The 144,179-nt window shown below is 35.4% G+C and overlaps 1 protein-coding gene across 1 annotated transcript; it reads left to right on the top strand.

Annotated features, from left to right (window-relative positions):
* Window positions 1-35,044: 35,044 nt before the first annotated feature.
* On the top strand, window positions 35,045-120,342 carry TTLL7 (tubulin tyrosine ligase like 7). The gene is made up of 20 exons (XM_012442692.3): window positions 35,045-35,184; window positions 35,421-35,552; window positions 37,103-37,224; window positions 38,066-38,133; window positions 39,438-39,596; window positions 43,636-43,852; window positions 47,734-47,898; window positions 51,977-52,135; window positions 56,875-56,969; window positions 67,414-67,561; window positions 67,648-67,721; window positions 68,970-69,105; window positions 71,073-71,159; window positions 75,687-75,885; window positions 79,417-79,619; window positions 80,651-80,785; window positions 83,253-83,333; window positions 96,226-96,386; window positions 103,907-104,080; window positions 115,305-120,342. Exons 1-20 carry the CDS (start codon window positions 35,160-35,162, stop codon window positions 115,423-115,425), a joined length of 2,661 nt encoding a protein of 886 aa, XP_012298115.2. The 5' UTR covers window positions 35,045-35,159; the 3' UTR covers window positions 115,426-120,342.
* Window positions 120,343-144,179: the final 23,837 nt, after the last annotated feature.

Genomic DNA, 144,179 nt, shown 5'->3' with positions numbered 1-144,179 from the left:
ATCTTGGTGAATGCTCTATGGGCACTTGAGAAATTGTTGAATAGAAAGTCTAATGTCAATCATAGCCTACTGGTTGATGGTATTGTTCAGTTTTCCTATATCCTTACTGATTTTTAATTTAGTAATTTTATTAATTGCTGAGAATGGGGTATTGAAATCCCCAACTACCTTTGTTGATTTTTTAACTTTTCAGATCCATTAGTTTTTGCCTTGTGTATTTTGAAGGACTCTTGTTTGGTGGATATACATTTATTATTGTTATATCTTCTTGGTGGATTGAGCTTTTTATAATTTTGCAGTAGCCCTCCTTGGCTGTAGTGATTTTCTTTGCTTTGAAGTTTATTTTATCTGATATTGGTATAGCCACTTCTGCTTTTTAAAAATAAATACTTGCATGGTAGATCTTTTTCCATATTTTTATTTTCAATCTGCCTATGTCATTATGTGTGAAAAAAAGTTTTTGTAGATTATCATATAGTTGGGTTGCATTTTTAAATTTACTGTGCCAATCTCTCTTAATTGATGTGTTTGTACCATTTATATGTGAAGTAATTATTGATATATCAAGTCTGCTTTTTTCCTCTTTTTTATTTCCTTTCTTTCTTATTTCTCTATTTCTTTTGCTTGCCTTTCTGTGGATTATTTGGATATTTTTTAGAGTTGCATTTTGATTTATTTGTAAGCTTTGTAAAACATGTAACTTTGTATAGTTTGCTTAGTGGTTGGCCTAGGTATTAGTATTTTTCTTAGTGATTGTCTTAGGTATTACTTTGTACATACATTGTTTATCATAGCCTACTTTTTATATTTTTGAATTAAGTATAGAAAACTTTACTTCCATTTAGGTTCTTTTACCCTCTCCTTTTAAAATATAACTGTTTTAAGTATTTCCTATTCATACTTTGAGTACCAGAACAGATGGTTTCTTTTTCCATAAAATATTATTGAAGAATTGTATGTTAGTGATTGTCTGTTATGTATACTTGCATTTTTCCCAATTCTGTTATTATTCTTTCTTTTCTGAAGGTCTCTGATTTCTTCTCTTACTATTTTCTTTGTGTTAGGAGAGTTTCCTGAAGCCATTCTTTGATGGGACATCTGTTAGTATCAAATTCTCTTAGTTTTCCTTTGTCCAGAATGTCTTTTTTCACCCTTCATTCCTGATTGATAGTTTTGCCAGATACAGGAAATGGGATTAACAGTTATTTTCAAATCAGCACTTGAAAGAGACAAGCCTGGCCAAGATGACAAGATCCTGTTTCTACAAAAAAAAAAAAAAAAAAAAGAAAAAGAAATTGAAAAATGAGCCAGGAGTGGTGGTATGCTCCTGTATTCCCAGCTCCTTGCGACGCTGAGGTGGGAGGATCCCAGGAGTTCAAGGCGGCAGTGAGCTATGATTGTGCCTCTGTGGTTCAGCCACATTTGGAAAATGAGGCTCCAAATGCCTATCTCAGCCAGCAGTCTTACATACAAATACAATAGGCAAGACTACCACCCCCACTTTTATTAGAGGGAAGTTTAATTTTTTTTTCTTCCGACCAAAATTTTTCTTCTAGAATATTCTTTTAAATATCAGTGAAACCTGTTAAGGGAAAGAGAAACAAAATTGTTGGGCTTTGTAAATTCTTACTAAAAGATGAATTACATATTTTTTTAGTTGAACAGAAGTGTAAAATTAGTTTGTAGTAATTGCACAAGCATTACAGAAGACTGGCTTGATTCCTTAGTGGTCTTTTAAAGTCAGCTATCAGAAGAACATGATATATTTGGTTTTAAAAAAAATCTTTTGAGTATTAGAGTTGATTTTGTTTTCATTAGTAATCCCTCAAAAATTAGTCAAGCAGAGTCAAGCAAGTCCTGCAAGCCCCATACATTTTGCACACCATTGAAAGCCTTCTAGGGATTACCCCAAGAGTACTTAGGTTCACTGTGGTGTTTATGAAGCCCCTTTGCAAAATTATGACCATAAGAGAAATCTGACGTAGTTGACTCCATTTCACTTCTAACTTCCGAGCTGTCTTTAGTCATTCCTAGGTGTAGGCCAAGCTAATTTTGGATGGAATTTAATTTATGGTTTAACCTTAAAGCAAGGATGATAATAGTTCTTTCCCAAATTAAACTACCTTTTTAAAATGAATGAAAGACCACAAGGTTAGGATTATGAGAGAGGCCTGCATTGTGCTAAAATGTAGGTGTAGTTAAACAACAACCATGCATTGATCTCTGGATATTATAAGATTTATGACTTACCCAATTATTCCTCTAACATCCCTATTGTAGAACCTAAGATTGGCCTTTGAGATGCTTTTCAGACTTTTGCATTTCTGACTGTTGGGTGACTCCACTTGGACCCTCGGCACCCGACTCAGCTGGTCCTGTGGCCCCCACCCGGAGGCAGACTCAGCATACAAAGAGCATTTTCCACACCCCTATGATTTAGTCCCCAGTCAATCAACATTCCCCATTCCCTAGCCCCTTGCCTACTAAACTATTCTTGAAAAACTCTAATCTCTGAGGCTTCAGAGAGACTGATTTGAGTGACAGCTCTGTTTTCTGTGTGGCTGGCTTCCTGTTAATTAAACTTTCTTTACTTCAATACCATGGTCTTTGTGAGCTGGTTTTGTTTGTGTAATGCTGGGTGATTACATTTGCAGGCTGCTGAAGTTAAGCATGGTCTTCTCTGCTTCTGAGAGCTCACAAGAGAAGGACCTAGATCCTTCCTGTCCAAACTAATTCAGTGGGAGGAGTCATGGTCATAAGCTTTTCAGACCATTAGATGTTTTTAATATGTGTTGAATTAATGAATAAATTAATAATCAGTTCAGAGTCAAGTTTATTTATCCTAGGCTCCATAACTATTTTGAAATTGTAAGCAACTAATTTGATAAAAACAGTCAAATGTCTTTTATATTAGACATTTCCATTTTAATCATTGCTAGATTAGAATTTCAGGGTTTTAAATAAATGCTCTGCTATTATTCTAATTTACTTCTCCTTTTCCAAGTGCCAAAGTACCTCTTCTTTTATTGAAAGCCTTCTGGTATAATTCTGATTTAAATGAATTCTCAATAAATGAGTTATAAAAATCAGTTATAAAGATATTAAAATATTAGATTTTTTTCCAACTATTTTAAGTCATCCTTTCACAGTTGAGATTTGTAGTTTCTCATAGGAAAACTAGATGACTATGATGTTTGACAAAGATCATTCTTTTCAGTATGTTAAATCTCCAGTATGTCATTCTAGAGGATGATTAAAATGAATAATTCTTTCTTTTTTAAAGTGACTATAATTTTTTTCTTTTTCTTTTTTTTTCTATTCACCAGATATTCCGGAATTAAGTGACTATAATTTATCTGTCTCGTCTGTCTCATTTGAGCTTTAGATAGGGTTCTGGTTAAGGGTCCTTGGTTAGGCTGTTTCCTCTAATTAGTGGTTTCTCCTCTGTTTGTAAGTAGCTAGCTAAAAGGATTGGGAAGCTGAGAAAGGAAGGTGTCATCAGTTCATATATTCCCTGGGGCACATTTGTAACTCAATCTCCCTTTCTGACTGGTGTCTGCATCATTTTTATCCTGATGGTCCACTTAAGAAGCTGCCTCAGATTCCATAATGGATGAAGAATTGTTATTGTAACTCGATGATGTTTAAAGTAACAATTCTCATTTTTTTGTTTCATTTATTTTCTCTATTTTTTTCCTTGTTTCAATTTCATTATTATTTTATTTATATAATGTTTTATGTATAAAAAGTAGGCTATGATAAACAATGTATATATAAACAATGTATGTATTTGGTAGGTTAGATAGATGATATATAAAACCTAATGTTTATCCCATAAATATACATACCTACTATGTAGCCACAAAAATTAAAAATTAAAAGAAATTCTTATTAGAAAAACTTAATGGACTAACATGAGGAAAATAAGAAATCCATTGTTTTGTTATAGGCTACCCAGAGGGAATTATACTCAAAGTACAAACTAAATAGGTGAAATAGTCATATAACTCTTGTTAATAACATTAAACAAATAAGGAAAACATTCTTCTATTCTGAAACCATACCTACATTGTCTGATCTTGCAGTCACAGTATGACTTTCAAATTACTGCTTTTACACTACCCCCACTACACCCCTTTTTCTGGCCAAAAAGAGCTAAATTTACATTAAAATTTAAATAGTAGCATGCCATGAGTTTTTTCCACCTCCAGCCCTTCTGTTTGTGTTCCAAGGGGAAATACTTGGCATATAACCAATTCTTTACTTTCTCTGGACATCGTCAGAATTGTGGATGCTGCAGGCTGTCTCTTCCTGAGATAAATTAGTGATGTTATCTACCGGCAAACTCATGGCTGGCTTTTGACTCTTAATAGCTGGGCCCATAGTGTTAAGTCAGGCAGCATACAGTAAAACATCATAATATCATTTGATTTAGGCCCAAAATTTGAAACCAAAAAAATGGTATGTGATATTTTTCCCTCTACATTTTAAGATTGCATAAATTTGTAACTAGAAATTTTGAAGGTTAACTTTCCAGAAAGACTGGCAGAATTGTTTCACATGGATTCCTAAAATAGATTTTTATGGAGCAGTGTATATGCTCTCTGGAATTCTCCAAAGTTTAGTTCTCATTTCTATCCTATTATAATTTTAAATTACTTTATTCTAATGCTAAGTAAATTTTAGTCTGTGTTATTTAAATTTATGTATTGTTTACATACTAACTGGTGTTTACTAGATGCAGTCGATGATATATACGATATAATGAGTTATTAGATTGGTAATGTACTGAAAGACAGTTAATTCAACCTTGTAGATGGAAGGGAGGGGACAGCTAGGCTCGGTTGATGCTGGCTACAGAAGAGAAACATTCCAAGATAAGAGAAAAGCACAAGTAAGTATATGTAAGTTAGAAAATGAATGACATTTCTGATTGTCTTTTTATCTTGTGATTTTTATCTCGTTTGAATATCTTTCAGACTTATTTTGGTTGCAACCTGTGAAATGCAATTTATTCCTTGACATAGTACACACACACACACACACACACACACACACACAAACACACACACACACAGACAAAATTTAAGACACAGTACTTAGAGTTACGTTTCTTACTACATGCTGTGCAGTCTGGCACTGCAATATTCTCATGTATTTTATTCTGTTATTTCAATTAAGATGCTTATTGAGACTCACCAAATTGATTTCATGATCCTCTATAGGTATGGTCTGTATTTAAAAATGAAACAGAAACAAACAAAAATCTGTAATAGAGCTTAGAATATATGTGGAGGCCCCTTTCATATCCAGTATGATTTGCAAAGTAACTATTTGGCTCTTTCTCAGCAGGTTTCAAGATGGTTGGAAACAGACTGATTACTTTGGCATATTTGCCATTCAAAAAGCAGCATACTATGGCGCAAAGGTTTTGAGAATCAAACAGGCCTAAGTCTTTGACACGTTACCAAATCTCTTTGAGTCTCAATTTTCTCATCTGTAAAATGGAACTAATAAAGCAATCTATGAGGATTAAATGAAATAACACATCTGTTTAAACATTGGGTCTCAAACTTGACAGCAAATTTAAATCACTTAAGGAGCTTCAGCAAATCCCTATGCCAAGGCTGCACTCCAGACCAATTAGCTTAGAAAGTTTGGGGCTGGGAGCCAGGTATCAGTATTTCTTACAGCTTCTTTTATGCAGTCTATATTGAAATGCCTGATTGTAAGGCCTATAGTGCAATGTATGTAACATGGTAGATACTTGATACATGTCTTGAACCCTTGAATAAATATCAACTGATGTATCCTTAGCATTTTTACAATGCTTACTATGTGATAGGCACTGTGCAGATGTAGAAAATGTGTGATTTGTTATTCTGTCAAGTAATGGATTAGCATATGGCTGAGATAAAAAGAGAGAGCACTGCTTATTAGAGGGGAAAATAATTTTATCATCAGGAGCTAAGTTTCATATATAATTATTTCCGTGAATTATGGAATTGGCTTTCAGGACAGAGACTGAAAACTTAAAAAGTTTTTAGATTGAAAATTTAAACCTGGGCTTGGATCCAAGATGGCCACGTAGGAGGAACTCGGGATCGCAGCTCCGAGAGAAGGCACAGAGGGTGAGTGGACGCCACATTTCCAGATGGATTTTTACTGCCCACAGACCAGGAGATTCACAGGAGGAGGAGCCCCACGGGTCGCCAGCGCCGCTGGTTTGAGCGGCGGGGCCGCTCGGCCTATGCCCTGGGGCGGGGAGCAGCGGCTCCTTATGCCGAGCAAGAGAGTCTGAGTCCCCTCTGAGCCAGCAAGGGGAGCTAAGGCAGGGAGTCAAGCCAAGAGATTCCCGGGCAAAGAGGGCGCCACCGGAAACACGGCTGAACCTGGGACAGTCCAGCTCTGTGGAGGAGGGGTGTCCCCCACCGGGAAACACCCTGCTGTTCCCAGGGCAATTTGCCGAAACCAAGACAACCCGCCACTACAGAGATTACATCACTACAGGGGCGGGCCAGCATAGCGGAAGTAGTTCTAACTACACCCATATAAACAGGACTGCAGGGAAGTTCACACGGAAGCTGGGCGGAGCCCACAGCAGCTCAGCGAAGCCTCTGCAGGCTGAGTGTGACTAGGCTGCCACCTTGTGGGCAGGGAAAACAACAGCAAGACAGCGGGAAATGATAAAGCCCTAACTCCCTGGGACAGAACACCTGGCGGGAAGAAAAGGGAGTTTATGAGTTCAGCTACTGCAGACTTAAAATTACCAAAATCAGAAAGACAGCAACTACAAAGTCGATAGGCGGATAAATCCACAAAGATGGGAAGAAACCAGTGCAAAAAGGATGAAAACACCCAAAACCAGAACACCTCTCCTCCTACAAGGGAGCACAACACCTCACCAGCAAGGGAACAAGACTGGATGGAGAATGAGTGTGATGAATTGACAGAATCAGCTTTCAGAAAGTGGATAATAAGAAACTTCCGTGAGCTAAAAGAACATGTTCTAACCCAATGCAAAGAAACTAAGAACCTAGAAAAAAGACTTGACGAAATGTTAACGAGAATGGACAACTTAGAGAGGAATATGAGCGAATTGATGGAGCTGAAAAACACAACACGAGAACTTCGTGAAGCATGCACAAGTTTCAACAGCCGAATTGACCAAGCAGAAGAAAGGATATCAGAGGTCGAAGACCAACTCAATGAAATAAAACGAGAAGGCAAGATTAGAGAAAACAGGGTAAAAAGGAATGAACAGAGTCTCCAAGAAATATGGGACTATGTGAAAAGACCTAATCTACGTTTGATAGGTGTACCTGAATGTGACGAAGAGAATGCATCCAAGCTGGAAAATACTCTTCAGGATATTATCCAGGAAAACTTCCCCAACATAGCAAGGCAGGCCAATATTCAAGTCCAGGAAATACAGAGAACACCACAAAGATATTCCTCTAGAAGAGCAACCCCAAGGCACATAATCATCAGATTCACCAGGGTTGAAATGAAGGAGAAAATACTAAGGGCAGCCAGAGAGAAAGGTCGGGTTACCCACAAAGGGAAGCCCATCAGACTCACAGCAGATCTCTCAGCAGAAACCCTACAGGCCAGAAGAGTGGGGGCCAATATTCAACATCCTTAAAGAAAAGAACTTTCAACCCAGAATTTCATATCCAGCCAAACTAAGCTTCATAAGTGAAGGAAAAATGAAATCCTTTGTGAACAAGCAAGTACTCAGAGATTTCATCACCACCAGACCAGCTTTACAAGAGCTCCTGAAGGAGGCACTACACATAGAAAAGAACTACCAGTACCAGCCACTCCAAAAACACACGAAATGGTAAAGAGCATCAACACAATGAAGAATCTGCATCAACCAACGGGAAAAACAGCCAGCTAGCATCAAAATGACAGGATCAAATTCACACATAACAATATTAACCCTAAATGTAAACGGACTAAATGCCCCAATCAAAAGACACAGACTGGCAAATTGGATAAAAAGCCAGAACCCATCAGTGTGCTGTATGCAGGAAACCCACCTCACATGCAAGGATACACAAAGGCTCAAAATAAAGGTATGGAGGAAGATTTACCAAGCAAATGGAGAGCAAAAAAAAGCAGGAGTTGCAATTCTCATCTCCGATAAAATAGACTTTAAAACAACAAAGATCAAAAGAGACAAAGAAAGACATTACATAATGGTAAAAGGATAAATGCAACAAGAAGAGCTAGCGTTCCTAAATATATATGCACATAATACAGGAGCACCCAGATACATAAGGCAAGTTCTTAAAGACTTACAAAGAGACCTAGACTCCCACACAATAATAGTGGGAGACTTCAACACACCATTGTCAATATTAGACAGATCAACGAGACAGAAAATTAACAAGGATATGCAGGACTTGAACTCAGACCTGGAACAAGCAAACCTAATAGACATTTACAGAACTCGCCACCCCAAAACCACAGAATATACATTCTTCTCAGCACCACATCACACCTACTCTAAAATTGACCACATAATTGGAAGTAAATCACTCCTCAGCAAATGCAAAAGAACGGAAACCATAACAAACAGTCTCTCAGACCACAGCGCAATCAAGTTAGAACTCAGAATTCAGAAGCCAACCCAGAACTGCACAGCCTCATGGAAATTGAACAACTTTGTCCTGAATGTTGACTGGATAAACAATGAAATGAAGGCAGAAATAAAGATGTTCTTCAAAACCAACGAGAACGAAGACACTACATACCAGAATCTCTGGGACACATTTAAAGCAGTCTCTAGAGGAAAATATATAGCAATAAGTGCCCACATGAGAAGAAAGGAGAGATCTAAAATTGACACCCTATCATCAAAATTGAAAGAGCTAGAGGAGCAAGATCAAAAAATCTCAAAACCTAGCAGAAGACAAGAAATAACTAAGATCAAAGCAGAATTGAAGGAGATAGAGACACGAAAAACCCTACAAAAAATCAATAAATCCAGGAGCTGGTTTTTTGAAAAGATCAACAAAATAGACAGACCACTATCCAGACTAATAAAAAAGAAAAGAGAGAATAACCAAATAGATGCAATAAAAAATGATAAAGGGGATATCACCACAGATTCTACAGAAATTCAAACCATCATCAGAGATTATTACAAACAACTCTATGCACATAAACTAGAAAACCTGGAAGAAATGGATAAATTCCTGGACAGTAGCCTCCTCCCAAGCCTAAACCAGGAAGAAGTCGAAACCCTGAATAGACCAATAACAAGGTCTGAAGTCGAGGCAGCAATTAAGAGCCTACCACCCAAAAAAAGCCCAGGTCCAGATGGGTTCACAGCCGAATTCTACCAGACATACAAAGAGGAACTGGTACCATTCCTACTGAAACTATTCCAAATAATCCAAAAAGAGGGAATCCTTCCCAAATCATTTTATGAGACCAACATCATCCTGATACCAAAACCCGGCAGAGACTCAACAAGAAAAGAAAACTACAGGCCAATATCCGTGATGAACATAGATGCAAAAATCTTCAATAAAATACTGGCAAGCCAATTGCAACAGCACATCAAAAAGCTTATCCACCATGATCAAGTAGGATTCATCCCGGGGATGCAAGGCTGGTTCAATATACGCAAGTCTATAGATGTAATTCACCACATAAACAGAACCAAAGACAAAAACCACATGATTATCTCAATTGATGCAGAGAAGGCCTTTGACAAAATTCAACAGCCCTTTATGCTAAAAACTCTCAATAAACTAGGTATCGACGGAACGTATCTCAAAATAAAAAAAGCTATTTATGACAAACCGACAGCGAATATCATACTGAATGGGCAAAAACTGGAAGCATTCCCTTTGAAATCAGGCACTAGACAAGGATGCCCTCTCTCACCACTCCTATTCAATATAGTACTGGAAGTTCTAGCCAGAGCAATCAGGCAAGAAAAAGAAATAAAGGGTATTCAGTTAGGAGAGGAGGAAGTCAAATTGTCTCTATTTGCGGACGATATGATTGTATATCTAGAAGACCCTATCATCTCAGCCCAAAATCTCCTGAAACTGATAAGCAACTTCAGCAAAGTCTCAGGATACAAAATCAATGTGCAAAAATCACAAGCATTCCTATACACCAATAACAGACTTAAAGAGAGCCAAATCAAGAATGAACTGCCATTCACAATTGCTACAAAGAGAATAAAATACCTAGGAATACAACTAACAAGGAATGTAAAGGACCTCTTCAAGGAGAACTACAAACCACTGCTCAACGAAATAAGAAAGGACACAAACAGATGGAGAAACATTCCATGTTCATGGTTAGGAAGAATTAATATCGTAAAAATGGCCATACTGCCCAAAGTAATTTACAGATTCAACGCTATCCCCATCAAGCTACCAATGACCTTCTTCACAGAACTGGAAAAAACCACTTTAAACTTCATATGGAACCAAAAGAGAGCCCGCATAGCCAAGTCAATTCCAAGCAAAAAGAACAAAGCAGGAGGCATCACACTACCGGACATCAAACTCTACTACAAGGCTACAGTAATCAAAACAGCATGGTACTGGTACCAAAACAGAGATACAGACCAATGGAACAGAACAGAGGCCTCGGAGGCGACACAACATATCTACAATCACCCGATCTTTGACAAACCTGATAAAAACAAGCAATGGGGAAAGGATTCCCTGTTCAATAAGTGGTGTTGGGAAAACTGGCTAGCCATATGCAGAAAGCAGAAACTCGACCCCTTCCTGACACCTTACACTAAAATCGACTCCAGATGGATTAAAGACTTAAACATAAGACCTAACACCATAAAAACACTAGAAGGAAACCTAGGCAAAACCATTCAGGACATAGGCGTAGGCAAGGACTTTATGACCAAAACACCAAAAGCATTGGCAACAAAAGCCAAAATAGACAAATGGGACCTAATCAAACTCCACAGCTTCTGCACGGCAAAAGAAACAGTCAATAGAGTGAATCGGCAACCAACAGAATGGGAAAAAATTTTTGCAGCCTACCCGTCTGAACAAAGGGCTGATATCCAGAATTTACAACGAGCTAAAAAAGATTTACAAGAAAAAAACAAACAAGCCCATTCAAAAATGGGCGAAGGATATGAACAGATACCTTACAAAAGAAGACATACATGAGGCCAACAAACATATGAAGAAATGCTCATCATCACTGGTCATTAGAGAAATGCAAATCAAAACTACATTGAGATACCATCTCACGCCAGTTAGAATGGCGATCATTAAAAAATCTGGAGACAACAGATGCTGGAGAGGATGTGGAGAAATAGGAACACTTTTACACTGTTGGTGGGAGTGTAAATTAGTTCAACCATTGTGGAAGACAGTGTGGCGATTCCTCAAGGACCTAGAAATAGAAATTCCATTTGACCTAGCAATCCCATTACTGGGTATATATCCAAAGGATTATAAATCGTTCTACTATAAGGACACATGCACACGAATGTTCATTGCAGCACAGTTTACAATAGCAAAGACCTGGAACCAACCCAAATGCCCATTGATGATAGACTGGACAGGAAAAATGTGGCACATATACACCATGGAATATTATGCAGCCATTAAAAACGAGGAGTTCGCGTCCTTTATAGGGACATGGATGAACCTGGAAACCATCATTCTCAGCAAACTGACACAAGAACACAAAATCAAACACCACATGTTCTCACTCATAGGTGGGTGTTGAACAAGGAGAACACATGGACACAGGGAGGGGAGCACTATACACGGGGGTCTGTTGGGGGGGAATGGGTAGGACAGCGGGTGGGTGGGGAGTTGGGGAGGGACAGCATGGGGAGAAATGCCAGATATAGGTGAAGGGGAGGAAGGCAGCAAATCACACTGCCACGTATGCACCTATGCAACAACCTTGCATGTTTTTCACATGTACCCCAAAACCTAAAATGCAATTAAAAAAAAAAAAGAAAAGAGCTCTTAAAAAAAAAAAAAAGAAAGAAAATTTAAACCTTAGATAATGACTTATGTGTAGGTATAATAGGTCAGTTTGACAAAGATAAATACTTCAATATGTAATAATACTAATTTTGGCAGAGATATATTGATATTATATAGTAGATCATGTCTGATATGTTTTCTGTATAGTATAAAAAAGTGAACATTTATCAAAAAATGGCATCTGCCATATTATAATTCACTTGACCCTGAAAACTGTTAGGCTTAATGGCATGATGACAAGAACTTATGTATTTATTAACAAGATCCATAATTTTCATTGTGTTAAGTAGATACATTTAGTAGTCTGCTAGTATATTTTTTAATTGTTTTTCTTTTGGATTTGGGTCTTAGAAAATTTATTTATCGTGATTATTTTTCAACATGATTTTTTCATAATAATGGCTTTATAAAGAACATTTAAAAGAATGATTATTTTAATATATAATCTATTCTTTGCATTTAAATAAGAATTTACTAATTTCTGTTATGGTCTTTGGTTTGCTTCCTAATTTTCAATGACAGCTTCTCTAATGATACTGAAAAAGCATTCATTTATTTTCATAGATATATGTGTTCTTAATACTTAGTATACATTCAAATAACATTTTCCCTGTGTCCATGGAATGAATTTATAAATTGTTACATCAGCTTTGCTTAGGTGAAATGCATGTTTATTTACCTTTTCCTTTGTGTTTTTTCATTTGACCTATTCAATGATTAAAACATTTGTAGGATACCTAGACTCTTAAATGTAAGAGTTAATAAGATAATTTGAAGTAAAACATATATAGAGTGAACTGCAAAAATCTTCAGGATCTAGCCTGATGCATTTTTACTTAGGCATACACTTGTATAAGTATCACCCAGGTCAAGATAGAGAACATTTCCAGCACCCCTGCAGGCTCCCTCATGACTTTTCCCAAATAATTACCCCTCATCCTGCCCGAGGTAACCTTTATTCTGACTTCTGTCATTTTTAGATTTAGTCTTGCCTGCTTTTTAGCCTCATATAAATGAAGTCATACAGAATATGTTTAAGATCTATATGAGGAAAACGACAAAAACTCTGATGAACAGAATCAAAGAAGAACTAAATAAATGGAGATATATTCCAAATTCAGTGATAGGAGGGCTCAACATTGTCAAGATCTCCATTATTCTTAACTTGATCTGTAGATTCATTGGAATCCCCAAATTTCAGTAATTTATTTTGTGGATATTGACAAACTGATTCTAAATTTTTATGGAAAGGCAAGAGACCCAGAAGAGCCAACACAATATTGAAGGAAAAGAACAAAATTGGAGGACTGACATTACTCAGCTTTAAGACATAATATAAAACTACAACAATTGAGACAGTAAGATATTGGCAGAAGAACAGACAAATAGATCAATAGGACAAAATAGAGAGCTTGCAAATAGAACCACATAAATATAGTGAGCCGATCTTTGACAACGATACAAAGGCAATACAATGGACCAAACATATCTTTTCAACAAATGGTGCTGGAACAACTGGACATCATATGCAAAACGATGAATCTATACACAGACTTTACACTCTTCACAAAAATTAACGCAGACCAAAGAGCTAGATGCACCATGCAAAAGTGTGAAACTCCTAGTAAATAATGTAGGGGAAAACTTAGATGATCATTGGTATGGCAATGATTTTTTAACTGTAACACCAAAGTCATGATCCATGAAAGAAATAATTGATAAGCTGGTTTGTTAAAATAAAAAACTTATATTCTGTGAAAAAAATGTCAAGAGAATTAGAAGACAAGCCATATACTGGGAGAAAATATTTGTAAAAGGCACATCTGACAGAGGATGGTTATCCAGAATATACAAAGAACTCTTAAAACTACAATAAGAAAAAAAAAACACCTCAAACAATGGGCCAAAGACCTTAACAGATTTCTCACTAAAGAAGGTATATAGAGATGCAATACACATATAAAAAGATCTCCACATCTTATGTCATTAAGGAAGTGCAAATTAAAACAGCAATAAGTGCCACTATGTACCTCTTGGAATGACCAAAATCTAAAACACTCACACAACACCAAATGCTGATGAGAGGATATGGAGAAACAAGAGCTCTCATTCATTGCTGTCAGGAATGAAAAATGGCCCAGATACTTTGGAAGACAGTTTAGCAGTTGGTGCCATGTGATCCAGCTATCACATTTCTTGGTATTTACCCAGAGGAGTTGAAAACTTAGTCTACACAAAACCTGCACATGGATGTTTATAGCAGCTTTATTCATGATTGCCAAAACCTGAAGTAACCAAAATGTACGTCAGCAGATGAATGGATAAATACACTGTGGTATATCCAGACAATGGAATATTATCCAGCACTGAAAAGAAATAGCTATTAAGTAATAGAAGGACATGGAACCTTAAATGCATATTATTGTGTGAAAGAAGCCAATTTGACAAGGCTATATATTATTCCAACTATGTGACATGCTAGAAAAAGCAAAACTGTGGAGTTAGAAAAAGATCAGTGGTTGCCAGGGGTTGGGAGGGCATTGGGTGGGATGAATAGACAGAGCACAGAGAATTTTTACTGCATGAAAAATAATCTTTTGAATATTATAATGATGGATACATTGGTCCAAACCCCTAGCATGTACAACAATGAATGAACCCTAATGTAAACCCTATGTAACCTATATTAGTGATTATGATATATCAATGTAGGTTTGTCAGTTAAAAATGTATCACTCTGGTGGTGGATGTTGATAATGGGGGAGGGCATGTGTGTGTGTGGTGGGGAGGGGTACAGGGGAAATCTCTGTACCTTCCTCTTAATTTTGCTGTGAACTTAAAACTGCTCTTAAAAATTAAGTATCTAAATAAATAAATATGAAAAATCCTTTGTCATAGGCTCTGAAGAGAGTTAGGAACTAGAGGTAGATGATCTAAATAAATCCCTTCCTAATATTCTTTGTCTTAAATTCTATTATTGGGATGGCTAGGACTGTTTTTACAGGATGGGGAGACTGAAGTGGGAAGTTTATTACTAGAGATAACAGAGGCATTAAAACATTAGAAGCAAGGAGAACCAAGAATTATGTGCCAAGAACTAGAATGATCTCCAAAACTACTGGGTTCAAAAGTGATCAGTGATGGAGTACAGAACCAAGAGTCTAGCAAACTCCAGCAAGTATAGTAAACAGTGAGTGAAAGATTCCAGCAATGGGAAACCGAGGGGCATCCTGCGGATATGAACCATGTATGACCATTCTCCATCAACTCTACAAAAATCACTCCAAAAAAACTAATATGGAATACCTACTATGCAAGTACAACAAATGGACAATATAATCAACTATAGTGTACTTGCTGTGCCATATCAAAGCATTTAATTACATCCACCAAATAGATTTTAATTCCTAAATCCTCTGCACAGAAACTAGATCCCAGACCTTGCTAAGAATCAGTGCTAATACTTAATATGTTTTGACATAATAGTTGGAGTGTGGCAGGGTGTGTTGGTTGAATGTAAAGGTCACATCTCAGTGGATAAATGATAGTTGAAGTCTTGGGCACACATAATATAACTTAAGGATAAGTGTTGAGTACATGCCTTCAATGTCCTGCCCATATCCCTTGTATCTTACTACTTCATTATACTCTATTTCCAACTGTATGTCAGTATCTGCATTTCTTTGCTTGAAGGCTTTCAAGAACTTTTCTGGGAGCCTTGAATCTGGAGGCCCCCTGCTTTTCCAGGCTTCCTCCCTGCACTCCCTTCCCTGTCTCAGAAGACAGGAAATTGCAATGGAATTAATACTCATCCCCACTCCAACAGCAGCCTTCAACTGCTGGTTGACCCTGGTTGGGTTAACTCTGAAGCTGTGTGTTTTACAGTGGTTCCTAGACTTTCCTAGGGGATTAAGCTCTTGCCATCCACCATGAAGCTGTCATTATTATACATCCTTCATTGGCTGCTTTTCCTACACTGTCTGGCTTCCCTGCTCCCCTACCAGTGTTTCCGGCACTTCCCCAAATAAACTACTTTTATTTGAATCCTTATATCAAGGTTTGTTTCTGGGGGCCTCAAACTAACACAGACCTCTTGGCTAACACCCTCAATTGAAAGGTAGACAGGAGAAAAACTGCATCTTATTTCCTTAATCAGCAATTATCTTTTAATTTTCAAATACTTTTTGAACTTTGTAATTGGACATACTGTTGATATCTCAAACCTGACATGCTCAAATTGAAAGCAGAACTTGAAAACCAAACTGCTTCCATACTGACTAGGAAAAAAAGATTTTAGGATTTTGTCTGTGTGCTTTCTTTCTGTTCATTTCTAAAGGGAAAATATTTTAAATGAATTCAGTATGTACTGTATGTCTAATTTTCTCTCACTTGGGTGTGAATAGCACCTCATACAAATATAACCTGTACTGTAACTTCACTGCTAGCTATTTTCACATAATGATCTCAGTTTTGGCTTGAATTCCTGGAATCTGGAATCAGTTAGTTTACATTTTTATTTACTTTGGAAGTGTTAACCTCAGAGGTAGGTTAGCAAATATTCTAAGTACTAAAATAAACACTAAATATAATTAACAATTATAATCCTTGTGTACTACTTAGGAATCAAGCTCTTTTGGAAGTAGCCAATTTTATAGATTATTTTAAGATTTATCGACACTGTATAGTAAAATTTATCCTGGTGTATGATTCATAATTGATTCTTTTCATCATTGCTTTAAAATATCCTGAACTTTCAAAAAACAAATTGTGACATGTAAAGCAGGTAGACAGTGAATATAATACCCCAATTTAGGCATATTTGTTTAGGTTTAGTAAATTAAAGCATATCTTCAACCTTATCATTCATTCATTCATGGGAAAATACTTATCATTTCATTGTTATGAATCATTCTTTCCTTGTTCAAATAATTACATCTTCCCATACCAGTAAAAGCTCTTCATTTTCAATTTTAATGACTATTTAATTATCCATTGTTTGGCTATATCATAATTTATGTAGTTTCTTTATTGGATACATTTAGGTTGTTTTCAGTTACAGGTATTATTAATAATGGCTTGATCACAAATGTGTTTCAGCATTTTAGATGACTTTATCCTAAGTTTAATTACCAAATCAAGAGTATAAACACATTGTATAATTTAGGCTTTTGCTATACTTTCTAATTGTCTTCCAGAGTGTCCCCTTTAGTGATAGTTTAGAGAGACAAAAATTATAGGCCACCTTCAAAGAAGTAGACTCATAAATTGCTTTGAGTTTGACTTGAGTAATTTGTTGTACTTAGTTTTCTAATTTAATAGTACTAAAGTCAATAAGTTGTTCTTAAAGTGATGATTTATATATACAACAGTGATACTTAATTTTGTGATATATAAGATTTTAGTTGTAAATAACATTCCAAGTTTAGTAATGTAGCAGTGATTGGAATCAATATAATTTAGAAAGTAAACTGAGAAACTTGCCATTGTCCATCATGAGTAGCCTATTCTAGTGTGCCTGCATTCTCCCTAGAAATCTGAATATTTTTTAACAAATTACCCTATTACCTACATGGTCACTTTACCGTGTAGGTAATAGAAAAAAACTTGAAAAAAGTAATGTAACTGCAAAATACTGACATTGAATATCATCAAATGGTGTTCTTGACACACTGCTAATAATATCTATGTTTACTTTGAGAAAATAACTATGAATAGAAATTGAATAGTTTTTTTGCAACTATTATTTACAACTATTAATTTCATTTGAGAAATATTTATGGAGTGCCTACTATGTTTGGAAGGGATTTCTGTATTCAAGGGATAATTACGTTTTTGTGTATATTTTTCATACTTCCCGTTGTGATAAGAATGTTCTCATTCTGAGAACATTTAATTTATTCCCATTTATTTTATTATATTGAACTTTTAATTTATTATATTGAAATAAATTTATCTTTAATTCCTTATTTTTGTCATTAAGAATAAATTGTCAAAAATTTTAAATAAAATATAAAATTAAGTAAAAGACAGGGAGAGTTCCCTAAACAACTTTAATGCTTATTATTGATATCCTTACAACATACCACCACTTTCAGTGAAGGAAAATTCCATTTGACAATTGCGTAGATTTACATCATGAAGTCAGCTTCTCATTTTTCCTTGACAATATAAGATGAGGATTGCATGTAGAATAATAATGAAGAACTCGTGAATTGAGAAAGATACCTCAGTTTCCTAGTCTTAATGTTAAAAGAGATGAGAAGAACAAGAAAGCCACTGAGTACTACCTCTACCAGCACAACAAGCCTGTAGATTACTTAGTTATTCTGCAGCAGTTGATCTCGACTAGATGGAGTCCAGAGGGAAGATGGCGGATCCTCCCCTGCCTGGGATCCTGTCTTGAAGGGCAGAGGAAGCATCAGCTGGAATGGCTGTGGTCTGGAGCTTTGAGTCTTTCTGCAGCTGCTCTTGCTTAATCAGCTGACTCAGCTACACTGCTTTTGAGGGAGTCCCTTGAGAGGCCAGGGCACACAGTTTCTAGGACTGAGGCCATTGTTCACAGACAGAGCCTTAAAGCAAGAATTCCCAAAGTTTGTGGCTTGCTAGAATTACTTGGAGAGCTTTTTAAATAAAATCCTGATGCCCAGATTTGCCTATATCATTAAATGAACATGCCTGAGGGTAGGAGCCAGAGTCAGTAATTTGGGAATCTCTGCTTTGAGTGTGCAAGACAGACCTTCATGCCTTGGAGTGGAACCACCACACACTTCAAAGAGACAGATGGTGTGAACCTATGGATTAAATAGAGGGGAAAAAAAGAAAAAAAATAGAAATGACAGTTTTCCAGGCCAATATCCTAGGTGACTTTGAGTCTTCCAATACATATTTTTTTCTATTACTATTTGTAATTAAACTTCTTCAGCTTGGAATTTAGCTATTTTAGTTTCGTCTAACTAGAACCCAGGTGAGAGTCAGAAGGTAAATATACTTCTGGTTAACCAAAGTAATGTCCCCACTCGGGACATGAATTTAGATATAATCTGTTTGCCTTTGTATCTCATGCTACAGTTCTTATCTTCTTGGTGGGTGAGTGATGGAGGTTATGAATAAGAAGAACAGAAAAAATGGCAGGCAACTTTGTTTTGTGATTAAGTGAGATGCAGAGCTGGCACTCATGACTCCAATTTTTTTTTTTGTTCAATAATATTATGGCTCAATAACACAACAGGTGGCTGTGATGTTGGCCGTCCACTGTTATTTGCCACTGAGTTTGTTATTGCTTTTTATAGGTCCATTGGTATGGTGTTTCCACACTTTGCTCCATATTAAGTCAGTCTCCTCCGACAGCAAAGTTGCTGGTTTTCATGCCTTGCCAGCTCTGATAGAACTATTGCACCAATGGAGTTGGAGGGTGGTGGTGTGTGGGAATGACTCCACGTTAAAATGCCATCCCTACTGTTCTTACCCCAGGTTCAATAGTTTTTCTTGACTGAAAGTGTCTTCCTTTCTTGTATGCCTTTGGTTATTCTCCAGAGTCATAAAATGATTGTTCTTAACATTTTTTTTTTTGTTGCTGTTTTATCATTGTTTTTTGAGAAGAATTGCTGAACTCACTCCAGTGTTTTGGAAATTTTGCCATTTTGGATCCAGTTTTAATTGGAATGTTAAAAGTTATATTTTGAGTGAGGCTTGAGTTAGCAAACCTATTAAATAATGAAAAACAAAATTATACTATTTTTCTGGGGCCAAAGATTTTAGAATTTTGGAGTGAAAAGGTGTCTTAGTTCCACTTTCTCTTTTTTCAGATTAATAATTTGGAACCTTAGTGTCTTGTGCAGTTACCATGCATATTGTTGATGTTAGAACTGGATTTGGAAATAGCTCATTTCTGAGTCAGTCACTGCATCCCCTGCCCCAGTGCAGCTGCAGACACTGTGTCCTTCTACAGATTCAGCCCTTTCCCCCCGAGCTAATCCTGCCCAGGTCAAAGCACATGAAAATTATCATCCCTGCCCAAAGATGAGGTCTGAATGAATTGTGCTGCCTTGAACCAGAAGTCGGTGGTGGGATCTAGTAATCTTATTCTCCAGGAGATTCTGATGCACATTCAAGTTTGATAACTGTTGGCATAGTTGGCAAAAGGTGGTTGCTGTTGTCCTTAGTTCTGTACACTAGATATTTTGATAGCCAATTAACTGCGTTTTAAAAAATCACATTTAAGATCATATTTGTTATAAGACACACCATTACTTTTTTTACTTAAAAAAAAACCCTCTGCAAATTTGACTATGCAACAGTGCCTTCTTAATAATACAATTTTATTTATACATGTTGAAAGAACCCTTTAAAGGTAGTTTAAAAAATATTGCATCACTTTCACAAATACAAAAGAGGGAAAATTTAAGTAAAATAAATTTATTAAGGCATTTTGTAAACTTTCGCACATTGGAGGATAAACTCCTCTGAATCTCTTCTTGATTCAGCCCTTATTGTGTATATTTTTCCACACAACATGATTCTCTGGCCATCAAGAGTTGATGCCACATTTCTTAAAAGAGTGTTTCACTATTACTTGGGTTTTTCTTTCAGCTTCTGACATGAATTCTGCAAATTTTGATGTGTATGTACAGCAGTGATAACCATGTCAGGACTAACAAATTGACAGCAATTATAAGATACATCACAATTTTAGAAGTTTTTAAATGTTAAAAAACAAAACAGTATGGATTAGAACCAAAGAAATATGATGGTAATTATGGACAGTCTCTATTTTATACTCATTTCCTTACTTCTGTTCTAGACATAAATACTGTAGATTATTCTTTATACAACTGTCTTCATCCATTTCCTTTTCATAATAATCTGGCATCCTTAGTTTAAGCCATGGTTATATTTAGGTTGGTATATCGTTTCCTCCAGAACCTTCTTGCCTCAAAGAGTATTTTAAATCAGGTTTATAATTTCATGAAATGTAGATGATCCTATGGGATAAAGAATGTATTAGTCAGGGTTATTCATAGAAATGGAATCAATTATATATATGGAGAGGGGTTGAATGGGGAGAGAGGAAGAGACAGACAGAGGGAGGGAGGTAAGGAGGGAGAGAGGAATTGGCTCATACAATTGTAGAGGTTGGCAAGTCCAAAATCTGCAGAGTAGTCTAGTAGGCTGGAGACCCAGAGAAGAGCTGATGTTGTGGCTTGAGCCTAAAGACAGAGGCAGACTTCCTTTTTTCTTGGGGGAATTCAGTCTGCAATCTCTTAACTGATTGGATGAGGCCTACCCACATTATTTATCGAGGGTCATCTGCTTTTGTCAAAGTTTACTGATTTAAATGCCAATTTCACCTACAAAGTACCTTCAAAGCAATGTCCACACTAGTATTTGAACAAATATCTCTGAGTACTGTGGCCTAACCAAGTTGACACATAAAATTAATCATCACAATGAATTTACCTTTATTCATAATCTTAATCATGTGATAGCAAATCTCGATTTGCCATAGACATCATTTTGAGTTTCCTGAATGATTTTAGCATTCTCATCAATTGCTACATACTTAATAGCAGGTGGAAAGTTTCAATTGTCAGAATCTAAGCTCTTTGGGGATGTAGTCAAGATGTAGAAGTCGTATCTACTGATGAGAAAGAAGAGTTTGAAATATTAATTATTCAAATAAATAATCATTGGGGACTTATAAATGCAGAGCACAATGCCTGTGCTGTAGAGAATGCAGAATGTATGCACTGTATATTCCCTTAAAGAAGCTTATATTTTAGTTGTTTGAAGAAGATATTCAAATGAAGTATTTAAACAATCAAATAACAGCAAAAAACAATAATATAGCTAGGGAGAATATTTAAAATTGCATACCAAGTATCATAATAATACCAAGTATTACTCTATTTTCACACTGCTATAAAGATACTACGCAAGAATGGGTAATTTATAAACAAAGAAGGTTTAATTGACTCACAGTTCCGCATAGCTGAGGAGGCCTCAGGAAACTTACAATTATGGTGGAAGGGGAAGCAGACACCTTCTTCGCAAGGTGGCAGAAGAGACAGAGAAAAATGAAGGAGGAACTTCCAAACACATATAAAACCATCGGATTTTGTGAGAACTCAGTATCACAAGAAAAGTGTGGGGAAACTGCCCCCATAGTACAGTCATATGGGCCACCTTCTACCAGGTCCCTCCCTTGACACGTGGAGATGATGGGAATTAAAATTTGAGATGAGATTTTGGTGGGGACACAGAACCAAACCATATCCATATTGTAAGGTTAATCTTTTTAATGTTCTTAATGTAAGCAAGTCTGTTTTTAAAAAATAGATTGGGGAGAGAGAGATGAACTTCATTCAAAATAATCTATTAGTATAAGTTCCAGCAATGTGGCATGCTCACCAAAGCCAGTTCAAGGCAGAAATAGGTACAATTTTGTGGTGTACTGATTAAGATTGTTCTAAAGAATGCACATTTTTTTCTAGTAAGACTTGTATATAGGGATAATTCTGAATACTAGGTTGCACTAAAAAATAGTAAATTTAAATCCCACAAGGCACGATTGAAAATCAGCTTTGTCAATTTAGTATAATATTCAGTTTTTATAACTGATATGCACACTGTAGGTATATGGTTACATGTGTAATTTTATAGATACCTAAGGTCAACTGTCATTCTTGAATATATCTATCATTGATATGATCAGTGTCAGTATGTTTTGGATGAATTACTACTTTTCAGGTAGTTTTGGAGCTATGAAGCTCTGAACTTCTCTGAAAGAAAAGCTCTGAACTTCCGTGAAAGAAAAATGTATATGTTGAATCCAGGAGGCATACTTTTTTCCTTGCTAGAATGCTGAATAAGATGAGCATTAAAAACATGTTTACTGCCTCAACAATATATATAATAAAATAATAAAGCAATAGTTAAACTTTAAACAGATTGGTGATACATTTCTACAGTGTGAGAAGGGAAGGTAGAGGTCAAGAGAAGAAAGAATGAGTGAAAAACAAACTTCTACTATTTGAGAGTATGTATAGGGATTATATTATTGTGCACTGGTTAACTTCAGGCACCAGCTCTATTCTGCATTCCATGATTGTTTGTTAGAATGAAGGACAAAAATAGTTCTTTTCCTCTGCATTTCTATAAAAGGACTTATTTCATGGCAAACATTGTGGTGCCAGAGAGATACACTGTTTTTAAAGATTTGGAGTGGGGTTTGGAAAAGATTCTTATTTTAAAATGAGGTAAACTTATTAAAATATAGTTGAATTAGTTTTCTTTGCAGAAGTCCTGTCGGGTAAAGTCAATTAGCATTTTATTTCTTTCCAAAGGTGATTTCGTAAATTAACTTTGCACCTAGTTTAATAATCTTCAAACTAAAATACCCTTATTATTCCTTCCCTCCTTAAAATCTTTTGGTTATACACACAACTGAGGGAAGGTATACAGAATGTTTTGTGAACTAGGCCTGTATGTTTGCCTTTTTCCATATGGATTTTCTAAACTTGCATGATTCTTGGACCATAGCTTAATTTTTCTGGGATTTGACTTAATTTAGATGGTTTTGAAAACTGACAAATTTTGCCTGATTGTAGGAATTAGTACAATTGTAGTTTTATTATTTTAAATTAAAAAAGCTTCTAGAGAACTGTATTCCCTTATATGATAGCTCAGCAGTTTAGTTCCTGTGTTCCAGGCTTTGTGTTTGAGATTGAAGAATATGTAAATTAAAAGATACATTAAAAGCTGATGCCTAGCAGCCAGTTATCTTATGGAGGAAACATGTAAGGAAACCTCTTATTTCACATGAATCGTGGCATTTTATGCAAGGACATTTTGATGTAATTTTCTTTATTTTAAAATAAAAAATGGAACCTAATTTCATTGTTTGTTTTGGATAGGAACCTGGTTTAAGCAAAAAACCTGATTTTTTTTTTTTAAAGTTTGTGTTACTGAAAAGTTTAGGAATCTGTTATCCCTCTCTCTTTCTGCTCTGCCTCCTTCATGTTGACTTCATCCACAGGCTGTTTGTAGAGGCAGGATGGGGACCAGCAACTGCAGGTAGTGTATCCTCTCAGGTTCAAATCCAGCTTACAAAAGAACCTGTCCTCTTTCAGATTCTGAAAATGAGTACTGGACCTGATTCTTACTGGCATTAGTTGGATCCGGTGTTCATTTCGGAACCAATTCTGTGGTCAAGAGGAAGGGATCCCATGACTGTTTAGTCCTAACTCATGTATGCATCCTTTGAGCTTGGATTGGCATCAACTCCACCCAAAACAAATGCTTTGAGAATGGGGAAGTAGTACTTAACTAGAGGAAATTCAGATCCTAGTTACAAGAAAATAAGTAAAAGTAGGCTATGGCAAAAATGATAACTGTCCAAAATCATTGTGCCATTGACTTTGTGTTTAGGCTAATGCATCTTTTTCAGAAACCAACATAATAATTTTTATTAGAGTAGCGTTTGTTATCCATTAGGAGATGAATTTAGCTGTTGGTAACAGAAACTTCAAATAACATTGGCTTAAACAAGATGGAGGTTTACTTTCTCTGGAGGTAGGTAGTCCAAGACAGATGGAGCATAACCAGTGTCACATTGGATTCCTGCAGTTCCCGCCGTCACACTTGCATTCCAGGTTGGAAGGAAGAAAAGCAAATGAGTGTCTACTTCCCTTTAGAGGTGTTTTACTGGAAAGTCTTGCTCAACAACTTCCGCTTACACTTCATCGGCTAGGCCAAGTACACATGTAAGGAAGTCTGGGAAATATAGTTATTTAGTTAGTTAGGCACAATGATACCCCTAATGATAACAATGCAATAGGTGTTTTATTAGTAAGGAAAAACTAGTGCATAGCTATTAGGTAAGGAGCTAGTTGACTTCATTACTTGTTAAATTATTAACTAATATGGATGGCATAGGAGGTATATTTAACAATTCAATGAATTTTATATATTTAAGATTTAAGACATAAAAGTAGATGGAAATATAAATAGTCAACTAATACAAACCATAAAATTGGCAATAAGGTGTGCATTGAATAAGTATCAAACTAGGAGGTCAAAGGAAAAGTTAAAGATGATTCTGATATATGTATCTCTTAGATGTTTGGCTATATAGTGATACCCTATGTAGTGATATGGAACATAAGAGGAAAATCAAGTTTTCAGGGAAAGTTAGAGTTAAGTTTTGGACACTAAAACTATAAATGCTGGCATCGAATGACATTCGGGTGATGTCATTTGTTCACCAGCTAAGCAGCTGCACATTTTGATATCTATTGTGCATTTTCTGGCAAAGAATGAACTGGCTATTTTAGAAGTTCTCTGCTTCCCTTATTACCTCTCTTTTAAACCTTGTAATCCAAGTTATTGAAATCTCAGGAGACTTAAGTCCAACGGACCCTCAGTTTCAACTCCATAGCTCAGAACAAGAGAGGTCTTTGTGTAGTCAAGCATAGGTTGGGTGTTTTGAGGAGATGAAGTTCAACTCTGTCAGATTTGGTATAGTTCTTTGCAGGGTCAAGAAATGGGAGCTGTAAATGGATTGACAAAAGTAAGTGAGATATGGAAAAGTTAACTGATTACATCACATATTATTCCTAGGGACCAAGTAAGACTTTTTTCTTAGGCTACTGGAGAACTATTTAAAAGTAAAATATTATACTGTAGGAGAAATGTGCCCAGAGGGGCTTTTGACTCTACTTAAGCACTTGATGAATACATTATGAAATAACTTTATCTTCTGACACTTTAATAACTGAGTTATAGCTGTTATTTGCTTTGAACTTTATTCAATTCACCATTTATTGAGTGAGCTTTTCAGCTTTTTCATTATCCTAGGTATGGGAAATACAAATATTAATAAGGGAAAAATGCCTTGAAGGTGTGCTTTGTTATCATTATCCATTTATCAGTCCCTGCTTTTTCATGTCATAGTAGGCTAAATTCCAAAGACAAGACAGTCCATAGAGCTTAGCAGACATTTTTTATGAGTGTCGTAACTTAAACATAAACATTGAACACATACTATACATTTGCCTTTTTCCATATGGCTTTTCCCAACTTTGCATAATTCTTGGACCATGGCTTAATTTTTATGGCATTAAATTTAATTTAGAGGGATTTGAAATCAGACAAATTTGTCTGATTCTAGAAATTAGCACAGTTGAAATTTTATTATTTTAAATTAAAAAAAAACCTTCTAGAGAACTGTATTTCCCTGATATGGTAACTCAGCAGTTTAACTCCTATGTTCCAGTTTCTGTGGAACAGGCTACAGCCAGTCTGAAAAATAAATAAGTAGTAAGTACATTAGTAGGAGCTACTGTCGTTCAAGGTCAAGATTAATTGTTACTAGAATGAATAAATAGTTCTTGTGTTTATTCTTACATAATATCATACTTGGCTCCTATCAGGTTTTTAGAAGTGGTTGATCAAATGGTACTTTCAGGTCTAGAACACAGGACAGATCCAGTTTTGGGTAATCGACCCAGCCAGAGAAATTTAGGGAGACAAAAGTTCAAGGAGTAAGTAGCTTCTCTAAATACCCTTTCAATCTGTACACACAATGAGTGGTGGCAATGTTTTATTGTTATGAGGGTTGTTTGGGTGATGTCATTTGTATACCAGTCATGCAGCTGTGCATTTTGAAACCTATTGTCCTTTCTTGGTAGAAAGGACAGAAATAGGAGCAGTTAAGCTTTGGAAGGGACCTTTCAGTGTTTAATTAAAGCCATTTTACCTGTAAAAGTGAGGATTCTCTTTTATCTCCTATCACTAATTCTGTTGTCTTATTTTCTGTTTATTTACATCCATCCTTATTGCAAATACAAAGCTGAAATAATCTTGCCCCTCACATTGGCTCTTCTGTCTGCAAGCCTTCTCTTGATGAATTGTGCCATCTTCTACCCAATTCTTTAAGCCAGTAATCTGCAAATCATCCAGAATTACTTTTTCCTTATCAGTCACCAAGTCCTGCTGCTATTCTGCAATAGCAGTATTCTTTCTCCTTATGTCTGTTGCTATTATCTGTGATCAAGTTCTTATCATCTCTCTCTTGGACTTTTGTAATATCCTCTTAAGACTCTCTGCCTCCACTCGTGCCCCCCGCAATAACTGCCAGTGTAATCTATCAAAAATAAATCTGGATTATATTACTCCTCTTAGAGTCCTTCAGTGACTCCACATTGCTTATGTGGCAGGATCAGACCTCACTTTCAGCAGTATGACTTATATCACAATACTTACAAAAAGACACATAATGATTCAAGCAAAAGTATTATGGTTATTTCATTTCTACCTCTTATTTCAAATGCCTAAACCATGATAATTGTGTATTTATTCTTTACATTAAGAATTACATTCTTTGTATAAGAACATAGGTGCTCACTCTCTGTAGAACTGCCTATTGCATCCTCCTTCCTCTCAAGAGGCATCAGACTTGGTGTTTATCATTCCTATATATTTTTTGCATGCTTATTTCATATGTATTAATTTATAAGAAATATATATTTTTGTGTAATTTAAAACTGTATGTAAATGATATACTGTATATATTCGTCAGCTGTTTTGAATCTTCATTGTGTGATTCAACATGTATCAGTGATGTATAGTATTTTCATTGTTATGAGTATATTGTGGTATCTTCACTCCCTTGCTGATGTTGATTTACATTCCTCCTTTCCCTTCCCTCTACAATTTTTTGACTATCCATACATAGAGGGTGTATTGTTAATCTTTGTGGTTGTTGTTAATTCTCATAAGTTTAAAGATACTTAGTGGATTGCTTTTATACGAAATGAGTGTGTTGGTTAGTGAGCATTGGTAGCTGGTTTGGGGTCAAATGAGGGGTGTAAACTGTCTTTCTAGATTAGCAAACTTCATCTCACTTACCAGGGCTGTCGGCAGCAGCAAGTGAGATCTTTCATAGCAAATTTCTTCTTTTCTAGATGCTCTCCAAAGCAGATTATGAAAAATAGTGAGAGTCTTGCTGAATAAATGCTTTCTCCTCCAGTCATTACTTGGCCGGGTGATTTCTAAGTCACCCACATTGCTCTGCTTTAAAAGACCAGTGAAAGGGAATAGACTCCAGCAGCAGTGTTCTCCTACTTTCCTGGATCTGCCCTGACCACCAAGCTGTTGTCCTTCTAGTGTAGTGGTTCTCAAAGCTTTAGCCTGCATCAGATTCACTTGGATGACTTGTTAATTGATGGGTCTCACCTCTAGATTTCTGATTCAGAAGTTCTGGGGTTGGGCCTGAGAATATGCATTTCTAAGAAGTTTGCAGATAATACTGATGCTCAAGTTCAGCATTTCCCAGCCTATTTTATTTTTCAACTCATGGAACCCTTTAGGCATCAATATGCAGTTTCACAATCACCTACATGAATTTTTCAATCGTGCTATAATTTCCTAATTTTTGCATGTTTTAAAGTAGGGCATCGGGTTAAAAATTTGTGTCAGCATAATATTAAACATTGTGGTCATCCAGAGCCTTGGTACTCAAAGTGTGGTCTATGGACCAGCATACCTAGGAGCTTGTCAGAAATGCAGACTCTCAGGCTCTACCATAGACCTAACGAGTCAGAATCTGAACTTTAACAGTAGTCCCAGGTGTGCACATTACAGTTTAAGAAGTGCTAGTCTAGAACTGACGTTAAATCCAATTTGAATAATATTCAAAACAAATAACCTTTTTAATTTCTGATGTTTAAAAAGTGACATGTTTCATTTACTTTTATTCTCTTTCATGTAAGAAAAAGCATGATTTTTTTGATGATAAAAATAATATATTAAATTTGATTTGAGAACCAAGTGCTGAAATTTAATGAAATTGACGATGATACAAAAATGGACAAAATTTCATTCATGACCTGATATTTGGAAATACTACTTTTTGCGCATAAAAATCAACTGCCCTATTTTTATAATTTTAAAGAAGTAATAGATTTCTGACTGCTAATTTTAATGACCTCTCTTCAAATAATGTTATGTGTGTGGAGAGTAATTTTGCCTTAAAGTAAAAGCTTACTTGGATATATTTTTTGTTACATTTGTTAGTTTTATATCATATTTGTTAGATATTTATGTTTAGAAGAAATATCTTTCATCAGATAATTACAATTTAGGGATCTGGAGAATATTACCTTGAGGATTATTTGCAAAATTGTTATTTTAAAATTTTCTTGTAACTTGTTTTTCCATATTATTGTTCATTATATCTCTTTTCTTTAAACAATTATCTATGAGGATAGTAATCATCTATCTTTTACAGTTTTTTTTTTTGTGTGTGACAAAGTGTCACTCTGTCACCCATGCTGGAGTGCAGTGGCACAATCTTGGTTCACTGTAACCTCCATTTCTGGGTTCAAGCGATTCTTTTGCCTCAGCCTCACGAGTAGCTGGGACTACAGGCACACACCATCACACCCGGCTAATTTTTTATTTTTAGTAGAGACGAGGTTTCACCATGTTGGCCAGGCTGGTCTCGAACTCCTGACCTCAGGTGATCCACCCGCCTCAGCCTCCCAAAGTGCTGAGATTACAGGCATGAACCACCACATCTGGCTTCTTTAACCGTTTTGAAGGTCAGAGTTTTATATGTAAAAACCTCAAAAAGTGTCTGGCTCATAGGATGTTTTACGTAAGTGATGATATCAACCCCAGGATAGAGTTTAATTATCTACTGTGTGAAGCCAGGGGTAGACTGGACTCTGTCTTAGTCTGCTTAGGCTGCTATAGTAAAATATCATAGACTAGGTGGCTTAAACAATACATATTTATTTCTCACAGTTCTAGAGGCTGAGAAGTCTAAGATAATGGTACAAGACAATTAGGTTCCTGGTAAGGGCTATCTTCCTTGCTTTCAGAGGACTGCCTTTTCACTGCCTTGGGCCCCAGGTTTTAAAGTAGATCCAGTCAAACAAAATCAAGCATCTTTGTGAAATCTTCAATATGTTATATTTAAAGGCTGAATTTTGAAGGTAGCACAAAAGTGGGAAGGAATATGGGCTTCCTTCCCCTACTCCTTTTAATAGAAGAGACAAACCACTTCATCCTATTAGATGTGTGACCTTGTACAAGTTTCTTAACATTGGAACCTACATTTCCCCATATATAAAATTGAAATAAAAGTTACTGGGCATTTGTGGGTGGACTAAATAAGTTATGTAGAAGTAGGTAAATAATGTTATGTAGAAGTAGGTACTGGTTTATACTAGTTCTTTTCTCCTTCCTCTTGTCACCACAAAACAGCTCTTATTATGTTTTTATTTAATATTATTTTTCATATTTTTAACTTAATCCTATTTTTGGATCCTCTTGACTTTTTATTTGATTATTTTTAGCCATCTTTGGGTGAGCTAAAAATTGATATACAAAGAGCTCATATATTTACTAGGGTGTGGATTTTGGGGTTGCTGGAGAAGGTCTGAGTTTCCTTTGTGTTTCCTTCTTTTACATGAAAGAAGTTTTGTCTTTACCTTTTGCCATAAAAAGTAACAGCAATGTTATCTTAATTGGTTGCCATTTTAGACATTAAATCTGGAAAGAATAAATCGTTGACTTTTGCAGACTAAGAATTTATATCTATTAAGTGGAAAAGTAAAGGATAGGAATTTGACTTGACTCCTTGTTCAGTGCTTTTTCTACCATATTATACTTTCATTTAAATGAAACAAAAATATTTTCACCTAATTGGAAAATAAAGTTTGATGATTTGGTTATCAACATAATAATGTTGATAACAAAATTTTATCACATATATTTTACTTTTTTGAATAGGTAATACATATACAGAATACTAAAGTTGTATATACAAGTAAGTTTTCATTAGCCCTACCCCTAGCCACAGCAGGCCACAACTGCTCAGTGCATATGTTCCATATATTCCTCTGTTGGTTTGCTCTAGTGGCAGTGTAATATGTAAACTTCTACGTACTTTGCTTTCTCCTCTTAAAAATGTGGGCTAGGCATGGTGGCTCATGCCTGTAATCCCAGCTCTTTGGGAGGCTGAGGGGAAAGGATAACTTGAGCCCAGGAGTTCAAGAGGGGAAAGGATAACTTGAGCCCAGGAGTTGAAAACCAGCCTGGTAAACATAGTGAGACGTCATCTCAATAATAATAATAATAATAATAATAATAATAATGCTAAAAGCCAGTTGTGGTGGTATACAGCTGTAGTCCCAGCAGGAGGATTATGGACCCCAAGAGTTCAAGATGATAATGAGCTATGATTGTCTCTAAAAAACTAAAACTAAAAAATAATACAAATAAATAAAAAAATGCATATATATATATATATATATTTTTTTTTTTTAAGACAGAATCTTGCTCTGCTGCCCAGGCTTTAGTGCAGTGGCATGAACACAGCTTACTGCAGCCTTGACCTTTCTAGATCAAGCTATCGTTCCTTCTTAGCCACCTAGGTATCTGGGACTACAGGCAGGCACCACCATGCCTGGCTAAGTTTTTAATGTTTGTAGAGATGTTGCCCAGGCTGGATTCGAACTCCTGGTCTCAAGTGATCCTCTTGCCTTGGCCTCCCAAAGTATTGGGATTTTTTATAGGCATGAGCCACAGTGCCTGGCCAATTAACTGATTTATTAACTCACTTTCTTAGCCTGAGTGTGCTGCTTTAACAAAATGCCACAAACGGAACAACTTATAAATAATAGAAATTTATTTCTCAAATTTCTGAAGGCTGGGAAGTCCAGATCAAGGTGCTGGCAGGTTCATTGTCAGTGAGGGCTGCTGTTTCTGCTTCTAAGATGGTACTTTGTTGCTGCACCTTCTGGAAGAGATGGATGCTATGTTCTCACATGGCAGAAGGGGTGGAAAGGTTGCATGCTGTGTGAAGCCTTGATTATAAAGTCCATCTCATTCATGAGGAAGAAGCCCTCAGGATCCAATCACCTTCTAAAAGTCCTAAGTCATCATACTATTTCATTGGGGACTATGTTTCAACATGAATTTTCGAGGGATGCAAATATTCAAACCATAGCGCTCATTAACAATTGCTTATTGAACACTATGGTCAGGCACTATTCTAGGACTTGGGAATGGAGGAGTGAACAAGATAGGAGAAAAACCATCTTCTTGGCAGGTGATTATGATAGGGGTACAAATAAGGTCTCAGACCAGAAGAGGGAGAAATGACTTCTTCAGATATAATCAGAGAAAGCTTTTTGGAAAAAGTGGTATTTTATGTGGATTTTAAGTGTGGTAGAAGCTCAACGGAAGAATAGGGACAAAAGGGTACTCTAGTACAAATACACTGGAATTATTTTGGTTTTGTATCTATTTTGTGTATCTATTGGTGCTTGGCAGTTCTATGTTTAAGGTTAACATTTGCTTGAAATTTTGGAAAATTAATTCCTTTTGTAAATAAATTGTTTCTTTGTCTTAAAAATCATTTTGTGCTCACCTTCAAATTCTTTTTCTCAGTTTGTTTTTTTTTTTGAACTAGACAGGAAAACAGGATTTTTGTAGGTAATTTTTACCCATTTGGCTTTTTAAAAAAAGTTATGAGTTTTCTTTTACTTTTTCTCTTATAATTTCATGTGTTGTTGTATTTAGCTGTTATTTGTTTCAGTGTCATTGTGTGCTTACATTAGATGTTCTCAACCTTGGCTGCCCTGGAATCACGTGGAGAGTTTTAAAAAGGCTGATGGTTGGGCCCCACTTGGTTCTGGGGTATGGCCTGGGCAGCAGGATTTTCAAAAGCTCCTCATTCAGGTGATTCTGCTTTGCAGTTAAAGTTGAGAAGCCATTGGCTTAAAGTATTTCAGAGGTAACTGAAACATGTTTTCTGCTTTTGGAAAGCAGGTAACTATGGTTTCAGCTGAGTGGTGGGATAACTCTGTCATCTCAAATCTCTTGCTTAGAATAAAGCTAATTAGAATTGCCATGGTAGAATGAAGTCCTTGAGTTTGTTAAAACAGTTTGACTAAAGCATAAATGGAATTAAGTGAAGTGCATATATGGATAGTATAATTTTAAGAACTTTATATTCCCATATGCCTTGGGAAAGGGATGAAAGTTCTTGTTTTCAACTCTGTACAGATCAGTCATTTGGCTTATTATTTAAGTCAAAAGTTAACAGATTTGTTTTTAGAACCTAGTATAGTTAGGCAAACATTGTTTTCAAAGTCTTGTTGACTTTGTCACCTACTTTTAATGGAATAAGTATTCTGTTACTTACTGTAAAGGGGATCTTTGTTTACTTCAGTAACAAGATGTTGGACAAAAAACTTGTAAACTCAAATAGTTACCTCCCTGAGGTTTCAGAGAGCCTCCAGAAAGAAACTCAATTAAACGTTATACTACTCCTTTTTTCTTTTCTGAAAAGTGATCTAGTATGTTTCCAGCTTGGCATTAAGAGTTGAGATCAGTTTAGAGATGTTTTACCGTGAATTTACTATTGAAATTATTGTGAATTCCCAGGATATGGCCATATGTTGCTGTAGGTACTGCCATAGGGCTGCAAACTTCTCATATGTCTATGTATTATGTTAGCATGGGGTCTGAAAATAGTGGATCTTAATGAATAGAATAATTAGAATTGGGTTTAAAGTCTAGGTTTTCTATTTCTAAGCTGTGTTACCTTGATTTATTTGACTTATCTAGCCTTTGTTTCTATATCTGGAAAATGGGCAGAAATGATACCTAAATTCAAAGTTTGCTAATGAGATAAAATATTTTAAATGCTTAATAGAATGCCTACCTACAGTTAGTCTGTAATAAATAACAGTTCCCTAGTTTCAATATTGAATTATACTAGAGAATCATTTTAGTAAAAATGATACCTGAGAACAAATAAAACCCTAAATTTTAATTAATAATGAAACATTTTAATAATGAATATTTGGGGTGGTATAGGAGTCACATTTGAGATAACTGAATGTTTGGATGTTTCTGAATTTCTGATAAACTTGAAAATCTGATTAAGGTGTTGATATTATACCTTAGCTTATCATAATAGGTTTTATAATTTTTCATTGTGTTTATAGACATTTTACAAGAACTGAAAGACTCTTACAATATGAAGGAGAAATTAGAAAGTTGATAGTATAGACTGAGCAATATAGTATCATTAGGGCATAAATGCCTATGTTCATATATTTACAATGAAAATATAAGCAAAGTGTACTATAGGCCATGACGAGATGTAGCCAGATCAAATTAGTTCATTCATTATTGCATTCCTCTGTGTGCCCAATGAAATCATTATAATAATGACCCCACCCATTTTCTGTCCTTCAAAACTGTTCTCATTTTTTAAGGCACAATTCAAGATGTGGTTTACTTTATTAAGTCATCCCCCTTACTCCCTTATAAGGGAATCACTTCTCTGCATTCTGTCAACATGTGACCTCTACCCTGCCTGGCACTTTTCACTGTCTCATATTAAAAGCAGTATTTCAGGCATTGGGTTGAAGGTTGTATGAGTTTCTAAATAAGGGACTCTGGTATTGACATTAGAAGGATCTTCATTTTAATCTCTGTGTTGAAATTTTCATTGTAAAGATACAGAAAATAATTTGTCCTTTCTAAGTTCAACTTACTTATCTGTAAGATGGGGATAAAAGCTTTTACTTCTACCTCACAGATTTGTTGAAAGATTAAATTATGTAATATAAATGCCTAAGATAGTAAGTGTTCAATAAATGGTAGTGAATATTGTTATTGCTGTTATGGTTTGTGTATAATATATTATTTATTGCATATAAGTATGACATATGACTTAATAAAACTTCTTCACCTACACTATGCATTCTTTCAGGATAGGAAACCATCACTTGGCATTTTGGATAAGGTTTAATAAACGAATTAACAATTACTTGTTGATGGAGCATATTAACTTTTCACCTTACTTGATTTTTAAAAAGAATAGTCTTCACATATATGAAAAAATTTTTTAAAAAGTTGTTTTCTAAATGACCTTGTTTTAAAACCACTGCAGGTACTGTGTTATCCCATAAATTTGGTATCCTGAAATCTGAGGATTCTACCAAGATAATATGATAGGAACTTTCAGTGATTTGGGGCCATATCCTACTTAGACTAATGTGGAATTTCCAGATTTCCTGAGAGTTTGGTACAGCAGCACATACTGCTTGCTAATCAACACAGGCAACAATGCCATCTCTGCCTCAAGAAGGAGGTAAGGAAATTGACTTAACTTTGTTAAAAAATATGCTAATTTTTAAAAGTATTAAAAATTAATTAGGGGCTTTTAAAGTACCAGGATTTATACTTTCACCTTGGGTGTGTGTGTGTGTGTGTGTGTGTGTGTGGGGGGGGGGGGGGGCAGGGGGTGGGGGGCATGGTATTTGTGTTCTCTGGTACGTATTTTTGTTATTTCAGTGCCATCTGATTATTTTACATTTTTTAAAAAAGTTATTCAGGGACCCTCTCCTCTGGATTTGAATACAGAATTACCTTATCAAAGCACAATGAAAAGGAAAGTCAGAAAGAAGAAAAAGAAGGGAACTATTACAGCAAATGTTGCTGGGACAAAGTTTGAAATTGGTAGGTTTCTTTAGAATCAATCATGGGATTCTCATAATTGCTGGAAAAACTGATTTGGTGTTAAAAGCAATGTAGAAATCCAGAGAGGTGACTATCTTTTATGTAATGGATTTTTAAATGCCTTCTATAAAATTTGTAATATGTTAGAAGGATTCATGCAGTAGAGGATAATATCCTTACAAATATTTCAACTGATTTCTAAAATTTCAGTTTAAACACAAATATGATTAAACAGCTTAGCTGATAAAAGGGACTTGGCATTATATTTTTCTTTGAAGTTTAATTTTGTCAGCTCTCCAAGGTTTGAATTTCATAATAAAATAGGTTTATATATGATTGACCTGACAAATTTGAATTTATGAATGTAAGGAAAAAATGGATCTTTTCCAGTATTCAGATATAACCTGAATCTTCCCAGCCTTATGGGTTTGTATATACATAAATACCCAAATTTAAGTAACACATTGCATTACTTCCAAATGTAACTGCCAGGAGTTCCATTTATCTCACCAAGGTCTTCCCGGGTATCTTTGAGATGCTGCAGGCAGTGTCTTTCATATACTCAGGAACAGGTGTGCTCCTGACATGCTCTTCTGAATTTGTCATTGTTTTCTGTTTGTGGGCCAGTTAAGGAAGTCTTCTAGTCTGTGTTGCCATTGCTCTTGCTTTCTACATGAGCTCTAGGTGGCACAGCAGCTGCTGACTCCTCAGGATGCCAAAGCTGCATGGTGGTCTGTGACAGATGAAAGAGAATGTCCCTTTCCCCAACTCTTGTGATTGTACACTGTCACCTGGGACTACACCACTCTGTTAAGACTTAGGATTCTGTTGGAAGCCAAAAATTATCCTAAGTGTTCTGCTTATCTTTATTTCACACTTGAAATTCAATGGGAGAAAAATGCCAATATATTAATTGTAAGATCTAGATCAGAGAGAAACACATGAATAGTTTGTACTAAAAAGGAAGCCTTCCTCTGAGCATAAATGTTTCCAGTAGGATTAGAGGATTGGGAGCAGTGAAGGACCAAATCCAAATCTCTCCTGTGAATTTTGCTTTATTATTTCGTGTTCTAAGTAAACACAGGTGAGTTGATTTTAAGTACTAAAAATAATTTGAACTAGGGAGGTGGAAAGTATGTGATAGGTCTTATGATCGGGATATTTTTACCTTTGTTCTTTTGTATCTAGCCCAAGGTCACAAAAAAGCTATAAAAAGTACATTTTCCTGAGTAGAGGTATTGTCTCAGCTGTGTGTGTTTTCCTTGTACCATAAATAATCACTAAACCCTTTGGCAGTTATGTGTGCCTGTTAAATCTGAGAAGATCGAAAGGAAGTATTTCGGGTGCAATAGAAAAACAGTTCTCAGTTACTACTGAGTATAATTTGGCCCTAGATAAAACTGTTGTAATTAAAAATAAGGTTATGCTGTAACTAATAGATATTTTCTAAATGAAATACTGTGAACTAAAATTTATTGAGAAAAATGTTTCTGCATTGAATATATTCAGAAGTATTTTAATTTTGCTTTAACTTAATGGTTTGCTTGCAGTTCGTTTAGTAATAGATGAAATGGGATTTATGAAAACTCCAGATGAGGATGAAACAAGTAATCTTATATGGTGTGATTCTGCTGTTCAGCAGGAGAAAATTTCAGAGCTGCAAAATTATCAGGTAGGAAACTAATCATGACCAATTATTCATATGAGGAAAGTGTTACAGATTCCACCATAATTTTTTTAGATAGGTTCTTAATCTGTTGCCATATTAAATTCCAGTTCTAACTCACCTGAATAGCCTGTTTAGTTGCTATCCAGTTGTATTGACTCTTTGCATGAAGCCTGAATCTTTTTCAAACTTAACTGTTAACTTTTTTCTATCTTTAGGGAAGAATCAATAGAGGAAACCTCTTGCTAAGATGGTGCTTTACATTGCACTTAAAGATGTAGAATAGATTGCATAGGGAGACCAGGATGCAGAAATACCTTGTGATGTCAGCTATATGTAATCTGGCTTCATTTATTTTTAGAACATAGTACAAACTTATATTCAGAAGAAAATAGACATCAAACTAAAAAGCCAAATATAAGGAATTTTAGAGAATTGACAGTTTGTATAGACCTTCATTTATTACTTTAGAAGGTAATATAAAATTGATAGTAGTGAACAAATAAGTCATTTTTACCAGTGCGTATTTCTGTGAATACAGGGAATCTAGAATAACAAAAGTAATTGTGATATTGAATTACCACTGTTCAAATTAGAAAACTATAACTTTACTCTCTATGTAAATACTCTTTTGAGATTACTTTAAAATTTTTCAGTTTTATTTTCTTATTATCATACTCTTTAATTCTACAAATTCACTGTAGGTCATTTAATATTAAATCTTTTAGATTAATAATTGGAAGTTTATTAAAACATAAAACTCAAAGGATGGATATAATTGTATTATCATATACATGAATATCATTAATTCACAAAGAATATTAATATTTACCTTTTTATTTTCCAGAGGATCAACCATTTTCCAGGAATGGGGGAGATCTGTAGGAAGGATTTCTTAGCAAGAAATATGACCAAGTAATCTTTATTTTCTTGTAATGGAGAAGACCTGTTCAAAATTTATATTGTAAATACTGTAGTGCTATCTTTCACAAGGTGACATTGATTTGAAATGATATTTAGATGAGAGTGATAGAATTTTAGAGCTACAAAGGTCTTAGAAGATCTCTGGTTCTAGTCTTCCACTTTGCAGAGGAGGTAAATAAGGGTCAGAGAAATAAATATCTTGCACAAATTCAAGCATATTGTTAATAGCAGAGGTAGATCAGAATCAGTCTCCAGAATCTCAGGCCTCTTTACTGCAACTTGCTGCCTCTTTAGTAAGAGTTTTTCATTTAAATATAAGAGGTTATCTGTATCTGTCATTTAAGAGATACTTGTTTATTTTCAGTTAAATTTTGCAGGAACTAATTTGTTGCATTATATGCCGTGTGTGTGTGTGTGTGTGTGTGTTCATATTGGTTACTGAGCATTTAATATGCCCCAGGGATTGTACTAGGTACATGTATGAACACACTTACTCAAAGACACATGTATATGTGCTCACCCAGGAATATACATGCACAGATATTTATATGTGCCATCAATATTTAAAGTAACAATCTACTTTCATGGGAAAGCTGTTAATAAGTACTTTGTGCAATTTATATTCCTGTTGGCTAGGGTTTTTTGCCTTTTGTTTAGTTTAAGACAGTTGAGTGATAAACGGAGACAATTTTTTTAAAAAGAGGACTCTATTCACAGAGATTTAGTAAACTTTCTGACTCTAAAACATGGTAGTATAAAAGGTAATCAAAAACTCTTCCCTATGTGTGACCCAGAGACTCAAAATCATTTGTAAAGAGTCAATGTCAATGGCACTGGCCTGAGCAATTACCTACTCCCTACCCTCATCCCTGAGGGAGAGTTAATGACTCCTACAAGTTACCTTGCTTTATATGCCTTTAGTGTACCTATCACACTGTTTAATAGCCTATCTATACAATCTTTGGGGGCAGAGATAATAGTAATTTATCTTACTATCCCCAATGCCTAGCACACACTGTGTACTCTAAAAAAATGTTTGATGTGCTAATATGTAAATTAGTACATATTAGGGCAAGGTTTTATTTTTTTTTTTTACTGATGTATCCATGGTCCAGAATAGTGTCTAACACTTAGTAGATGCCCAATAGACATTTGTTGAATAACAGAATCAATGAGGAAGTAAATGAAGGAGTGGAGAAAATTTAAATATTTGTGGCAAGTATCAGTATCCCAGAGAAAGAAAATATATACAAGTTTGAATAGAAATTATTTTTCCTTTTATATCTAATTTACAGAATGATCAAATCTCGGCCTCTGGATTATACATTTGTTCCTCGAACATGGATCTTCCCTGCTGAATATACTCAATTCCAAAATTATGTGAAAGAATTGAAGAAAAAACGGAAGCAGAAAACTTTTATAGTGAAACCAGCTAACGGTGCAATGGGTCATGGGTAGGATTGCTTTTATTTGGATTATATAAAAATAAAAAATAATTGGAGGTGGGGAGAATAAATGTGCATAATTACTCAGGTTGAGTACCAATAAGAAAAAATAGTGAAAGAGGTTTTTAACTATTGCATTTTTGGAATCAAATATTTATTGATCTCTATTGTTTTAAACTCTCCCACAGGCTTCAGTAATTCAATTTAAAAATTTAAATCAACAGGTTGTGAGGCTTTAATAGGAGATAACAAAATATAAGAGGAAAAAGGTATTTTCTGTTTTTTTCCAAAACATAAAACTCACATCATTTTAATAGTCTTGGAGAGTGAAATCAGTTGCTACAGTAGAGCTAAAACTAACTTGAAGAAAGAAATGAAAATGGAGTTATTCTTTTCATAACTAGAAACCTTGAAGCAAATATATCTCTTCTTTGCCTTATAAATAAGTTTTTTCTTTATGTAGCCATGGTAATTGGATTAAAAATGAGGTAGAACACATTTTAAACTGAGGTTTCAAGAGCTAGACATGTTAACTGAGAATAGAATGTGCAACTAATATTCTTATTTCCTTTTGCTTACTTATGTTAGTTTTCTGCAATGTACTTTTTCAAAGAAAATGTGGTAAAGGCTGCTTTTAATAAATACCCTTGAGTCATTTTAATTTTTTAATTTAAAATGCTATAGGAAAAAAGATACTTGGAAATATAGCTACCAGGTAAATTATTGTTCAAAAATTTATCTTTTAACTTTTAATCATAACTTCATAATCTAATCATACATTATTTACAAATATGGTTTGGTAGTTTTAAACTAATGAATAGTATTAATGGGAATTTTGTATCAATTGCTTAATGTTGAGTCGGCTCTATGTTAGCATTAAAGGAATGTTTCTGGTGGTGAATAATTGATTTTCACATTTTTCTCAATTTTAATGTGAAAAATTTAATACTAAAATGTCTATATTTATATATTTATACTTAATATTAAAACATAAATAAATAATCTTTTAATTTATTTTCATGGCAGTATAAAAAAGTAGCTGGAAAAGCAGATAACTGAAAGGGCATTATGTGTTCCCAGGGTTTATCTCATGTAATGCAGCAGGACCTAGGTAAAGAACACCTCTCTCATCTATTGAATTATATCTGTTTCCTTGCTAATCTTCTGTCTAGTTATTTTGTCCATTATTGAAAGTAGAGTATTGAAGAACCCAACTGTTATTATTGAAGTATTTCTCCCTTCAATTCTGCAATTGTTTGCTTCATGTATTTTGGAGCTCTGTTATTAGGCACATAAATATTTCTAATTGTTATAAATTCTTGAGGCATTGACTTTTTTTTATCATTATATAATGAATTCTTTGTCTCCTGTAACAATTTTCCCACTCCAGGTTACTGTTTTATTGCAATATCTTTTTCATCCTTTCACTTTCAATCTATTTGAGTCTTTTCTTCTAAAGGGTATCTCTTTGTAGACAGCATATTGGTGGACCACATTTTTAAAAAATTCATTCTGCCAAGCTCTACCTTTTATTGAAGAGTTAATCTATTTACATTTAATGTAATTACTGAAAAGGAAATATTTGACTATTTTGCCACTTGTAGCTTTTGTTCCTCAATTCCTCTATACTGTCCTCTTTTGTGTTAAATAGGTGCTTTCTTCTGTACTATTTAAATTCTCTTGTCATTTCTTTTACTATATATTGTTGAGTTTAAAAAAAAAAGACTGCACTGGAATTACCATTATTATCTTAATTTATAACAATCCAGTTTATATTAATACCAACTTAGTTTCAATAGTATATAAAAACTGTTTCTACAGATTTACTCCGTTTATGTTGTTATTCTTATAAATTATATCTCTGCACCTTCTGTGACCATCAGCATAGATTTAAAACTATTGTTTTATGCAGTTAGCTTTAAAATCAATAGGAAAAATGAGGAGTTAAAAATCAAAACTACACAAAGAGAGACTTTTTTTTTTTTTTTTTTGAGATGGCGTTTTGCTCTGTTGCCTAGGCTGGAGTGCAGTGGTGCCATCTTGGCTCACTGCAGCCTCCGCCTTCCAGGTTCAAGTGGTTCTCCTGCCTTAGCCTCTCTAATAGCTGGGATTACAGGCGTATGCCACCATGCCTGGCTAATTTTTATAGTTTTAGTAGAGACAGGGTTTCGCTATGTTGTCCAGGCTGGTCTTGAATTCCTGACCTCTGGTGATCCACCCACCCTGGCCTCCCAAAGTGCTGGGATTACAGGTGTGAGCCACTGCACCTGGCTGAGACTTTTATATTTATCTGGGTAGTAACCTTTTTGGTGTTCTTTGACTGTTTGATTATAATGTATCTTGATATGGATCTCTTTGAGTTTATCCTACTTGGAGGTAATTGAGCTTCTTGGATGTATTGATTAATGTTTTTACCAAATTGGGGTGTTTTCTGCTAGTATTTCTTCAAATATTCTTTTGATTTTCTTTTCTCTGTCTTCTCTCCTTCTGAGACTCCTATTATGTGTGTTGCTGTACTTGATGGTGTTTCACAGTTTTTGTAGGCTCTGTTCATTTTTCTTCTTTTTTCTTTCTGTTCCTCAGACTAGATGATGTCAATTGGCTTATCCTCAAGTTTTCTGATTATTTTTATGCCTTGTCAGGTATACTATTTATCTCCTTTGAGATAGATAGATTTTTTTAGCTCAGTTATTGTACTTCTCAACTCCAAAATTTGTTTGCTTCCTTTATTTTTCCCTAAATTTCTATCACTACTGATATTCCCTATTTAGTGAGACACTGTTCTCATAGTTTCTTTCAGTTCTTTGTACTGAAATGATGTTGGGCTTATTGGATAATCAACTATTTAAAATTTGTTGAAAGAGCTAATGGAAAGCCAATGTCTGGACTTTCTCAGCAACAGTTTCTATTAATTGATAGTTTCCCTGTATATGGGCCATACTTCTTTTTTCTTTGCATACCTCATAATATTTTGTTGACAAAAACATGTTGAGTATTATAGCAATTCTAGAAATCAGACTCTCCTCCTCTACACAATTTTTTGTTGCATCTCATTGTAGTAGTTGTTTACTTGGTTTAGTGACCTTTCTAAAGTGATTTTTTAAAAGTCTGTATTCTTTGCTGGGTATGGCCACTGAAGTTCCTGTTCTGTTAGCTCAGTGGTCAGCTAATAATTGGACAGAGATTTCTTTAAACAGAACAAAACAAACAACAAAAAAACTCTCAATCTTTGTAGATGGCTGAGTGTGTGATTGCTGGGACATGCCTTCAACAGGCAAACAAATAATTTACAACTCTACCTTAGCCTTAACTTCCTGCTTGTGCAGAGTCTGATGGTTAGCCAGAGGGGACAGCTTAGGGCCTTCTCAGGTCTTTCTTGAGCATGCTTCTAACCTTGGGCATGTAACTGGTTGTCTAGATTCTCAGGAATATGTCAGAGCTTTTCAAAGTTCAAAGATTCTCATTCCTCAGCCCTTCCTCCCAGTCTTTTTAGTCTATTGTCTGCCCAACTGTTGCCCTAGACAGCCTAGACAATAGTGACTAATACATTTGCCTTTAAGGGTTTCCAACAATTGTTTCTGAAAGTAGCTGCCTCAGCACTGGTAAAGTTCCAAGTTAGGCAAGATAAAAGCAAGCCTTTTGAGGTCCTCCAGGAAGCCACCAGACAGGTCAAAACAGCCAACTCTAAGAATAGTCCATTCTACCCACTCCGGGATCTGTAATGGTATTAAAAATGAGGCTGTTTAAGGCCGCTGCTGAGCTGGGAATGGATGATGGGACTAGATTAAGTTAAAATGTTACAAAGCTCTTTGACACAGATCCAGCTGTTTTTTTCTTAGCTAAGTATTCTTTTTGCTGCAAACCTTTGCTTAGTTTCTGGAGTTATGAAAAGTTGATTCTTATTATTTCTTTTGCTTTTCATTGCTTTTGTGGAGGGACAGATTTTGGAGTCCTTTACTCCACTATTTTCCTCTTGAGTATATCTATAATTTTTTAAACATCTTGCTCTATATCAGATCATTCTTTCAATTTTTTTCTTTAAACACAGGATTTCTTTAATAAGAAACGGTGACAAACTTCCATCTCAGGATCATTTGATTGTTCAAGAGTACATTGAAAAGCCTTTCTTAATGGAAGGTTACAAGTTTGACTTACGAATTTATATTCTGGTTACATCATGTGATCCACTAAAAATATTTCTCTACCATGATGGACTTGTGCGAATGGGTACAGAGAAGTACATTCCACCTAATGAGTCCAATTTGGTAAGTGATGCCAGACAGAACTTATGTTTTTATTCATTTGTTCAATATATAATTTTTAAAGCATCTGTTAGGCATACAGATTGTATAAATGAAAGTTCCTCCTCTCAGGTTTTTGTGGTATAGATTGTGTGCATAAATAAAATTGCATTTAACTTACAGACAGCTTTGTGAAAATTAAAAAATAAAGGTATCTGCTAATTGAAGGCTAATTGGAAAAAAAGTACCCTCTCTGGATGCTGTGAGCACAAGGCTGGATTTCAAAGCACACATCTGTGTGGAGTGGCCCTGTATAGAAATGACTATATTATAAATAATACTAATATGCAATTGAGAAGTACAGATAAAATGTTTTGGAGCTGTGTTGGGGCAGTTTGTGTTCAGCTTCTCATGGAGGAGGTGGCATTTGAGCAGGCTTTGTATAACATGTAGGTTGTGAACATGCTGAATGTGGGAGAAAGTATATGAAACATAAAAAGCAAAAGTTATCAGAAGGTAGTTATTAATTCATGTTGCAATGAAAGAGAAGTAAGGGTGTCAATTTACATTGACCAAATGTGAAGTTGAGATGAATTAGCAGTTTCAGTGTACATTTTAAAGCCTATTAAATGGAACTCTTTGTAGATATTTGTCTATTAAATTTTTTTTTCTGCAGCCATAACATATTTATGAAAGTGATAGCTATAATTTATCATGAAAACCATAACTGTAATTTGTAGTTTATGAAAGTTAAATTATAATTTATTATGCATACTTAAACTTTAGTTAACCTCTAAACTTATTTTTGGATGTAACTAACTATAGTTAAAATTACAATTAATTGTTGTTTCCCAATTTGTCAAAGACCTGGTTATTGTTCTCCCCTAATATTATGTACACAATTAACTCCATCGAAGTGTGGTCATTTTTCAACATTAAATAATGGCCGATCGTAAATGGTACTATGTTCAATAAGTTGAAAAATGTTGTAAACCTGGCCAAGGAAGAATAAGGAAACTGTCAAACTTTTCATAGGAAAAGAAGTTAAAAGAAAGAAACATTACCTATGTAACAAACCTGCACATTCTGCACATGTACCCCAGAACTTAAAGTATAATAATAATAATAATAATAAAGTAAAAAAAAAAGAAAGTAATATTATTAAAGGTTATAAGGTTTGGATATAGCCAATCACCAAGTAATGCTTGAACTTACTACATTCTGGGCATTGTGCTGGTTTTGGAAAAACAATGACCAGACAGATACAGTGCTTGACCTCACAGAAGCAACAGTCTAATGGGGAGGCAGAAAATAAAATAAGCAATTATAGTATCTGGTGGTAAGTGTGATGGTCTAAGAAAGTGAGAGCGCTATGGCAGTGCATAGCAGGGGCACATAGCAGTTGGAGATAAAGTTTAGAGAGGGAATGTTTTATAAATTGAAATCTGAATAATGAAGTTAGCCAGGTTCAGGCATAGGGTGGGGTTGGATGGAGCACCAGGCAAAAGAATGGCTCAGAGGTAAGACAGTATGGTATGTGTGGAGAAAGCAGACAAGGTCATTATGGCTGAAGTATAGACTAAGAAGGAGGGCCTGGCTGTTCAGGGATGAGGATGGTGAGTCCTAGAAGCTAGATCTTCTAAGGCTTTGTAGGCCTTGTCTAGGATTTTAGAATTTAACTTAAGATGGAAGTATTGAAAGGTTTTACACAAATGAAAGAAGGAATGGTCCCCTGGTCTGGAATGTGAGAGGGGGGTGCAGATGGATGGGAATGATTAGAATAAGAGAGACAAGGAGTTACATGTATTTTGAATAGTATGTGAAGTTGTATTCTAGTCTGACCACATATGGAAGGAAAAAGGACTTGAACTGAAGTAGTAGCAGTGGGTCTCGACCAAGAATAAGAGCACAGATTTGAGATATATTTTAGATAACACAGATAACATTGATATAGTATGGTCACAGTATATGTAAAGTGAGACCAAAGTTATGTTAAAAATAAGTTTAGAAAAAAAGACTAGAGAAATTAAACCAAAGTGCTCATTTGTTATTTCTGGATGGCAGCTTGCTACAGATTTTTTCCTTCTTCTTATTTCAAATTTTTAAAATAGTGAGCATTTATTTTATATTGAGCTGTATTATTTCTATAAGAATTAAATGTTCATAAACTACATATAAGGAGGTCATAAGACAGAATTTCAAATACTGAAATATAATAAGCGTTCATTTTTTTGCTACCGGTATAGTGGTCGGCCAATCCTTGAAAAATTTTGGGTACACCAATTTATTATATCAAGCCTACATGCTGAAAAACAGGATGGGCTATGGTTGTATTATTTTCACTCCTTGCAGATTGCTATATGGTTCATAGCTGCTTTTGCTTCTGTTTCTTGCAAATGACTAACTGGCAGTGAACTGCTTAGATGTCTATTTTTGTCAAGGTAAATGTGAAGTTGTGGAATTTCCAATCCATTTACAAATATACTATTTAAGAAAAATGCAAAGTTCCCTTACTTAATTTTTCATTAGAATAACTAGTGTTATTAGTATTATTAATTTTAATAAATTCTTGCCAAATAAAGACTTTCTTACAAAATTATTTTCCAAACTTCTGCTTTAAAAGTTAGAGAAAATTTATATTTTGGAAACTAGGAAATGCTACAGCTTGATTAATTTTATATTTCTTTAAATTAAGCACTTAGAAGTAGGCAAGCATAAAATCTATCCTGTTTCTTTTAAGTATCATTTAATTTAAAGCTTTTCCTGTTTTGTAAGGATAGAGACTGTTATTTATTTTGTTGTTTTTGTATCCACAGTGCCCAGCAGAGATTGCTGTAGATAGTAGGTGTTCCTTAAATATTGTTTAATGAATGAAAAAAATAAATTTTTAATTATTGCTAGGCACATGGATTAATAAACAACATGTACCTCAAATGATCATTTCTGCCTTCTTGTTTCAAAGATTTTAATACCATAAACTTAAGGAACTGCAGTGAAAATAAAATATGACATGAATATAGTTGGTTATTAAATCAAAATAATAATCATGTAAATGAAGTGTATTTTAATTGTGATACAACATTGCTATCTAAAGTAATCTTTAGGGTCATGACGAGGGTAGGAATTAAAGATAGATTTTGTGAATGCTTCTGCTAGCTTAATAAAAAGACATTAGATGTATATTAATTGACTATGAGGAGTTTTAAACTTTGGATTTTTTTTCAAGTTTACTTAAGGAAAATAGTATCAACAAATATAAGATTATAAAGAGACGAAAATGTAGAGCTGCAATATGGAGCACAATACCATACTGGACGCCTGCACAGTATTATGTGGTGCATTCTGTCTGCAGACTCCAACTGCACTCTGCTACCGTGCTAAAGGGGCCTCCCAGTCAGTATGGGTGTGCCAAGGTTGTGTTTGGTGGTCCTGCCTCTTGACTTATGTTACTTGCTTTTTTATTTTTATTTTTCTTTGAAAGGACATAGAATGTTCTCTCAGAAAATTCCTTTCCCAAAACAGATTTGGCTGAAAACTATGAGAGCTGAAAACATTAAAAACAGACAAATTAACAAGAAAAAACTGAGATCATTTTCTTGCTTAGCGATATGTAGCTTCAGATTTTAATTACTCTCTATAGTTTTATTAATTTGATACTTTTTAATGGTAAGTATATTTTGAATAGTATTGTAAAGTAACCCTGTAGATGTTTACATTCTCAATCCTTTTAAGAGAAATGTGCCATTCCATTTAATTGGGATATTATCTAAATAATCATGAGGTTGTTATCTATATAGTTTAAACTTTAAAACTTTCTTTAGTCTTTGAGCGTGTTTTTTTCCTCTGAAACCTCACAGTTCTAGGATGCCATAGGTGGTAACAACTTTGGTTCTTACTTGTTACAGACCCAGTTATACATGCATCTGACAAACTACTCCGTGAACAAGCATAATGAGCATTTTGAACGGGATGAGACTGAAAACAAAGGCAGTAAACGTTCCATCAAATGGTTTACAGAATTCCTGCAAGCAAATCAACATGATGTTGCTAAATTTTGGAGTGATATTTCAGTAAGATTATGCCATTCCACAATTATAACTGTCTTTTCCTCAGCAGTAACCTGAAGCACCATCAGGCCATGAAAGTTCATTAAGCATTGATTGAACTTGGTTTTCTCTAATTGAGATGACTAGAGAGAAAAATCAGATCATTCTACAGCGACACACTGCTTAACAACAGGGATGCATTCTGAGAAATGCATCCGTGGGTGATTTTGTCATTGTGCAGACATCACAAATTGTGCTTACACAAATCTAGAATAGGAGTAGCCCACTACACACCTAGACTGTGGTATAGCCTGTATATGGTATAGCCTGTGGCTCCTAGTCTAAAAACCTGTACAAAACATTACTGTACTAGGCTGGGCATGGTGGTTCACTCCTGTAATTCCAGCACTTTGGGAGACTGAGACGAGTGGATCATTTGAGGTCAGGAGTTTGAGACCAGGCTGGCCAACATGGTGAAACCACGTCTCTACCAAAAATATAAAAAATTAGTTGAATGTGGTGGCGTGCTCCTGTAATCCCAGCTACTCGGGAGGCTGAGGCAGGAGAATTGCTTGAACCCAGGAGGCAGAGGTTGCGGTGAGCTGAGATCGTGCCACTGCACTCCAGCCTGGGCGACAGAGCAAGACTCGGTCTCAAAAAAACAAAAACAAAAACAAAAATTATTGCTGTACTGAATAGTGTAGGTGATTGTAAGACAATGGTAAAGATTGTATATCTAAACATAGATCAGGTACAGTAAAAGTACAGTATTATAATGTTATGTGACCACTGTTGAATATGCTATGCACTGTTAACCAAAATGCTCTTTTGTGGCACATGACTCTGTTTATCCTTTTGTTAATTATTTTGTTTGTTGACATTTTTACCTTACTTTCTGTATCACAGGCCGTATATCCAAAGGTCCTTAGGTGTCAGGCAAGTAAGAAGGAGTGAAGTGGTCTGGAGAGAAGAAACTAGGTTTTTCTGGAACTGTGATAATTTGAAAATCAGGAGAGGTCTGAAGGAGGTAGCCACCACTCAGCACCAGCTTGTTGGTGCCAATGATATTTTAGGCCTGGTGGGGCGCATTCTTCTAACTTATTGGTAAATTATGTGTAAATGATATAAATGACATAAATGATTTTAAATATTGGCAATGGACTCAAGAATTTTAAAAATGTTGGGACTCAAACAAAAGTGTTTGTCATCTGAATTTGGTCAGATAACCAACAATTTGTTAACTTTTGATTATAGCTTCCTGAGAGATGAAATGCATGTAAATGAGAAATTGGATCACAATAATGCTGCATTTGTTTATTGATGTAATTATTTTCTCAAGGCCAATTTTGTGGAAATTCCAAAGACTATTCTAATGACAGTTTACTATCATAGTGGGTCAAGCATCAAAATGGTGAAATTCAGTAATTTTGGACTGTAGTTCATTGATGGAAGATCATACAATCTTCTGTCTGATGATAATTCAATGAATTGGTCTATTGCTCAGTGGGACCAAGAAAGTTTTATATATCCTCTGGCATTCTTTTTTTTCTGTACACATTTTTAACTGCCATATGGATTTGGCTTTTTGAGGACATCTTTGTGAAAAGGTCGAAGCTGTTGGGCTTCTTTGGTGAGGCAGGTATGGAGTGAACCAGAGAATAATGAGGGTCATTACCTTTACATATACTGGTTTTAAGTGCCGTTTTCCCCACACAATTGAATTAAGAGAAGGTATACAAGCAAGACTAATACTACTGAGAGGACATGGAAATTAACTTTCTGTTAGGACCTTAAGTATAGTTTTTAGATATGACCCAAACATAGCCAATGTGGGCCTATTAAGCTCTGACACATTTCACGGTCTTGTCTATAAGTGGGCAAATTTTGCCTGATTCTTGGCTATGTTAGAATGTATATTAATCATCTATAAATAATCAGTTAATCAATAAACCTAGCATTTCAATTACTTTTATGATAATTATTTTGTCAAACAACTGTCTGCATTTATGTAATTATTTGAAAATTGGCTGTCTTTATTAAAATTAATGTACTTTATATAGATACCTCTTTAAGATGAATCAGTGGGATAGTATAAAAAGAGAATGGCAGGTGGAGGTGGAGAAGGCAGTTATGCAGTAAATTTTTATTTTGATATCTTAGTTTAGAAATTCCCTGAATTTAACTTATAACTTATTTTTAATGACCTCATTTTGGGGGGCAGTTTCTGAAAAAGTAACTATCAATATATAAAAAGCAGAATTCATCAGTACCCTTTGTGAAGAACAGAGCTGTGTACTTTTGTTCTGGTCAATAGCAAATCAGTAGAAAATCAAGCCATGGAGTTTAAAAATGAGTATAATCGTTAAAAAAACTATTCTTATTGCTTTTTGTATACCTAAGGTGTAAATCTACAAATCACATTTCAAAGCAGTGATATTATGTTGAAAATTCTCAAAAACTGTAGTGGAATTTTATTTGTATTTGTTTATATCATTCCTTATTGTCACATCTACTGGAAATCTTGCCTTTTACGATCTAAAAGCACGTTATTTTCTATGTAGGAAAAACAGATTTGTAATTCAGGGTCTGATCAATAATCAGTCCCCACCCCCTCCCTCAGCCTTTACTGTTTCACACAGATACTTATCAAAGTGTTAACTTTTTCCTCCTCTCAAGTGGTTTCAGTAATATTGGCAAAGATTTACATAAAGTGGCTTTTTGTCTTTTATTTTATATGCTATGGTGCCATCATGAATTTGTTACCTTGAACAAAATTTTTTGAAAACAGCCTCTCATGTCTTATTCCCAAATATGAACTGGGTTGTGATTCTGGATAACAGTGAGGTTAACTTCTGTCTTCCCTTTTATCACTCATTTAACAAATATTGTTCCAATAGGTAGTGGAATATTTGAGACTAACCTGACATATGAGGTGTAATTCTAGAGGAATGATAGAATAACAGTAACTATAATAGGGCTCTGGGCACTATGCTAAGAGTTTTACATGGAATCTCATTTTGTTCTTACGTTAACTTTTTGCAGTTTATATTTAAACTGAGGAGAAAATGAGACTCACAAAGTTTAAGCAACATGACTGAGGTTGCACAGGTAACAAGTTACAAAGCCAGGAATAAACACAGGAAATATTACTTTAGAGCCAGGCTCTTAACTGTCTTTTTCTATTGCCTATACCTATAGAGAGGGAATTAAAATGACAATATCTGAGCAAAAATGGGTGAGACAGCTTTTCTTTTATAGCTTGTTCTGAAACTTCAGTAAAATAACTTTTAAAAAATTAGGATTAATAACTCACCCCAGTAGTATTATGTATTTTTTCTCAGAAAATGTTGAGAGCCAATCTTTTAATTGGCAATCCTCTTCTCAGGTAAAACTTAAACACTACAATATCATCACTGAATAAAGAAACTCAACTCTCATAGATTTTGTCTTCCCAGCCCTTTCAGCCTTTATCTAAGGGGAGTTTCTATACCGGTGTTTGTGAAATAATTTACTCTCCTTGGAATTTTTCCTCCCTATCACCCTCATCTCTTCTGGATGGGGCTAGCATATGCTCCTCCCTTACTTGTTTTGACTTATAGAAACCACATTTATCACCTTTATTTTACTTGTTTGCAAATGTTTTTAGATACCTACTAAATGCTAGCTACTATTGTAGGCACTGGGAATGGTGTTATAAATAAGTCAGACAAGGAGCCTTCACTAATGTAGAAAGAAAATATCAATTGGTTATATGTTGTGTGTAGTGATGCTAAGGAATGAAGGGTGGCTGCTTTTAACTTGGGGGTTGGGAAGGCCTCTCTGAATGTCTAAGAGCCAGACTTGGGAATACAGGGGAAAGAGTGTTCCACAAGACAGAACCGTGAATGCAAAGGACGTAAGGTAGGAAAAAGTGTCTTAACTTGAGGATCCCAAAGCAAGTATGAGGGTAAGAGTGAAGAATGAAGTCAGAGCAGTAGCAGGGGCTAGATGCCACAGAGCTTTGTAAACTTGGCCAGGCTGCCAGTTTGTAGGCCCTGGTTATATTCACACATGTGAAATGAGACACAAAGGCATTTTCACCTCTTTTATCACAATCTTACAGGAATTGGTGGTAAAGACCCTGATTGTAGCAGAACCTCATGTCCTGCATGCATATCGAATGTGCAGACCTGGTCAACCTCCAGGAAGTGAAAGTGTCTGCTTTGAAGTCCTAGGATTTGATATTCTGTTGGATAGAAAACTAAAGCCATGGCTTCTAGAGGTAAGGCGTTCTTTAAGAAAAAAAGAGAAGTTATCATTGTCTTTATGTATTGAAATAAAAGTTTTAAAGATGTGTACTTAACACAGTTGTCCCATTAACTGACCAGCATGAAGCCTGAATGGAATAACTGGGAAGAAGAGGGCAAAAATTCAGGGAATAGAACAGTTTCAAGAATGAATCAAAGTGTTTGATATTACTAATTTTCCCAAATTAGTATCAAGTGAATTTCTAGGACAGATATTTGGGATTCAAATGTGGAGGTGCTTTTACTAATTTGGTGCTTACTTGCTTACTTGCTATACTATTTTCTCAGCCTCCTGGCTTCTACCAGGTCATGAGTTCTGGATAGCGTCTCTCCTCTCTGTGGGTGTCCAGGCTTCAGGATCTTGCCTTCAGTGTATCTCCCCTTCAAACTCTCCAAGAGGCTCCAATTGGTTCATTAATCAGTATTCAGTATCCAATACCCCGGGTGGTAAATTTCTCCTTTAAGGCCATGTTATATACTTGGGGCTTCCCACAGGGAGACTGTCAACTGTATGTCTTCAGGTTTGCTGCCAGTCCTTGGTAGGGTGAGAGTTACTATTTTTCTTTGATGATAAAAGGTCATGTAACACATGGAATAGTAAAAGGAGAAAGTAAAAATTATCTCTGTTCACAATTTTAATATATTTTCCTGCTAGTTATATTTATATTTACATTACCCAGAAGAAACCTTAGAAGTCACATGGTCCAGAAGACCTCATCCAGCAGTTCCCTTTAAGCTCCTTGATCTGGGGTTATGCACCTTCTTGTGGCCGCTGAAATTCCAAAATACTGTTTTGGAAAATCCATCAGGAACATATTGCTATAGAAGACGTAATCAATCACTATCTTCATTTTAAATCACTTATCTCTCTTTTTGTTAGTGATTTAGGAGTTAGAAGTTTCATGTATAATATCAGGGTTTGCATAAGCAGATTGAACGAGTGATAAGTGAGATGAAGATACTAAAAATACATTTCAACAAAATGACACTTTTCTAATATGAGGGCCAAAGATTGTGTGTGTGTGTTTGTGTGTGTGTGTGCGTGTGCCTGTGTGTGGTCACATCTACTTTAAGCAATAACATGTATTGTGTCTCCAAGGAAATAAAGTTCTCTCTGTTGGATGTTCAGATTTTGCTTCAGCCTGGGTCTGGTTTGCTTCCTCCTTTCCTTGGATATGAAAACATTTGACTATGCACTATGGACCTGTCATCTTGCTAAGGCCTGAAATTTTATTCTTTAGGTTTCTTACTTTTTCTGCAGCAATCCTTTCCTGTTCTTAGCTATACTTTCTTCGGCCCCTGTTACTTGTCTTTTGTCATTGATGGAGTAGGGAAAAAGTGAAGGTACATGCATAAAGGAGGATAGCAGGAAATAATGACTTTATAGATATATTAGTTACCTTTTTTTTTTTTTGAGACGGAGTCTCACTCTGTCACCCAGGCTGGAGTGCGGTGGTGCAATCTTGGCTTACTGCAACCTCTGCCTCCTGGGTTCAAGTGTTTCTGGGATTACAGATGCGCACCACCATGCCTGGCTAATTTTTGTATTTTTAATAGAGATGGGGTTTCACCATATTGGCCAGGTTGGTTTAGAACTCCTGACTTCAGGTGATCTGCCTGCCTCGGCCTCCCAAAGTGCTGGGATTATAGGCATGAGCCACAGTGCCCAGCCCTAAAATCCTACAGCACCCAGTGTTTCCAGGCTCTCTCTCATCCAAGTTCCAGCCAGGCCTGACCCTGCTTAGCTTCACGAGATGAGGCGCATTCAATGGGGTAGGGCTGTAGACACTGGCGGTTACCTTTTTTTTTTTTTTAAATTTGCTTCATTGGAACTTTCTATTAGCTTGCTAAATCAGAATGGACTGAATGGTTGAATTCTGGATTTTGTTTTAAAATATTCAAAATAACACTTGTTTGCATGAATGTTTCTTCATTCTTTACTCTTTCTTTCATTGTTTCTAGATCAATCAGAACCATTAAAACACTACACAATAACCAAGAGCTGTCGATAATGAACATTTGTTATATTAAAACAGTTGAAAGAGTTTTACTTCAATCTTGTCTTGTATTTCACTCCCTGCTGAAATTTTAGTGGGTCTAACAGACATTGTTAAAAGCCTTTTGGCGCCATCAAGTGGAATAAGGTAGAAGGTGCTTCTGAGTATGTGATTTTAGTTAACCAGAATAATTTCAGGGACTGATTGCTAGTGGCAGAATTGCACAAATTTTCATACGGAGACATATTTTAGGAAAAACACGGAAATTGCATGGAGTATGAATATACCACCAATAGTTTAAGTACCCTTAAATTAAAAAAGAACCTACTAAATTATAGTCATTGTGTAAGGTGGTGGGGATAGAAGACAGAATACTTGCCCTGGTGTAGCTGTTATTCATATGTGCATTTTATGGTAATAGTTATAAGAACTAGTAGGTAAAAGGGAAATGGCACAAACAATAGCATGATTAATCTCTTTGTGTACCTGTGTGTACTGGAGAGTTAAAAAAAATCTTTGCAGAAGACACATCTGAACAAAGTTTGTAGGGCTGCAGAAGGGTGGGGTAACGGCTCGGGGCTGGGAGAGATAAAGTAGGGGTGGGGAAAGGCTCTGGCGCAGAGGGAACAGCACTAATTTAAGAGCACAGAAGTACGGGTACGTTAATTTGTGGACAAAATGATTGTTTTGATAAAACTATTTTTAGGACGATTGATAATAGTGTTTACTAATTTAATATATTTTATAATAATTTTCATTTTCAAAGGCATTTACAAGCTGTTGAATTTTGAGACGTTAACATCGACTATGTTTCGTCTGTTTTAGAATTGGGGCAGGAAATGAGAACCAAATAAATCAACACATTAGAGAGGAGAATTTTGACTGTGTGGAACACTAATTTTTAGTTTCTTCTGCCAGCCGTTTGTGGTTCTTCTTTTATTTTTTTCTTTACTTTTCTCATAAAACTTAAAAAAAAAAAAAAAACCAAGAACATCCCTGAATAAAAACCTAAATTGAAAAAGTTTTCCTGCCTTTCCACATATTATTAATAGCTTATCTTGTGTGGGTATACCTTTCACAGACCAGTTTCTCTTACATTATAATACAGGGAAAAATTTGAAATAGGTAAGGAGAGAGAGAGATCTGAGATGGCTTTATACCAAAACCTCAGTTCCATCCTGGAGGAGGGATATGCCTGGCACAAGAAATTTGGAATGGAAACTCTGAGGAATTCTACAAAGACAGATAACATTTCAGTGTACCACTTACTCATCAGTTCTTTAATATTTGGTTTATTTTATAACCATGTCACATATAGTGGCAACATTGTCATTAATTGTATTATAAACTCCAGAGATTCGAATCAGTATGGTTGAAACTTTTTTTCCTATAAAATATATGCTTTACCCTTTCTCTGCACTTGTAAAGGGAAATGCTTAGAGCTTTCATAATAGATAAACACCCTTTCTCAAATTGACCTAGAATAAATGGATGTTATTGCAGTTTTCAAGCTATTTCCTCCTTCTTGAGACTACATCACAAAGACAGGAATTTTATCTACCACTTTCTAAATCAGAAATCAACAAAGGAATCAAAATACAACACGGCCTATCTCTATAAAGGAGTACCATGCATTCATCAAAATGATGGCATGATGAAAGATTTTCATGATACATCATTAAGAGAAAAGCTTGGATTATAAAATAAAGTATGGTTAGTATAGACATGTATTTGGAAGGTGAAATGAATATTTTAAATATGTATGCATAGAAAATATCTGGAATAATATCTACCAAATGGTTAACAAGACACTAAGTGTTAAGTAGTGGGATTACAGGTAATCTTTTGTATTACAGGTAATCTTCTTTATACTAATTTTTCTGCTGTGAACCTGTTACACATTTCTAATTAAAGATGTTGTATTCCTGGGTAATTTTTTAGTATAATGTAATATTTCTTCAGGTGCCAGTTGTAGAATGCATGCTTTCAGTTGTTTCGTCTCTTGTGGTGATGGACGTGTATAACTGTGACTAGTAGCATGTATATATATATATTTGAGATAGCCTAAGGGATTAGTTGATGGTCGAGAAGCTAAACTGTTGTGTTGAACTCAGCAGTGTTCTAACCAACTGTTTTAATTGATTAAGAAATTTTCCTAAATATCTGGTATTCCAGTTATATTTTTATACCAATGACGATGGTAACGAAATTCAGCAAAGACAAAAACAAAAACTCTAGCTCTTTTAGTTTTCATCCTAACGAATTCCTGAAGATCTGAAGCAGTGGAAAGGGGGCACTGATAGTTTCTATATTTTAAACATATAGATGTATATAATTATTACTGTGTTGGTAACATGAATATCACTATTTCCTTTTTGTTAGGATAAATCATTTTTAACTTTCCTAAACTTAAACCAACCATGCATGGGGTAATGGAGAGAGTGGAATGAAGGGAGAGGCTAGATTATACTGATGGTAGAGCTCCTGAATTAAGGCCGCAGCAAGAAGGAGATGGTGCTAACAGTCAATCCTTTGTAATCTGTTGACCTATGGTGATGTGGAATGGAGATGTGACAATAATAACTGGGCCATCTTCCATGTAAAGCTTTGAGGTTTATTGTAGAGTCGTTCTACTGGCTAGAGATCGCACATTAAATTAACAAATATGTATTGAATATTTATTCACCTTCCAATATTGTTTTCTTTGTAAATTTCAGATTAACCGAGCCCCAAGCTTTGGAACTGATCAGAAAATAGACTATGATGTAAAAAGGGGAGTGCTGCTAAATGCATTGAAGCTACTAAACATAAGGTAAGGTAAAGTATTTTCTCCATCTTTTGGACATTTTTATCCACATTTGACATAGATTAATCATTTGTACATAAAATTGGCTTTTCAGAATAGTATTTTTTATTTTTATATTTTGTAATTTTCATTTCTTGATTCCATTCCATTTTGTGTTTTTCATTTCTTGATTCCATCCACTCTTTAAACTCATGTAGTTAAAAAAAAATGTTTCCCCCTCCTCCTGTATATTGCTTTTCCTGCTTCCCAGGCAACATTCTGTACCTGCAGTAAATGAGGTTAAATTGCAATGTAAGTATAATTATTTATTATAGAGTACATTATTAAATTGGTAAATACTTTAGGAGACCCACTAGATTATCTTCCTCATCTTATAAACTAAAGCACAGAGAGTTCATTCAGGAAATAAAAAAAAAAACTCAAACATGGATTCCTAACTTACTTTCCAGAGGTCTTCCCACTACATCATGCTGCCTCTGTAAACAAAAAGGAGAGGCTGTTGTTCAGTGAGAGGTAACTTTTCCATTTAGGGAGGCAAGTAAAATTTGAGGGAAGACTTGGCTGGTGTGGATATAGGGCTGATTGCAGTGTACATGATCATGGGATTCAAATATTTGAAATGCTGCTATGTGGGAAAACCTTTTGGATCATTACAAAATGAATTTTTTAGATGTTTAACTGAAACATTTGATGAAATAGTGAGTTACCTGTCATAAGTGTTCAGACAGAGCTTAGACTATTGGATTAAAGGGCCTCTGAGGTGATTTAAGCTCAGTGATTTTATGATTTCTTTTTATTCTAATTGTCATTCAAGAATTCTAGCAGAGTTAGGGTATGCTTTCAAGCAATTTTAAATTTAAGATGTTTCCAAGCATTTAGTAGGTATCTGATTAAGATGTAGCTTTATGTGGGCAGCATCACTAAGAAAAAGAGATGGACATAGAAACCTGTTCAGAAACTTTCATTTGGTCTTTTTTTCCTGATGAAAGATGAACTTGTCTAAATTCTACTTATATTTCAATTATTCTAAAAGAAATGAGTAGAAAAGGAGATGTAGAATGAGAATTTTGTTTTTAGTTTATCCAAGTACTAATGTATTAGCAATATGCCTATACATTTTTTTTTGCATGAAAGTTTACTATTACTGTTTAAATAAGCCTTGTGTTTAGTGTTTTTTTTTTTTGGCATATATTTTGACTTTGCCATTGATGGTACCAATTCAGGACATTATCTGTGGGTGTTTTTGGTATTTTTAAAAGTGAGGTAGGGTGTTTTTAAAAATGAGGTATATATAGTTTCAGCAGTCAGAAATTTCTAGACCTAAAACTAAGGGAAAGTTGGAATTCATTTTATTTATCTTTCTTAGTGTTGTTCCACAGAGAATTTAGCACAGTTCTTAACATTTAGAGCATATGCTAATGAGGCTTATGCTTCAGAAGTCCCTTCTCTCTCCAGCTGGGTGGAGAGTTCCATGGGTGCATGTGTTAGACTCGAGTTTCACCGAGGATGTCATAGTAACTTAGGCAGGAACTAGGAACACTAGGAAAATTCTTGTCTATTTATTAAATAGGATTAATTTTCATATGGAGCGTTTTAATTTTGGACAGAAAGAATTGTTCTGTGAATCCAGAAATCCCCTATTTACATTAATTTTAATCAGTCTATTGGGAATGCTCTTCTTTTCATTTTGTTATCTTTCTGCTCAAGAACCTAAATAGAGTTCTGTTTACCAACATGTAGCCTAAGTTTCTAATATAACTTAACCTTAGCTGTTCTGTCTTATTTCCTGTTTCTCTCCAACCCAGATTGTTTTAGTTAGGCTGATTGTCTCATTATTTTTCCCACATAGCTTGCCCATTCTTACTGATGATTTATTCTATTCTCTAGTCTGAATGCCTTTCCTTATTGCCTATGACTCAAATCCCATCTTTTATTAGGAAGTCTTCCTTTTGACCAAAATTAATCTTTCCTTTCTTAGAGCTCTAGAAGGACTTTTTGCCTGCATAGCATATGGCTTTTCACTTTGTTTACTCTCTTATCCTCTGTGCTGTTTTACCTGGGCACAGCTGCTTTTCTTTTCAATTAGATTTAAGCTCCTTGAAATTGAAGAGTACATACTTTTATATTCTTCACAGTGCTCAGTAAAGTGCTTTGTTTATAGTATGACCTCATATATAGCGGTTCATTTTGTAAACACGTGCTTTTAGTCTCAAGGAAATTTAGAATAATGTAAATTGCTCAGGATATTCCATCACAACTTCTGTGAAAACAGAACCTTGGATGGAGGGGGTCAAAACTGATCCTTTTTTTTTACTTGGATGGCAGAATGCAACTTGAATTCAGATGCGATTAATTTTTTAAAACATTAGGCTTGGGGTCTTCAGAGACCAGAAAACATGAAACGGGTGATATGTAGAACAAGTAAAAGTTCTTTTTTCTATAATAAAAGGAAAATTCTATGATAGTGTTACTGGGTTAATAAGAAGAATCTTTTCTTCCCTAAGTATTCTATTACAATCATTAAAATAGAACCTAGAAAAGATATTCACAATCCCATGAGTCCTTGGGTCTGAAATACTTGTTAATTAGATTAAATTAAATTAAATTAAGTTAAATTGCCTGTCTGTCCCTTATTTAGAACTAATTCATGGGCTACAGGCTTGCAGCATTTAATGCCACCCTGCCATTGAACATTTAGCCTCACTGGACTTCTGTGACACTAAGTGTCTGAGTTTACTTAACTTTGAGCATTCCTTAGTCTTCGCTTATGATTTCACTTACTTTCTGCTCCCTACCTGTTGTTTTCTCACTGTGTTTTTGCCTCAGCCCTCTTTTCTCCTGTGTCAATCTTATTACTTTTTGTGGTATTTTTGAGTCTGACATGTATGGAGCAATATGGATTGGGGTGCCTCTCACTAGCTCTGACCCATTCTGGAGCTCTAGTCAAGCATTTGCAGCTCTCTGCTGACCATGTACCATGGATGCCCTGCTCTAATAGGTATTCAATAAACATGTAATGAGTGAGTGAGTGAGTAAATAAGTAAATGAATGGATAGTGTTCTGATAATACTTAAATTTAATATTGCCAAAGTTGAATTATTTCCTCCTTCGGTCCATCATGTTCCTCTTCATGTGTTTGTCTTTTTCTTCTCTGCTAACAATATCAAATACCTCCCACCCACAAAAGTTAAACCTAATCATTCATATAGTAGATTTTTTTTTTTTGAAACAGAGTCTCTGTCGCCCAGGCTGGAGTGCGGTGGCACGATCTCAGCTCACTGCAACCTCTGCCTCCTGGATTCTCCTGTCTCAGCCTCCTGAGTAGCTGGGATTGCAGGTGCCTGCCACCACTCTCAGCTAATTTTTGTATTTTTAGTAGAGACATGGTTTCACCATGTTGGCCAGGCTGGCCAGGCTGTCTTGAACTCCTGACCTCAGGTGATCTGCCTGCCTTGGCCTCCCAAAGTGCTGAGATTACAGGCGTGATCTGCGCTTGGCCTACTGGACATCTTTAAAGAACTTATATAATTTGCTAGAAGTTGGAGATACAAAAATGAATAAAATTTCTCCACCTTAAGTAGCTCAATTGTTAAAAGAAAAATATATATACTCATAGACAAGTACAATACAATAATAATTACCCAGTTTGCTTTGCTAGTTAATGGCAGAATGATTCATATGAAAGTCCAGGCTAGGAAGCTGGGAGTTATACTTAACTTTCTTATGAATCAACTCAATCTTGTCAAATTTCTGATTATCACTTTATTTCTCCATCTACTCTCCAAGGTTAAAAACTTTTTATCTTTCTCCTGGGCTATTTTTTTGGCTTCCTTCCTGTTTCCAGCACTAACCTCCATCCCATTTTGCAGCTTCCATTCTGTTGTTCTGCAAATCATTCAACAACCATTTATTCAGAGTCCACTACCATTGCAATAGGTACTGGGAACCAAGTATCTCCTGTGATATCTAGGCTTCTGGGTTAGGTGACTTGTCTAATGATGTGCCACTCATTGAGATGAAGATTATAGGTAAGAAAGAGGCTTAGAGAAATAATGGGGGAAGGTAGAAAGAAAAAGAAAGATTATTCAGTTTTAAACATGCTAATTTTGAGATGCTTTGAAACAATGTTAAATGGAAAATTTGATATACAGGGCCCCAGGAGATAGAGATATCTATTTGATTGACATTCATGTATAGATTGCCCTTGAATCTAAAGGACGAGATCACACAGTTGGACTGTGTGTTTTGAGAAGAAGGGCAGGGACAGAACCCTGAGGGATGCCAGTATCAGAATAGAGATTTATAAGCGCTGATATTCTGAGCAGATTGTTTCCACATTGTCAGATAAAGTTTAAACTCCTTTGAATTACATGCAAGGCATTTTTTGATCTTTTGATTATATACAAGGCACTTTTTGAGCTGGCCCTGGCATCTCTCTCCAACCTGATCATTTCTTGTTCTTTTTCCTTTGCCATGGAAATGACTTTTCTAAGAACTCTTTCGTGGTACAGTTTCAAATTTCTGTACCTTTGCACTTGTTCTCATTAAATATTTGTTCACTTTTGTCCTTTTGGTGATTGCCAACTGATTGTTAAAAATTGTGGTAAAATACATTTAACATACAATTTACCATTTTAACCATTTTTTTCTTCTTTTTTTCTTTTTCTCCATCTCTCTTTTTTTTTATTGTACTTTAGATTCTGGGGAACATGTACAGATCATGCAAGATTGTTGCATAGGTACATTCATGGCAAGATAGTTTGCTGCCTCCATCCCCCCATCACCTATACCTGACATTTCTCCCTATGTTATTCCTCCCCACCCTTCCTCCCACTGTCCCTCCCCTACACCCCACCGGCAATGGACCTCAGTGTGTGATGCTCCCCTCTCTGTGTCCACGTGTTCTTATTGTTCAACACCTGCCTATGAGTGAGAACATGCAGTGTTTCATTTTCTGTTCTTGTGTCAGTTTGCTGAGAATGATGGTTTCCAGATTGATCCATGCCCCACAAAGGGCACAAACTCTTCATTTTTTATGGCTGCATAGTATTCCATGGTGTATATGTGCCACATTTTCCTTGTCCAGTCTATCATCGATGGGCATTTGGGTTGGTTCCAGGTCTTTGCTATTGTAAACAGTGCCACGATGAACATACGTGTTCATGTGTCTTTATAATAGAACGATTTATACTAAAGGACTATACTGGCTATATACCCAGTAATGGGATTGCTGGGTCAAATGGAATTTCTATTTCTAGATCCATGAGGAATCGCCACACTGTCTTCCACAATGGTTGAACTAATTTACACTCCCACCAACAGTGTAAAAGTGTTCCTATTTCTCCATATCCTCTCCAGCATCTGTTGTCCGCAGATTTTTTAATGATCACCATTCTAACTGGCATGAGATGGTATCTCAATGTGGTTTTGATTTGCGTTTCTCTAATGACAGTGATGATCAGCATTTTTTCATATGTTTGTTGGCTTCACATATATCTTCTTTTGAAAAGTGTCTGTTCATACCCTTTGCCCACTTTTGGATGGGTTTGTTTGTTTTTTCTTGTAAATCTGTTTTAGTTCTTTGTAGATTCTGAATATCATCCCTTTGTCAGATGGGTAGATTGCAAAAATTTTTTCCCATTCTGTTGGTTGCTGGTTCACTCTAATGATTGTTTCTTTTGCTGTACAGAAGCTCTGAAGTTCAATTAGATCCCATTTGTCTATTTTGGCTTTTATTGCCATTGCTTTTGGTGTTTTAGTCATGAAGTCCTTGTCTATGCCTATGTTCTGGATCGTTTTGCCTAGGTTTTCTTCTAGGGTTTTTATGGTCTTAGGTCTTATGTTTAAGTCCTTAATCCATCTGGAGTTAATTTTAGTGTAAGGTGTCAGGAAGGGGTCCAGTTTCTGCTTTCTGCACATTACTAGCCAATTTTCCCAACACCATTTATTCAACAGGGGATCCTTTCCCCACTGCTTGTTTTTGTCAGGTTTGTCAAAGATTAGATGGTAGTAGATGTGTGGTGTTGAGCCTGAGGCTTCTGTTCTGTTCCATTTGTCTATGTCTCTGTTTTGGTACCAGTATTATGCTGTTTTGATTACTGTTGCCTTGTAGTATAGTTTGAAGTGCGGCAGTGTGATGCTTCCAGCTTTGCTCTTTTTGCTTAGGATTGTCTTGGCTATGTGGGCTCTTTTTGGTTCCATATAAAGTTTAAAGTGATTTTTTCCAGTTCTGTGAGGAAGGTCATTGGTAGTTTGAGGGGGATAGTGTTGAATCTATAAATTACTTTGGGCAATATGGCCATTTTCATGATATTAATTCTTCCTAACCATGAGCATGGAATGTTTTACCATCTGTTTGTGTCCTCTCTTATTTCCTTGAGCAGTGGTTTGTAGTTCTTTTTGAAGAGGTCCTTTACCTCCTTTGTTAGTTGTATTCCTAGGTATTTTATTCTCTTTGTAGCAATTGTGAATGGGAACTCACTCTTGATTTTGCTCTCTGTTTGTCTGTTATTGGTGTATAGGAATGCTTGTGATTTCTGCACATAGATTTTGTATCCTGAGACTTTGCTGAAGTTGCTTATCAGCTTAAGGAGATTTTGGGCTGAGATGTTGGGGTCTTCTAAATATACAATCATGTTGTCTGCAAATAGAGATAATTTGACTTCTCCTTTCCTAATTTGAATACCCTTTATTTCTTTTTCTTGCCTGATTGTTCTGGCTATAACTTCTAATACTATATTGAATAGGAGTGATGAGAGAGGGTATCCTTGTCCAGTGCCAGATTTCAAAGGGAATGCTTCCAGTTTTTGCCCATTCAGTATGATATTGGCAGTGGGTTGGTCATAAATAGCTTTTATTATTTTGTGATACATTCCATTGATACCCAGTTTATTGAGGGTTTTTAGCATAAAGGGCTGCTGAATTTTGTTGAAGGCCTTCTCTGCATCGAGATAATCATTTGGTTTTTGTCTTTGGTTCTATTTATGTGATGGATTATGTTTATAGACTTGCGTATGTTCAACCAGCCTTGCATCCCTGGGATGAAGCCTACTTGATGGTGAGGGATAAGCTTTATGATGTGCTGTTGCAATCAGTTTACCAGTATTTTATTGAAGATTTTTGCATCTATGTTCATCATGGTTATTGGCCTGAAGTTTTCTTTTTAACCATTTGTAAGTGTATAATTCAGTGACATTAAGTACTTCACATTGTTGCACAACTGTTACCACCATCCATCTCCAGAACTCTTTTCATCCTGCAAAGGTGAAACTGTACCCATTAAACACCTACTCCCCATTCCTCCCTCTCCCTAGTCCCTGGAAACCATCACTATATTTGTGTCTTTATGAATTTGAGTGTCCTACTCTTGGTATCTCATAAGAGTGGAATCATATGTATTTGTCCCCTTGTTACTGGCTTAAAGTAACTGGCATAATGTTTTCAAGTTCTCGATGTTGTAGCATATGTCAGAATTTCCTTCTTTTTAAGGCCGAATAACATTCCATTGTATGTGTAGAATAGGACATTTTTTGTCAACACATTCATAAAAGCTAGCTCAAGCCTGACATTCTATTTGAAGCCTTTGCTGAGGCAAAATGGTTTACTTACTCCTTTGTGGTATCATCATACCTCCCCCCGACATTTCAAATAGTACTCATCATACCCTATGTATTTGTTTATATGCCATTGCCCTCACTGCCTTTAGTTGGTCAGGTCCTTGAGGGTAATGGCCCTGTCTGGTTCTCTTTGTATACCCAGGGCCATATCTAGAACTAACAAATAGGCAGTACTAAATAAAATTTGGGTTGAATGACAATGGTAGGGGGAGGGCATTCCATTCAACTACTTGTAGAAAGATAAGGAAGTGAGACATAGCAAAACAAGTTCATAGAACTTTTGGTGGTTCCACATTCCTGGAGTATAGAGCATGTGAAGCAAGTGATTAGAGAAATCCCTTGGATGAAATTATAGGGTAAAAAGTAGTGGAAAAGACTCAAGAATGTGGTATACTAAAATGCTTAGGTCAATATATGGATACAGTTGAAAGAAAAACGCTAAGTAAAACACTAAGTGAATAGTGATCTTTTTGGTCTTTGGTTAAATTTTTATTCTGGTCTGCGATATAAGAACTGAGAGTTATTAGTGCTGATTTATGCCTGTGAATATTCATAGAAATGCAAATAGTTTTTAGAATGACAATATTCCTGAAAGTCTGAATGGGGGAACATTCCTTTATAGAAAAAATGTCTCAGGGTAGTTGACTTTGTTTTTTAATGTGTCTGAAGGAACTTCTATGTCCTTATTTTTGTTGTTATTCTTTGTGTGTGTTCAAACTGTTTATATATCAATATCCTCGTCTATGAGTGCTTTGTTTGGTGTAGATATGTATTTAGATCTATGTTTATTTCTTTTACAGAATACTTATCATAATATCTTTCTTTATTTTCCCTTCCTCTTAGTTTTTCATTCCCATTTTTTGCTTCCTCTAGTTTTTTCCCTTATGGATTGTTTGGTCTTTGTTCCTCTCTATTCTTCTTTTCATTTCTATTTACCTTTCCTCTCTTCTTTTTCTTTTAAACTGAATTCTATATAGGAATGATCACTCTAGTTAAAATGGAAAAATTTTTATCCATTTTAAATGGCTATATGATAATAAATTCCTTGATACATGATAGGATGATAAAATGATTGTTCTAGATATAATAAAATGAAAAAATCAAAAGTTAAAGAGTTACCTCAACCATGGCATTTCCTTTACCTTTAATTAGGGAAACTCAGAGCCAAATTTGTATTCATCATTGAAAGTGCCAGTGGAATTACTGAAATCAGAAGTCTTGGTGTCATTGCAAATTCCTCTCTCTTATTCTTCGTATTGAATTAGTCACCAGAGCAGATCCATTCTTCCTCCAAAATATTATTCTAAACTTACCCTTTTTCTCTAATCCCTTTGCTGCTCCCCTCTTCCAAGCCCTCATATTTTATATTTGTTAATGAAATAACATCTCATCTTAACTTCCTGCTTTTTTCTCATTTACTTCTAAGCCACCATATATACTGCCAAGAGCATAATCTTTAACACATACAGACATAATTATGCCCCTCTCTTTTAAAAATATATATTTTCCTTCATTGTTTACACTTAAATTTGAGGCTCAATAACTTAGTATTCAAGCCCATGTGAGAAGCTGAGTTTCTTGTATTCACCCAGAGCTCCACTAATCCAGAATGACTTACAGTTTTCTGGATGCGTTTATTTATTTTCTCAAATTATTCCTTTTACTTGACCACATGTTGACCTCTTGCCACTCAAGCCCGAATGTTGTCATGAAAGAGAATAGATCAGTTTCCTAACATTCCTGCAAGGTCAAGTTGTGAAGATAATACATACTTGAGGCAAAAGAACATTCTTTATCATTTATGGCCTTGGACATATATTCTTAATGCAATCTCCTTATGAATTAAATGAGGCAATATGTAAATGTAAGCACTTCTCTTACCTCTGCACTAGAAGCTAGCAAATGGACTTCTTGTCTCCTTTCCTTTGGTTTACACTCTTATCTGGGCCCTACCAGCCTAATGACAATAGATGCATGGAAATGTAAACTTAAGAATAGAACTCTTTGTTTTTTGTTTTTTTTTCCCCTAAAGGTGAGGTCAGAATTGGCCTTGCTTTTCCTTTTTTCTTGAAGTACACCCTCTTCCTTCTAGATCTTTCAGCGATGGTATGGTAGAGTTTAAGTTGGAGGGGTTGGGGAGAAAAATTCTCAGGCTTGTATTATTTCACTAGCTACATGGCAGGGAAGAGAGAGAAAATGGTTTAGAGGAAATAATCCCACAACAAGACTTTTCTTTGAAAATCAGAGTGTTATAAGTAAATTTTTATAATTGAGTAAAAAATGGGAAGGACTTTGCAGACGTTTTCAAATAAGTAATGATTGTTAGGCTTGGATTTCAGTCAGAAATGAAAACGTATTAAAGAGTGGTCAATATAAATGGAATTGGTTTAAGAAGGAGAAGAGAACCTTTGCTTATTAAGTAGCTGTTAATGTTACCACAAATTAATCTTTATAAGAACTCAAGGAGGAAACGTTATTGCTGATATTTTAGGTGGGGAACCGATCTCCAAACTAGGCAGTTAATTGACCAGTCCAAATTTGTATATTGGTAAATTGTTGGGGTGAAATGTGAAACTAGGTCTCTCTGATCTTCTAAAACATGCATTGTTAACCATTATGTCTCTTTTATCTTCAGAACTTCTGTTTACCATATCTATTACCAGAGTGCCATATTTGAGGTATGGTTAGATGAATATAATGTTAAGTGAATATATAAATTTAATAAGCATTGGTTTGTAGCTTCAATATGTTTTCTGTTCTGCAAATTCTCCTCACAGGGATAAGATCAGAACTTGTTTGAATTCTAAAATATAGACTTATATTTTATATTTTAGGACTAGTGACAAAAGGAGAAACTTGGCCAAACAAAAAGCTGAGGCTCAAAGGAGGCTCTATGGTCAAAATTCAATTAAAAGGCTCTTACCAGGCTCCTCAGACTGGGAACAGCAAAGACACCAGTTGGAGAGGCGGAAAGAAGAGTTGGTATGAAAGTTTTAAGAAATTACCCACAATTTAAATTGCATGATTCACTTGTTAGGTTTTATTTGTAAAATTTTTCTCATTTCCAGAAAGAGAGACTTGCTCAAGTACGAAAGCAGATCTCACGAGAAGAACATGAAAATCGACATATGGGGAACTATAGGTAACTGTGCTGCTATTTTTATATAGATTGAAAAAATGAAGTATCAAAGCAATGATTCTTCATGTTTTAATCTTGTGTGCTTATTTTAAGCATTGTTCTTTCATTCCAGTCAGGTGCTTTTTGCTTACTATTTTTCAAGAAAAAAAGGTAGTCAGCAAGGAGATGGTTCAGCCTTGACAGCACTCCTGCTAGCCAGCTCTGGGTGGTTGTAGGAGGTGTTTTTAACCTGCTGTTATCCTGTGACTTTATTTAGTTATAGTGCTGTGTTTTACAAAAAATCAGAATTCAGGTCTCTTTGTATTATTCCTGCCAATCCATAGTGCTTACTGCACTTTTTCAGGAACCAGGCAAATAATGAAAATGTTTGAAGAAGTTAGGTATGAGACAGTGGAGAGGGATGTGGGCTGTGCTAAGCTGGAACTCTTCTATAATATCACCCTTGACAGGATCAACCCCCTCCCTCCCACCCAACTCATTTTGTTCTTGGAAAGATTGCCCACTTTCCAACTTTTGACATTGCCTGAGCAGGATAAAGGAATGTGTGAGGGCTTTCTTGCGCTCATGGTAAGACGTTCTTTCATGGCCTTAACACCATCAACAGTAGTAATGAGAACACCCACTTACTCTACCTCTACCCACTTCTCTCTACTAGAGAGACAAATTTTATCACTACAAGAGATCATCAGAACCAGTGCCTACATCTTTGTATGCTTCAGTAACCACACTAAGGATAAAACTTCTGCAGTATCCCTTATTATCTGAACACTCTCCTATAAAGTTCAGTATTTCTTCAATTTGCCCAGTCACCATTCTTCTCCAACCATTTCCCCCAAACTAAACCCTTATACTGTACTTTCTAGAACTGTATTGTTTAATGCTAATTCTCTAGATAAACTTTACTTGTGGATTTGTGCCACTATTAATGATTATAGAATGAAAACCTTCATAAAGTTCTAAAAATACTCTTGTACAATCATTAAAGTTTTGAAATAATTTCATTAAATAGTGTCCAGTCAGCAAATACTCATATTAGAAAGTTACTAAGTGAAACTATTAGGCCAATTATCAGTTTTCTGTCTGGAGGTTTAATATTTAATATTATTTTACACTAATCAGTATAGAAATGCTTATACCTGGCAATGTGACTAGTATAGAATAGGAGGTCAAGGATTATCTGTGTAGTTTATCTTAACTATTGAGCTATGACTGCTTCTTTTTAAAAAATTGGTTTATCTGATTTTGCTGTAGACGAATTTATCCTCCTGAAGATAAAACACTACTTGAAAAGTATGAAAATTTGTTAGCTGTTGCCTTTCAGACCTTTCTTTCAGGAAGAGCAGCTTCATTCCAGCGAGAGCTGAATAATCCTTTGAAAAGGATGAAGGTAAGCTAATGTTTACATGGAGAAAAAAGAATAAAACTAAGCAATATGTCTTTACAGACAAGCCACCTTTCCAACATATGAAAACATTTTACTTTTAAGATATGCTTTCCTCAAGCTTTTCATTTTAACACTTAGTAACATTTCATGATGAACCAACTTATTTCATAAATAAGGTATCTACCAAGACAAATTATGTTGTAATATCACTATAATAACATGTCTTATTACATAGATGTATATATGTAACTGGATAAAGAAACCCATGGAATTAACCTAGTGGTTTGTAGCATTCTTGTTTTTTGATTATAACAAACATTATGTAGTATTTTTTTCTTGATACATGATAGGTCTGGCATATGAGAGGAAGTAAATGAAACACACACACACACACACACACACACACAGACACACACACAGTCTAATCTGTACACCTTAGTAAAATGTCCATCAGTTTTCTATTACAGCATGACAAACCACTTCATTTATTTGCTCATTACTCTGCAATCTTTGCTGGGCACAGTTGAGTGGTTCTTCTGCTGGTCTTCCTTGGAGTGAATCATATGGTATCATATATTTGAATGCCCAAATTGGGCTAGAAATCCAGGGTAGCTGCACTCACATGTCTGGTGTGTCAGATAAGATAGTTGGAACATCTGGGAGCTGGCTGGTATCTCTTTCTCCCTACATAGTCTCTCAGCAGGGTAGTCAGTCCTCTCAATATAGTAGCTCATAATTCTAAAAGGGAGGATTTCAAGAAGATTCTTTATATCCTAGTAGCTCTATTTTAGACCTGATCTCTGCCTACCTATGTCCAGACTTGACAAATGATCCCAAAGAAGAGAGTGGCCACTCATCTCTACTGTAGGAAGAACTTGCACCTCTTTGGAATTTAGTTTTTTTACATTACTTCCTACAGCTTTCTGGTGTTTTAGAAAATATGATTGTTTAGTTTATCTGGCTTTTTCTGGCTGTTATGATAAAAGTATTATCTGTAATATTTCTCCTAAACAGAAGCAGAACTCCTTAAGTTTCTTTTTAACTGTATTGTACTGCTATCCGTGTAATTCTTTGTAGGATAATTATTTAATAAAAAATGTGTCATAAGAATCTTTTGGTATTTCAATAGCTAAATTTTCTTAGATTGGGACAAAGAGTAACTTATTTTACACATTTCTACTGCACAGTGAGATTTTGAGTTTCTTCTGAAACCTTTTCTAGAACACTTTCTTAAATAACTCAGTGATACAGTTGATTATACCTCTTTCAGTGTAGCTTTTATACTCATATTTTTCTGGCTTGCTCAATATCCACTGGGGTATATGTTTTTACAAAATTTCCTTTTGATTCAGAATATGACTCTAGAAGAACACAAGAAAAGTATTAGGGCACTTGTGGCTTTGTGCCACCTTTGATGACTAGAGAATGAAAACCTTTATAAAGTTCTAAAAATACTTTCGTGCGATCAGTAAAATTTTGAAAGCATTTCATTAAATAGTACCCAGTCAGCAAAATACTCACATTAGAATGTTTCTAAGTGAAACTATTAGTCCAATAATCAGTTTTCTGTCTGGAGGTTTAATATTATTTTGCACTAATCTGTATAGAAATGATTGATAAACTTGTAATCTGGAAGTTAGCATGAACTTTCCAGAAATTTTAGTGTCCAATGTGGTAATTTATGGAAGTATTATACTCTAAAATTTTAATACTATACTGTACTATAAATATACATTTGTTTATGATAATACAGAATAGATTTTGGCTATGCATTAATTGTAATGCCAGATTTTAGTGAAAGTTTCAAGAGAATTTTCCATGACTCTTTAATATTTCTCCTTTGATCTCAGCAATCTTCACTAAATAATTTCAGGAATTCTTACTGTGCATTATTTTGTGGAGATAAATCAACTTGAAAAAATTCTAGAGTCCATTAGTAATTGTAATTTTAATTAGAATATTTTTTGAAGGAGGAAGATATTTTGGATCTTCTGGAGCAATGTGAAATTGATGATGAAAAGTTGATGGGAAAAACTACCAAGGCTCGAGGACCAAAGGTGCCGTATATCTCCGCCTTCCTTAGTTATCAAAGTAGATGCTACTAGCCCTTGATACTTCTCACTATACGAATGACTGGTGCTGCTTTAAAGGAACCATAGGGACTATGTGCCCAGTGCAGGTAGAGTTGGAAAGAAGATGATGTCTTATACTCAGGAGTTTTGTTTTGTTAGTTTCATTCATCATTTTGGTTATTTTCCTGATGTCAGTGAAAATACTGTGAGTCAAGGCCAAAAGGGACGCAGAGCTAGTACTCTTATCTAAGCTAAGTATTATGTTTGCCTCATACTCATACCTCTAGATAGATAATTATCAAATAAATGGGTAGCGTTATAAATAAGGCAAATCATGAATCTAGAGACCCTTACTAGGAGCCTCATCTTTTGCTGACCTAGCAACGTTGATTTTATTTTAGTTAAAATAGGTGTAGTTCCTAGAAATAAGTAGAAAGCTGTCATGTAGATGACATCTACATGTTCTTTTTTTTTTTTTTAGATACAGTTCTCACTCTGTCACCCAGGTTAAAGTCCAGTGGTGTGTTCATACCTCACTACAGCCTCACACTCCTGGGCTCAAGTGATCCTTCTGCCTCAGCCTTTCTGAGTAGCTGGGACTACAGGCATATACCACCATGCCTGGCTAATTAAAAAAAAAAAATCTTTTTTTTTTTTGTAGAGGTAGTGTTTTGCTGTGTTGCCAAGCCTGGTCTTGAACTCCTGGTTTCTGGCGATTCTCCTGCCTCTGTCTACCAAAGTGCTAAGATTATAGGCGTGAGCCACTGCTTCCAGTGTTATTCTTCTGATATATGTCAAAGTTCTTCCTAGTAGAGTAGGAGAGAGTTTGATTTGAATAATCTTGGAATTTTTATTTTATTTTATTCCATTTATATTTCAGAATTACTATACTATCTCTGTGTCCTTAGACACCTCATGTTCTTTCATATTTTCATGCTTCTGAAATGCCTTCCTACTAAAAAAAAATCATTGACTTGTTGTTTGATTAGAGGCTCTTTCCTATTTCAGCTGAACTGCTGTTGCCTGTGTGAAACCTTCCCTCATTTCCCCGGTTAGACTTAGACCTTTCCTTCTCTCCTCCTGCTGTTTCATAAATAACACTTTTATAGAGCAGTTGTGACAAGTAATTATTTGCACATTTGCCTAAGTATGAAGTTGTAAGTTCCTTGAGGGTAGCAAGTAGATTTTCATCTTTGCATCTCTAGAACCTATCCAGTGTCTGACACACAGTAAGTTTTGAAAATCGATTAGTTCATTTTGTTAAATATATGCATAAGAATCTCATTGGCTAGTAGAAGAGCAGACAGGTAAATAAAAAAATGGGATAATGTGGCAAGTACTGTAATAAAGGGAGTGTAAAGTACTTCATCAGCATAGACAAGAAAGGGATTGGTAGCATGTGGATAGCTTCAGAAAGGTAATGCTATTAGAACTGGACCTTGAAAAATGAGTAGTTCTGTAAGCATTAAGAGAGGTGGAAGAACATTTAGGGTAGACAGAACACTAAAGGCAAAGGCATGAAGTCATGATACTGTATAGGATGTTGTAGAAACATGAAAAGTTTGGTATGACTCAAGTGGAAGGTTCTTGGACAGTGAAATGATACAGGTGAGCCTGGTGAGAGATACTTATCTAGTGGAGATCTTGGATGTCAGAGACTGTTCTGAATTATGTGCTCTATATTGAGGCATTGTGGAATGTGTCATTGATACTTCCTTTGGAAGAAATATATTTTAGAGTATCTGTAAAAGTGAATACTTGCATGAGTCATGGCATCATTTGGGGAAACACTGGAAGTTCCTAAGCTTTGTGTATTAATTATTGCTGTTCAGCAAACCAGACATGAGATGTCCTAGAGGCACAATGTTTCTGGCAGAATGGCAAATGGAGAAGCCTTGAGACAGCTTTATATTGTCTTATATTCTCCTGTGTTTCATTTATATAAGGCTTGTCATCCAAACAAAACTATAACCTCTTGGGAGGAAGAATTCACTTTGTCTAATTTTTTCAGCCCCTTTCATTCTAGGCAAGTTGTGGGAATTAACAATGTATTTGTTGAAATGAAATGAACTAGATATTTCCTGTAGTTGTTAAAGCCAGCTATATTTCGAAGTTGAAGTCTGCATAATCAGTCTGAACTAGAAGCATTTTTATAACTTTTAACTTTATGTTGTTTACCAAGAGTCTAAAGTGAGCCAAACTTCAAAGCAGCCATTCATTTTCAGAGAGACAATATCATACATCAAACATTAATTTCCAGTGTCTTTACTGGTAGAATAATTGGAGATAATAAAAATTAAATAAAACTGGTACTTGTAATAGGAGAAATAACAACTTTTCACTATTTTGAGAATCTAAGAAACATCAACTAGCTACATAAAAATAAATACCACATAAAATATTAGGTTGGTGCAAAAGTAATTGCAGTAAAATAATAGCAATGTTCTTTTTATTAAGTTGGGTGACAGGCATGTGGTTATTTATTCTTTATACATTTATAAATTTTCAACATATGGCCTACTTCATAATAAAATTGGACATAAAAATAGGTGGTATGCTTGTGCCATAACTCAATGCCAGTTTATAAATTCCAGTTTGTAGTAAAGATACTGTGTAGAGTTCGTGTTGCTGTGACTTCTAGTTAATTATTGCTTGAACAGTGTATTGGTCAAAAAGTCCCAAGTGCCTATAAGACACAAAGGTTCAGCTATACGTTTCCCCTTGTGATTCTTTATAGGGTCGAATAAGTCATTATGTAGTCAAGCTCTTTAAGAAAACTTAAAGCTGTTTGCTACATGAAGGAAGGCACTACTAGCAAGCTTGATTGTGCCACTGTTTCTTCTGGGTATGCTAAACTTCTGAGGAAACAACCTTCCTCTAGAATTCGTGTTCCTTAAGACTGTCAAAATGTTTGATGATTATATTACTGGTAAATATTTTTATGCATATCTCTTTGAACATTGTCAGTACTTAGTAAATATTAGACCATCAGAAGGAGCACATACTTTTAAACGCAAGTTGGTACCTTAGTGAATTAAACTACTTTGCTGCTTTGATTATTTTTCATCCTTTGCAAAGGCTATAAATTTAAGAAGATCATGTTTTTTGGCTTACTGTGTATTCCAGGCACTTCATGAAATGCCATTTCTCTCTTTATCTTTTATTCTACACTGTTACACTAGAGGGTATACCTACTTTCAGTGAAATCCCATGCTATCCAGGGATTTCATTATAGTGTATGCTAACATCAAAACATTTTTGTTTGATTTAACAGAGAACAAGTAACTAGTATACAACTGAAGGAACCTCTCCCATCAGGAATAGGAGGCATATGGTGTGTGTAATAAATAGTTTCTTAAAATGACTGAGTTATAAAACTCTTGTTCTTGGTTATGCACATTCTTTCTGAAGCGAAGCTGTCCCATGTCCCTTTTCTTCCATTCCTTCAGCTGGCATCATTGGAAACACATTGATTGGGAGGACTAGAAACAAGTGATTCTAATAGGGATAGTGGCACATGACAGCATGGCATTTTCAATCTTTACAGATTTTCCCTTCTATCTTAGAGGAATTTGTCCTTCCTCCATGAAAATTTAGCCATACTGACCTTCATATTATATTATTAATTTTTAAAATGTAGCATGGGCAGTGAGAAGTTTCGTCAGTCTATTATGGCCAGAACCTATGTGTCAGAGTTAGGAATACTCTGAGAAAAGACATCAGTTGTTCCTGACCAGTTTAGAAAGTGGACAATTAACTAAATTAACTAAAAATTTTATTTTTATAAATATCCACAGCCAGTTAGTCATGTAAGGGATACCTAACTTCTTGCTGCACATTATCTGAGTGGATAGGCTAACAGGCAATGTTTTGGTATGTGGCTTTATTTATAAAGTGGTTTCTCTGGCTCCTGCTTTCTTTTTTTTTTTTTTTTTTGAGATTTTCTGCCATTTATTTCCAATGTAATATGTTGTACTCAAAGAAGTTGCTTTATGGCTTTCTTATTCTCTTTATCCTTCTTGCCCCTCTTTCTCCTCCCCCGACCCTGGCCCCACAGATGCGCTTGCACGTGCTCACGCACACACATTTATTGAGTGACTCTGAACGTTAATGATACGGCAAAGGTGTATCTCTGAGTCTTGATGAGTAATTTCTGTTTTGGAATGAAGAAAAGCTGATTATGTTTCTGATTTTTATATTTTTATCTCAAATCTTTTCCCTTTATTTTGTTATTCTTTGTTTACAGATACTCTGACCCTTTATTCCAATCATGTAGGAACAGCACATTCCTCATCATGACTATGTCATTTAAGAAATAATATTTTGCAGAAACAGAACAATCAATGCATAGCACTGTAGGCTAAGCAGCATGGCAGTGGGAGCATTTGGGGAGATTCTCAACCTTCAGTAAAAAGCAGCAAGGATAAGGGGGAAATTAGAAATAGTAACTAATCATATCAATAAGCCTTTTTAAAGAATTCTTAAAAAAATAACACATTTCCCTCTTTTTAGCCTCTCTGTTCTATGCCTGAGAGTACTGAGATAATGAAAAGACAGAAGTACGGCAGCAGTGACAGCAGTTATGATAGTAGCAGCAGCTCTTCAGAATCTGACGAAAATGAAAAAGAAGAGTACCAAAATAAGAAAAGAGAAAAGCAAGTTACATATAATCTTAAACCCTCCAACCACTACAAATTAATTCAGCAACCCAGTAAGTCAATTTCTTCTAATTTAGATGTTATATCAAGAATTATGGAACTGAAATTATTAAACTCAATAAAAGGTCCTTGGGCCAAATGAACCCTGTTGTGTGTGAGAAGACCGGGATTCCATCTTACTTCCTTTCCCTAACCAGACTCAGGCACATCCCTTAATCCCTTTTAAGATCTGCAAATAGAAAACGAAAGGGCTGAATTAAGATTCTATTCTTCTATATTTCATCGTTTTTGTTAGGTGCCAGATTTTTGCCTGGGTTTTGTAAAATGTGCCTCATGGTTAATCTGATGATTACATGTCTTTTAAGCCAATATATTCTCTCTCATTTAATTTCTACCTCTCTGCTTTTTTCACCCACTTTGTTTTATACTGTCACTTATTATATATATATATGTGTGTGTGTGTGTATATATATATGTGTGTGTATATATATGTGTGTGTGTGTATATATATATATAAAGTATGTGTCTCGCTAGGCATTTTACTTGAATGATTCTGTAAGTCACATAATTGTGAAATAGTTGAAGTTTTGTTCCCTCCTATTTTCATCACAGGTGAACACTTAAGTCAGGGCTTATGATGTGTAGGAAGTACTTAGGAGAGCAGTCAACCAGCTGCTCCATCTCCTTCCTTTCCTGCTTCCTTTTCTCTCCTTCTGTCTGTATTTCTTTTTACATTCTCTGTGTCTTTCTTTGTCTCATCTTTCATTTATTCTTCAATTCCAAATGTGCAATATTTTGTCTGTGAGTTTTCTTTCATCCCCAAATGTCCAGTGTGGGATTGCTGTTTGCCTAGATTCAACTGGAAAACCCCTTCCTGATGCTGCCTCCAATCCAAGACTTTTCTGAACCCTCGTCTTTCATACTCTATTTGCCTTGTGCTCCACTGTCCTAGGGTTCCATTATGCAGTGAACACAATTGTGAGCCCTTGTTGACCCTCAGCAATGTATTTAATATGTTAACTTCCCTGATAATGTGGTTATTTTAAAACTAGTCTTAAACAGTTATGGCAAAATGCATGAGGAATAAAGAACCAATAGATGAAGGTTTTAGAGGAATGGTTTTTGTTTACACATTATTCTCTAAAGAAACATGCTACTACTTCATATCTTTCATGGTTTCTGTCTTTGGAGGGGAATTAATGTATTGTGTTCTGTTTCATTTATTTATTTACTCATGCATTTAAGAAATGTTTATTGAGCACCAATTACACAGTTTATAAGTTATTTTATCACTTGCTTCCTTTTTTCTTAAGGATTCCTTAAATACTTCCAGTGTGTCTTTGTGTAAGTATGCCTCTGTGTTGGTTTTAGAAGCTGACATTTTTACACCCAAATTTGGTCAGTTTTTAATTCCCTTTCCTATCAGCTGATGTGTACCTCCCTAATGGCATGAACTGATGGGGGATGAGGACAGGTTGGAGAAAAATTTGCTAACATTCCTATAGCGCTGAGATTTTTCTTTTTTCTCAGACCAATAGGTTAACAAAGTGAGACCAGGCAATAGTGCACTAAAATATACAGATTTTTAAAATGTTTTTTAAGTATGAATTTTCATTTTAAATCTAGCCTAACTTAATACATATCTTTTTTATTAGTTATATTTTCTTTTTATATTCACAAGGAATTGTAATAAGTCTTTCACTTTGTTTTATATTCTTTCTTTAATCTTACTAAGAAGCATTTTAACCACAAATCCTACTTGAGTTTTGTCTCCAGAGTGATGCTGATGGTCAAGGACAAAATCTAGATTATGTGTCACATTTCTCTTGTAGATAGTTTGAAAAATTCCAGCTTGTTGCAGCTTCAAAGTATATGCAAGTTGCAATGATTTTTTTTGTGAATTTACTCAAACATCATAGGCATGTCTAGCTACTTAGTTACTCTGTCTGAATTTCTAGCATGTATAGGAAAAAAAAGGAATCTGTAATGATTCGAGACAAAGGAGATTTTACTTCTGCCCAGTGGTCAGGTTATATACAACCAAACCACTACCATAAGTCCTCAAAGGGAGTAGGACTACAGTGCAGTTACTAGCACATGCCTTGGGTATTTTCTTAGTTTAAGTTTGATCTTGGTGCACATTAAATATGTGCAGTTTTTTGTAAAAAAAAAAAAAAAAATTGACCAGTGGTGTGTTCCTCACATGGCCCTTCTCCCCTTCTCTAGAAACATGGAAGCAGTGTCCTTTTGAAAAGTGGTGAGAGTTTCAGGTTAAGAAGGAAGTTAATGTTGGAACAAAGAGAAGGGTTTAAAAAAATCTTTTATAGCTTTAATGAGCATACATTTTTGTACTCTCCAAAATTTAATTTGGAAGTACATCCCTAAATATAAGGTTTATATCTATTCCCTTATAAAGGTTTAAATTTTTTTCAACAGCTAATGAAGAGAAATATTTGGGTATTCAACCTGACTCCATGTGAGTTTTACTACATTATTTAATTAATGAAGATATACTCTCCAAGCATAGAAAGAATATAGAACAGAGGATATATAGATCATATGTGCTGAAAAAAGATAAAAATATTGACAGTATTGAGTGATGATCTATTTCCCTGTGTCAGGAGTAAAAATTTATCTAGAACAGTTGGTTTTCTTTCTTTGATGTTCTTCTTATTATGCACTGGGGAAGATATTTTATGGTTTCCCCTAGATATTTGTTCTGATAACAACCCTTTGGATCCATATGTTTTTTTCTTCACTTAAGTCTTTTACTACTGGAATTTAACCTACTTAAAAGAAATTCTTTACTCTTGTGAATTAGAATACTCTCTGCTCAGTACTACTCTTTATAATAATAGATTCTATATTTAAACTGCATTAGGATAATCCATATATTTTTCTTTTATTTTTTTTATGGGTTCTAAATTCTGTAACTTACCTGTTTAGCCTGCCCACTCTCTATACTCCTTTACAGCCCTCTCTATGAATCTTCATGTAAATTAGTCAATCTCAAACCTATACACAGACTTATAAGTGACCAGTCAAATCCCAAGGGATAGTGGATAGCCTCATGGTATTATAGAAAAAGGGAAGACACTGGGATTAGATAGGGTCAGGATTGAAACCTGAGCTTGACCACTTTCTTGCTGTATGACCTTGAAAAAGTTCTTTCTCTGAGCCTCTGAGCAATGGAGATTCCTACTTCAGAGGGTTTCCATGAGGACTAAGATAAAAGTGTAGTACCTAGCACAGTGCTTGGATTATAGAAGGTGCTCCATAAATGTTAATTTTCCTTTCTTCTGGTTCTTTTATCTCACGTTTCGAGGATAAAACGTTGAAGGATTGTTTATAGTATTATTCCCACAAGAACCATTTTTTATACATCACAAGGGTTCTTCTGCAACAAGTTCACTGTTGTTGAAAAATGTATTCCAAACTCATATTCTCAAGATGATGCCTATGCTTTAACATTTATTGCCAGTCCGCTACCAGCTGCTCTAATCTTTAGTTTATATAAACTGAATATAGTGAAAAACTTATATTAATACTGCTACTGTAGTATCCTTCTTCACCATCTCTGATAGGCTCCATAAGGCGTTCAGTCAGTTGCCCTCGGTCCATCTCTGCTCAGTCACCTTCCAGTGGGGACACCCGCCCATTTTCTGCTCAAGTGATATCCGTGTCACGGCCAACTTCTGCATCTCGGTCACATTCTTTAAACCGTGCTTCCTCCTACATGAGGCATCTGCCTCACAGTCATGATGTCTGCTCTACCAACTCTCAAGTGGTAGGTCATCTGTTTTGCTCTTTTAAGACTACAGGGAGCTCTGTATTCAGAATCTAGGTGGCAAAGGGGATCAGCTGAGAGGAGGACAGACTGAACCTCAGATCCTTTCCATAATTCAACTCATGACCTCTTGGAATTTGGATTGTTCACCTACCTTAGTTTACAATTTAGTATGACTTTTAAAAGGTTCAGACTTCACTCTATCACAGAACTCAAAGATGAACACTAAGAATAGCATTATTTTCCATTTGCTGATATAGTAGGATAACATTATTGAAAATTTCCTGAGTAAATGTGTGGTTTTGCAGTATATTGTGCAGTCTATCTTTATATTTGAGGAAATTTGGAAAATTTTACTTAATGTGACAGTTGATTAATAGGTTAAAAATGATAAATTCTCCTTAGAGCACTTAAGTATAATGCTATTTATAATGTGTTCTATATATTAAATTAACATATAGTGTTCCATAATGTGTTCTGTATATTAAATTAACATAGAGTATTCCATTGTTCGCATGAGTCCCAGAGATTTGGTACGCAGAAAGTAGTGAATGTAGTTTGTAGGAAGGCTGACTTTTAGATGCTCAGATAGCTCTAATTACCTTCACATAGACTAGGGATTTAGTTAATTTGTTTATTTTATATGGATCGTGTTTCCAAAGGGAAGTCAGGAAATATAAGTGCATGAATTTCACTTGGTAACAATGAATTTTTTTTTCTAATCAACAAAAACTGCTTAAGGTATATGTAGTAAATGACACTGACCAGGAAGTCCTTTTTAAGTATTTATATTCTTATTTTAGTACTTTGAGCTAAATAAGTATAACCTTGTAGAAGTGTGAAAGACACTCTTGGGATTTGTATCCATTTAATCCAGAGAATTCACAAATGTAAAAGAAAATTTTCTTCCTTTTTCATTGTTATTGTTTTCAATTAAAAGTGCATCATTTTTACCTAGAAATATCTTTCAGATTATACTGGCACAATGAAATAAGACCCCCTCCAAATATCTGTATTCTTTCAAATTTAAGAGTGAGTCTTTGCGGCAACTGAAAACCAAAGAACAAGAAGATGATCTAACAAGTCAGACCTTATTTGTTCTCAAGGACATGAAGATCCGGTTTCCAGGAAAGTCAGATGCAGAATCAGAACTTCTGATAGAAGATGTGAGTATCTGATGTATCTAAAATGCCAAGGAGCTGGTACCTTTTTATTCTTCTTAAAATATTAAAATTTATTTTCTGAAGGCATTATGCTCAATGACATAGTAAATTTAATTGATGTTCTTTTCAACCTCTACTAGCTTTAGAAAATACAAGGGTTTTTTTTAATTATTACAATTCATGAACAGTGAGATCGGATTATAATCACTGGTATAAAATATCTTGTAGTATGAAGTGCCATTTCAATGATAAATCTGCTTCATCAAGTGAGAATAATTAGTGTTAAATAATTATTGTTCTTAATGATTAAGCAAAGATCATGTTAAACCTGCTTCTATAAAGATTTAGAATGAACTAATATGGAATGGAGTATGATGAAAAGCATGGGGCCTTGAAATAAAATGTCAAGAATATTTGAGTGTGACACTTCAGATGTCACATTTTTGGGGTCAGATTTTAAAATGACTTATGCGGAGTTGTGTGTTTTTCTTGTTACACACACATGTGCACCACCAAGTGGAACATTCTAAAATGGCAAAGGATCCTAAAATTCACATTAAGATCATTGACTTACTTTTAATTTAGAAAGAAGGTCCAAGTTATTGCAGTTATTTTTGATGAAAGAGCATTTCTTTACCTAAGGTTACATTTCTTCATTCAAACATCCTTTTCATTCTTAGATAATAGAACCTTGTTTTTTGGGGGACATGCATATGCATACATATATACACACACACACACATATTTTTTTTTTTCTAGAGGAGAAGGCACCATCTAGTGGCCAGTTTTGGGATAAAAACCACAGCCATGCACTTGGCCTTTTTTTTTGAGACGGAGTTTCACTCTTGTTACCCAGGCTGGAGTGCAATGGCGCGATCTCGGCTCACCGCATCCTCCGCCTCCTGGGTTCAAGCAATTCTCCTGCGTCAGCCTCCCGAGTAGCTGGGATTACAGGCGTGCGCCACCATGCCCAGCTAATTTTTGTATTTTTAGTAGAGACGGAGTTTCACCTTGTTGACCAGGATGGTCTCGATCTCTTGACCTCGTGATCCACCCGCCTCGGCCTCCCAAAGTGCTGGGATTATAGGCATGAGCCACAGCGCCCGGCCCGGCCTTTTTGTTATTTAGCATACATTTTAGACCTGTACTAAAGTAAGTCTGTAGAAACAACAACAACAGCAAAAAACAAACAAAAGAGACTTTCTTGCTGAAAAATACCCACGACTGCAATTTATATTATGTAGTGATGACACAGTCATGAGCAAAGCCCCCAAATATTATGCATTTTGTGTTATATATATTTTTAAAAAGTGAAGATGGTAACTTGTTTGCAAGCTAGCTGCTACTTAAGTTACATCAAAGGAAATGAAAGAAAACATTGAGTGTAAAGTATTGTGCTAGATGTGCTTTTATTTACCTATGTTATCTTATTTGATAAAGTTATTTTCTATGTATAGCCAATGACTTTGTTCCACTTTATTTTATGTATTTCTTAGAGATATTAATAACTAATATCCCATCTTTCTGAATAAAGTAGAAGAAAATTAAACTATTAGAGAGTAAAACTAATATTTGTGACTATCGTGATTGTTCTATAAAGAATGTATATAGGCTTATATAATTAATAAAATACAGTTAATAATTATGTCAGACACCCAATTGTTTATTGTATATTCACTATATGTGGTAAATATTTTAATCTGTTTGCTACAGTATATATTACAAGACTGTATATTCAGAACTTTTGTAGACTTGCAGAAAAAAACAAAACAAAGTTGCAGAATCCTCATTTTATATAGATGCCTTCTAATGTATTATTCAATATTTTATTACTATGAGTGATGTCATAAATCAGCCTCTAAAATAAAAATGAAAAATCTATGTCTTGGATTTCTTCCCAAATCTTATGTGCCTAAAGACATTTGACTTTCATTCATTAGAGATTTTTTGTTTTTGTTTTCGAGACAGAGTCTCACTCTGTTGCCCCAGGCTGGAGTGCAGTGTATAATCTTGGCTCACTGCAACGTCTACCTCCTGGATTCAAGTGATTTTCATGCCTCAGCCATCCAAATAGCTGGGATTTACAAGCATGCACCACCACACTCAGCTAATTTTTATATTTTTAGTAGAGATGGGGTTTTGCCATATTTGCTAAGCTGGTCTTGAACTCCTGGCCTCAAGTGATTTGGCTGCCTTGGCCTCCCAAAGTGCTGGGATTACAGGTGTGAGCCAAAGAGAATGTATTCTTAATACAACTAGAATAGAAAGCTTTGGATGTAGATGGGTTCTTTAATTTGTATTTGAAATCTTTGCACGTCTTTTTATGAAAGTCGGCATTATTTGCTGCAAGTAATATTATAGTGCTTTCATTACACAAATTAATTTAAAAATGGGTTTTAACCTGTTTATTTATTATTTCTTTTGATGACCATTCTAGATTAAATTTCTTAATGTTTATCCCCCCAAACAGATCATTGATAACTGGAAGTATCATAAAACCAAAGTGGCTTCATATTGGCTCATAAAATTGGACTCTGTAAAACAACGAAAAGTGAGTAATGCTTAAAAACAGTTTTTTCCTCTTGGATTATGTATTAAGCTAGGATCATTAAGCCACATTCATAGACAAACTTTATATTTGCTCATTTGTTTACTCATTTCTTCAACAAATACTTACTAAGTACCTATCATGTGTCAGGCACTCTTCTAGGTTCTGAGGATACAAAAGTGAACTTTTTAAAATCCATGCTTTTATAGAACTTACATTCTAGTTAAGGTGTCTGATAATAAATAAATATGTAATAGAATGTAAGGTAGTACAGTCAGCCTTCTGTGTCTGTGGGTTTCACATCCATGGATGCAACCAACCAGGGATTGAACATGTTTGGAAAAAAAAGCATGGCTGTGTTTGGTACTGACAATGTACCGACTTTTTTCTCTTGTCATTATTCCTAAACAATACAACAGTATAACAAGTATTTACATAGCATTTATATTTTATTAGATATTATAAGTAATTCTAAGTAATCTAGAGATGATTTAAAGTATACAGGAGGATGTACATAGGTTATATGCAAACACGACGTCATTTTATATCATGGACTTGAACATCCATGAATTTTGCTATCTGGGGTTGGAAACCAATCTCCATAGGTGCAGAGGGATGACTGTATTAAGTACTATGAAGAAAAATACACTGAGATAAAAAATAGAGAGAAGGTAGTATTTGAGCAGAGACTTAAATGAAATGAGAATCATGCTATACGGATATCTACAGAGACAATGTTTCAAGCAGAGGGAGGAACAAATTCAGAGATCCTGAGGTAGAAATTAGTTTGATGTGTATATGAAGCAGAGCAAGGCACCATTTTATTTATATATTTATAGGATAGTCTGTCTTAGCTGGAAAAGAGTGAGTGATGGGGTCTTGGTAAAAGATAAGGTTGGACAGATAGGGAGGTCTTAGTTCACAACTTTATAGGCTATGGAAGGATACTGGATTTTATTCCAATTGCTGAGTAACCACTGGAAAATTTGAGTGGAGAAGTTACATAGCCTGTTATAATTTAAGGGAATCATGAGAACTACTTATGAAGAATAGAACTAGGGGAGAGGGAATTTGGCAGAATAGAAGTAGGGACCAGCTAGAATGTTTTTAGGGTGACTGAGGCAAGAGCTAATGGGTGCCTGGCTAGGGTGGCAACTGAATGGATGGAGGCTGGAGAAAGAGGGGGAGAGTTTTGCTATTTCTGTTGTTTCATTTTATTTTGATTTTGACCATGTTGATGTTGATATATTGATTGGACATCCAAGTGAAAATGTTGAGTGTATAGTTGTATAAAAGTTTTGAGTTTAGGGCTAAGATTGTGTATGGTGAACACAAATTTAGGAGTCTCCAAGATATTTAAGGTGTTGACTAGATGAAATTACCTAGAGTTTCAAGGACTGAGGCCTAGGCCACTCCTACATGTAGAAATCAGAGAGATGGGGATAATCTATCAAAGGGAACTGAGAAGGAGCAACCAGTAATTTGTGAAAAAACCATGAGAATTGGGTGTCCTTGAAGCCAAGTAAAGAAATTATTTTAAGGACAGAGTAATCAATTGTGTCACTTGTTGCTGACAGAGGCTGTAAGCTGAGCAGTAAAACTGACTATAATTTTTGGCAATGTGGATGTTAGTGAAGACCCCAATCATAAATCTAGAGGGGTGGTGGGGAGTAAAGCTTGGATTACGTACAAGAGAAGAAAAGTGGAGAGCAAAACACCACAGCTACTACAGGCACTGTTTCAAGGAATTTTGCTATAGAGGGGAAAGGGGAATGTGGTGGTGGTGGGTGGAGAGGGATGTGGGCCAACAAGAAGGTTTTTTTTTTTTTTAAGATAAAGATATTTACAGTTTGTATGATGATGATAATGATTTAGAGGAGAGGAATGGCGCAGGAAAGAGGTGATGAAAAGGTCTTGAGTAAGTCAGCTGTGAGAGTGAGAGGCTTGTCCTAATCAAGAGCATTTCTTCTAACAGGAGGGAAGGGAGGTACATGGGAATGTGGTGGGAAGATGGGAAAGTTTTCTTCTGGTGGGGAGGGTTCGGGAGATTTGGGGAGACAGTATAAGGTACATAGTCTTGGAGAGTGGAGTGGTCAACACCATGAAGGGCCCATCAACTGCACTGTAACATTGTTTTCTGGGAGATAGGCTATTTTAATAGCAGAGTGAAGTTGTTGTATTCCTTCAGTAATACAAACTATCATTTGCCCTCTCTAGGAATTATCATGAATAAGCTGAAACCTGATGCCGATTACATGCTGACTGTTAAATTATGTACTTGTATCTGAGTAAGCTGAACTCACTGTTGCACATTAACTGGTTCAACAAATATTAACTTAGTGTCCTGCCATGTGCCACGTAGAGTGCACTGTTGAGGAGGGTATAGCAAAGCTGGCGACATAGGCAGATTGCAAAACACAAGGGAAGCCCTGAATATATGTTTCCAAGTCACTGACTTTGGCTTCGATTAATTAAGATAAGGACTTTTTATTAGAATTGGAACCCTGAGTTTCCTTAAGTTCATATAATTTTTGTGATCTAGAAGAGAGAGAAGTGTAGGTAAGTTGCTAATTAAAACAAAACAGAGTAAGAGATTAATAATACAGGATAAATGTGGCATTTCAAATGCCAGTAGAGAAAAGATGATTTTACCACTAAATGGTGCTGAAACAATTATCTATTTGTAAGAAAATTAAGTCGGAGTCTTAATTCTCACCATATAAAAACAAACTTCATATAGATTGCAGTTTTCTATGTAAAAAAGAAAATATTAAAGATTTAAAAGAAAATACATAAAGATAAGTTTATAATCCTAGAGTAGGAAAACATCTTAAGAAAATACCTAAAACCTAGAAGGCTTAAAGGAAAAGATCAACATATTCGATTACATAAAATCTTATGAAACATAAAAGATATCTTAAAAGGCAGAAATTGTGAGGGCATTTGGGGGAGTGTAGAGGAGTTTGAGGAAGACTGATAAGTGTAGCACATAAAATGAAAAGTAACACTAACGAACCAATACCTACTACAAATCAGTCAGCAAAAGAAACTTGCCTATAAATATTGACAAATAAATGGCAAAGCAAATAAAAAAAGCCATGAAAAGACAACTTATGGATTTCAGATAGCCATTTAACATGTAAATAGATCCTTGGCCTTAGTAATGAAGAAGAAAAAGCAGGTAAAAACCATCATATGTGCAAAACTTAATAAGACATGTGATATCCAGTGATGGAAATAGTATGGATAAAAGGGCCTTTGCTCTACTGTTAGAGAGAGAGTACATTGGTATAAGTCTTTAGGAAAATCATTTGTAGACTCTATTAAAATTACATATGTTCATAATCTTATGAGTCAGCAAAACCACTTCCAGCATTCCATCCTACAGAATAATTGTCTGAATGTACAAAAGATTTATGTACATGAGCATTCATCACAGTGGAAAGGCATCTCTGTGGAAAGGGCTTGTGAAGTAATGGTGCTGTGAGTTTGTTGTGGTTGAGGTAAGAATAAGGGAACGAAGCTGATAGCGTCTCTCCCGGACCCCAGGACCTTGCTTCGGCTGTGCTTACTGCCTAGAATCCCTTCTTTACAATCTCACACCACATTTTTTGAACGTCCAGTGCCATCTCCATCACAAAGCATCTACAGCCCCCTGCAACCAGATATCTTTCCCTGCTTGAATCTTCCATGGCACTTTGTACTCAGTTATTTTTTTTTTTTGAGACGGAGTTTCGCTCTTGTTACCCAGGCTGGAGTGCAATGGCGCGATCTCGGCTCACCGCAACCTCTGCCTCCTGAGTTCAAGCAATTCTCCTGCCTCAGCCTCCTGAGTAGCTGGGATTACAGGCACGCGCCACCATGCCCAGCTAATTTTTTGTATTTTTAGTAGAGATGGGGTTTCACCATGTTGACCAGGATGGTCTCGATCTCTTGACCTCGTGATCCACCCGCCTCGGCCTCCCAAAGTGCTAGGATTACAGGCATGAGTACTCAGTTATCTTATGATCTCCCTTGAGAAATCTATGGATTTTTTTTTTTTCCAACCCTCTAAAAAGCCAGAGGCGGGTCTCATTTTGTGGTTACCTGCAGGAGGCTTTCTATCAATTTTTGTTAAGTTGATTCCATTTTAGACTTTGAATTCTAGACTCAGTAGCAAGCTAGCTGCTTCTTTCTGTGCCTTTCTTTCCTTACTTGCTAGTGATATGTTTATTTGAACAGCAATAATAAGACAGTGCTATTCTGTTTTTTGCATGTGATGTGAAAGGGCCTGATGAACATTGACGGGATGATTAAATGATATGTGTGAATAATAATATTTGTGAATTGGAAGAAACAATTAATTTCATATGTTTTAGGGTTGTTATGCTCGATTGACTTTCTACATTTAGAGGAAAAATAAATGCTTGTTTATAAATTTACTATTGAGTGCATATACCAATATATCTACTTCTTTGATACTGATTTACTCCAAGAATATTTGGAGTGAACTATTTTTATGTAATCTTTCCTTCCAGTTCTCAGATGTACAACCACCTTTAAGTATTAATCATACACTGTTATGTTGAGGGAGTGGAAGCACTGATGTGAGGGGGAGGAGCTTCATTACAACTTTTATACTCTGCTACCCTTTTTTTTTTGAGCTTCTTTGTTGCTTCTTCCTTTTGGTATAAATCAAAGGTTTTGTGTTTCCTTTGTGCTTGCAGAAAGTAATGATGTGTCCCATTTTCAATAAAAGCTTGTTAACGTCCCACAGTTTTCACTACCCAAACATTTACTGTCATTGTTCTACATAGATAATTTAATAGACAATTCTGTTTTTGGCAGAAAAATTCATATCTTGAATTTTGGCTCTTAAAAGAACAGAAAGGGCTGATCTTAACTAGAGCAAGTTTATCTTGCAAAGATGCCCAATTTTATGAAGCCCTGAAAGTCGCTGAGGAATGCTATTCCCAGGCTGTGAAAAGAAGTGGAAGCCCAGGTTTAAAACATGTGCAACTTGCTTGTACCAATTTTTCTTGCTATCCTCATGATTCTTGTGGCTTCTTTTCTTCCTTTAACAATTTTGTTCTTTAAGAGGCCTTCCCAAAACAGACTCAAATTTCTCAGATATATAGTGAAAGATGAGGCATGTCTGGGAAAAGAAACAGAGGACAGCTTTCAGCAGCAATCATTCTGTGATGACATTCTTCCTTTTACTCAGGTAATTTAAGACTCCTTACCCATGAGTAACTATTTTAATATAAGGAGCTTTATATTAAAACTTTAATATAAAGTTTTATAAAACTTTCCATTTTTATAAAGTTAACCCTGACAAAATTTATAGGTTCTTTTATCTATATTCACAAAAAGAAGCATAACAAATATACACATCATGATTACAAATCATCAAGACAGCCAGCAATGCAAACCAGCTGGAATTAGGTATTGAACTCTAATGTAAACAGATTCTCATTGGGGTTTTTTTTTAAAAAAACATTTTGTCTACTAAATAAGTAGCATTGGAATTAATTATCTGAAATACTTAGAATTCATCTGACAAGAATAAGAGAAAATTATAGAGGTAATTTTGAAAATAAGCATTGGAACAAATTTAAATGTGTTCAGCTGATTTATTTATATACATGTATTTAATATGCAAATTTTTTTCTCTACCTCTTCCCTGCCATAAATTTATTTCAGATAAACTCAGAGGTAAAGTGACCAGACAGTGAATGACTGAAAATTTTTTTCCTTACAATACAAGAGCTAATAATGAGTCAAACTGCATTGAAAAAAATGCTTTATATGGTAAAATTAGAGAGGCAAAAGCATGTAATAGAGTTACTAGACCTCTTTTCATTACATGACATTGTAGTGGACATATCATGAAGCAGTATGGACTTGAGTTCAGTATTGCCTATGCCGTTTATCTTGGACAGGTGACTTCTCAGAATTTCTCTGAAGTTTACAACATTAATTACTGAAGGGTCTTTGTGATGAAGCGAGATATCATAAGGGAATGTTCTCTAGCCTTAGAAGGGGTAAAATGCAGGCTGAATTTTTTTTTCTACTAAGGTTCTCCATGTCAGACTGATTCTCTGATGTATTTTATTTTACTAAGAATTCTTCATATGTGGTATTCTTTTGTATAGAATATATAGAAATGATGTAAAAAAATTGTCTGTTTGCCTCTAACATATTGATCATTTATTTGACTATCAGTTAGAAACTTGTGCTATTGTCTTATAAAGCTAGAAACTGCATCCAAGAAACTAAAAGACTTTTAAACCTGGAAATGCAGGTTAGCTGTGGAATGCCGAATTAGGTATTATAAAAATATATCTGTTTAGAAAGCTAAGGACATAACTAATTTACATTAGATGCATATTAATCAGATCCATCCTTCTTTTGGCTGTGATGTCAGTCAATAATCATTAAAAAGCTTTACCAGCTTAATCTTCTGGGAGGCAGACACTAAGATGGAATTAAGAGTGAAAGATTTTTTTTTAATGGAAAATACCCAAGAAAGATAAGGGCAGGGAGGAGAGAGAGCTCAAGTAGGCAGGAAGAGCCTTGGGACTACAGTGCAGGTCTGACATCTATGAATGCAAGAGAGGAGGACTGGGTAGGAAGAACCTCAGACTTTAGTGGATCTCTGAGAAAGTCTTGGTCAGGCCGATGGGTAGCCCAGAACAAAGATTGTCTGTTGGAGAGATCACAGTGAGCAGATATAGCTCTTCATTTGTATCCCAGCCATGCTCAATCCTTGGCTGGAAACCATCCTGGGAGAGCATAAGCATGGCTTGAATATTGCAGTGGATCCCAAATGGAGAAGCCATCAGCTAACTGCATTATTTGAAACATGGTAATTTAAATGGCACATCTCCATGGCTGCCACAAAGGCTGTGTGTGATACATTTTAATTTAACAAACATTTATTGGTTGCCAATTTATACAAATAATATCCTAGGCACTGTTAGGGATTTTGAGAGTTGTTTACTCATGCATTTAATTGCTCACTTAATCATGCATTCAACAGATATTTATTGAGGGACTGTCATGCCCCAGGCACTATTCAAGGTATGGAGGCACAAGACTCTTCATTTAAGTATCTTAATTCCATTTACAGACCATTGTTGAAATATGTATCTTACTTTTCCTGTTCCAGAATTGAGGCATTGGTTGTTTATTAGCCTGTTATAAAGCTCCAATATTAGAATGACATACACACAAAATCTTCCACATGCTTTCCTCTTTTGTGTTCTTGGAAATTAAAAAAATTATTTGCCTTCAAATTGTCCTTAATGGATATAAAATGTAAAGATCAAGGGTATGGGAATTAAATGCTGAAAAAACCCTCACCAGGTAAAAATGGAAATAGTTAATCTTATTTAATGTCATGTTGTGGTAACTCGATACTTGCATAATTTAGCTTTCTGCCAAGAATGCAGTTGCTTTATATAGTTTGTGAGGAATATATATGAAGTATGAAAATATAGCTATGTTGGTGGGCTGTAAAGAATGCCGTATTTGCTGAAAAGCATATTCTCTGATGTGATATATAGGCATAAACTAAGACTAGAGGATGAAGAGAAATAACTAATGATATTAAGGTTGTACTATATTTGCATTTATTTTAGGGTGCTAAGAGATCCTTGTTTATCAAGTATTAGTTCTCTAAATAGCAACTTATTTTTAATACCTACCATAGCTGTTTCTGCGTGCATTTTGATGATACTATTTTCCATCTCTGTTTTATTCAGGCTGACATAGATGCTGTTCAGAGCTGTTCGTTTTGCATCAGCAAAGATGCCTTTACCCTATAGCCATCGCTGCTGCATGCATCATTAGTACAGCATGTAGTGATTTTAATGTTATTTCTAAACCGCCTTCACCTCATGCCATTATTTTAATTTAGGACCAACTGTTCAGCCATATGGAGCAGTTTGTCATTCAACATCTGTATGCTCTTGCAAAATATGAATTTGTCTATGTGCTTTATGCCTTCAAATGTGCTATATTTCATATGGAAAAGACAAATCTTTTCATTTTATTAATGTTGTAATTGACTGAATCTCCCATTTATTTTTTTCCTTGGAGAGCTTAATGTTGGATTGGGATGCTTTTAAAAGTCATAATATAAGGAAATGGATACCTGTATTCTATAAATTAGCCTCACTCGAGCCCACAGATAAGCACAAGAACACCTTGCTGACCATTTATTTTTGAGTTTCACAAATTATTCATCTTCTACCCAATTTCTTCAATCCCCAAAGCACCAGAAATCCAAAAAAGAAAAAGCATCGCAAGTAGAACTGGCACTAATTTATCTCATTCCAGTCTGATTTCTTGCCTGCCTGCTCTGTGCTTTCTTAAAATTATTTGGTGTTTTGCTAAAAGTGCAGTCATTGTCTCCCCATCTTTATAGACTTCTAAGCAAACTATTCCATACTCCATGGCCATAAAGGAGGGGGTGCCTAGGCAGCCTTGTTTGTACACAATGATCCCACCCTCTTCCCAAATACTGTTTGACTAGAGATGAATCTGAATCTAAGAAGAGATAATGGGATTCTCTTCTAGGCTTTTGCTGCTGGCATCTGGAAAAAACAAATTGTGAGGCAGTGCTGGATGTGGTTAAGAGGGTAGGTCTGGACACAGTGAGCTGGGTAATCTTGGGCAAGTTACTTATCTGCTTTGAGCCTGAGTTTTCTCGTCCGCAAAATAGGGATCCAAAATGTTTTCACAACCAAGAAAATTTTCATAACCCCTAGGCAGCAAAACGTAACCCACCTGAATTCATTTGGTGACAATGACTTGACCAGAAGTTATGTATTGATTTTGCCTATCTCTTGGTTTAAATATTTACTTTTTATTCCTGCAGAAATAATAATATGTATGATTATGGAACCTAGCCTCGAGAGTTTTGGAAAGGGACTGTGGACCACTAGTTTCTAACTCATGTTTTTGTTTTGAGAATTAAATGAGTTAATATATGTAAAAGTGCTTAGAACAGTGCTTGGCACATGGTAAGTTCCCTTAATGATTTTTACCTTGTTTATATAGGTGTTACTTTCTTGCAAGGAATGACTCACTAAGACAGGAACCCATTAAATGATAGACCTTGTCTTAAGCCTTGGGGACATGGTAACTTTATGAGCAAGATGGGCACAATTACCTCCCTTTATGTACATAACAGTCTCCATTAATTAAACAGGAAATTAAAATAAAATAAGATGATTGCTAATAAAGGAAGAACTGGTCATTAAGGTATCAAACAATAGTTAAGGTCTCCCTAAGAAGTGGGGTTTGAAGTGAAACACAGAAATTTATCAGCTGAAGAGATAGAAGATTGTACCAGGCAGAGGAAAGAGCTTATGTGCAGACTCAGAGGAGAGCTGAAGGATTTAGGTTCCTGTTTCCTTTATGTTGCTCCACGTCCTCCAAATTACAGGAGTGGGTCTCCCAGGACCAAAGCTTGTCATCTTGGGGAGGCTCCTTGAAAAATGAAGGCAAAGAGAAACAAACAGGAATGCGTGTTCCCAGTGGTTTGCTCTGGACAGGAAGGAGAATGTGCCTAGGTTGCCCAGACCATGCCAGTCTCACAAATCTTGGAAATTGCTTCTTAGGTAGGGGTGCCTGATGGGGTGCCATAATGCTTGCAGATTTTTCCATCTCCATATTGAAGAAAACATTAGGAATGGAGCAGAAGCATTTCCCATCCCTAATTCCCCGGCCCCATTCTGAAGTTGCTGCTTTTAGTCATGTATGGGCTAGAATATGGTACTGTCATGCTTTTAAAATCTCTTCTAAATTAAGAAGAAAATATATACAGAGTAGTGGCCAAGAAAATCTCCTCTAAGTAATCCAAGTACAGTGATAGACCTTGTGCAAGTAACCTAGCAGAGTGTTTGGCATAGAGCAGGCAGCTGATACCTGTTAGTAGCCCTTGAAGGGTATTTAAAAAGAAATGAATAAATACTCCATGATCTCAAATCCTTTATCATTCTAAAGTTGAATAATTATTTTATAATATAATGTGAAAACTGATGAACTTAAGGTAATATTAAAATTGCCAGTATCAATAACACTTTTCAATTTGTTATTTTATATAACTCATATTTATCCTTGATACTAATATATGGGTTATCTTGGCTACTTTTTAATTTTTTTCTTTCTGCATTATGAGTTTTGCCTATTATTACTTACTAATATATTGATAGAAAGTGGAAAGGAAAATTGAGAAGAAAAATGATTTAAATTTATCATTTACAGCTAATGTTGATTCTTCTATCACATTAGTCATGAGCACTGCTTTCTACACTAAAAAATATAAAGAGTTAAACTAACAGGTTAAATTAAAATTGTAAAAACTAAATGGCCTTGATACTCATACTAATACCTTGATACTTATGTTTCAGCATTATTGTGAAAAGTTTTAAAATATTCCTCTTTATAATGAAGCATTCGTTACCTGTAATAACGAACCATTCCATGAGGTTTTAAACAAACTACTTTATTACAGATTGCATTTTCCCTCCTCATCCCCTGCCCCTTCCCCTGACACACCCTGACCTACTGTAGGATTTGTATTACTGCCCCCCCACACACAGTGCAGGAGGCTGGAAAAGGAAGCCGAGGAACGCTGCTGCTCACACAGTTCCCCGTGAGAAGCTGTAGTTCATATCTGCTATAAACACCATTTTGAAAACTTTTTACTAAATTTATTTTTAAACAAATGTTTATTCTAAATTTGCCTTGATCAGAGATAATTAATGTCATTTCTTTAAATATTGCTGTTTTAAAGAGAAACAAATCATTCTTTGATCTGCTTCCAATTCATATGTTTGTGTCTGTTGAGAGAAATGTCTTTATTTAGTCTTTATGTTTGAAAGTCTTTTTCCCTTTTCATCTTTCACTTTCATTTTTATAGACAGTTGCTATAATTATAGCTAGATAAACAAAAAGTGAAAAATCCACTTTGATAAATAGAAATCAGAATATTAGTATTTGGTGTTTTGTTTTTTTGTTGGAAATACCTACATTGCGTAAGTATCAAATACATGTGAATTAGACAAAACAGTTTTTGGGGGTTTACAAATTTTTTAGGTCCTCCCTCCCTCCCTCCCTCCCTCCCTTCCTTCCTTCCTTCTGCTTCTTCTCCTCCTTTCTTCCCCCTCCGTCCCCTCCCTCCTCCCTCCCTCCCTCCCTTCCTTCCTTCCTTCCTTCCCTCTTTCATTCATTCTTAAAACTTAATTGACTTTACTTCTATTAAAACAGTATCATGGCCAGGGATGATGGCGCATACCTGTAATCCCAGCACTTTGGGAGGCCATGGTGGGTGGATTGCTTGAGCTCAGGCATTCAAGACCATGTGGTGAAACCCTGTCTCTACAAAAAAACACCTACATTAGCTGGGCATGGTGGTGTGTGCCTGTAGTTCTACCTCCTCAGGAGGCTGAGGTGGGAGCATCGCTTGACCCCAAGAGGTTGAGTCTGCAGTGAGCTGAGATCATGCCCCTGTACTCCAGCCTGGGTGACAGAGCAAGATCTTGCCTCAAAAAAAGGAGGTGGTATCATGCTATGTATAGTCTCTAGTACTTTTTTTTTAACTAACCATTTATTATGAAGATGCTCTGTCTTGTGTGTCATATTTGATTCATTTTGACTGCTGTGTTAATACTGCATAATCGTCCAGAGAGGGTGAGTATCCACTGTCTATTTACCCACTCTCCTATCGTTGAAGAGTTTGGTTGTTTTTAGGTGTTTGTAATTGTTAACAGCTGATATGAACATTCTTGTATATGCCACCTTCTATTTTTACCTTTGAGAGATTATTTCGGGAATTAAATTGCTGGGCCATAGGGATATTAATTTTCAACTTTAGGACACAATGCCAAACTGTTTTCCAGTTTGTGCACTGATGTGTACTCACACCAGTGATGTCTAAGAAACCATGTAGATTTCATATCCTCTCTAGCACTTGATATCATCAGACTTTGAATTTTTGTCAACTAAATGGATATCTTATTATAGCCTTAAGTTTGGGTCTTTATGTTTATTGGGAATATTTATTTACTCTTTCCTGAAATGACTGTAATGCTTTGTCCATTTTTTTCTATTAAGTTATTTATATTAAAAATTTGGTAAATATTCTTTATATATTCCTGATACTAATCTTTTGTTGGATGTATATGTTTTGAATATATTTTTGCAGTTTGTAAGTTTGTCTTTTATTTTCTTTAAGGTATATTTAATGACCAAAACCTATGAATTTTATGTAATCAAAATCTATTAATCTTTTATGGTCCCTACCTTTTTGTGACTTAAGTAGTCTTTTTCTAACCCATGGTCCAAAAGATACTCACCTATACTGTCCACTAATTTATAGAGTTTATTTTTATTAACATGTAAGACCTTAACCCCTCTAGAGTTGATTCTTTTTAATTTAATGAGGGATTCTGCTTCATCTATTCTTCACCTAATCCATAAAGATTATAATTTTGAAATCTCTATTTACTGAACAGTCTCTTCTTATTCCACTGATCTGAGTTGTCATGTCTGTCATACACCGAAGTTTCATAAATGCCTGGGTCTATTTCTAGACTTTTGTTCTATGCCATTGTTCACTGTGTGTGTGTGTGTGTTTCTCTTTGGATTATTTATTCATTTTTAATCATGGCTTACTGCAGCCTTAACCACTTGAGCTCAAGCAGTCCTCCCATCTTAGCCCTCAGGTAGCTGGGACTATGGGTGTGGGCCAAAGTGCCAGGCTAATTTTTAAAAAAGTTTAGTAGGGACTGGGTCTCACTATATAGCCTAGGCTGGTCTAGAACTTCTGGGCTCAAGCTACATCTTTGAATTTTAGACACAGATATACATTCCTGGATTTTAAGTACTTTGGATTTTCCACTAGGTTTTGGACATAGTAAAAACAAGCATTCGTGCAGTTATTCCACGCATCTGGAAGGTTCCTGATGTTGAAGAAGTAAATTTATATCGGATTTTCAACCGGGTTTTTAATCGCTTACTCTGGAGTCATGGCCAAGGGCTGTGGAACTGTTTCTGTGATTCAGGGTAAGTTCTAAGTCATCTTTTATTATAATCATTTTTAATATTTTACTATTGAGTTACAGAGGTAGTCCAATAAAATACTTGAATGATCTTTTAAAATATGGATTTTCTTACTGCATGTAACTTTTAGTACTCAACTATAATTTGTATCAGTTAAGCTGATTTAGATAAGATGATGAATATGAACACAACACCACCTAATTAATTTGAATTCAGTGGAGAGAAGGTAGTCCAATTAAAGAAAATACAAACCAATATCCTTGAAGTTCTTCTGCAGTCACCTTTATGTAACAGACTTCTAAAATTATGGCTATGCTTCACCTCCTCCCCAGAATCCCACGGCTGCTAAAGCTGCTGTGACTCATTGTCATTTTAGCCTCAGTATATCTAAAACCAAACATTCCATGTCCTTTATTCGGAAATGGCTTCCTTTCTTGGCTTCCCTTAATCCTGTTGTTATTCTCTCAGTCATACAAGTTGGATATCACAGGGGCATCTGCATCTTCCTTTTCTCTCACTGTCTTTATTCAGTCATTTGCTAAATCCTATTAGTTTCTCTGTCACATTCCCACACGGCTAAACTAGCTTGTTTCCATTCATTCTTTCAATAATCATCAAGTATTTACTTTTGTGCAGATATTTTGGAGATACAATGTTGAATCTGACAAAAATAATAGCTATATCACTTATTGTGTGAGATGTACTGTTCTAATCACTTTACATGTGTTAAGTGATTTAATCCTCATGACATCAGTTTGAATCAGATATTATATTATCTCCATTTTATAGATAAGGAAACTGAGGCACAGATAGGTGCTAAGGACCTAGTGGAACTGGGATTTGAACTCAGTTAGCCTTGACCCCAGAGTTCATGTTTTTATAAACTCTGATGTCTCTAGCAGATAAAGTATATACACAAATGAATCATTTGATATGGTTTGGCTGTGTCCTCACCCAATTCTCATCTTGAATTGTAGTTCCCATAATCCCTACATGTTGTGGGAGGGACCCAGTGGGAGGTAATCGAATCATGGGGGTGGTTATCCCCATGCTGCTGTTCTGTTGATAGTCGTAAGTTCTCATGAGATCTGATGGTTTTATAAGGGGCTTTTCTCCCTTTTACTTGGCACTTCTCCTTGCTGCCACCATGTGAAGAAGGACGTGCTGGTTTCTCCTTCTGCCATGATTGTAAGTTTCTTTCTTTCTTTTTTTTTTTTTTTTAGTTCAGATGGAGTCTCACTCTTGCCAGGCTGGAGTGCAGTGGCATGATCTTGGCTCACTGCAACCTCCACCTCCTGGGTTCAGGTGATTTTCCTGCCTCAGCTTCCTGAGTAGCTGGGACTACAGGCATGCACCACCATGCTCAGCTAATTTTTGTATTTTAATAGAGATGGGGTTTCACCACGTTGGCCAGGATGGTCTCGATCTCCTGACCTCATGATCCGCCAACCTCAGCCTCCCAAAGGATTAAGTTTCTTGAGGCTTCCCCAGCCATGCTGAAGTATGAGTCAATTAAACCTCTTTTCTTTGTAAATTACCCAGTCTCAGGTATGTCTTTTTTATCAGCATGAGAATGGACTAATCATCATTACAAAAGAGATGCAGATAAAGTATGACAGGATTTTAGACAAAAGGAACCTTTTTTGGTAAGACAGCTAAGTGAAATGAATAGATTTCTAGGCATTTTTGCTTCCATTTTTTTGTTTCTCATCTCCATCTTACTGTTGGAATTATTTCCTAAAATCTGTAGTGATTTTCCTCCTTTATCATTTAAGTCTAAACTTCTTATCTGCAGATACAAGGCTATCTAATATGCTGTTTTCTTCTTCCTCAGTCTTCCTTCTCATTACTTTCCTACTTGAATTCTGTTCCAGAAAAACAAACTCATTGTTTTTCAGATTTCTTAAAAAATTGTCACTTTCTTTCTTACAACTGTTGATGTCATTGAATATCTGATTGGATGGCTTTCTACAACCCAACCTTCTGGTACCCTCTGTATTATTTGAATCTTATGTAAAGCCCCATACTATACCTACCTCTTCTGTAAAACCTAAACAGACTGTTCCATTCTGAAATGATCTTAGGATGTCCTCCATTTAAATATTTTAGCCATGTGATACAGAATCATTCATATCATCTGGAGACTCAGTCTTTCTTCCACATTTTTTTCTTAGCTGCCATTCACCAATAGGGAGAATTAATAAGGCACCCTGGGGTGTGATGACATCTGAGATTAATTTGAGCTATTATTTCTACAGAGACTTAAGTGAAACATTTGAGCTCTGCAGCCCCTTGGTTGATGGCTCTCTGTAAAAGTTCTCCCAATCTGAACTCATAATGGAAATGTTTTTTCTGTTGGTTGATCTGTTGGCTTTATGCTGTATATGAATCCCAGCTACTCTCTGCCATGGAGAGCAATGAGAAAATCTGTTAGTGAAATCAGTGCTGTGTCTTTGAGTCCATAGATAATCTCCAACACCAGACTCTAAAGATACCCATAAAGTGATGCTTCCTTGCTTCTAGGGTTCCTCTTTTCTGAACTACTTTGCTAATATACATTAACTTGATTCAGAATCCTTTTCTCCTATCCTTGGTACAATACTGCCTGCCAGTTTCTCTGATGATATCTATTAGTACCAGTAATCACAGGGAAAGTAAGTAGTATTTATTGAAGGCTTACTAAATGTCTGCCATTGTTTTACATATTAAATATTTGTATAATCTCCACAAAAAGTATTTGGAGTAAACTGTTACCCTCATTTACAGATGAGGAAATTGAAGCATAAACAGAGTATATAATTTACTCAGTTTCCCATAGTAACTGTATGAGCTGTATTTAAATCCAGGTAGTCTGAGTCAAAAGCCCAAGCCCTTAACTCTAGGCTTCATTGATGTTCCCTAAAGCAGATTTGCCAGTGGTTGCCAAGCTTGTTTTACTGCAGGTCCATAGCATTAGCCAAATCCCTAGCCTACTATGCCTGGGCAGGTGGGGCAGGAGTAGTTTTGAGACCAATTTGCCTCCACTCTCATCTACTTCTTTCAATTTAGTAGTTTAAAGAGGTGAGTTTAATATCAGATTTTATTTTGCATTAATGAGTTTCTTAGGTTTCCTAAATTTAGTGAAGTCACATACTACTAGTACTGTGTGTTTTGATTCTCAGTTTGGACCCAGAATAGTTCTTCTTTATCCTACGAATCATGTGTTGTCAATGTACACTCCTTTAACCTTTGGTCCAACAGTCTAACTGTCATGGTGAAAATCTACTCATCTCAGTTTTTAAGGAATGACTTTAATATGAAGTTCAACTTTCTTTCACAGTTAGGTATAAAATCTTAGAAAAATATAATTCAAGTCTTTGATTTTATCCAAGAATCCAAGGCCTTGATTCTTGCCTTTGCCTGTCAACATCCCAAACAATAAAGCAAAGTAAGTAAACCATCCCCTGTGTACCTCCAGAAACACCAGAGTAATGTAGATCTTTGTGGTAGGTTTCCCTAGATTGGCCAAGGGGTTTTACTGATGTATCAAACAGAAAACACCCTTGTTCCTCTCTTTTCCTCTTCCAGGCTGCTGATGAGCATGCCCAGTAACCCTTTTATCACATGCAGCATCTTGGGGGTATTATGATTCCCACAGTTGGAATGTGTTCACTTTAAGGAAATAATCTTGGAGTTTCCATAAATAAGATTATATACCATGTTTTACTGGCTTAGAGGAAGTCTGGGGTTCTATGGGACTCAAACTTAGGCCTGAGAGCTAGGGAATAGTGGCTATGGGAAGTGGCATTTCAGCTGAGAGTTACAGGAAGAATAGCATGGGGTAAAGCCAAGAGGAAAATGCAGAGGGGGTAATATAGGAGAAGGAATGCATGGTTTGGGAAAGCCTCACTTCCACTCAAAATCCTAATACATAAACCTGAAAGAAGACAATCTAGCTTGGATTCCCAAGCCAAAAGTATTTTCCTGTGGGGGTTTGACATATAAAAGCTTTTCTTTTAGACTCTTAGGACAAGAAGGAACTTTAAGGAACATTCTAAGGCAGCAGTGTATTTCTAGGCTGGATTATGCCTACTTGAAAAGGTACTCATAATGTATAGACTATTTAAAATGATGCGAATCTCCCTGTTCTCATGCCACTTTCAATTGGATGTGTTGTTATACTTTTTAGGTCGTTAATCTTTCTGTTGGCGATTACTGTGTTGGTGTGTATAAACTTCAGCAGCCTGGAAGAGGAAAAAAGAGGGACAAGGATGTTTTCTGTTTGAAGCATCAGTAAAACCCCTGGGCCAAATCTAGGGAAACCTACCACAACTTTTCTCTGTTCTGCTGCTTAACTTTAGGCTACTCAGTTAGGACTTGTACTAGGGGAGAAACGAATGTATCAGTTTCACTCTTTAGATAACTGCTTTATGAAATGTTTTGATGAGAAAGTGGGGTGAAAATTACTGGATTACTGGATAATGTGAGGATTTCTAATTCTTTGGATTTCATGAATAACTCTCCTTTGTTGCCAGAGGTATTCAGTATTCTATATCTTACTGTTACATTACTTTAAAAAAGTCATTTAAAGTGATTTCCTTTTATATTTCTGTGAGGATTAGGGAGAGCCAGAAAGAACTTTTTAATCATTTAATTTTTCTTTTTGAATTCATAGATTTTGGTGACCCTATTTCCTTGGAATTTAGATTTAAAAAGCAGGTAGATGAGAACTGGGGTTCATTGGTAAAAACACTGGTATTTTTACCTCCTTTCGCCTTTAAAAAATACTTTGTGTTGCTAGTGTTGAAAGTTGAAATACTGTGGTCATATAGAGGCATTTCACATCTACTCAGCTATGCCAGGTGGCAGGTAGGAGTAGGGGATACAGTTATATATTCAGGTTTCCTTTGTGTAGAGGGGGTACCACTGGCCTAGTGCCAAATTAAATAGGTTGCTTTCATTTTCTTGAGGGTTTTGGTATGCTGAAACCTAAATATGGATTAACATATAGACTAGAACGTAGTCTTGGCTAGCAGTGGTAAATATACACACTGGAAATAAATATGTATAGGACCTTGATTCATATATTTATTTTAAATATTTAAGGGAGAATGAGAGAATGAGAAGCCAAAGCTGGTCATATTATAACACATATTATTCAAGAAGTTACATCAGATTTGAGGGGTACAGAAGAAGCTCTTTTAGCTTTCTTCCATTTTATTTGTTATTTTCCTACCTCTAAAGAAAAATTACCATAATATGAGTGACCTGATAGTAGATCTGATTAAATAGGTCCAAAGTATCAAAAAATAAATATATCCAAGTTGAGAGTAGAGTGTGGTGATGGAGGTAGACTTTTGTAGACAGAACCAAAATCCCAGCAGAAAGAAAAGTGCTAGGTAGACAATCAAAACACAGGATATTTTTGTATGTATTCACATTTATATGAAATTTTATAGGGTCTGCTAAATTACAGTATACTAATTATAAACATATTCCCTAATTAATTAATTTTTTGAGCATTTTTTGATCAAATTAGGTAAGTAGATTTTATATCTATATCTACATCACTAAATCTTGATAAACGCATGTGTTATATCTAGTTTTTCTTCTATTTAGAAATAATTAAAATTTTGTTTTTACAGTTAATTTAACCATCAAATTACTGTTTCTTAAATAAAAATAACTTTTTTGTTTGACAATTTAAAAAACCAGTATTTTAAAAGCCTATTATATTTAGTCCTGAACATTTCAGAACACTGAAGAAAATTTGTTTCTTTCAATTAGCTCATTTGAATCTTACTCCTTTTAACAAAACCTCTCATTCCTTGGTGACATGCTGTCTATTTGTGGCCACGTTTCTCTGAAAAAAATAAACAGTAGCCATTCTAGTAAAAAATACATTTCTGTTTCTAAGGCATTTTTAAAAAATTCCAAATATATCAAATATCCACAGAAGGTTGAAGGTAGAGTCTTTGTGTTTCCCATTGGGAAGTTCACTTCTTCAGGAAAATATCGTTCTGAATACTTTTTCCTTTCTGAAAGTCTGTGTTTTTCTCTCTGAGGGTTATCTGAATTGGTTTATGTAAAATGAGATGTGAATCATTATTAAGTCTCAAACCAGACTTTCCCCTGGAGGCTTGAAGAGTTTCAAGGAATAAGTATGAGGAATAAATCTTTCTTTCTGTGTGTGTGTGTGCCTCTCTCTCTTTCTGTCTCTTTCTCTTTCCCTGGTGGTAAAGTAGTGAGGTATTTCCTGATGTAAACCATAATGCCATGATGGTAAACTTAGGAATTGTTCACACACACACCCCCATACCCACAGCCACACATACCACCACAAAACTGAAGGAAGTATGTACCATTACCTGCTTTGGAATAAGCTGAGTGCAATGAAGGAGGAGGCATACTGCTTCTGGCATTGTAGTAGCACAGTACTTGTTAAATAGCATTAGTTCTAGCACACAGAATCTGTGCTCCAGGATAATCATAGATATAGTTATGTCTAAAAGTGTTCTGCAAGGGATGGTCACAATCAAGGTATTAACCTAAATTCTCCCAGTGAAGAGAGATCAACAATTGTTTTAGCAACTTTTTACTTTTTTTTTTTGAGACAGAGTCTCGCTCTGTTGCCAGGCTCCAGCCTGGAGTGCAGTAGCGCCATCTTGGCTCACTGCAACCTCTGCCTCCTGGGTTCAAGCAGTTCTCTTGCCTCAGCCTCCCAAGTAGCTGGGACTACAGGTGCGTGCCACCATGCCCAGCTAATTTTTTTTGTATTTTTAGTAGAGAGGGGGTTTCACCATGTTGTCCAGGATGGTCTCGATCTCTTGACCTTGTGATTGACCCACCTCGGCCTCCCAAGTGCTGGGATTACAGGCATGACCACCGCACCTGGCCTCAGCAACTTTTTAATCATTTTGATGGATCATTGTTAATGTTAAGGTAAATACAGATTCTGAGAAAGCCTAAATTCCAAGAATACTTAATTTTTGAGAAATTAGCTCAGTATTTTAATTTTACAAATACCTTAATATAGAGTAACTCCATTTTTTAAGAGGTGTTGGAAAACTCTCCTATTACCCATCCACGGTTGGCAGCTTTAAAAGCTTTAAGAACAAACAGTGCTGGGCATGGTGGCACATGCCTGTAGTCTCAGCTACTTTGAGGCAAAAGTGGGGGAGGATCACTTGAGTCCAGGAGTTGTTAGAGGCTGTAGTGCATCATGATTATGCCTGTGAATAGCCACTGTATTCCAGCCTGGGTAACATAGTGAGATTCTCTGTCTCTCTCTCACACGTGCGTGTCTGCGCGCGCACACACACACACATACACACAAATCGTATATACATTTGATGTTGTGTTTCTTTAATATAAAGATTAATTTCCTAATTGATACTGACTATATAACTTTAAACCATTCATAGTTATTGCACATGTATGAGGTCATTTCTATTTTCCTTACTGGTTTGTTGCTAGGGAAGTGATACAGCTGGTTGTCATTTTTAACAGCCAACATGAGATCATGTCTGTTTCCATGCCAACAGATCCTCTTGGGAGAGTATATTCAATAAAAGCTCGGAGGTGGTGACTCCTTTGCAGCTCCAGTGTTGCCAGCGCCTGGTAGAGCTTTGTAAACAGTGCCTGCTAGTGGTTTACAAATATGCAACTGACACAAGAGGATCACTCTCAGGCATTGGTCCTGACTGGGGTAATTCCAGGTACTTGTTCACATTCTCTAACCCTTGGAAGTTTTATATAAAGTAATGCTAAAACACAGTTTGAAATTGAGAGTGTTTTTTTATTTATGTGACTAGGAAAAAAGCTAAAGACTGAAAATTCATACATGCTATTATCTGCAAAATATTTTTAATCAGTACAGTCTTTACCTTTAAGGTATTAAACAAGGACAGCAATCACGAATCTAAAGGTGATAAAACATACTTGAAAATGAAGTTATTTGACTTATATACTTTCACTTTCAAAAGTTCAGAGCAAGAGCATCCAAAATTTGGTAATATATTTAACTTTTGTTCTCCAACAGAATTATTTCAACATTTATCCTTGAGCCTACTACAGTTGGGAAGATACCTTTGGTTTCATTTTTATTGTTCAATTTACTTCTGCTATTTCCTTCATTACCAAATATGTAGAAGGTAAAATTTTGTCAAGCTATTTGAAAAATGAGTTTCATAAATTAACAGTTGAAATAGTTTTCCAAAAAGCATGAAAAACAATATTGCTTTTAAGCTACAAAAATACAGAGTAAAGAAAGTACCTTTCAGCATTTCTTAAGACAACTGTACTTCCCATTAAAAATAAAGATGAATATGTAACTTTAGTTTTAGTATTTGTAAGATGTAGTGCTATTCAGGATAGAAGAAATTAAGCCATGACTTTGAAAAACTGAGAGTCAAAAAAGTATAGTTGAATAAACAATGATGGCTGAGCAGGGTGGCTCACGCCTGTAATTCCAGCACTTTGGGATGCCGAGGCAGTCTGGGCATGGTGGTGCATGCCTATAATCCCAGCTACTTGGGAGACTGAGGCAGGAGAATTGCTTGTACCCAGGAGGCGGAGATTGAGGTTGTGATGGCCCAAGATCACAGCATTGCACTCCAGCACTTCAGTCTGGGCAAATAAGAGTGAAACTCCATTTCAAAAAAAAAAAATGAGGAAAATGGAACCACTATAGCTTGGATTTTCTTTTCTTGAAAACACCTAGAAGTTGATCTGTTTATTTAAAAAAAACTCAGGGAGTATAATAAAGCTAACTTTATTACAAATGTGACCTATAACAGCAGAGTGGCTCAGAATATTTTTAATAGAAAGTATTAAGAGACATTTTAAATATTTGTCTTGGATTCTGTCATTGTAGTGTTACAGGACATATAACCTGTTTTGACTCTTCTACAAATAGAAGCTGGTTGATCACAATAATAGTAGTGGTAAAAGTAACCATTAATACTTAAAATATTTAAATATCAAAGTTATATTCTGCAGTTTTAATGATTTGACTGGAGCAAATTGTTGCAATAAAACTCTTAATACTTTTCATTAATACTTTTGTATGATTTAAAAGAATGATAGCCATTTTTTGGGACATCATACCATATAAATGAAGAACCTTCTTGTTAAGGGGTGATACTCTGGAGCATGGTTAGGAAAATCTTAAATTTCAGTCTAAGAAGGAATTCCTTGAGACTCTTTAATGTCACTCCTACAATTTTAGATTTCATAAACTAATTTCTGTTGATGGATCTTGTAGCTTTTGTGGGTACACAAAATAGGAGGAGTCTTCTTGGTTACACGGGAGGAAAAAGGCATGCTTTACAGTTGCTTCAGACTTTTTTATTTTCTTCCCCTGCTGGTGGTCGAAAGAGATATTCCCATCCATGGAATCTTGACTTCTGGATTTCTGATAAATGGCCAGGATGGCCCCAGCGTTATGATTATAATCATTTTGAGATGTCAGTAAATACACTTTCATTCCTGCCCAAGTTCAGAACCATTTGATAGAGAAATACTGGAGTTAGACATATGGTCATCATCTGTTATTCTGTTACTCTACAGTGCTATTACTGATAAAAGTTACAATGGGGAACATGGTGTAGATGTGAGAGCCAAGTGAGTTTTCTAATACTGAATTTTGGAATTAAACTTACCTATCCAGTCAAAGGGAGAGCAGAATCAATGCAAACCTTCCACTGTCACTAGCCCATAAAGTCTAGTTCCTTTAGCATTGGCAGGAGAGTAAGAAAAGATGCATCCTCTCTGCAGAAAGGCAGAGCCAGAAAGACAAAAGAGGCTGAGCCAAGCGTGCCTGTTTTCTTTTTTAAAATCCACAAATCAGATAATTTGGTTGTGGTAAGAGGCCAGGAAGTTCACAGTAGTGAAATTCTTCTATATTGGAATGCAAGGAGCAAAGGGAAGTAAACATTTCTCCCTAATATCTAGCTGTTAAAACCCAAGTTAATGTCACATTAATTTAACAACATGTAAAAAGTGGCCATATTACTTTTCCTCATAGTAAGAAACAGACTCTTTAGCATTTTACTTAAATGTAGAAGTCACTACATTCTACATTTTATTGTAGAATAAATTGCAGATAGACACATTTTATTTATGAAGTATACTTGATAATATGAATTTATATTTATAATGTTTATAAATAAATGTAAATATACCTAATATAAATAATTTATGAGGTACACCTAAATAATTTATGAGGGGATTTAACTTTGGTTAATTTGTTTATAAAATTAAAACAGATGGAAAATAGAGCTAACCTCAGACAGGTTTATGGACCAGGTTTATCTTTACCAAAGATCTACAGGATATTTCTTAAGGGGGTTTAAAGAGTGTATGGCATCTATTACATGGAAGAGAGTGGCCTTCAACTTTGCAGTCTCAGAAAAAATAATATATGCATACCAAATGAAAAGACATTTCTCAGAGGTGGACTCATAATAACTTTGAGCAAATAGAACTGTGTATCTAAAGCCAGGTGGTCAGTTATAAATATACATATATCTCTCCAGGATACTAGATTTCTTGAGACCTGCTCAATATTCCACTGTACCTAGGCTTAATTGGGAAGCTTTGGGATTTCTGCCACTTTTGAGCCTCAGCATTTCTGGGTTTCTATCTTTCATGTGCCAAGCTTTCACATAAGCTCATTTCATGAGGGGTTCCATAGCTAAAACACATTTTAAAAACCACCAAGTTAGCATTTCTGCTTTTGGTAATAGAACATTAAGTATTTGGATAAATCCTGCCTCTGATGGTAACTAGAAAAGCTGTACAAAATACCACATTTGCTCAAAAGTACTTGTTCACCTGGTACCCATTAGTGAGTACTCGTTAGTGCCGAGCGGTGCTTTTGACAGTCTTTTGGGCCGAGGGGATAAAATAGGAGTTCAGGGTCTGCCAAAGATGGGGGCTGTTGTCAACACTCTAGATTCCTAGGAGTAACAATGCTCGAGATGGCTTGCAAAGCAAAAGATGACAGAAATGAAAAGGAGATAAATTTACAACCCTTGAGGAAGATTTAATAATCATTTCTCAGAAAAAACTCAGTAAAGACATAAAATTTTTAGCAATAGAATGAACAGACTTAACTGTCATATATAGAAGTAGATGTATTAAGTTCAGAATTCAGTATATCAGGCACAATATACAAATTTTTACAAAATTTGCAAAATCAACCATATAGTGGAATTTAATAAAAAACAAATTTCAAAGATTTCAGAAGATTAAAATTATACAGAGAACTTTTTCTGACCAAATGCCTTTAAGCTGGAAAACAATAGAAAAGTATAAACAGAAAATCTATGCTTTGGAAAGTAAAAAAATATACTTTTAAATAATCCATGAATCAAATAAGAGATTATAATGGACATAAGAAAATATTTTGAACTGAGTGATAAAGCTATTAGAAATAAAACTTGTAGAATATGGCTAAATCAGTAATATAGGGATATTTATAGATTTAAATGAATATATTAGGAAAGAGGAAAGGCAAACATTAAATCTAAGCATTCATTTTTAGAGGTAACAAAATAGCATTTAAATAAACCCAAAGAATACAGGAAAAAATAAATAATAAAAATAGAAGAAATTAATGACATAATGAAACAAACATAGAATAAAGAAGATAAACAGCCAAAAGCATATTTTAGAAAATACTAACAAAATTGATAAACACCTGGTGAGACTGATAAAGAATATAAAATGGACAAATAGCTAATATCAAGAAGGAAAAGGGAGACATTACTACAGATTCTACAGATATTTACAACTTGATAAGGAAATGTTATGAACAGTTTTATGCTGATAAATGTAGTAGTTTCATTGATGTTAACATATTTTTAGAAAAACACGTATTACCAAACAAAAGATTAAATAGAAAGTCCTAAATCATCATAACTATTGAAGAAATTAAATCAATTATTAGGAACCCTTCCACAAAGATAACTCCAGCTGTAGCTGGCCAGATTCTACCACACCCACCCAGAGACAGCGAAGGAGTGAACACTTCAATTTGTTGTAGAGTACCTTACTTTTGATACCAAAACCTGACCAAGACATTATGGCAAAGGAAAATAATAGTTCAATTGCACTCCTAAACATAGATGCAAAACTCCTAAACCAAATAAACCAAATATTAGCAAGATGAACCCAGAAAGTTTAAATAGGATAATATATCATGACCAACTTCTGCCTGTTGCCTCAATGTAAGGATGCAATAACTTTAAAAAGTGATGAGTGTAATTTGCTACAGTAATAGCATAAAAGATAATTTCAAAAGATAGAGATAAAAGTCTTGATAGAATTCAATATGCATTCATGCTTTAAAAAGTGTTTAGTTGCTAGACACAAAAGATAAATGTTCCAATCTGATGAGGATAACTACAAAAACCTTACAAAAAACATACCTAATGTTGAAGCATTGAAGGCTTTCCCTTTCAAATGAGTAACAAGACCGTCTATTATCACCACTCCACCCAGCACTGTACTAGAGGTCCTAGCTAGTTTAATGAGACAACAGAAATAAAAGGCATTAGGTTTGAAAGAAAGAACTAAACTCAGTAAGTGGATATAATTGTGTTCATACAAATGTAAATAAACCTATGATAAATTATAAAGTGAATTTAACAATTTTGATGAAATCATATAAATCAAAGTCAATATAAGAAAATCAATTGCACTTTTCTTTATCAGCAACAAATATCTAAGATACAAAAATTTATTTTTTCAAAAGCACAAAAGAATATCTAATACTTAGGAATAAATTTAACAAGAAATATTTATGATCTTTATGAAGGATAATGTAAAAAATAGAAAAGTATGTCTTATTCATCATGGCACTCAATATTATCAGTATATCAGTTCTTCTCAAATAATTTAATACATATTCAGTGTAATTCTATAAATCTCAACCAATTTTTATTTTTTATTTTTGGTGGCGGGAAACATTTGACCAAAGTTTAACCTATCACTATACAGAAAAGCAAAGGACCAAGAATATGTAAGACAATCTTGAAGTACAGCAATATAAAGTCGTAGGATTTAGTAACTACAGTGTCTCAAGACTTACAATAAAGCTAAAGTAATTTAAGATAGTATAATATTGGGAAAAAGATAGAAAAATAGACCATTGGAATCATTGAGAAAAACTACAAACCAACCCAGGCCTAGCTGGAGATTTAATTTATGACAAAAGTGGGGTACACCTGATTTATGACAAATAGGAAAAGATAGTTTGTTTAAACAAATGGTTCTAGGACAATTGCATTTCCAAATAATAAAAAAGAAACTTTACTTACACCACAAACAAAAACCATTTCCAGATGAAATTAGTATGTAGATGTGAAAGGTAAAACTGCATAAAGATTTCAGAAGATAATAGAGGGAAATATTTTCATGACATTAAGGTATGAAAAGATTAATAGAACCAAAACATGTTAGTCATAACTGAAAAGATGAATACATTTGACTATATTAAAATTAAAACCATACGTTCATTAGAAGGCCCCATTAAGAGGTGAAGAAGCAAGCCACAGGATGGAAGAAAGTGTTTGCAACCCATATAATGGTATAAAAAATTCTTATACAATTATCTAAGAATTCCTACAAATTTCTAAGAAAAAAGTAGACCACACAATGAAAATGGGGAAGATAATTGAAAAACAAGGACCAGTAAACATTTGAAAAAGTGTTTTAGCTAATTAATAATCAGGGAAATGCAGAATCTCAAAATCACTGCATATTCATCACAAGTGTTGATGAGAACATAGAGTAATAGGAACTCTCTTACCCTGCTTGTGAAGTGAAAATCAATACCTTTTACAGTTTGGCATTATATCTAAAGTTTACCCTTTTTACAGCTACTCTCTCAGTAAATTCTCAGTAGAGATGTATGCACATGTGTGCAAGACCCTTATTAGAATGATTATAGTAGCATTTACTCATAATAGCTAAAAATTGGAAACAACCCAAATGTCCATGAAAGAATGGACACATTTTTTTCTAATATTCATACAGTGGAATATTATACAACATTGAAAATGAACAAACTGCACCTACACATATAGATAGCAACATGGGTTAGTCTCAAACATAAAGTAGAGCAAAATAAGCCAGATACAAAGAAATATATATTTTAATTTATTGAAAAATCAAAAACAGGTAAAACTAAATTATGATGTTTAAGGAATGTATAATTGGGCAGTAAACAAGGAAGTAATTACCATAAAGGTCAGAATAGTGATTAAGTTTATAAAGAGGGAGCGTACGTAATACAGGGCTCTAGGATGCTAGGAATATTCAGTTACTTAACATGCATGGTAATGACACAAGTAATCACTTTAATACTCATTAAACTGAACATTTATGCTTTATGCACTTTTTAAAATATCTTACACTTTATAATTTAAAAGTTTTAAAAAATGGCTAGTTAAACATACCGTACTATTTGCATCCTTAGGTTAAGATATCCATCTAAGATATATTCATCTTGGATATATCTATCTAAGAACAGAGATAGTCTGGTTATTGAGGTCATTGTTCATAATATGTAAATTATAAGTAATATTTTATTTATGTACACTATTTCATTGGCTCTATACTCCGTGAGCCATGGATGGCAGAAACTACTGGACATTTTTCACAGCCAGGAAACCTAAGCCTTATCCAAATCCGTATTGGATTTAGATGTGGCAAAGGTGGAATTCCAAACTGGGGTTTCCCTCCCCAAAAAATTGAAGTTAAAACCACAGGACAATGCACATCCACTAGAATTGCTATTATCAAAAAAGTACAAAGTAATAAGTGTTGGCAAGGTGGATGTGGAGAAATTGGATTTCTCATACATTGCTGGTAAAAACGTAAAACTGTGGCAGTTGTAGAAAACAGTTTGGGAGTTTGTAGAATTACCATATGCCCCAGCAATTCTACTCCAAGGTATTTACCCAAAAGAAGCAAAAACAAAGACTCAAACAGATACTTGTATACCAATATTCACAGAAGGATTATTTATAAGACAATAGTCAAAAGGTGGAAACAACCCATGCCCATCAACAGTTGAATAGATAAAATATGGTATACACATATAATATTATATTATTCAGCCACAGTATGGCCTTAAATTCTGATACAGGCTACAATATGGATGACCCTTGAAAACATGCTAAGTTAAAAAACCAGACATAAATGGACAAATCTTGTGATTCCATTTATATGAGGCATGTATAATATGCAATCTCATAGAGACAGAAAATAGAATAGATGTTACTAGGGGTAGGAAGGAAGGGAAGATGAGGCTTTAGTACTTAAAGGATAAAGAGCTTCTGTTTGAAATGATGAAAAAGTTCTGACATTAATGGTGATGGTTACACAACATTGTGAATGTACTTAATGCACTGAATTGTACAATTAAAAATGGTAAGAAAAACACCAATAGTACATTTCATGATATATATTTCATTACAATATAAATATTTTAAAAACACCGGACAAATATTCTGATGAACTTTACCTGGAATTTTCCAAATGGGGTCTTAAAATTATTCTGGGGAAATCAGGGGTCCTGGTCTTAACTCCAGGAAGAGGAAACGGAAGGTGAGTGTAGCTTATGTTTTCAGGTTTAATTTCTACCAGTCTTGAAATGCCTCATATTCTAGAGATCCTCCACAGTCAGCAATAAATTGGTACATGAAAGACAAACTAATTCTATATCAATCAGGAATTACATAAATACAGGCTCTATGTTTGTATTTAATATAATGGTTATGTAAAGATGTACAAACCTGCCTTAGGGATGAGAAGGATGAGGAGTGGGGCTATGAAACGAATAGGGCAGTCTGAGGTATTTCTCCTTGACATGAGTTAGCAATGAGCCATTTTCCTATGTAAAGAATAAGCTAGAAAAATAAGCTGTACACTTACCACATTTTTTTTTTGGTGCTTTACACAAATTCTTTAATCTGTAAGCCCACTTCCTTGAGATAGTCTTCTTGCTTAAAAAAAATTAAATTATTTAACTTCATTGCAAGGAACATTTCAAAAACAATCTTCAATGTTCAGCTAGTGTGGGATCTCCCAAGACATATTAATGGAGATATTAAGGTAAATAATCCATTGTATTTCTCTGCAACACTTTAAAATATCCTACAGCACTTGTATTAGGGATGCAAAGTGTTTCTTCCAATGTAATTTTATATGCTTTTTCTTAGTTCATGCTGAACTTCTTTTCAAGTCTTAAAAAAAGTTTCATATTTTTCTGTGCTATTAAAAAGTTTAGGTTTGTGGCATGATAATATCTTTCTGCTTTCTAGATTATTTTATACTTCATATTTCTGGGAAAATGAGTATAATAATTATACCCATTAGTTTTAAAACTGAAATTAATATACAAAGATAATTATGTAGAATTGTCATGACAATACAGTGTGGTTGCTAGGAGCTCTGCTGCTGGAGCTAGCCTGCATGGATTTGAATCCTGGCTCTGCCACTTACTAGGTAGGAGACCCTGAGCAAGGCATTTGACCCTGGTATGCTTCATAAAGTTTATTTGTCTGTAAAATGGAGCTGACAGTAATATTTACCACATAGAACTGTTATGAGAACTAAATCAGTTGATACCTGTAAAGCAATTACAATAGCGCTGGGCACATAGAAAACACTATTTAAATATTTGTTCTGTAAAATAGTGTAAGCTAATTGTGATCCTGGACTTTTTGCTTTTATTTTTTCATGTGCAAAATACTGATCTTTATCTCAAAAGTATATGTAAATGAAATGTTAATAGTAACTATTGCTTGGAAAGTCTTTGAAAGAAAGTTGGTAGAAGTTACTATTTACTGTGTAATTATCAGTACTATCAGAATGCATCTTCAATAGAAGGTAGAATAACTCTCAACTAATATGGAATAGTGGATTTTGATCAAACACCTTGTTTTCTTTTGAAACTTTGCCCTATATAGGAAAGATAGCTTTTTCATGGCAGAAGATATCGGATCAATCATCATGACCCCACCAATTGTTGACATAATAATTAATCTGTATAAATTACCCAAGTGATATTAAGAAAATAATTTATATAATCTGTGATGTGAGAAATCACTTGTTTCATTATTCATCACCTGTAATGCAATTTTGATTTAATTTGGTTTGTTTTATATTATTTTACTGCTCTATTAACTTAATGATTTGAGTAATTATAGTTTGTGATATTATGTAATAGGTTTAGAAGATATTATTAGATAATTCATGATAAAATGTTTATGGATATTATAGAAAGTTCTATTTTAATCTGAATGCTGCATATAGTTTGATTATAATGAATTTCTTTTCTTTCTACATAATTCATATAACACAACTATAAATATAATTTTCCATTGACACAGAATTATCATAGTTATCAGTATTATGTAACATAGAATAGACAGCTTATAGTGCCCTAGGCCCTCTGTTTTTCATGTATCTATGGAAATATGATACTGTCCCTGGAGGATTCTAATGTCAAATGAAGAAAATAAAAGATTTGGTTCCGTTCCATTGTTTATTTCCCAAGACTACTGCTAATTACAAATCATCTCCTTATATTGCTGCTTCTGCTCTTGGAAATTCCTCATAAGTATCTTTGTCCTGACTTTATAGCATTTCCTTCTCATCATTACTAGGACTTACACTTTGAATAGTGTTGTTTTCATTTGTTCATGTGGATTTCCTTGACCATTTCTCTCTAGACATATATAGATTGGACTGGCCTAATGCTAATCGAGATTTTCACAGGAAAACAGCTTATATAGGTGCACAATCTCTTACTTGCAATTCCTAATTTCCAAAGCTTTGGAAACTTGAAAAATCAGGTAACCCGTTTGAGACCATCCTGGCTAACATGGTGAAACCCCGTCTCTACTAAAAATGTAAAAAAAAAAATTAGCCAGGTGTGGTGGCACTCGCCTGTAATCCCAACTACTTGGGAGGCTGAGGCAGGAGAATTGCTTGAACCCAGGAGGCAGAGGTTGCAGTGAGCCAAGATCATACCACTGCACTCCAGTCTGGGTGACAGAGTGAGACTCTGTCTCAAAAAAAAAAAAATGGTAATTCATGTGCTGGCAGATCTGACCTGAATTGACATGAAGTTATTTGTAGTCTTTATCTGATTTATTGTGAATATTAATACATTTTACTACAGAAATGTTAATGGTTTGTTTACAAGATGCTGCTCCAAGGCCCTGATGGAGGTGTTATACAGTAATATACATATTACTATATGATATAGTATATATAATGCACTATATTGTCTTTCTAAAATCTGAAAAAAAACTCCACATACTTTGAAATACATTTGGCTGCAAGGGTTATATGTAATCTGTAATCATGATTGTTTTTCATATTCTGTAATCATAAGCAGTCTATGGCCAAAAAATAGAAAATTTATATTCTAATTAGGAATGTTAATCTTTAACTTTTTCTATTAGATTACCTGTAATAGTAATAATACATCAATGATCTATTATTAAATTATAATCAGTGGTTCTGCCTCCCTTGAAACAAACAATTATTGTTAATATGGCTAGTCAAATTCTCAAATCACATGTTTTAAAGAAATATTTGACTGACTCCACATATTACTTCCAAGGACTGATGATGAATTCTAAATTAACATTAGCCACATAAACAGTTTCACAACATTTGAGTACACTGGCTCTTTATGGGAAGTCTTGGGATACTAACATCATATATTGTATCTATATAAGATTCTTCTCTCCTTCTTTCCTACAGTCTGGGGGAGGAAATCTTTTTATATTAATTGCATTTTTGTTACAGTAACATTTCTTATATAGAATATGTAAATTACTAACCACATAATCCTTTAGTGAGAGAGTTAGTTATAATTTGCTTGTACAAATCTAATTTGTTAACTATCATTTTTAGGTATTTACTACCAGGGAGTACCCAGTTCTTCTTGAGAACACCGACCTACAACTTGAAGTACAATTCACCTGGAATGACTCGCTCCAATGTCTTGTTTACATCCAGATATGGCCATTTGTGAAACAGAAGGGAAGACTGCCATTGGTTATATATAATAGCAATTCATTTTTTTCTCCTGAAGTTGAACATGCAAAGAACATGACCATTAAGTGCTGTTTTATGTATATAAGACATATATATGTGTGAAAATATATACACATATGCACTCAAATAACATATTTATTATATTAAATAATATATGAAAGAAGAATTAGCAGAAAATGGAATATAAGACTTAACCTTTCTGGAAATGTAATAAACCATGTTAAAATTGTTTACACAAATATGTGAATGTCTGGAACTTGCTAGGTTTATAATTAATTCCTTCCTACTAGAAATGTTATTTTTGCTGCAGAGTATATAAAACAAATTGATCTTGAAGATCCCATTACAGTGTTAAATTATTTTCTAGATAACATGCCTTTTGACATGAAAAAGGGTTTAGTATAATACCTTAAAAATTCTCATATATAGTAGCCATTTTAAATGAAACAAAAAGATTTAGAAACCTGGTGTTGCTTGATAAGATTAAGAAGTTTAAAACGGGTTTATCATTACTATAGCACACTGTAAAGTACTAGAAAAGTCATAACCTGATTCTCCAACCTTTTTATTTCTCTTTGTGGAAATTTAGCTGCTTGTAATAACATATATTTTCGGTAAGGATCTAGTGAGATCTATTATGATCTAAAATGGAAGACAGGCCGGGTGCAGTGGCTCATGCCCGTAATCCCAGCACTTTGAGAGGCCGAGGTGGGTGGATCACCCGAGGTCAGGAGTTTGAGACTTGCCTGGCGAACATGGTGAAACCCCGTCTACTAAAAACACAAAAATTGGGCATGGTGGTAAGCATCTGTAATCCCAGCTACTTGTGAGGCTGAGACAGGAGTATTACTTGAACCTGGGAGGCAGAGGTTGCAGTGAGCCAATATCATGCCATTACACTCCAGCCTGGGTGACAAGAGTGAAACTCCATCTCATAAATGAATAAATAAATAAAATGAAGATAAAAATAAATAAAATGGAAGACAATCCAGTGGGTTAAAAATAAAATGTAAACTTTCATTTTTACTTTTCATAGAGAATCACATAAAGGAACAGAAAATGGTGGTATCAAAATCTTTCTATATGGTTTTTATGTTTTATACCACTCATTTTTATTTGGAAAATGTATCTTTGATGGGTTTAACATATGGTTAAATTCAATTTCTCCTGTTTTGCAGAAGTAGAAGAGCTGACATTTTAGTGTCATAGGATAATGAGACAAACTTATTTTTATAAATCTTTCAAGGTTGAAACCAACTTGCAAAGTCTAATACAGTAGTTTCTCATTGCACCATAGAAAACAATTAAAGGATTGTGAATAGAAGATTTTAATTACCACATATTACAAGTCATCAATGTACCCTTGAGGGTTTTTTTAAAAATCAAAACAGAGAACGAAGTGTTCTTCTTGTCCAAAATTATTATGCAGGAGCTTCACAGCAGTTCCTTTTTTAAAACCAAGAATGAGCTTTCAGTTTTCCATAAAAATATAAGCAGCACTACCTTGACATTGAAATCATCGGATCGGTGCAACCATCACTTGTTAGAATTTATTTAAACTTCTTCCCCCAACAGTTTTATTTTCTCCCAGCTGCTAATTATTTTCCAAATTCATGAATGTTTTACCTCCTTTTACTATTCTAAAAGCTATTTCAAGAAATGGCCCCAAGGAAGGAGAACTGAGAGGGGCAAATTGGCCTGGTTTAATTCACAGCTGGAATAATTGGCAACCCAAAGTTACAAGTTAGATGTATTTTGCTTTTCAAGCTATCTTCTGAGTCTTTTTTAGGCTGAAATAATTTGTTTCTTTCCTAAATTATTGCTAGCTACTTGATTCTTTATGACTACCTAACATCCATATTTGGTACTTTTCCTAGCTGTGTGCATCCCAAAGAAGAATTTGCTATTTTGTGGAAGAAGAGAATAAGGGTATCAGAATGAAGGAAATTACAGTGACTACACTGTTTAGGATTCCATTTTGTAAATTCTTAAATGTGTTACGGATTTTTTAGAAAAAATAATGCCAAAAAATTGGGATACTACAGAATCACCTAAGAATGATCAACAATTAATAAGTCTTCATGGAGTTCATTTTTCTTTTAAATTCATGATTTGGCCACTATATATATATATATATGTATGAAGACATATATATATATCTTTAAGTGTCTATGATATCAGTCCAGTTTGCCACTCATTTTGCATTATCTTAAATCACAAATGGTTTGCTAGAGTGTGTGTTTTGCAACTTTTGTACAAGAGCAAAATTTTTATTTGAAACAAAAAATAAGAATGTCCATCACTAGGAGAAATGCTTTTCCCAGAAAACACAAACACACTCAGACATGCAAACATACAAAAATTTAAACTCTGAGAGTAAATTTAAATACATCAAACTACCCAACAAATTGATTTCAACAAGTACATTTCATTTCTCTAGCTACTTATATCTGGCCTTATTTTGAGAGTTCAAATTTTATTGCCTTCCTTTGCCTATTTAGACTGATCTAGTTTGATATGATGAAGTTGCGAATAAAAGCCTTGTGTTCATTATTTATATATACTACCTGGTATGCTATGGGCTGTGTCTGCGGCAGTGCTCTTCCCTAATGAGCAACTAAGAAGAGAAGACACAACAATAAACCATGGTAGTCCCGGGAGGCCATGGAAATGTTTTAGAGGTATAAATTATTTCCCAGTTTTTATTATAAATTTTTTATTCATAGGTTAAAACATATCAGCATAAATGATGGTACAGGTCTGACTCCCTTTTCTAGGAGAGAAAATAGCTTTATCTGAAAACTCCAAAAACAACTTAATCTTACCAGAGGTTTTTAATAGGGGAACTTGGCTTACTTACAATGAAAGCATATTTTTATTCTGCTGTAGAAAAACATATCCCTGCTCATTCAGTAAATCTAAGATTGGAATGCTTTCTAGAACTGTGCAAGATTTGAATAATTTCTAGAATTGTCTAAGAAGCAACCTTTTTATTTTAAATCATTACCTACAGACATAGTCTGAGACTGCAAATTAGTTTTCACTTGTATAATCCAGCATTGTAGATTAGTTACCATTCACTCTATATAATCTATTGAAGGAACTACTGTGATTCATATTTTGATTAATTTTACTAGCAACAAATTTTTATTTTAGTGGCATTGCATTTACCTTAAATATTTAAAAATGAAGTTGTAACAGGATCAAATATAGAAATGGCAATGGCAACTCTGCCTAGAACATAGTTGAATGTTCTTGGTTATCTGTAAGATGCAAAGATCTTTACAAATTTTATTGTATGTCAAAATTATATCTAAATACACAATCAGTTTCAACTATTTCTTCCTCCCTAAAACTAAAATCAAATCAAACCCACATGAAGAAACCTAAACTTCTTTTCATCTAATATTTATACCCAACTAGGTAATAATAGCTTCTAGACATCAATAAAAAATTTCGTTTTAATTCTCTTTTTAATTTGTAAAGGATATGGGTATGGAATTTTGTATATAACTTGAAATTTTAGATGTTTTAATAATCCAAATACTTTCTTCTTTCGGATGTCAAAGTACTAATTGTTTAAAAAATTTCTTTAGTTCTAAACATATACATTACTTTTTCAAAAGTATCAATGATTGATAGCTGCAGAAACACCATTATTTGATTTTTCTGTAAAACATTGATTCATTCTTAAATATATACTTTAAAAAAATAGTAAATACCTCAAGAGTGACAGAAAACTTTCCTTTTCTGTTCTGTGATGCTAATTTAAACTTTGAGTCTTAGTTTACATGGTCCTAGGGGGTTAAACAATGAAATGTATAACTGTACAATTAATTGTGTTCTTGTAACCTGATGATTTTTTGAAAATTTGCTTTTCTTTTTAAGTTAAGAAATTTAAATTTTCAAGGGCCGTATTAGTTATCTAACTATTTTGGGCTAATGTTGACTTATAAATAAATAAAAATTTAGAAATATATTCATGATGACAATTTTGTTACTTACACTGCTTATTCTTTATTTCTTCTTTTTTAGTTCAAAGGTGAAATTTTGACCTTTGTATTAACAAAGCCAAGAAAAGAGAATTCCTGCCTTTTAGACATTGATTTTCCTTGCATTTTATGGTGGTGTGGTTTTGCCTCAGCAATAATAAAACATAGATAAAATATGTTGTTGCATCAAGTTCAGTTTGTCTGCTGAGATTTTTTTTTTAAGAACCAGGTTGAAGTTTCTATGCCTAAAAATGCATTAATTTTCTGGATCCATATAAAGCCAGATACATGGCTACAAGTAAGTCTTGCAACCAAAACTGGTATATTAAAATTTACTGCACACTTTGAGATTGCTGCCATTTTTTGGTGCTTTTTGGGCCTTGTCATAAATGGGTATATGGTATATTGAGGAAAAATTATTCAAGTTACACATGCTACATTAACTGTGCTGTATCATCTAAGTAGAACTCTAATTAATGGACCAAATAGTTCCTAAATTAGTAAGATGGTTTACCCTACAAAAAAAATGAGATGACACTGATATTTCTGTTTCAAAGGCTAACAGCAATTCTTGGTCCTGATCTATTCAGTTCATACAGTAACTACTGTACATGCTAAAACATTTGAATATTAATGGATTTGCTGAAGATTCTGGGTGTGAGGATTACCTTGAAAGCAATACATTTGCTAACATAAATCATGACTCAAATTATCCCCATGTGCTTTACTACCTGTATATGAATGCAAATGCTGTTACAGAAAATGTGCTTGAAATGTCAATACCGTGTGCAATTAGTGTTGCATTGTCATGCTCCAGCATGTGATTATCTGTATGGTGAAGTTATTTCAATTACTCCAGTATGTTACTATAATAAAAAAAAGTTTAACATAAGAAAACTACAGTATGTCATCAAATGCTTATTTCTGTTCCTTACACACACACATGCACACACACACACACACACACATACACACACACATGGTTTTTTGTAATAGAAGAGATTGACTCCCAATTAAGGTTTCAGAGTGATACGATATGTTTTTACAGAAATTTTTACTGTGTACAGACAGCAATAGAACTATGGGGATAACTTTACCTGCTGTTAAAGTCAGGTCAAGTCAACAAAATCGGTGTCAACTCCTCTCATAGATAGCTTGAAGGCCGACTGTTCTAAAATTTAGAAATTACATTTTTACATCTTTTTAGCGCCATGGATTATAGCAAAAGTATTACTAATCTGATTAGAATTATGTCAGCATCTCAGCTATGAAGTTCGTTTTTTTCAGTAATTTATAATGTCATCATTGTTAAAACTTAGAACACTAAGCCTCAAAAAAAAAAAAAAGCATATCATATTGCTATTTGTGCCATTGTTCTTTAGGATGATTATGTATAAAGTGTCTGGAATAGTTTTCCTTTAAAAAAAGATGCATTTTGGATAAAAATTTAGGAAACTGGAATGTTAATGCATGTATGCCTTGCTTTTTGGAATTGATAACCAAATGGTATAACAATTGACACTTAAATATATTTTTAAAAATTCATTATTATTTTTATAAAGTTAAAATAGTCCATACAGGCTTTTAAAGTTGAATTGATTTGTTTCAGTGGCTGCTAAAGATAAGGCCAATGTGGGTAGTTTGCTATCTCCCTATTTTATAAAATAATTTTAATTATATATATATATAAAATTTCATTTTAAATTAAATGAATGAAAATCTTTTTAAAATTATAATATAATCTTGAATAATTTGAAGTGTTAGAAAACTATATGGTACCTTAAAATAAACATTTGGTTCTTTTGTAGTGAATAAGATAATCTTTAACTTGGAGAGAGTTATCTTTTAATGATCATTCATCAGGTATGTATACAATATGGTGACAATGATGCCCGTCGCCATGGTCAGGTAAATATGGAAAACACTGGGTATAAAAGTGGAATGTGTTTCTCTACTTTCAGTACTTCAGAGAGTCTTTAGTGTCCTCAGATACATTGAGATTTTTCCAGAAAGGGACAGGAACATGCATCAGTTCCCAAAATTTCAACATAGTATCTTTTATTGCAGTGCATCTCCCAGGACTAGACTTCTATTGAGCACACTTTGGAATACACCAAAATTCACAAATTCATTCACTAATAAAGTAATCAAAACAGTTAATCATGTATTTATCAAATATACACTGGTGGTATAAATATGAACACTGACAAGTCTAGTGCAAGAAATTTACTTGAACTTGTCACTTGAGAATTTGGTCATTTCCAGGGGAATATTTGAACCAGGGTTTCAGAGGGATGGCTTGAGGCCAGGAAGGATATCCAGAGGTAAATAATCCTAATGATAAGCATGCATTATATTAGATATTTGCAACATAATCATGATATATGAAGATGCAAAATGCTTAAGAATGTAGCCAGAATGTGATCCAAGCACTTATGAATAGATCTTAATCATTTATTGGGTCATATATGATAAAAGTTTGTTTTTAATGAGTGTCTGAAGTCGTCCATCAGCAGATGAGAGCTTTGCATAATAACGGGATATATCTAGAAACACTTGCTGGCCATCTGAAAGTATCTTCTTATACAAAACAAAAACGCCTGTTTGTGGCTGACCTACTTCCTTTAAAGCTGGAATTTATTCAGAGTTTGTCACATTTGTGAGAGACAGTATTTATCAAGTCAGACATTTTTTCTGTGTCTTAAGTTTTCTTTAAGCAACCTGTTAGTCCTTAAGAAATTTGGTCAAACTCCATTTTGTATTGTCCCATGTGAAATACTGCTAAATTAATCTCCCTCTTTAAAAATATAATATACCACTATTCAGTATATTTAGGGAGTATATGCTGATGGCACATAGTGTCTAAATTGAGCTCCTTTATATAGTCATCAAAAATACTAGGATTTTTGTAGACTGAGTAGTTCTTGACTGTTGCACAGCAATGGACACTCATTGTTTTTGAAATGTTTTATTAAGGCAGCCTTCAGCCTTTGATATTGTAATAGAAACATACAGTGAGGATGTGCAAGTCCAAATTCTTGGATAATAAAACTGTATATTAATATATTTAGTCAAGTTCTGTCCTATTACAACTATGCTGCTATTAGTGTTGGAATAAATTGAAAAAGGTCAAGAAACAATAAATTTTTAAACCTGCAGCATGCTGTTAGCAGTAAAAACATTATCCATGTGTTCATAATATATTGGATTTAGAGGAAAAGTATATGACACAGTGTATGTGAAAAATCTAGGTCTATAAACCTTAATACAATCTAAAAAAATACCATTTCAGCATATTGCCTCATTTTCATTAAAATGATGAAAATGTGAATTCAGAAAACTACTTAGTCCTTAGGCTAAAAATAGGTAGATCATCAAAACCTAATATCGTTTTCGTCCAAATTGGTATTTGTTCAGTAAATGTTCTACATCGTAATGTGAGAAGTACAAAGGGAAACTCAAATTTGGGGAAGAAATTGAGGGGATTTTTAAAAAATAAGCAAATTTAGCTAATTCCACTGTTTGACTCTTCCCAAACAGAAGCCAGACTTGTCTTGAAACGAATCAGTAGATACCTCAGATATTAGCTTAATTTCATATATTAGCCTCGGGTTTCTCAGTCATATAATACTTTTGTTTGCTTTTTGAATTCTTGTTTTTTCCTGACCATGTCTCAGTTTCTAAATTTCATCTCATTCAGCTTCACTTTTCCCCATGTGAAGCACTGTCACGTTACTCTTTCTAAAGGTGTTGGGTAAATCTTGCCTATTTTTTGGTTGTTTTAATGAAAATTTTTTTTATATTTATAAGAAACAGCAAAAGCAGATTGCACTTCTGCATTATTTGCATTTTTGGAGTAAATTTTTTTCTTAGCACATTGGCCCACAGTCAGTGTCTTGTTTCTCTGAGCAGCAGGTAAATAATGACAACTTCTCTAAGTTCTGTGGCTACTCAGAACCTCTTGAGAATATATGTCCGGGTAAACTGCAAGAGGCTCACTTCAGGACCTGAAATGTTCTAAGAAATGTTGATCTGGCTTCTTCCTACACTTGCTAGAAATTTCCAAAGCAATTTGCAGATCCAAGCTAGGTACTTGTTAGATGAGTAATTACAAATTTCTAAAGAGCTGCATAGCATCGTCACACTTTGCCAAATAATCTCCAGGCTTTGGGAAAATAAAATGAAGCTCCTTAGAAACACTGGATTCTAGAAACAGTGGATTCTCTCCTCGCTTCTTTAGCGTCCTACTTATCCTCTATTGTCTATTTTTCTTATGTAATAGAACATACGCTGCAATAGGAAGCTGAAGATGTGGGTTCCGGTCATAGTTCTATCCTGGTTTGTCTATCGACCAGCTGAGTGGAACAGGGTCTTTGTTTCCTAAAAATAAATGCCAACTTTTGAGAGTTTTGTTGTGAGGAAAATAACAAGCACTAGTCTCTAAAGTATAATTTCCTCATTGCATATTTAAAAAAACCCAAACTCACCCGATGATCAGAAAGATTCTACTTTGTGATTCTAAGTCTGGTTGTAGGGGTGGGAGGGTGGTGGTTAGCGTTGAGTTTCAGGTTCTGTAAGAATGGGACTAACTAAACGCATTACCAGGTGGTAATCATCTTCATCTATTCAATAACACCGTTGGTGTACACACTAAATTGTGGCACTGGAGACGCACATACAACTGAAGTAACTCACCAGTTCCTAGAGGCAAGTGGGCACGTGGGGAGAGAGAGGCCGCGGCGCCTTCCAGACGCTCCCCTGGTACACAGGCAGCGGGGCCAGGGCTGTCGGGAAGCACAGGCCCACGTGCCAGCCTCTGGCTCAGGGAAGCTCGGCCCCTCGCGGAACTCAGGCCTGGAGCAGTTCCCGTACCCCGGGAGTGGGCGGCGGGGCTCAGCCGAGGTATAAGTTCGTTAGCGTCACCATTGTCGGTGTGAAAATGGACGTGGAAGACGACATATAACAGCCTTCCCGAGCTGCTACCCCGGGCTGGCGGGGACATGGCGCCGCGCCGGGCCGGCCCGGGGGAAGCCGCTTGGACAGCGGTCCCTGGGTCAACGCCTTCCCCGGGGCCATTGGGCCAGGCCGGTGCGGCCCGGGACGCCCCGGAGGGCCTGGGGAAGAACCACCCGGGCTGGCCCTTCGCTTTCCCAGGCAGTGGCTGGAACCCGAGTGGGCCTGCGCGGGATCTGGGACGTGTAGGGTCCGCGACGGAGCCAGGAGGCCTGAGAGGTCCCGAGGTGGGTGGGTTGGGAAGGGCCGCGAGGGGGCGCTGAGACGGCGAGTGGCCGGGCCTGGGAGTGGCAGGGCCTGGGAGTGGCAGGTGTTAGGAGAGCAGTCAGGACGCGTGCTCAGAGTCCAGGCCAGTTAGGACCAGAGGCTTCCCCGGGTGACATGGTGATAATCCAGATTCAGGAGACCTGTCTGAGAAAGGATCGTTCAGACGTTTTGACCTATTTTACATGAGGAAGAAAGAAGTCAGGAAACAGTCTAAAATTTTTTTTCATTGTTGTTAAAAAGTGCATTTAGTATAAAACAGGCAATTATCTGTGCATTTAATATGCAGGCTAAGGTTGTTTCTTTCAGGCTTGCTCTCTTTGTGGCATGTAATTTCATTTTAACAAATATGTGTTGCGTGTCAGCAGTGTGTCAGTTGCTATGCTAGATAACAGAGAAACAAATTATTAATAACATCCTCACTTTCCATGAGTTCAAATTCTAGTAGAGGCAAAAGTCATCTAAATAAATAATTCTATGAAATGTCATAAGGCTAAAGAACAAAGGTATATGTAAGGAATTCTATCAAATGTTTTATTAACTATTAGCATGAACAGTTAAGGGACTGGTTCTGGTTTCCATATGGAATGGCCCTTATGGACATCAGGTATAATGGGTCATTTGCTTAACAGAAGGCAGAATTGCACATCTAATATTTTAGGTTATCAATAAAGGCATATAATAAAAAGAGGCAAAAATAATAATAAAAAAAAAGACAACCTACCTCCAAAATCCAGCTAAAATCTCTTTGCTTAGAAAGGACTCCTGAATTTTTTAGTTTTATCTGTCATCCAGATGAGAGGTGTGTAATGTAGTTGCTAAGAGGCTGGACTCAGGAGCTAAACTGCCAGAGTTTACGTCCCAGCTGCTCACTTACTAATGGGCTGACCTTGTATAAATTGCTTAATTTCTTGTTTCTCATTTTGCTTATCTGTGAAATGGGGACAATAATTATGGTACCCATCAGATTGTTATAAAGATTTGTGTATTTCTAAAGTTAAGAGAGGAAGTCTCATTTTCATTCCCTATGATAGAGACTTCAGAATGACTGTACCCAGAGGTCAGGTTTTTATTTTATTAAATAAATACCTTGTTGATTTAGTACAGATTTTTCAAAGTTATTTTTTATCTGGTTTTACAACAGATTCTGATTACATATAATATTTAAAGATGATTCTCTTATATCTTCAGCTTAATGACTTGTAACATTGAAAATTGCATTTCCATTGATTGTTCTTTGCAGAATGATGGTTCTTTCTATGTTACTGATATGATGATCTTTCTGTCCTTCTGCCAATAATTGGAAACAAACTTACATCATCAGCTGTCTTTTTATTTTGAGTTTTTAGTGTTTGTGTAAACAGACAACTCTTGCTGTTCAATGATTATATTTTTTAAACATCTTTTCATGTAAAACATGCTTTTGTTATTGGCTTTCATTATGAGGAAATACATAAAAAGATGAATTTAAAAGGCTCTGTTTCTGCCCTCCATGGCTGGTACTGTTTATCAGTTGCTCAGCAGTGCTGTGACTGCTGGTGACATTGTTGGGGCTATTTAGCTGAACTATCGCTCAATTAGACTCTTTCCATTATTTATATGTAATCATTAATTAATTGATATTATATTCTCTTCAAAGGAATAGTCACCTTGAAGTATAATGTCTTCAAGTGGGTCCTGGGGGCATAGGCAGAACTGGAATAATAATCAATCAAACCTTCTCTTGATAATCCTCCCCACACAGTGCACTGTACCTAATGCAAATGCAAGCTACCAGACCATGCATTATGAGTTCATTTTCATGCTGTTGACATATACGAGCTGCAGAAGACTTTGATGTTTCAGAAATTAAACTCTCATGTCTTCTAGATAGGAGGTCCTTCTCTAAGGTTTTAAATGCCATAACAGTTGTTTCTCTAAACTTATGGGTAAATCTCCCAAGTGAAAGGAAGACGTTCCCACGTCTTGCCTTCTTCTAAAGGCAAGTGTAACCCAGTGAGCACATGAGGGGCTTGGCTTATGGAACATCATTTTCAAGACTTTGCCAAACGTTTTGCTTCCCTCTTTGACATCTTCATTCATGCTGTTGGACATTTATGTTACCAGTCTCATATTTAAAATACAGCAGCATACAAAACATTTTTTCACTGTGAGTGTGGTATTTGGCTAAGTTAACAATTTCCCAAAGGTTACTAGGCTGTTTTGACTACTGTAGAGAACTGGTTAGAAATACAACTGCAGTGCCTCTCTCTGGAAAGACTCTCAATTTGGAAGAAAGGAAATGGTCATTGTGAATATTTTCTATTCTGACCATAAATGCTATATATTGTTTGATTTATAAGTGTATTAAAAAGAGGGAAAAGATGTCCTTTTGTTTCAAGGTACTACACTAAATTTAGCACTACTTTTACTTACACAATGTTTAGCATGTAATGATTTCCTCTGAGAAGTCGTTTATTTGGCATTTATATCCATTGCAATTAGGAAAAATTTTTAATTTTCTTTTTGGCGTGTTCTTTGGCATTTCTAATGGTATGCTGGTAAATATTTAACAACCAGCCCTCCAAAAAATAAAAAGTGAAACAAGCACAAAAAGACAAACCTTACTTACAATGTTTGCAAATTTCTGTAGTGTAAAAACTCCCACCATGACAGATTTCAACTGTCAAAATTATGTCACTGAACATGGATTTGGGAAGATATGTGCACAGTCACTCTCACAAACTGGTACCAGCTAGCTCCAGCGTGCCCCTGGCTCTCATCTTAAAATCGGTTATCACAAAAAATTTTTTTCTGTTACATGTTTGGACTTCTACCACCACTTACGTTTATCCAGTAACTTTTTAAAAAAAATGAATCATAGTTTGCTTCTGCAAATATATAAATGGGTGGAGCACTTAGGAGACTCTACCAATGTTTTCATCTCCTTTCAGTAAATCAGGTTTTCAGAGCTGAATTCTTACAGTCAATACCCTCTTGCTCTTCATTTTGTTTGGTACTTTGTTTATTACAAAATGAAATCTCCTGGGAGTGCACAAATGAAAACATTTCAGTGTTTATTCCAACCGGCTTTTAATTCACATCAATTTAGAAACTCGGAATTATTTAAAGTAGTTATAGCTGTTCTAAGGTTAGCAATTAGCACTTTAATTTGTGCAAATGGCGTTGAAAATACTGTATCAAAACAAACTGGTTCTCTTAATAGGAAAACCTTTAAAAAAGTTTTAAAAAAAATCAGTGGTAATCAGTTTGAACAGTACTGCTTTTCCACCAAGAGAGAGCAACATAAGCACACGTAACAAAATACATCGAAGTGGCCATTTTACATTGTAAGCAGTAGCGTCATGTACGTATGTTACTTAGGAATCTATTACTTTATCTGCTTCTGAACTTGATTGATGAAGTGCAGTGATTAGTTTGGGTTATGGCAGTTGATGCAGCATTCTATAGAGATCATATTTCTGTCTTTAGTTATTTTCTATGCACAATATGTTACTTCATTATGATTTCACTTATGGTCCACATTTATGAGTGTCTAAAAATTGACATTGCTTTTCCTGTCAGAATGGCTTTCAACAGGATACTTTATCTACTATAAAAAGGTTAGAAAAAATTGCACTAGTTTTAAAAGTGTAAATGGTGGATTTTAAATTTTGTTTTAAGATAGTTAAGGTACATAATATCCAACTTTAAGAGAACTGGTATGTCAGGAAATTTTCTTTAAGATTTTACTACTATTAAGTGTAATGACAGTTATTTGAACATAAACAACAGACACTTGACCATAAAATGGAAGCCTGAAAATTTCATCACTAAATTTTGAACTTTCAAAGACTAACCTTAATTAGAAACTTTGCTGTATTCCGTGGCTTGAAGTCTTGGTTTAATTATTTTAGGGACACTGTTTCCACTCACAGTTTTCATACTTCAGTAAAACAAAGTGTCCTTAGGTTGCAGTAACTAAATATTAAACTTATATTGCTTCCATATAACAGCAGGAGTACCTGCAAAACATATCAGTTAAAACTCAATAAGGTCAAGTCTTAAAAATAACTGTAACAAATGATTTATTATACTTATTAAACTCGTGATTTACAGATCTTTAGATACTTGTCACCCTTAGTGGTGGGAAGCATTTTCCAGGGCAGGGGAAAGAAAAAGGAAAAAAAAGGTAATGGCTACAAAATGCAACGATTCTGAGTTTTCAGGAAAGTTATTTTTATGTGATTTTAAATTAAGAAAAATTCAGAAAATAAATGCACATAAATGATTGTTAAAATATTTTAGAAGTCTTTATAGGAAGGAGCTTGTGGAGTTTAAAAATTCTGTATAAATATTTGTATGATTTGTATAGCTTGCTGTTCAGAACGGTGACAGGCATGTGTTAGGAATGTCAATGCCACAAGAAGGCATTTGCATTGTGAAGCCTTGTGGTGTGGTACTACTCTTTATCTTTTGGTAATGAGGTTTGAAAAAGTAGTAATTATTTCTAGATCTTTGGTTTGATTTTATATTTAACATTATCTCAGAATATAACAAGTTTTATCTATTCAGTTAGCCACCTTTTTTTCTATAAAAAGCATGTTCTTGGATCATTGGTGTGTATGTGTGTGTGTGTGTATATATATATATATATATGTAGATACCTTTCTGTCTCTATCTTATCTATCTATCTATCATCTATTTCTTCTATATAAGGAGGCAATTGTAATTGCCTATATAAAAATAGCAAAAATCCTATTTTTAAAACCGTAACTTAAGAATGATTCTACACGTTTAAAAATATTTCACTTCATGATTCCTTTACACAGAGAGCACCCCTAGTGAATTCAAAAATAGAAATTAAATGAATGAAATCTTAACTGTAAAGAACTATAAATCAATCAATCAATTCATTAAACAGGTGCATACTGAGCACATACTATATGCCAGGCACTTCTGTAAGTACTAGCTATCCAGTGGCAAATATATCTTTCCCAGTGGAAGAACATTCTATGGAAGTTCAAGGGTCCTGGAGTGACACAAATGATGTGTTTAAGGAACAGAAGTTGGCCATTGTGACTGCTCTGTGAGGAGTCAGGGAGGGTGTTACAGAGAGGCTGGAAAGGAAGGAGCTATTTACATGGGGCGTTTTAGGCCGTGGTGTAGAGTCTGGATGTTAAGTTCAGTGGAAAGTCACTGGAAGGTTTCAGCAGTGGATAGATGTGATCTGCTATACCCTTTGAAGAAGATAATTCTTACTTCTATATGGAAAATAGATTGTAAGGTGGAAAATAAGAATATAAGTTCAGTTTGTTGGCTACTAAAGTTGTCTAAGTAAGAGATAATGGTATTAGGGTTAGAGTGGGAAAGAGGAGATTAAAAAAATGGAGAGGTTTAGAATATATTTTGGAGGATACATACATATCAGTAGTTGAAACTTGCTGCTGTTGGGAGTCGATAAAGGGAAACACTAGAGGACATCCTTAAATGTTTTGACTTGAGTATCTGAGTTTATGATATTTATTTACATGGGGAGGTACAGGCTCATGAGGGGATGAGAATACAGAATTCAGTTGAAGATACATTAAATTTGTTATCTAAGTGAAGCTGTAGGGAAGGTAGCTGTGTATAAAGAAAGCTACCATTGTCTTCTCCATTTTCAAGTAAGAGAACTGAGGCAAAAGAGGGTAGGCACCTAACTTAAGTTGGATCTGGGATTGGTCAGTGGATCTGGGATTAAGATCCAGGAAGCCTGGATCCAGAGTTTACACTTTTAGCCACTCCTCGGCCATTTGGGTACTCAAGGTTAAAGACATGTAAGGCCATGATGTCATAATGAGCTAATTTTGGGGAAAAAAAGTAGACAGAAGAAAGATGCACAGCCATGACTAGGTATCTCTGCACGAGAGGTAGTGAAGGAGATGAGAAGGGAGTAGGGAGACCGAAAAAGAACAGCCACTGAGGTCAGAGGAAAACAGGGGGTTTGTGGAGTCACAGGAATCAAGGCAGAAATTGTTTCAAGGAGTTGAAAGCTGCGTAGAAGTTGGGTAAGATAAGAGAGGTGGATTACTCAATGAGGCTGTGTCACCTTCACAAGGGCAGTTTTAATGCGGGGAAGGAAGCCAGTTTAAATTAGATTGAACATATTATGGGAAGGACAGGTACCAAACAAGGAATTAAGAAAGCATCGCATGTTGTCATATGTGTATAACACAGACAGTAAATGACTTCTGTTCTGAGGCAGTGATGTAGAGAGCACGAATTCTGGAGTCAGATAGACCTGTGCACTAGTTCTGCTTTGAATACTAGTGCTGCCAGCTTCAGCCTTTTACATAACCTCTTTGAGCCTCTCTTTACTTATCCATAGCATGTATACCATATGCTACAGGCAGACTCTCAGAAGCTCTGCTGTTTATCTCCTTGCTTTTCCTTTTGTGAAGTACTATTCCTCTGATTTGAAATCTGTCAAAAATCCCCACCTGCCACTACTGCCCCATTAATAAGTGTCTCAGTCTTTTATGTTAAGGCTATATAATCCTGATTTCTAGTATTTCATTAAAACTTTCTTGTAATTATTCATGTTTTTCCTTCTTATGAAATTGTGCATTAATTAATCAAAACAAGGTTCCTGTCTTTCCATTTTGTGTCTCCAGACACCCATCAGATTGTCTAGCACAGAGCATATATTGCCTAAGTTTCAACTGAACTAAATTACTCATGGCCCACTGTGAGAGTTGAGCCTGAAGTCAGTAAGAACTATTGTGGGGATTAGCAGAGGGCAGGGGATGTTTGAGCTACACAGATGCTCTGGGTAGTAGTGCAAGTGGTGCAGTTGACTTTCAGTTTAAGCTCCAAATGCAGAAACGCGACCAAAAGATCTTCAAAACTTTCTCCGATCACATAACATAGAGAGAAGGCAGCTGTCAGAACAAAGGATCATAGGTCCCCACAGAGAGAAGTGAGACATGTTGTGCAGGTTAGAGACGGAGTTGCAGCAATCTATAGCCGTGGATTCATAAATTTCATGAAGTAGACTGGAAGGAGGCAAAGGTTTCAGGAGAAATCAGTTGGTAATATTCATGACTCAGTACTTTGAGCTAAGTTTGACAAAGGTTAAGGCTGAATAATAAAAAGCCCCAAAACGAGCATGAATAAAATAAATAATCTGACTCATTTTAGAATAGTAGTGCTTTAGAAAATAGAGTGTGATTAATATATTTGTAAAACTTGATTTTTATTTTATACTGGGGAGTTAATTATATGGGAGTGTGAAATAAAGTAAAATGGTGCTTGAGCCAGGTTTGTTGACATGTGATATTCTAGGTATCACAGAATTTTTCTTCTTGCGTATTCTGTCCATTTTCTGATTTCTTTGAGGGGTATTTCCTATTGCTCTCTTTCTTATTGCTCTTAAATTGTAATTTCCTGGCCCACATACTATGAACATAAAAGAAATCAAGCCAAATCCTAATGAAAAGCATAATGAGACTTTTGATATCGATGAGTAAAAATGAGTGATGAATATAATCATCCTTCCATTATGTATGAGTTTATGTGTATGGATCTTATATCTCTTACTTGGGAATAGTTAGTTCAGGAGATTGGAACTTGTTTTTCTGTCAAGTTCTACTGACATGTAAATTAAAAAAAAAATACATAAGGGGCTACATAAATAAATCTAAAGTGCAAAAATTAAGATTTATGATCGGGGAATACAAAAGTCTAACAACTCTAACAAAATATATGTCCACTTAACTCTTTAAAGAGTAGAGAAGGAAGGAGTATGAGGAAGTTTGAAGTAAATGGAAGGAGAGAATCAGAAAAAGAAATAGACTCCTGGCATTCACATGGAGAGCTAAAGAGAGGAAGAGAGAATGGGATTCTCCCCAAACACAGCAACACAGAGTATGAATACCAAGTTCAATATCCACGCCCCATTTATCTAGATAAATTGAATAGAAAAAAAAAGAATAAGCCGCACACTAAATAAAAGAGATTATGCACTCCCTAAAGGCAAGGATTGTTTCTCATTTGTCTTTGTATCTTCAACTCCTAGCACACCAAAGAAGATTTTAGTAAATATTTGTTAAAATGTTGAAAAACAGAGAAAACAGTTTTTTATTGAGTAATATCTTGTAGCCGACAAAGGCACTTTGCAACTATGGGCATGAATAGAGTATATAAGTTGTTTATAGTCACTCTTCCAAGGACTGTAATAAATTAACTGATCATTGAAGGTTTTCTTCCCATGCTTTTGCCTCTTGATACGGAAAGCAATAGGAAAAAGGAGTTGCAACTTGGAATTGTTCTGAAACGGTCAATACAAATACATTTTAGGACCTTCTGGAAAATTCCTGAATCTTTCAAATTGCCAGATTTTATTTCTATTGTTGTTGTTATGCTTTTCTTTTAGGTAAATCTTGGGTTGTTGTTTTATGGTGTGTTTAGACCTTATCCTAAGAAAACCGGTATATAACGGTAGTGTTTGGGCCTAGGGGCTGCTAAAGGTACTGGGTGAGAACAATCTGTATAGTACAACACATGAATAGAAGCTGGGGACTGGTGACCTCTCTTTCCACAGTAATACCACCATGCTAAGATTCCAGGGCACTGTGCTGGGAACTTTCAAGTGCTCTGAGCCACTCAAGGGTCGGAGGAAAGGATGGACTGCCCACAAATGGTGATTCAATTGGAGCTTATACCAAGTGGTGAGCAGACTGCAGTGAATAGTAAGGTCTCCCTGGATGGTGACGAAAAGTACAGCTGATGTAACTTCTCAGCACCAATCATATGCAACTGTTCATTGGCTACTCTCAGAATGGACTTTGGACAGTGAGATAGTTCCCTGAGCCTCTCTGGTGCTTGGTGGTGACATGTGGCTTTTGGTCTGGCAAAGGCTGGGTAGTTTCTGGGTATACCATGTTTTTCTCTCAGGCATGGCTCCCTAGCAAGGGCCTCACTGGCTTCTCACCCTTATCACATTCTCCTCCATTATTGTCTTTTCCCTCTTCCAGTCCTCTTAATCTTTATCTCTGCTGGAGTGCAGTAGCCTGGCTCTCTTTTGGGCTTTCTCATTAGCGTTTATGGCATAAATCTTATGCCTGAGCTCCTTCAGTGTTCTGCCTTTTTATTCCTTGCTTAATTCTCCAAATCATGCTTTTTGAAAACAAACAAACAATTCCTTCTTGCAAAATAGCCTAGTTCTTGCAAGTAAAAGCTTTTGCTTTCACACTTCTGTCTCTGCTATCAGTTTCATAAATCTACTTTCAACTCAGAACTGAGCACTGCCTGTTTCTTTTCTCTCTCTTTTCATTCTCTTTTAACAAGGCTGATCTTTCTGAGACAAAGAAAAGGCTGTTTATTATTGAGTGTTGGGAAACTCGTCAAAATTGTGTGGGGCTTATTTATGGAGCCACCTGTGCTGAGAGAAGGGGCAGCAGTTAGATAAACCCATGAGGTAATGTCACACGGATGTGTAGTTTCTGTGGAGCAAGTGTTGGAAGTAACCAGGCTCAGCCACCTTGATGGGACTCTGTGTGTGTGTGTGTACACGTGCATGTGCAAGTGAAAGAGAGAGAGCGAGAGAGAATATGCGGATCACAGGAAGTTAGCCAGAGAGTGCCCACATGAGGGAGTTAGGGGTGTGTGAAGTACCTACAAATAGACCCTGCAAAAAATTAACATTTGGGCCTACATAAGCCACGTAAGAGGCCAAGAATAGTCAATAGAGAAATATAAGGAGCACTGTCTAAAAGAAAATATTTTGTCTCTTTCTCTAGAATCTCCTTCCCTTCTCCTCTGACTAGGAAGGCCAGAGGGCGATGGTGAAGGAGACAGAGAGAGAGTGAAAGAGCAGACTACGCCCAGCTTCCCCACTGCAGGAGCTTGAGTCACGTGGGGATTGAGCTTGTCTTAGGGGAGGAGAGAAGCTTTGAATGCGATATGCGATTCGAATCTTAAAACTTACCAGAGCCTTTTACTACCTAGAAGTAACTCCTAATTACTGAAATGAGACTGCTTTTTGTTGTTGTTCTTGTTTAAAATGACTGGAAGGCTATGAGAGCTGCCTGAAATGTCATTAAGGTATAGGCAAGGGGAATGTGACATATTGAAAGGCAGTGGTAGAAGGGAAATACAGCTGCTTCCTTTTGTACTCATTACGTTCAGCCCTTTCAATAAACTGGTTACACTTCCATTGATTCTTAATGTAGTCATTCAGTGACTAACAGCTACCCACACTGCATCTCAATAGCAAAAGAGCTAAAGGAAGAAGAATCATAGGTAGATCTGGAAATATCCAGGCTTCCTAGCCTATAGGAGGGATGAATGAGCTGATCTGTACATCTCATGAGGCTGATGGGGCTGTGAAATACCCACAAATAGACCCTGCAAAAAAGTTAACATTTGGACCTACAGATGGCATGTAAGAGGCTAGGAATAGTCAGTAGAGAACTATAAGGAACCCTGTTTACGTGAAAATATTTTGTCTCTTTCTCTGGCCACTCCTCCCCCACTCCTCTGACTCTAGGAAAGCCAGAGGGAGATGATAAAGGAGATGGAGGGAGAATGCAAGATCAGACCATGGTTCTTCTATACCTAGAACTCGGAGGTCTTTTTTGCCTTTTTTTTTTTTCAAGTCCCAGGCTGAATTTGTTAATGTTCTTTTTTTTAAACACTTTCTCACCTTGTGTTTTCTGATTTCCTTTGTCAAGATCATCCTCACCATCACCTGGGCTTGACTTTGCCTTTGATACCTCTCTTAGTTATTCCATACACATCTAACAATCCCTATACATTCTACCTCTGCTATAGCCTTCCAAACACTCCTGTTGAGGTTTTCATAATTTTTCGTTTAACTGTTCACAAATGTTGGAGGGCTCAATGTTAGTGATAAAGCACGTGGATAGACAAGAAATGCTCCTTGTTCTCTTGGCTCTTGTGGTTTAGAGAAGGATGGACTTCTAGGCCATTATAATTCAATGTGATTAGCATGATAGCGGAGATGTGTTCAAGGTGCTGTGGAAAACTGGTGAAGGGAAGAGCTAAATGCTTAGCAGAATGGAGAAGATTCATCAGAGTAGGTACATTTTAACTGATCCTTTAAAGGTGAATTACAGAAAAATAAAAAGCAAGAAGGAAAAACTCTACCAGCAGGAAGCCATCAGGCTGAGGGAACACCCTTTGCAAGGGGTCCAGAGGCAATGAGAACTGCCAGAACTTTCTTAACAGCCGGAGCTAGAGTGAGGTGGGAAGTCACAAGAGATGAGGCTAAAGAGAGATATTTTAACATTTTTAAGATTATTTCTTTAGAATGGATTCCAGGAATGAAATGCTAAATGTTATTAATATTTCTGCTGGGAGATAAGAGGAGCACAAAGCATTCCAACGGAGGCTGAATGGGCTTTAGGAAATGTTTAGGGAGTATGCGTGTATGTGTGCATCTGTGCTGGGGGAAAGGTAGGTTTGGCACAGATTTTGACTAACCTAGTATACTGTGTCCTTTGTGATGCAATATGGAGCCATTAATGGTTTTGAAGTAGGGCGTGAGGAAATACATACATTTTATTACAGAAACATGAATGCAAAGCAGGAAGCTACTGCACTCACTCGTGAGAGATAAGAAGGACCAGAGGTAGGACACTGGGTAGGAAATGAAGAGAAAAATTGAATGAGAGGGGATTGCAAGTAGCTGGATAATTATAGCTACATAGATTCAAAGGGTAAGGTAGAAGCGCTTTGAATCTATGAAACTAAAACCAGAATCTCCAGGATTCAGGATCTCTTGGATTAGCCAGATTTGGGAACCATGGCACTAACTGGTCCGCCTTCGCCTTCTCTCCTCCTTTTTACACCTAGTTACGTATGACTTAGCTTAAGCATGTAGTAACGGTGAACTGCTACCAGCTACTGTTAAAGCTCCCCCACCAGCTCCTTCTTTGCCCCTGTGCCTTTACCTGGAATATCTCATTTTCTCCTTCCCTATTTGCCCAATCCCTATACAACCTTGGAGAAGCACCTTGGTTGAAATCTGTCCTGTACAGCCTTCCCATATTCCCCCTTCTTTCTTAGCTGACCCTCCCTTCTGTGAATGAGATGAAAATCTTCTCAAGCATTGGACCTTCCCTCAAGCTCTAGGGTAATTTACCTATAATTCGCTATGGAACCATAACTTCATACATTGTAATATATTTATATGTGAATATATCTTATCTCTTTTATCAGACTGTGAACTCCTTGGGAAAGAGATCGTGTCTAGCATATAGATGATGCTCAGTAGAGAATAAATAAGTGAATATCAGTAATCATTTTTACTAATTCATGGTTAAAAAATAGTATGAAAAATTGTTTTTCTCCATTTTCTTCAAAATACAACAACATTAAAAGATACAAAACATAACCATTTAATTAAGTCATCCAGTTTGATCAGTATATTTAAACAATTTTGGCACAATTGAGGCAATTTCTCCCTTTAATGTCTAAATATATCAGTGCTATTTATTCCTTATTTTAATGGAGATTAATTCCCTTTCAAAGGAAAACCGTAATCCCCTCAATTCTAAGACTCACAAAAATAACTCCCATAATTCTGTTCTAAATAGAAGAGAGAATCTCAGCAAAAGGAATGATATCAGGTAACTGCACCCATATTATTGTGAAGTATTGAAGCTCCTCTCCTGGGAGCCCATATGAGATAGCTTTGCTGTTTTCCAGTAGACATCTTTATATTTTGCCCTGTATACTAAGTCGTTTGCCTAGAATTTACTGGAATGCTAAATTATTTCTAGCAAATTACAAGCAACACGGATGAATGGGCATGTAGTATTTCATTTTTGCCTCATTATGCTTTAGATTTGGGATCTCCAGTTTTGTAAATGATAGCTGCGATATGTCAGTCCATCTTTACACATGCTCATGCTTGAATGCATCCTGCTTCTCCTCCCATATGGAACAGTGTCAATCATGACGTACAACTGCTGTTAAGATACATCCTGTGTCTACAGAAAATAACTCAAAAGTACTCATTATGGAATAGTGTATAAGATTGCAGGAAAACCCAAAAGAATTGGTTTGGGACACACACACACACACACACACACACACACACGTGCCCACATGCACACACCTTTGGCACGTTTTTAGGTAGGAGGAAATAGAAAGTATTCCCTCTTCTGAAGGCTCCAAATACCCCTCATAGCTCCTGCCACTCCCTGGGTGACTGAAACATTTGTCACCATCTTCCTGAACCTCAGTTTCTTCGTTTGTAGATAATTCTTAGAGTTGACAGCATTTTATAAGGAACAACAAATAAGAATGCTTTCAAAGTGCTTTGCAAGCCTACAGTACTCTGTAAATGCTTAATGATAATAATATACAGTAGGGCATCTTCCCTTGAAAACAGCAGGAGTGTTTCCTTCCATAATGACCTGACAGATGGGTTATGGTATCTAATCCCCTTAAACCCCCAAAGCTCTTTGATAGTGGATGTTGTAAAAGGCCAGATTAGAGCACATGCTGCTCTTTTATTGAGCCCTTTCTTTCAGTATCTATGCCATGTTCAATTGCTTCCTTCTCTAAGTACATTACATGTTAACCTACTACCTGCAGGAACAATTAGGAGCAAAAATAGAGACTAAAGGACAGTGCACTCCAGTAGGAAAATTAGTTAATGCTTGTTGTCCCCAATATTAAAAATCCACTTTGGCCTTCACATGTGGCTTTTATGGAAGGTTCCTGCCCTCCTAAATCCTGACTATTAATCTCAAGCTGTGGGTATTTGTCGATGGTGAACACAGGCTTTTTTTGTGAGATAGTCCCGTATGTGGTGAGAATGGAGCTTTAGCGATATTAATTCTAAACCAGCGAGGCTTAGGAAGATCACAGGCACTTTAGGATATTTGTAGCACTTATGTAAGAGTTGGAGCTTTCGATCAGTTCAAAATGAGGAAAGGATGATTAGCAGTTATTCTACTGTAACTTTTACTCAGCCCTTGAACCTGGATTGGACCAAGAAGTTTTTTTTACATTTCCACGTTTTGCTGTGCTTTTCTTTTGAGAATAACTATTAAAGTTATCAGTTTCTAAAACCTTTTGTGACAATCCCTTAAGGCACATTCATCATCCTTCCCTAGTACAAAGTTTGCTTTCTGTGCACGCATGAAGAAGTGTAAGTTGTTGTGCAATCACCCATGGCATGTAATTTGTGTAATCAAGGAAAAGAGAAAGGAAGAGCAGCAGCCAATAATAATTTGTTTCTTAACTAAATATATACCAGCACCGCAATAAACATTTTAAGCACACCATCTCTTTGAATTTGAGATGTTTTAAAGAAACAGGCTGGTTGTTAAAGGGCTTCTCAGAAGAGCCCTTTTTTGTATGCTGGATCCTCCTCTTCTCACCTTCTCAAAGACATCACTTCCACATGTGTGCCCTCTTTTTCTTGTATCTTCATACATTCCTTCTTTTCTGAATAATCCTCATGGTACAGAAATGCTTAAATATCTCATGACTTTATAAAAACTTAAGCCAGCTTTGCCTCTGCATTTCCTTCATGCTCCATTTTTTGGGAATCTCTCTATAGCAGAACTTCCCCAAAGAGTTTTTCCTACTTGCTAGTTTCATGTTTTAGCTTGTTCATGCTGCTATAACAAAACACCGTACACTGGGTAGTTTGTAAAGAGAAATTCATTTTTTTTATAGTTCTGGAGGCAGAAATCTAAGATCAAAGCATCAGCAAGTTTGGTGTCTCATGAGGGCCACTCCCTGCTTCTAAGATGGCGCCTTGTTGCTGCATGCTTGGGAAGGGATAGAAGTGGGGGTGGGGGTGGAAAAAGACCCGGACTGGTTTACCCTAGCCCTTTTGTAAGACACTAATCCATTCATGATGAGGGGAAAGCCCTCATAACTTAATCGTCTCGCAAAAGGAGCACATTTTAATACCATCAAAATGGTATTAAGATTTCCACATGAATTCTGGAGGGGACATATTCAAACCATAGCACGCCACTTTCTACTTTCCCTTTTCCTGTTCTCTGTCTCCCTCTCTCCCCGCCCCATCTCTCTCACTGGGGTCTGTATGCATGTACATATACATGCAAAATATCTAAGTACTTTGACAGGTGTTACACACTGACCATGGATTCCCCGGAACCTTTATTCAACTCCGTTTATTTTTTTGTAAATCACAGCCACCATTCATTGCATAAATTGCCAGTGTACAATTCAATGAATGGAGACAATGTGAACACCCATATAACACAACTCATTCAAGATTTAGAGAGTTCCCTTGTGCCCCTTTTTAGGCAGTCTCCAACCCCATGGCAATTGCTGTTCTGTTTTGTTGTTGTTGTTGTTGTTTTTGAGACGGAGTCTCACTCTGTCACCAGGCTGGAGTGCAGTAGCGCAATCTTGGCTCACTGCAACCTCTGACTCCCTCATTCAAGTGATTCTCCTGCCTCAGCCTCCTGGGTAGCTGGAATTACAGGCACATGCCACCACAGCCAGCTAAGTTTTGTATTTTTAGTAGAAATGGGGTTTCACCATGTCCGCCAGGATGATCTCGATCTCCTGACCCTGTGATCCACCCACCTCAGCCTCTCAAAGTGCTGGGATTAAAGGTGTGAGCCACTGTGCCTAGCCTGTTCTGATTTTTAACACCTAGATTTGTTCTGCCTTTTTCTAGACTTTATATAAATGGAATCATAAACTATATGGGGATATTTGCTCAACATAATGTTTTTGAGATTTATCCAATTGTTGATCATGTCAATAATTCATTCTTTTTGTTATTGCTAAATAGCAGCCTATTGTATGACTATGCTACAGTTGTTTTTTGTTTGTTTGTTTGTTTTTAATCTATTCTCCTATTGATAGACATTCGGGTTTTTTTCCCTGTTTCGGCTATTATGAATAAGGCTGCTCTGAACATTCTTGTTGGCATATGATTTTATTTCTTTTGGGTAACTATTTAGAAGAGGAATTTCTAGATAACAGGATAGACATACGTTTATTAGAAACTGCCAGTTTTCCACAGTGGTTGTATCATTATTACACTCCTGCCAGCAGTGTCTGAGTTCTAGCTTCTGCACATTCTCACCAACATATGGTGGCAGTATTCATTGCATTTAAAAATATTTTGACATTTTTAGATCTCTTGGGCCATTCCAGTGTGTGTGACATGGTACCACATTCTAGCTTGAATATGCATTTCCCTGATGAGCACTTTTCATGCATTTGTTGTCCATTTGTTGATCTTGTATAAATTGTCTGTTCAAGTCTTTTACCCATTTAAATAAATGCGGTTGTTTGTCTTTTTATTATTGATTGTCGTAGTTCTTTTTGCATTCTGAATACAAATCCTTTGTTAGATGTATGTATTGCAGTGGTTTCTTGCAGTGTGTTGCCTGTTTCTTCATTTGCCTCAAGGTGTGTTTTGTTAAGAAGTCATTAATATTGATAACGTATCAGTATATATTTTTATTGTTAGTGTTTTGTATCCTCTTTAAGAAAACTTTGCATACCACAGCGTGGTGAAGGTATTCATACTTTCTTCTCCAGGTCTTATAGGTTTAGCTCTTACATTTAGGTCTGTAATCCATCTCAAATTAGCTTTTGTGTGAGTGAAATGAGAGCCAAAGATCATTTATTTTTCCACAACAAGAACGTCTTATTTCAGAACCATTTCTTGAAAAAAATTTCATTTCCTCATTAAATTGTCTTAGCACTTTAACAAAGTAATCCTAATATATACATCCTCATGTGTTTTGTTTCATAGACTTTTTTATCTTTACACTAATAACAAATGCATAAAGCTTAATTACTGTGGCGTTATGTTAAAGCCTTGAAATCAAGTACCTGTAGTGTTATTTATGCAGTTCTGTTTTGCTTCTTCACGTGTATGTGTATAGCTTTTTTGGACTGTTTTAGGTCCTGGATATTACTATATAAATTTTAGAATACATATATCAATTTTTAAAAAATTCTGGGTTTTGATTGGGGTTGCACTGAATTTTCGCAACACTTTGGATAACGTTAGCACGTTAACATTATGAACTCTTCTAATCTATGAATATGTTTTATCTCTATTTATTTAGGACTACTTTAATACTTCTCAAAAATGGTTTGACTTTTCGATATACAAGTCTTGCACTTCTTTTGTTAAATGTATTCCTAAGTATTATATATTCTTTTGTGCTTTTTAAATAAAAAACATGTTTTATTTTCCAGTTGTTCACTGCTAGGAGATAAAAGTGTAATTGCTTTTATTACCTTGTATACAAACTCCATGTGTGGTAGATTCATCATCCTCCACATTTCTGCCTGAGGTGACAGCACCAGGAAGGCTTCCCTTACTTACATAGTATGGCTCCTCAATTTCTGATGTGTAGTTCATTTGAGGTCTTAGTATTTTGATTCACTTTAAAATATTACGATTTTTTTAGTTTATCTGATCTGCCTTGTTTTAGTTGTTAGGATAAAAATGATGGTCTCTTGCAACTTTCTATAAGAACCATTCCAGAAGTGGAATGGCCATTAATACAGTTTCAACGTCTGTAGGATGTGAAGTGATTTCTTTTTACTAATTTGTGTTTTCTGTTTTGATTTCTTGGTCAGTCTTTTAGAAGTTTATCAGTTTTTAAATTCTTTTCAAACAATCGTCTTTTGCTTTTGTTCATTTCATCTGCTGTTTGTCTTTCATTTCATTAATTTCTGTCCTGGTATTTATTATTTCCTTCCATTTTCTTACTTTAGCTTTCATTTGTGCTTCTATTTCTAGTTTGAGATAGAAACTTAAATCACTATTTTTATACTTTTTCCCCCTAATATATGCATTTAAAACTATAAATTCTCCTCTAGCACTGCTTTAGTTGAATTACACAAATTTTTATATATTTTTATTGCCAATTAAATATTTAATTAAAATCTATTTCATTTTCCTTTATGATTTATTCTTGGACCATGGGTTACTTAAAAATATGTTGCATTTAAAAATATTTTGGCATTTTTAGATCTCTTTTATTATGGTTTTCTAATTGCTTTTGTATTACTCAGATACCATTATATAATATTAGAGTGTAGTTATTAACTATATGATTTTATAAATGTCAGTTACTTCAAGTTGGTTAGTCAAGTCTTCATTATTCTTACAGGTATCTTTTTCTAGTTGCTTCATCAACTAGAATCAATTGTGAGAGAGAACATTAAAAGAACCAGTTGTGATTGTGAATTTGTCCATTTATCATTTTGGTTTTGTCAGGTTTTGCATCATACATATTGAAGTTCATTACAATGCCAACCTGATTTAACCTTCTCCTCAGACTAGGATGTAGGCTTCAAAGAACAGAACTTTGTTTTGCTCATGGTTGTATCACCAGCACTTATAATAGGATCTGGTGAAGAGCAGACATTCGGAAATAGTTTTGGAATAAACTAATGAAAATAATGTGTAAAAAGATTGAAAGGACGTTTAATCATAGGTGATTAAAAGAGTGGCATAATAATAATGCCTATAATAACAATGCCAACCTGATTAAAACACAAAATGCAGAAGTTTATTTTACATGTTAAGAACTGATGTTGTAGTATCAATAGAAAAGAAAAAAACCCCAGAATTCCTCAATTGTTTTTCCTTCCATTAACTGTCAAGGAAACTAATCTTCAAACCACATAGACTAGAACTGAGATTATACAAGGAAAATAGAGCTGAGGATGACAGAGATTCTAAGACCTAAACAGTTGAAGCGATGTGGAGTCTCCTAGCACAGATGGCTTACACTCTGGAGGCCACTCTTCCCATCAACAGGGAACACTCTAGAAATCCAGAGAGAGACTGGCAAAATGGGAGCTAAGGAAACTAGGCAGAATACATGAGAGCTTACCAGAGATCTACTCCCACACGTGGAGGAATCATATGGACATTGAAGGCCCCTCAATACAAGGGAGATAGCAAATTCTGATTCCATTCAGGACTCTGCTGGTGCCAAGGAGGCCTGTGAATGGTAGAGCAGGTTATGGCGACAGTGTATGACTGATAGGTCATATAACTTCATAAACGTAGTAACAGGAATATTAGAAGCAAGATTTGATTTTTGGTTGGCAATTAAAAAAAAAAAGAGTTCGCTACCACTAGCAGCCTAGGGATTTGTTCCAGGGCTTAGTTCCAGTGAAAAATTATATGCCTAGATTATTCATCATTCAGGTTAAAACAAATTAGATGCAAGGGTAGTCAGGTGTATACTAGCACATATTCCAACATATGTGGTCAGTGTTAGAATAAGGGGCTAAAGGTTCTAAGAGCGCCTTAGATATTCAGGGGACAAATTTGTTACAGATCACAGGATGTGGGAGCTATGAACTCACTGGTTGAGAGGCTAGGACTTGGCTAGTATTTCCCCAGGGTCTATTCAGGGCTGATCCTGCCCATAACTGGATACCATTTTGCCACATCTTAGATAGATAATTTCTTGAGAATTGTAGAGGAATC

Source organism: Aotus nancymaae, unplaced genomic scaffold (assembly GCF_030222135.1).
Source record: "Aotus nancymaae isolate 86718 unplaced genomic scaffold, 86718_ANA_hifiasm-v0.15.2.pri h1tg000007l, whole genome shotgun sequence".
NCBI lineage: Eukaryota > Metazoa > Chordata > Mammalia > Primates > Aotidae > Aotus > Aotus nancymaae.
Note: the sequence above shows the minus strand (reverse complement) of the source record. Positions and strands in the feature narration are given on the sequence as shown.

Bases quoted from the DNA above. Each gene is read 5' to 3' on its own strand.
- TTLL7 (XM_012442692.3), top strand. From the start codon at position 35,160: ATGCCATCTCTGCCTCAAGAAGGAG. The intron at 35,185-35,420 runs GTAAGGAAATTG...TTTTTAAAAAAG, and splicing joins ATCTCTGCCTCAAGAAGGAG to TTATTCAGGGACCCTCTCCT. The intron at 96,387-103,906 runs GTAAGTTCTAAG...CCATGCCAACAG, and splicing joins AACTGTTTCTGTGATTCAGG to ATCCTCTTGGGAGAGTATAT.